Below are 144179 nucleotides of genomic sequence, written 5' to 3' on the forward strand. Positions count from 1 at the left end.
ACTTTTACTGTAATACTGCATACTACATCACTGATAATACTGCAGTACTTTTACTGTAATACTGCATACTACATCGCTCATAATACTGCAGTACTTTTACTGTAATACTGCATACTACATCACTCATAATACTGCAGTACTTTTACTGTAATACTGCATACTACATCACTCATAATACTGCAGTACTTTAACTACATCAAGCTCATAATGTACTTTTAACTGTAGTAGGATTTATCATGCAGGACTTTAACTTGTAATTAAGTATTTGTAAGTTGCTGTATTGGTACTTTAACTTAAGTAAAGGATCTGAATACTTCTTCCACCACTGTTATATTAAAAAAATAACCTTTTTAATCACTGACTGCAAAGTTAATTTAGCTCAAGGCGGAGAAGAAGAACTTTTACCAACAAATATTAAGACAAGGCAGCTTAATTTATACAGAGCATTTCATACACAGCAGCGAGTCAATGTGCTTTAAATAACAACAACATATTAAAGAGTCAACATTGGAAACATTACAAAAACAGTAAAGAAAAATAAAAGGAGAGCAAGAAAACTAGACTAAGCTAAACTCAAATTAAGAACAAATATCAAATTTATCTTTTTGAACAAAGTCTCTTTCAAACCCTTTTTTTAACCCTTTTATTATTTCTTAAAAAGCAAAGCGTCGCCTGCTTCTACTGTACTGTCTCACTGTCCGGGCTGACTCACCCTTCACCTCCATAATAAACTATAATTATTCACATTCCCAGATGTCTCATGTGTCACGTCGGCCATTCCTCCGCACCGCGGCCGAGCCAAGTAGGCCTGAATCTGCTCGCCACCAAAGTATGACGCGCTGTTTTTTTTTAAAAGAGTGGCTGGACTCGACTCGACTCGGCTCGGGCTTGTGTCTTAAATTGTTTCAGTTGGGCGTCGTTCATCATCACGTTTCATTAGGGAGTTTAGTGACAAGACATATTAGGGAAAGGATGGAGTCTCTTTATGTAATATATCATTCAAATTCACTTTATTGGCTTTAATGACACAGATAACAATATTGGCAAAGAGTCAATTAAACATTATAACTTTAATATAACATGAGGACTGATACATTTATATTAGTTTATTATATAATATTATCTGTGTATTTATATAAACATGCAGTCAGGGAGCACATGCATTATTTTTTGCATGTTATTACTGTTAAATAAATAAATAAAGGCAATGTATGTATAATAAAATGTATCAGCTGGTATTTGACAATCTGATCTTTAAACTACGTCAAACATTCAGTAATAAAAGAGAAACATATAAGCAAATATTTTCTCGATTTAATCATTTTGTCTATAAAATGTCAGGAATAAAGGTTAAAAATGCCTGTTTATAATCCCTAAAAGTCTTGTTTTGTTTGACCAAAAATCCAAAATTGAAATATATTCACTTTATTTTCCTGCATGACACAAAAAAAGCGTAAAATCCTCACATTTGAGAAGCTGATTCCTGCAAATATTTTGAATTTTCCCTTTAAAAAATGACTTAAATGATTAATTTATCATTGAAATAGTTGCAGATTAGTTTATTTTTATGTTTTATTAAACAGCAAATCATTGCAGCTCAAGTTATGTGCATTTAATGACTTTTCAGATTGAGGAAAAATAGTTAATTTAACTTAAATGGAAGATTTTAAGTCTAGTAAACTTCATTTTACAATAAAAACAGAACATAATACAGACATATGGAGATTAAAATGAACTACAATGCCATAAAATATAAATTAATTCATTGAAAAGGAAAGTTATTTAACACAAAACATTATTTTTGAGGTGTTATTTATCTGATAATTCCTCTAAAATAAGAATATAATATAAGAAATGAGTCAGTTTCAGCCTTCTGGATTTACAGCTGATTCAGATTCAGGCAGAAATCTCTCACAGTAAATATGTTTCACGATTTATTATTTACATTTTGAAATAATCCCAGTTTAGTTTTTCTAATCACAGGTAGTAAAATAGACTTTCTCCGCTGTGCTGCAACACTCGACGTTTTATCTGTAAAACGCTCTTTTAGTTGTGCAAGCGCAGAGCACATCTAATCTGTGAGGTGATAAGACGTCTCTGCTTCGTTGGCTCTTAAACAACCTTCTCTTTTTTCACTCTCTCTCTCTTTCTCTGTCTCTCCCTCTTTCTCTCTCTGTCTCTCTCTCTGTCTCTCTCTCTCTTTCTCTCTCTCTCTCTGTCTCTCTCTCTCTCTCTCTCTCTGTCTCTCTCTCTTTCTCTGTCTGTCTCTCTCTCTCTCTTTCCCTCTCTCTCTCTTTCTTTCCCTCTCTCTCTCTTTCTTTCTCTCTCTCTCTCTTTCCCTCTCTCTCTCTTTCTTTCTCTCTCTCTCTCTTTCCCTCCCTCTCTCTCTCTTTCTCTCTCTCTGTCTTTCTCTGTCTCTCTCTCTTTCTCTGTCTCTCTCTCTTTCTCTCTCTCTCTCTCTCTATCTGTCTCTCTCTCTGGTCTCTCTCTCTCTGTCTCTCTCCCTGTCTCTCTCTCTCTGTCTCTCTCTCTCTCTTTTTCTCTCTCTCTCTCTTTCTTTCTCTCTCTCTCTTTCTTCTCTCTCTCTCTTCTTTCTTTCTCTCTTTCTTTCTCTCTCTCTCTCTGTCTCTCTTTCTCTCTCTCTCTCTGTCTCTCTCACTCTCTTTTTCTCTCTCTCTCTCTTTCTTTCTCTCTCTCTCTTTCTTTCTCTCTTTCTTTCTCTCTCTCTCTCTGTCTCTCTCTCTCTCTCTCTCTCTTTCTTTCTCGCTCTCTTTCTTTCTCGCTCTCTCTCTCTCCCTCTCTCTCTCTCTCTCTTTCTTTCTCACACACTCTCCCTCTTTCTGTTGCACAATTTAAAAAACCAGAAAAGAAAACCTGATGGTCTGCTGAGTTTTTTCACATGCTGGTCAGATGATTTAAAACACGGAGACAAACTTCAGGCGACGCCTCGAGAAACGTTTCCATTACAAGTTTTGACCATCTGAACGTCTCGTGTTTCTTTTTAAAAAGACATTAAACGAGTCATTTTAATCAGATTACTGGAAATCTGTGTTTACAGCACACAGCAGTATTATAACAAACACTTTCATCTGTGATATCCTCCACTGAAACTTTATATTCATAGAAACAAGCATCTATATTGATTATTACGACTGAGTATTGATCCGACATCGGCACTCTCTCTTTTTATATTTATTATCCTCCAAATTTAACATCCTGTAAATCTTAATATGAGCAATTTATTTGAATCCTTTTTTAACGTAAAGGTAACTTGAGGACACAGATAAAAGTGAGTCAGACCTGATAAATGTTCCTGATAACAATAACAATAACAAACTGTGTAATAACTCACTTTGACTAAAGTTTAATGCTTTTCAGAAGACGTTTCATACATAAAAACTATAAAACTGCATTAGCGTGTTATAGATGAATCTATACTGGTTTAATTGGGTGTTAAACATGAAGATTGAGGTCATTTAGAAACTGTGTCGAGGTTTTTAGGGGCCTGACTGATGCTGGATTTTTGGGGCCGATATTAAGGAGGAAAAAAAAAGATATCGATATATCACCAGATAATTATATATAAAGAATATATATATATATACATACTTTTTTTTTTTTTTGCAATGGTCCTATAAAACAAAAGAAAAACATTAAAGGCAGATTTGAAAAGGTGATGACAAACTTTATTGTATAAAATAACGTCAGTGTCATAACTCTTACAATAACAACGTTTTTTAAGCGATCTTTAGGGGAAAAACGTTGAGAAAAATGTATCTGGTGGCTTATTGTGATCAGATTTTTTTTTTAAACAACCCAAAAACCTCAAATACTGATTTTAGTATTAGTGTTATAAACCCAACATCAGTAGGGCTGCGTTAATAAACGATCTTTAGTTATCTGAAGGCTGCTACTATATGAATTATCTTCATTATTGATTCATTGTTTTGTCTATAAAATGTCAGAAAATAGGGAAACACGCACATTTCTAATTATTTCTTTTACCACACGTCACTTTTGAGAAGCTGCAACCAGCAAATAGCAAATTTTACTGCATTAAAATTGGGGGGAGAAAAAAAAAAGACTAATCGACTATAAGAAAAGTTGCTGTTCAGTCGACTAATCGTTGCAGCTCTTAAGTTTTGTGGATCTTGTTGCTTTTCAGAAGAAGAAATTTATCATTTATTTAACTTAACTGGAAGATTTTAAGTCCAGAAAAAATTATATTTAACTCTGAAGCTGCTTTCACACAGACTGTACTGAGTTTTATATCATTATATCTCATGTAAAAAAAAAACAACAACCACTATGAAGCAAAGACTCTGTTCAGTCTCTGATAAAAAATCCTTTGTGGAAAAATAAGATTACGTCCTACTTTTGATTTGTAGTTTTGAAGCAGCTGGAAGGCTTTTTAATGGCGAGCAGCAGCAGTCACATGACGACACTGGAGCTTTCTGTTAACTTGAAGCTTGTTTTTGTACTTTTTTTCACCACTTTTTGTATCTTCAGATTAGTTTAAAACATCAGAAATCACACAGAGCCTGCTGAAGTAGATATTAAAGTACATTATTGTGCCTGATTATTATTATTTTCCTCCTTCAGATGGTCCTTATGGCATTTTCGCGGGCCGGGATGCTTCAAGAGGCCTGGCCACCTTCTGCCTGGAGAAAGACGCTCTGAGGGACGAATACGACGACCTGTCGGACCTCAACGCTGTGCAGATGGAGAGCGTCAGGGAGTGGGAGATGCAGTTCATGGGTGGGCTTGTTTTCTGACGCCTGTAAAGAAACGTTTACACCAGATTTAATGAAACAAGCTCCTCAGATATCGATTATAAGCTCAAATTTCAGATACAATCCAGCGTGTTATTATTATTATTATATTCAGTCACGATCTGAAACTTACAGCCTGTAAACATCTGCAGGAGCATCAGTGTTGAGGAGTAACTAGTTAAATGTAACGGCATTACATTATGTATTTAATTAATTAAAGTTACTTATGAAAATGTTGATGATTACAAAGGAGGTTATATCTGAAGTCAAACCTTTAAGATTTTACTCAGGAGGGTTTTTTCCTCATTTTTTAATATCTAACATGTTACTGAATACATATATTGCTGTTTTTAATTCTTTAAAATCAATATTTTATTTAATATTTAGTAAATAAATCATGACATGGGCTTATTTGGAGCACACATGAGCTTTAAATGGAGTCACAGTACCAATTAAACCCACTTTATTCATCAAATATCTTTATTTTATATTCTAAAATCTACATGAACTAATGAATACATTTTCATATGAGAGATAAATGTTGCTTTATAAGAAATGATCTCCCTTATAAATCATGTCAGTATCCATGAAAAACAGCTGGACTTAGATTTTGGTGCTTAATGGGAACATTTACCCTAACAGCTGAAAACATTGGTTAGAAAATTAGAAAAGTTGGTTAAGTCCTAGAACGAGTTACATTACTTATTACATTTTAAATAGAGTAACTAGTAATCTGTAACCTATTACATTTCTAAAGTAACCTTCCCAACACTGTTTCTGTTTCTGTGTGTTTTACAGTTTCACAAACGTCTGATTTATGTCACATTTTAACGCTTCGAGGCAGCAAACAAACAAGCATCTGTGACCCGGCTGCTGAGCATAATCACACACTCTGTTCTCCAGCTTTTAATTACATTCAAACATTTAAAAAAAAAAAAAAAAAAAAGTTTTACTGTATATTTAGAAAGAAATCTGCCTCTGAATGTCGGGAAAAATGAAAAAAAACCTGTGGATCCACCGTCATTCACACAGGAAAGAAAATTAGTAGCTTCAGCCGGTATGAAATGTACAGTTGGACTTAACTTAGGAGAGAGAGAGAGAGACGCGCTGCATACCCCAAACTAAAAATATCTGCCTGCCACACCACATGTGCTCTTATAACAGGAAGCTCTGAAACTGGAAGGAAACAAAGAACCTTCTTATATTTCATTTTGCAACGTCCTATTATGTGAAATCCACGGATTAGTCTGGACTCTAAAGGTTAAATGTTGAAGCAGGATGAAAGTCTTTAAAAATAGACGTGTAATTTATTTTTTAAATTTTTTTATTTTAAATGTAATTTCCAGGTCAGGTGTCGTTTTATTTAATCTCAAGTGTCTAATTTTGGACTTGAAGCACACTCAGAGTAATGTAATGTCAATAACGTGTGTCTGATGCTTTTGATGCATTCACACAAGTTGAGCCCCCCTCCTCCTCCTCCTCCTCCTCACTTCTCCTCACTTCTCCTCCTAAATGGCGACTGATTAAATCATGTAAGACGATGTCGTAAATTACAGGCAGGGTGTTGTTTACCAGCATCGCCCCTGATGTCCAGGAGAAAGTTTAGAGCCAAAGAAATAAAGGGAAAAGAAAGGATGTAGAGCTGAAATTATCAGTTGATTAACAGGAAATATGAAAGTATTTAAATAGCTTATTATTTGTGGAGTCATTGTCTGACTAAAAATGCTGAAATGTGACAAATTTCAGCTATTTTTCTGTTTTTTTAATGATTTATAGACGGTTGAATATCCAGACATTTAAAGTGACACACTGATATCTCTTTTTTTGTCTGATCAACAGTCCAAAACCCAAAAAATACAAAGACACTTTAAATTTTCAGGAGAAAGTTTAGGAATAAAGGATGTAGAACTGAAAATTATTAGTTGATTTAACAGGAAAATCTGAAGCTATTAAATAAGGCAATTATCTGAGTAAAAACGCCAAACATTTGCTGATTGCAGCTTCTGAAATGTGACAAGTTTCAGCTATGTTTCTGTTTCTGTTTTTTATGATTTTTTTAGGACTTTATATTTTTGGGTTTTGGGACATCAGTGTGCAAGCGCTTTTGCATCCTGTAAATTGTAGATTAATTTTATGTGTATCCACTGATTAGTTTCAGCTCTAAAATAAAGTCGTTCCTCCTTCCTTCTTCCAGAAAAATACGATTACGTTGGGGCGGTTGCTGAAACCGGAGACGAGCCGTCGGAGTACACGGACGAGGAGGACATCAAGGACCATCTGAAACACGACTGAGCGGTTTCCATCACACACCGACCAAAGCCAGGAGCCCCAAACAGCTGCGGCAGACCGACCGCCCCAGACTTCCTCTTCCTTTCCTAATCCTCCTCTTCCTCTCCTCCTCCTCCTTTCCCTCCCCACCCCATCGATCTACCTGCCACTCCTACTTCACCCCAAAACTCTTCACTCCTGAATCCCGTCTGGTGCCGTGGCTGTTTTTCTTGGAAGGGCGACGACTCAAAGTCTCCAATGCCCGGCTCTCCCTCCCTTCCTCCCTCCCTGCCCCCCCCCCCACTCCCTCTCCCTCTCTCTCTCTCTCACTCTTTTCATCCTGCAAAGATTTACCAACAGAGAGCGATAGGATAGAAAAACCTTCGCTGTTTTTTTAAAAACGACAGGAACGTCTGGGGGTGAAGGAGGAAGAGGAGGAGAAGAAGAAGAAAGGGGGAAGTGGAGTGTGAGGTTGTACCAGTTTAGATGTATCTGAAACAAAAAGAAACCCACCAAATATTTTAGTCATTTCTCCACGAAGGTGAGGAGAGGGGAGGGGAGGGGAACAAAAACTAAAAAAAAAAAAAAAAAAGAGGTGTGTGGCCCGGCTCCGTATGTTGAACGGTCATTGCGGTCGCCACTGATGCTGCTTCCGCCGACGCCGGCACGCGCCAGGTGAAGGTGAAGGTGAAGGTTGGTCGGGGTCGGAGTAACGTCATTGGTCAGAGGTTGATCAGTGGAATGAAAAAAATTCGGGATGGGGAAACAGATTTCTCTCTCTTTTTATCTTTGGTTTTGTCACATCGCAAAAATGAAACTGCTTCCGCTTCGGACAGCTTTATCAATCAATCACTTCTGTTGTTGTTTTTGGTTTTTTTTTCTTCATTCAAATCATTTATTACTACCCCCTTCCTCCCCCCCTTCTTTTTTCTTCTTTTTTTGTCGAAAGGTGCAGTGCAGTGCTGTGGCCTAACCAAAGGGCAATTGGCAGGGCGTCGCATTTTCCTGTTGTGTTTTGTAGTGTATGCACTACTTTAGTTTTCTTTGTTTGTCACCATGTGATTGTATTTGTTGCGTAGCATAGAGGGAGGGAAGGGTGGGGGGAAAAGGGGAATTTGCTCTCTTTTTTTTTTTTTTCTTTTGGGGATTTTTTTGTGGGGTGGGGGGGGCGTTGGGGTTAAAGGTTTTTTGCCATATGAAATTTTCTTTCATTCTTTTTCTTTTTTGTTTTAATCACATCAGACGGACTGAATCACTGATCGGGAATACAAAGGGAAAAGTGATGAATGGCAGTCCTAATCAAATCGACTCAATTGTTTACATGCCTCACAAGCCAGCTGCAAAGTCTGTAGATTTACCCCCTTTCCCCCCCCCCCCCCCCCTTTTCTTTTTTTTTGTTTTGGAAAAATGGTCCAAGTATTAATTGTGCCTTATTTTGTTCGTCAGTTGTGTCAGTCGTTGACCGGTCTAACAGAAGAGGCAAAAAGAGGAGGGATGGGAGGATGTGGAGGTGTTTGGTTTTCCCTATAGACTCGGTCCCCCAGACTTTAAAAAAAGAAAAAGAAGAAGAAGGCATACGTTCGTTCTTGTCAGTCGTTCCACGCACAGACTGTAATTATTTCCCCCCCACCACACACAAACTCTGTAAATATACCGTATAAATTACTCAGTGTTACTGCCATATTTATGTAGTTGATAACTCCATATACGTATACTGCTATGTCGTATTGGCCAAAACCCCCATTTGGTTTATTTTGTTTGTTTGTTTGTTTCTTTTTTTTCTTTTTCTTTTTCTTTTGTTTTGTTTTTTCTTTCAATTTCTTTTTAAAAACGTGGGTGAATTTCCAAAAAAAGAGTTTAAAAAAAAAAAAAAGGAGGAAGCGTTGCAAAAAGTGCTGCAGGGTGGGACCGGGAGCTGTTCGTTCTTTCGAATTTTTCTTCGGAGACGTTGCTTATCCTGTAAATATATCTATCATTTTATTAAAAAAAAGCATGTGCAACAACACCTTGTGAGCTATGCCGAATTCCCACCACGTCATTGTATTTAAATGTTGGGTGTGTGTGTGTGCGTGTCTGCGTGACAGAGGCAGGAAGGGATTTGTTCATGCATAATAAAAATCGATTTGGTTAATAATTGCAAGATGTCTGTTAATTATTTTATTCGCTTTTATTTGAAAGGAAAGTGCTTTTATTGATTCCTGTGAAAGCAGCAGAGAAAGTTTGACTGGATCTCTACAAGGAATCTCAAATGTCTTTATGGTTCATTAAAGTGTCTGACATTAAAACGCCTTTCATTCAGGACTGTTTGCCCTCAGGGATCAAACTAATCAGACTGGTTGTTATAGAGTCTGTTTATTTTATTCAGTTTTTCAGTTTTGTTTTTCATTCCAGTGTAGTTGTGCTTAGTTTAACAAGCGATTTAAGTAGTTTTATTTTGAGGAATTGACTAGTTTTAGTTTAGTTTTTATTTGATAGCCTGAAATAATCTGCAGATAATTAGATTTTGGTGGTGGGCTGCAATTTACATTTTCACAATATTAATAATCTGATAAGTTTTTACATTTTTGGGAGCCTAAACGTGTCGAAATGGCTCTACGGCGTCCTCTAGGCAAATTAAGAAAATTGAGCCCCTCGCTCCAAATTGACGTAGATGAACGAAATTCGATATGCATGTATATCATGTAAAGACGCACGAAAAAGTCTCTTGGACCCATACCCTAACTCCAGGTGGAAGTCGGCCGTTTTTATTTGAATTTTTGATTTTGGCACTATTTTCGCCATTTCCACGCCTAGAACTCCTCCTAGAGATTAACCCGACTGACTTCAAACTTGCTCAATTTAATTTTAAGACCTCAGAGATTAAAATAATTTTGATATTTCACCATAAAACATTTCTGTAGCACCTTTTTAAACTGAAGTTAAAAGGTGCTTCACACAATACAATATTAACAGAATAACATACACAAAAACAATCAAGAAATTATACAATATTACAGAAATGGCTGAAATGTACTTGTGGGTCTTTAAAAGCTTTTTAAAATGAGGCACCGAGTCAGCTGATCTGATACTGAGGGGGAGTTTGTTCCACAGAGTTTGGGCTACAACAGTAAAAGCAGCAGTATCTTGTTCAGTGAATGTCTGTCCTGGAGTCTCTAACTGAGTTATGAAGTTACACCGCTTCCTGTATCAGCTTTGAGTTAAAGCCCTCTAGTGTTACATACACAGTCCAGACATATATCGATACTGTACGAGGCTTTGAGCTCGTCTTAGAAACTAGAAAGGTGAGTTTGTCGGGCAAAAAAGGAACAGAATGTACAATGTGCAGACTGCTTCTCTGGGAATGCAGTTATTGACACCAGATGTTGAAGCAGCACAAAGGCAAACAGACAGAAATGGGAAGTTAAACCAAATATAGACACAAAAAACAGACATTTGTACTCTTTCTTTTTAACTATAATGTTAAAGATATTCGGTTTTTATGTTTTTTGGATTGAGACAGTGGTTGGCAAATCTTCCTTTATTAGAAATTATTGAAACCTTAGGGGCTTTGTTAAGGCGGTGGCACATTAATGTGATCTCTAAATATGGGGACTATCTAAATATGTGAACTAAGTAATAGTACAATAACTGCCTGTGAATGCATGTCAAGGCCACACCCCTTGTTAAGTTAAAAGAAAAGTGGATCGAAAAAAATAAATGAAAAATATTGGTTAAAAATATTAAACAGCTATTTGGAATTTAGTAAATATCTTCCAGGGCCCCTCTGTGGGTGGGGCCCTGGAAGAGGCCCAGCGAGTCCATAGTTCTTGGAGTCTTCGACGCCTATGTGGACAATGATGAAGAAACCTGGAGCAGGGTTATTGGAAGGAACAGCCTGCCCGATCTGAAACCGAGTGATGTGTTGTTGTTGGACTAGCCATGGATTGGCCATAACAAACACCATGTTCGAACATAAGGATGCTCATAAGTGTACGTAGTACCAGAACACCTTAGGCCAAAGGTCGATGATCTACTTTGTAGTTGTGTCATCAGACCTACGGCCGTATGTTTTGGACACTCGGGTGAAGAAAGGTGCAGAGCTGTCAACTGATCACCACCTGGTGGTGAGTTGGATCAAGTGAGGTGGGGGGGGCGAGCTGCTGGAGAGACCTGGGAAACCCAAACGAGTAGTAAGACGGAACTAGGAACGTCTGGTGGATAAGGACTCCTTGTTTTGTATTTGTGCTTTTTTGCAGTTTTACAAAAAAACACAACAACCTGCATGTTCCTTGGAGGATGAAAATTGAGAGAAATATATGTGTTAATCCATCTGTAATAATAATAATAATGATTACCAGTAATATAGAAGAATAGCTAGAACAGTCTTATAAATTAAGAAAATGACATCATTGTAATGCAGCATTTAAAACCAGGAAAACACTTAAACGATATCACAATATCCAAAATCTAATAAGATATAGTCTCATATCATGATATTGATATAATATCGATTTATTGCTCAGCCCTATTAAGGATTTATTGCAGTTATTTTAAGAAATGTGGTGGGTAGACCTGCTTTAAAGTAACTACTGAGTCACTAACAGACATTATTGAGCTACATTTATGTTTAAAATGTAAAAGACTTCATTTTTGTGTTTTAAGGGGCCAAAAAATAAACCACCCAGTCATCCACAGCGGCTCCACAGCGCCCCCATGCTTTTCAGGCGGATCCCGGTACTGCACCATCACGCTGGACGATGTGTGTTGGGAGTCAAACTCGTCGCTGTCGTCGCTTATCGGCCATCACCGCTGCGCCGAGCGGAAGCTGCTGCTGCACCCCTCTTATCTCTTAAAGATCCGCAGTTTGTGTCCTTTTATCGGCTGATGACCCATCGACCATTTCATACCGACTCCCTCCGGACTGCAGCTCAACAAGCAACCCGGCGACATCTTGGCTACTTCTGCAAAAAAAAAACCGGAAAAACTCCCCCTGAATCTACATCCATAAAATTTCCTTACAGTCTCATCCATCCAGGCGACAGCAGCGGGTGAGTGGTAGGTCAGAGACAGCTCAATGTCTGCAGAAATCTCGCAGTTGCATGGATTCCTGCAGTTTGATGCAGCTCTGTTGTGATTTTTTTGTGCAGAGTGATGGCAGAGCATCTGTCCCAGAGTGAGCTCGACTATCCCTTCAAACTTCTGGAGTATTTCAACGGGTTCAGGGTGTCAAAGGTGACAATTTAAGTTTAATTAGTGCATATTTTAGATAGAGACCGAGGCATCAGTCTGCAGCTGTGATTCATTTCATTATTGATTAATCTGGTGTTTGGCTGCAACTACTTGTTAATCATCACTGTTTAGATCCAGAAAATGTCAACAAAAAAAATATATAAATTGCTTATTTTGTCTGTCCAACAGTCCAAAACCTAATGATATTTAAACTTATATAATAGAAGATGAGGAAAAGCATAAAATATTCACATTTGAAAAGCTGGAACTAGTAAATTTCTTGCATTTTAGCCTCATAAATGACTATAAATGATTAATAAAATATCACAATAGGGGCAAATTAATTGAGCTGGACTCCACATTCAAATTTCTGGAGTATTTTGATGGCTTCAAGGTGTCAGAGGTGACAATTTAAGTTTAATTAGTGCATATTTTAAATAGAGAGGCATCAGTCTGCAGCTGTGATTCATTTAGTTATTGATTCGTCTGATGTTTGGCTGCTACTACTTGTTAATCGTCACTGCCTCATATTGCCTGTTTTGTCTGACCAACAGTCCAAAACCTAATAATATTCAATTTAAGATAACAGAGGATGAAGAAATTGACTAGACTGATTATTTCAGCTCTTATCTGGCTAATAAATGATTTGTGAAACATTTTCCTGAGGTTGCATCTTCAACAAAACATGCAAAATATTAAATTTACAATCAATATGAAACAGAAAAAAGCAGCAGATGCATCAGAATAACGTCGCTATTTTTTGCTTTAAACTTGGCTTAAACGATAATGTCAACGATTATTTCAGTCAGAGGTGTTGATGTGGAAGCGTTTCCGTCCCTCCAGGTGATATTTTCGGCCTGTGAACTCGGAGTGTTCGACCTCCTGCTGAAGTCTCAGGAGCCGCTGAGTGCTCAACATGTGGCTCGGGAGCTGAGCACCAGCGTGGACGGCATGGAGAGTCTGCTGGACGCCCTGGTGGGTATCGAGATCCTGGAGGTGGAGACTACAGATGGGACAGGTGAGGAGGAGGAGGAGGAGGAGGAGGAGGAGGAGGAGGAGGAGGAGGAGGAGATATCCAGCAGATATACACTATTTACAGTATTTACTACAGAAGCTGTGCAGCAGTGGTGGAAGAAGTATTGAGACATTTTACTTGAGTAAGAGTAGCAGCATCACAGTATAGAAATACTCTTATACAAGTCTTACCATAAACATAATACAGGACTCATCTCATCCTGCCAATCACCTCTTCACTTTGCTGCCTTCTGGGAGGCATTACAGGTCGATGAAGACTTCCAGACTAATGAAAAGTTTTTATCCGAGTGCCATTGAGGAACTTAACTCTTATCAAAATAACACTTTGAAATAGTCATGATCTGCACAATAATCAATAATCTCCTGCTGGAATGTGCAATACAATATAACGTGCAATGTATTTATTTATTATTATTGATTAATCTATTTATTCTACATTGAGTCATGGTGTTCTTTTTATCTTTTAAATGCCAATGGAAGGAGAAGCACTGAAATTTCGTTGTACAGCCGCTGTTCAGTGACAATAAGCATCAAAGATTAAGGTCACACTCCCCGAAGGTCCATCTAGTAGCTGTTCTGCATCTTTTATTTGATTTATATTAAGTCGTTAAGTCTGAATATATTTCGTTATAACAGCTTTTTACAGCAGCACTGATGTGGCGAATCTTTACCTGGCCAAAGGCAGCGGCAAGTCTCTTCACGACATGATCGTCTACTATTCACAGACCATCTACCCGCTGTGGAACAACATGGCCGACGCCGTCAGGTCAGCGGGCTCAAAGGGGGAAACGTTAGAAAACTGAACTGAATAAAGTGGAGACATTTTCTAGTGTTGCAGGAAAAGCTTTGTGAGCAGAAATGTTTGCAGAGCTAAAATAAACTCAGCAGAAGTTAAAAACAAACATTACATTTGAATTAACATCATTTATTTTTGCACTTTCCTCCACGCAGGGACGGGAAGAATCAGAATGAGAAGACTTTCGGCCTCCCGTCAGAGGAAATCTTCCAAGCTATTTACAGGTTGGTGCTGATTGTTTCTACAGATGCTTCATTTTATAATCTCAATAAATTTTTTTGAGACTCTATGTTTGATCCTGAACTAGATCGGAGGGGGAGATGCTGAAATTTATGGGTCTGATGAACTCCTCTTGGGTTCTGGACGGACATGACATCGTGACGGCGTTCAACCTCTCCTGCTTTCAGACCATCGTAGATCTCGGAGGTACGAGGCTGGAAAAGTGCTGACAGCGACACTCTAGAGCAGGATTAGGTTAGGGGGGTCAAACATGCGGCCCGTGGGCCAGAACCGGCCCGCTGAGGGGTCCAATCCGACCCACTTTCCTTCTTCCTCTTTTCCTTCCTTCCATCTGTCCTTTCTACCTTTCTTCTATCTTTCCTTCCTTCCTTCCTTTCTACCTTCTACCTTTATTCAATCCTTCATATCTGATACACTCTACAAAAGAAAGGAGATAAACCAAAAAAACAAAAATCGAGATGTCGCAATAAGACAAGACAACCACATTAGCGATGATCACACCAGAAACTAACAATAAAACAACAAAACAGCAGTAGAAACATTCAACAGGAAAAAAATCAACAAAAACAATCAAATGAAATAAATATCCAAAAGCATGTATGTGTAAAACAATAGAATAAATACCAAGATAGAAGATAGAAAACAAACCAATAAGTACAAATATTTAAATACAAAAGCACAAACACAGACACAGTCCCTTGCAAATGCTGGTGACCCCGTTTTATTATGACTCAAACACCCTGAGAATTGAACTTGTCCTCATGTGATTTGTCACTGTTACTCAAACAGGCACATTTCATATGAATCAATAGTTAGAAGACAGAAAATTTAATTAATTGTACTATTTTTTAAAAGAAAGAATTGATCCCAGCTTCCTAAATGTAAATATTTTATAGTTTTTACACTGTTTTGTGGTAATAAACTGATCATACTTTAGATTATTAGTCAGATTAAACATTTCGTTGACATTTTACGGACCACACAAATAATCGATAATCAATATTAGCCTCAAACTTTTCTCTCATTTGCTCAGTTTTCCTCTCGGTGTCCCCTAGTGATACTTTCCTGTCTGAATATTTCCCAGGGTGCACCGGTGCTCTGGCCCGTGAGGTGGCAAAGGCGTACCCGTCCTCCTCCGTCACGGTGTTCGACCTCCCGAAGATCGTAGAAACAGCTCAGAAACATTTCTGTCAGGAGAACGATGCCGTTTCATTTCAATCCGGTGAGTTGACAGAAAAAACTAACTGTGTATATTTTTGTTTTACCCTTTAACTACTGTTCATATTTAGACTCATAATTAATCTCAACACCAATTCACACTCATAAATCCCTCCATCAGTCATTAATAAATGTTTGATTAATCCTTAATGAAGCAGTTAGAGAGCAAGCAGAGTTTATTCTATTTATTTAAAGAAAAAAACAACACTTTTATGGGTTTTCTTATATTATTTTGTACATTTGCAGATACAAAAATGTGTATCAGCTGCACAAAAATGTTTGAAAATTAAGCTTTTTTCCCCATTTTTTATATGCAGTGGGTCACATTAGGAAAAGTGCAGTTAAAGGAAATGTGTATATGGTGTTTTTAATTTTCTCAAATGTAAAAATGGGTCAAAGAACAGGATGTAAGGGTTAAAAAGAAGAAAACACTCTGTTGTACATTACTGGAAAATCTTGAACATGTATGGTGATATATGAACAGTGATATAACCTCTTACATGTTATCTCTTTCTATAGTGTACATGGTCCCTGATATAAATACATTTAAAATAAAATAAAAAATACATTAAAAAAATTACTGTTTGACTTATAATTGTCTCAATCTGAATGAATTTTAAGTTTTGAAGATGAAAACAAAACAAGATATAACTAAAACAAAGCACAAAGCCAGATTAAATACTCTCTGTTGTGTTGCCTGTATGCAGGAGATTTCTTCGAAGGTGAAATTCCTCCTGCTGATCTTTACGTTCTGGCCAGAATCATCCACGACTGGCCTGAAGAGAAGAGCCTGAAGCTGCTGAAGAGGATCTACGACGTCTGCAAACCAGGTGTGTGTGTGTGTGTGTGTGTGTGTATGTGTGTGTGTGTGTGTGTGTGTCTAACTTTACACCTCACCTGCATCATTTTCATCCAGTCATCCAGTTTATGTTGCATGCACAGAAAATGCAAATCTGCAACTTTGCAAATAATTTAATTAGTAGTTAATTGAAATCAGCATCTAAGGGAGTCGTTGCTCAGCAGAAGTCACAAAGGGAATCAGCTAAAGTTTGAATCTCAGCCAAAGAGACATTCAAAACTGATTTTACATTTTTAAGTAGATAATTACTGTTTGGTTTTAATCTGAAAGCTTCGGAAACAAGCTGCGATCATATTCAAAGAGTCTTTATCCTGCAGACACAACAACTATTTCCTCCGTACACTGAAGTTAAACGATGAACTTTTGATCCAGACAAAGATGGCATGTGTAACAGGAAGCGGCTGTCATTACCGGTTGCAATTATTGCTTAGGTCGAAGAGTTTGTTCATCTTTGAAATCGCCGGACACTCGAGGAGATGAGTAACTGTAACCTGAAGCAGCAGCAGCAGAATTAAATAATAATTTAGCTTCATTTAAGTGATTTCTAAAACGATGAGCTTTGCGTTTACCGCTTAAATATTTGAGGTTTATGATATAAACACTGAGATAGATACATAACAAGGAATAAGTGTTACGTATTTCATATAAAGTTACATTGAAAAAGGCTCTAGTATAATCTATAAATGTGGTGGAGGAGATACAAATTGTGAGTCTCAATTTCTCAAGTTTGAGATCAATTTTATTTGTGATTATTTTGCCCGTTATTGCATTTTTACATCATATTTTCATTTTTATTGACAAACATATTAAAATGATTATGTTGTGATTTTAGTTATGGGGATCTGTATCAAAATAAATGTGTTTCCTTAACTCTGTAGAACCACAATATTTACTTTAAAATGTTATATTTACTTTAACAACAATTTTGCCTCCTGAGGTTCAATCATTTCAGCAGATTTCAGTAAAATTTAGACTATTTGTTCAACCTTTCCTTCTTAACCTTTGTGCCGTCCTCCCAGGTCTGTCCTTCCTCCTTCCTTCCTTCCTTCCTTCCTTCCTTCCTTCCCCCCTCCTTCCTTCCTTCCTTCCTTCCTTCCTTCCTTCCTTCCTTCCTTCCTTCCTTCCTTCCTTCCTTCCTTCCTCCTTCCTTCCTTCCCTCCCTCCTTCCTTCCTCCCTTCCTTCCTTCTTTCCTTCCCTCCTTCCTTCCCTCCCTCCTTCCTTCCCTCCCTCCCTCCCTTCCTTCCTCCCTCCTTTTCTTCCTTCCTTCCTTCCTTCCTTCCTTCCTTCCTTCCTTCCTTCCTTCCTTCCTTCCTTCCTTCCTTCCTTCCTTCCTCCCTTCCTCCTTCCTTCCTTCCCTCCCTCCTTCCTTCCTCCCTTCCTTCCTTCTTTCCTTCCCTCCTTCCTTCCCTCCCTCCTTCCTTCCCTCCCTCCCTCCCTTCCTTCCTCCCTCCTTTTCTTCCTTCCTTCCTTCCCTCCTTCCTTCCTTTCCTTCCTTCCTTCCTTCCTTCCTTCCTTCCTTCCTTCCTTCCTTCCTTCCTTCCTGCCTTCCATCCTTCCTCCCTTTCTTCCCTCCTTTTCTTCCTTCCTTCCCTCCCTCCTTTTCTTCCTTCCTTCCCTCCCTCCCTCCCTCCTTCCTTCCTTCCTTCCCTCCTTCCTTCCCTTCCTTCCTTCCTTCCTTCCTGCCTTCCATCCTTCCTCCCTTTCTTCTTTCCTTTCCACCCTTCCTTCCTTCCTTCTTCCCTCCTTTTCTTCCTTCCTTCCCTCCCTCCCTCCCTCCTTCCTTCCTTCCTTCCTTCCTTCCTTCCTTCCTTCCTTCCTTCCTTCCTTCCATCCTTCCATCTTTCCTTCCTTCCTTCCTTCCTTCTTTCCTTCTTTCCAATACTCGTCTGTCTCTCATCAGATAAATACATAACTTCCTTTCACACTCTCACTTGTTCTTCTCTCTCTCTCTCTCTCTCTCTCTCTCTCTCTCTCTCTCTCTCTCTCTCAGGCGGCGGCGTCCTGCTGGTGGAGGCCTTGCTGTTTGAGAACCGGCGTGGACCCGTCATGGCTCAGCTCTTCTCCCTCAACATGCTGGTGCAGACGGAGGGCAAGGAGCGCCCGCCGTCCGACTACACACACATGCTGGAAAAGACCGGCTTCAGCAACGTGCAGGTCTGCCGGACCGGCAAGTCGTACGACGCGATCCTGGCCATCAGATGAGCTCCGACCGAGACCGGAGACGATCGGCTTTTCCCTTTAAAAAAAAAAGTCTGGAATTTAACTCGGAGCATTTCGAGGCCTGGAAAAGATTAGTGGTGGGCTTAAAAATTTTAAAAAAAGCTGTGGAAAAACAAACTGATGTTCATGTTGTGGTTAATCCCAGTGATTCAGATAATGTGATAACAGTTCAAACGTGTTTTTAAGGATCGTTATAGGGACGTTTTTACTGGCTCATATGTGACCGATTTCTTTCCTCTGTGAGTTAATACTGTAAACGTGATTCTGGTTGAAAATGTAGCGTTAAACTCAAATTATCAGGTTTAAAAGAAATAGTTTTAGGGGGGAGATCGTCACTTTCCTGCTGAGAGTTTGATGAGAAGATTGATACCACTCTTATGTTCAGGGGTGTTTTTCTTTTTTTTTTAACAAAGTATGAAAATTGCAGAAGAGTATTTCCAGTTTTTCGATAACATGCACCTCGATATTCTCACTTATCTTCCCTTTAACCAATCACAGTCGAGGCTTCATAAGTCAAATATTTCCTCAGTGGGCTTGGAAGCATTTTTCTAGTATCTCTTACCAGGAATACCACTAGAGTTATTTATATATTTTGTAGGTTATTATGCAATGGTTTGGTTTTACTGGTCCGATCGACTTGAGGTCAACTTGGGTTTCATGTGGCCCCTGAACTAAAATGAGTGTAACACCTCTGTAGGTTAAATATGAGGCTACAAGCTAGCTTAGCATTAAAAACTGGAAACATTGGGGAAACAGCCACATTGGCTCGGTCCAAATGTGATAAAAATCTGCCTTCTATCACCTCTAAAGTTGAATTATTAACACTTTATATCTTGTTTTATTTACTTTAAACATAAAACCAAAGTGAAAACATTACAAGTTGTGGTTCAAAAAGGGAATTATGTTTCTCCTGTTTCTGGTTTTTATTAAGCTAATCTAACCAGTTGTAGCCTCGTATTGAACATTAAAGACATAAGAGAGGTTTTAATCTTTTCATCCAACTTTCTGCATGATGAAAATGTTGAATTTAAGACGACTTGACAATCAGTTATTTCATTATTTTTCTAGATGCACAGATGTAGTTTTATGAAGCCGATTCAGGTGCTAAAAGATACAGTTTTACCTCTTTTTTTTTTTTTTAAACTTTTTATACTTTTAATAAGTAACATGCTTTTAGAAAAGGGTTTAAAAAAATATGCAAAATCTGATCAATATTTGCATTCATATCTTTTTCAGATGTTATCATCTCAGATTATAGTTCTGCCACTGGTCACAATATTACTGCAGCATCATAATAATAATAATAATAATATAGTTATACAGCACAAAGCACAATCATGCAATTAAGAGGAGGCGTATTCCCAAAATCAACCAATCATCAACATCGACTTTAAATCACTTTTTATTCATATTCAGTCAGAAAAGTAGATCTGCAAATTTTTTGAGTAGTTTTTTTACCACAATTTTTATTTTTCTAATTTGAATTTTCACCTGAATCAGAATTATAATTTATTTTTTTACACGTTTTTTTTTTTTAAATATTCAAAATAAATACCAAGAAATTTCTGTTTAAAAAAGCGCAAAAGCGAATCTCTTGAACAAATAATTAACCTGCAACACTTTCATCTAATCCACAGAATTATTTGACTGATGTCCAGTTAAAAAATCGTCTGATCATTAAATCATTTGTTCATAACAGATGTTTTGGGCGACTTCCTGTTAAAAGGAAGTCTACCCAAAATGTCTGTTTAATCTAAATTATTTAATCCCAAACGTTGTTGTACTTTTTGTTTACATCTTTCTAAGGAATCAGCCACAACTGGAGCGTCTATATTTATTCTTGTTGTCATGTTTCAGTAAGTTTTTTGAGAAATATTGAATTTTTTTTGGCGTGAAAAAGTGAAGATCTGCGTTGTGTGTTGTGATGTGAAATGTCGGGTGTGACTGTGTGTTTTTCCTCGGGTACGACAAACCTCCGTTTACCTCGCCGTTAATCCTCTGCTGGAATTAAAAAAGTGAACATTTTATTAACATTTCAACCTCTTTGTGTAAAGTCTTATTGAAGGGAAAAAGATAAACTACTGTAGTACTGTTTAAAAAATCCTGTTCTTGACGTCTTCTGTTATTTTTTAAGCTACATTTTGCTTTTCTTATTTTTATTCTTTTGGATAATGAGGATGTTTGACTTTACAAACCACTTCAGTGATATAAAATGTCACAGTAATCATCTTCAGCACCAAATAAATGCTGGATTACATTTTACATTTTACATTATTTGTTACAAGTTGCTGAGTGTGTTATTTCTCTGATTAGCATGCGTGTCATTGATTAACCCTTTACATACTGTTCATATTCTGACTCATAATTAGCCTCTAAACCAATTTACATTCATAAATACCCCCATCAGTCATTAATAAAGGTTTGATTAATCCTTATGTTTCATTAAAAGACATTCACAATCACTATTTTATGATCCAGAAGAACATTTTTTTATAGAATATGATGAATACAACATGTTTGAATGCTGATTTTTTACATTTTCTTAAAAGCCACATGTCAAATTTGCACATTTGCATATATAACAATGTGTATTTAATGCACAACATTTTTAAAAAAAGATGCATTTTATTTCCATTTTTGTATACTGAGCGTCACATTAGGAAAGGTCCTGCTAAGAGAAATGTGCATATGGTGTTTTTAAAGCTTTTAAATGTAAACAAATGAACAGTATGTGAAGGGTTAAGTGTGAATGTGTGATAGAAACATATAAAAAATGTCCTTTTTCAATCAACACATGGTACTTTAACCCTGTTTTTCTATCTTCTGATCATTCCAGTAAACATATTGGCAGCATGCATCTTTTTTTATTATCTGTCAACTGTTCACTTTTTTTGTTTTTGTTCCTATTAAAAGCGACGCACGTGTAAATGAACCTGGTTTGACACTATTTGACAGTTGTTGTTTTATTTCTCTTTTTAAATGTGTAACAGACAGTGAGAGTGTGTAGTTGGCGGTCTGTCCCTTTAAATAGATAAAGATGTGTTTACTAACCAAAAAAGGAGTGACAGTCTGTCAGTGGGACAGTGGCGTCATGTTACACAGCTAGGAAAGAATTTATATTCCCAGTGTGTTTACTGGTCAACTGCTCGGGATTTATGGGAGAGATATTTTAATTCACTTTGAAAATAACTCAGTGGATAAGAATGTTTTTAGTCTATAAATAATATATAAAAAGCCTGACCAATGCTGGATTTTTGGGGTTGATGCCAGTAACAATATTAGAAAGTAAAACATTTCCAGTATTGATATAGTGGCCGATAATCTTATATATACAGAATATATTCATATAAAAACACACATTTTTTCCTCAAAAACACCTGTGATAAATATGTTATGGATATTTTGATGATATTTTACAGTTTAACAATAAACGCTGCACTGACACATTAAGCTTCACTGGGAATTTAATCATTATAAATAACTAAAAATTTAAAAAAACACATAGAAAAAAAGAAATATTTACATTTATATTAAACTTGAATTAAGGAAAAGGATCAGATATACATAAAGTGCTGCTTATGTAACTTAAAAAACCCCAACAATGATATATCTGTAATATATAATATATATAATGTAACATATCTGGCCAGTATTAACCAATATATCAGTCTGGCTCTAATATAAAATGAAATTGAGCAACAGAAACCCAAAATTTACCTTTATCTAATAGATATTGAGCTATTTTATAATTCTATAGTAAAGCTGCAAAATAAAAAGCAGCAAAACCCCCAAAATAATGATTGACTAATGTTTCTTAATTACTAATCTGTAACCCAATTATCTCTGATTTCCTCCTCCTGTTTATTATTTAGTTTTTATTGAATGCCAAAAAAGCTTCTTACACAAAGTTTTAATTTAAATATTATTTTATTATGTCATTATTTAATTCCCTGGCACTTTCTTTCCTCTATTTGTTCTTCACACTTGTTTTAATGTGACTGTTGTTTGACTTTTGACTTTGTGGTCGATAAAGCAGAGAAAGAGAAAACACATATTCAAAGTGTGTGTTGACATTTAAACAAGGTGGGTTTATACTGCGGCACTGAAAACACAAGAGCGATAAAGTCGTCACATTACAGTGTTAGCATAACCTGAATAACTGGGTAGGTATGTAAATGGTAAATGTCAAACCGTTTAACACACACTTCATTCTCATATACAAACATAACCTGATCTGATGTGGGCAATATCATCATAATTATGGTTAAATACTTAATTAATCCTGAGGTCAATTTAAGTGTCACAAAAGCACCACTCAGTACACAATAGAATAAACAGTTAAATTGTAATCTATTACAGTTACTGAGTAAATATGTGTAATTAAATTAAAGTTACTTATGAAAATGTTGATGATTATAAATGAGGTTACATTTGAATTCAGACCTCAGGAGGGTTTTTTCCTCTATTTTTTAATATTTAACATGTTACTGAATACATATATTGCTGTTTTTAATTATTTTATATCAATATATGTTTTTATATTTAGTAAATAAATCATAACGTGGGCTTATTTGGAGCACACTTGGTCTTAAATGGTGTCACAGTACCAATTAAACCCACTTTATTCATTAGATATCTTTATTTTATATTCCAAAATCTACATGAACTAATGAATACATTTTCAAATGAGAGATAAATGTTGCTTTATAAAAAATGATCTCCCTTATAAATCATGTCAGTATCCATGAAAAACAGCAGAACTTAGATTTTGGTGTTTAATGGGAACATTTACCCTAACAGCTGAAGACATTGGTTAGAAAATTAGAAAAGTCATCAGAAATGTCATCAAATGTAATAAAATAAAATAAGATAGATTTTATTTGTCATTCAGATTCAGACATTCAGACACTATACAGTGCACATCCAAAACAAACTTTGTAGCAATGGCTCAAAATAGTACAGAATATTTAAAAAGTGCTGATATCAAAAATAATAAAACTGGGGAAATTAAAAAAACAACAACAAAACAAAACAAAAACAAAAACAATGAATATATATCTAAAAAAAAATTATACCAGTCAAAAGTGTGTCCAAACTTTTGACTGGTACTGTGTATATATTGCACATTTTCAAGATTATAATTGCACATTACTTTGATTTAAGTAATTGAAATAGTTACATTACTTATAACATTTTAAATAAAGTAACTAGTAATCTGTAACCCTAATCACATTTCTAAAATAACCTTCCCAACCCTGGTTATAAATAAATGATTAAATGAATGAATAAGAGTGATTAAGCACTTTATTCCTCCTCGTGCATTACTCCTCTGGTTAATTAGTAGCGAGGCTTCTGCTGCCCCCTGGCGGCCGAGCGGCGCAGCTGCAGCCGGCTGGGGAACCTCCTCCCCGGCCTGCCGCTCCGTGTTTGTGTATGTGGAATGCGGGTCAAGCGGAACTCACAGCAACAAAAAAAAGCTGCTCTCTTCATATCAAACTCAAAACACCGGCTTGCATCCTCCTGACGTGCTCTGTATGTACCGTCCACTTTATTCTCACCTCTACGCTGGTTTTTTACTCATGTGCATATTGCGCCAGAAGGTTGTTCTGGGGATATTTGAGCGACTTTATGGTCATCATCATCGGCATTTAAAATGGCGCCAAACATTAACCTCCGCCAGTGGCTCGTTGATGAAGCTGTCGCCCTGCAGCTCACACAGCACAACAACACATTAACTAACAGCTCGCATTTATGTGTTCACGTTGATTTCAGGTAGCTTGGCTCCCCCACCCTCATCCCTCCCTTAAATCCTTTGACAGATAACTAATGGTGACTGTGTGATTTGATAACGAGCACCGAAGACATTAAGTTAGCGGCGTCGGCTAAATGCTAAATAACAACTGTGGTATCTAACGTAGCTGTTAGCAAACAAGCTAGCATGTGTTGCTAACCGCCAACGTCACTAAAATCCAACGTAAGCGTAACGTTCAACGTAACTGTTGAGTTAGCAACATCGGCAAGTGCTAAAATCACTTAGTAACTTTACGGTGCCGTTTTCTCTTACTCAGACACATGCCCGTGGTTTTAATACTACCCACTTTGTTATTTGTAAGTGTGCTGTTTAATAAAGGATGTAATGTCAACTTATTTTAGTTTATTTGTGAACGTTAAGATACCAGGGTGCTATGCTGGAAACAAACTTACGTAGCCGGTGTTGCCACTAACGTCAGCTACATTCGACGTAAGCGTAACGTTCAACGTAACGTAACCGTGTTGGCAGCATCGGTTAGTGCTAAATGTAATTATAGCAACTATCGTTACATTTTTATAATACTAAGACACATGCCCGTGGTTTTAGTACCACTTGCTCTGTTTTTTGTAAGTGTATTGTTTAATAAAGCATAAAACGTCAACTCAAATTCAACGTGGACGTTAAGTTAGCAGCGGCCGATAGTTTCTATGCTAGAAACAAACTTACGTAGCCGTTAGCAAACAAACTAGCCGGTGTTGCTATCCATTAATGACAGCTAAATTCGACGTAAACGGAACGTTCAACGTAACCGTTAAGTTAGCAGCATTGGCTAGTGCTTATATAACTTCACGTTGCCGTTTTCTCTTACTCAGACACATGCCCGTGGTTTTAATACCACTTACTATGTTGTTTGTAAGCGTACTGTTTAATAACGCATAAAATATCAACTAATTTCAGCGTAGACGTGAACGTAAAGATACCAGCATATGTCCGTGCTATGCTAGAAACAAACTTACGTAGCCGTTAGCAAACAAACTAGCAGACGTTGCTAGCCACATTCGACGTAAGCGTAACTTTCAATTTAACCGTTAAGTTAGCAGCATCGGCTAGTGCTAAGATAACTAAGTAACTTCACGTTACCGTTTTATCATACTCAGACACATTCACGTGGTTTTAATACCATTTGCTTTGTTGTTTGTACGTTTATTATTTAATAAAGCATAAAACGTCAACTCAGATTCCACGTAGATGTTACGTTAGCAGCGACCGTTAGTTGCTATGCTAGAAACAAACTTACGTAGCCGTTAGCAAACAAACTAGCAGACGTTGCTAACCACTAACGTCAGCTAAAACCAACGTGCAACTCACTCAACGCAAAGCTACTATAAGCCCTTTCTAGTATTGACCATTTTTACTTGTGCCACTTCTGCACATGAAAGCAGCTTACATTAAAAGCGGTCGCCGAGCTTAATTATTTTGAATAATAACATTTCTTATCAGCCACTCTGTGTAGGCCTGCGTGTTGCATAACGACAGTGCAGATTAGCAATCAGGTTCATTTTTACCCAGGTAGAATATGCAGGGTGATTAAAAAGTTGTCTGCTTTGGTGCAAAAAAAACAACACACTTTTCATTGAATGCATGTATTTGCACGTTGCCTTGGTAACCGTAAATTACAGCTCTTTTTTATTTTAAGTTTGCATGCTAAGGATAGCCGCTAGTTAGCTGCTGGAAAAAAGAGGCGTCACACGAACATATCCAGCAGCAGACAGACAGCTTGGTTGGAGGTAACTTAGCAGAGATATATTTCCACATGTCTGGAGTTAAGGGTCCTTGTTTTTGCACGCCGCATGCAGAGCTCACAGCACCGCAACTTTAGGCGTTGTTTCCTGTTTTGTTTTGTATTGCATGTGGCTTGAAACTTGTCATCGGTGGAGCAGTGACTGTGGTTTGTAAAGCGAAAGGAAAGGCAAGTTTTATTTATGTAGCATTATCTCAAAAAGTGATTGATAACAACATATTATGCAGAAATAGTTATGTAAAAGTTAAGGGAATAGATAAAAGAAGCTAAAGTAGAATAAGACTGCTAAAAGTTGGAGTGCAAGAAATGAAAACACTCAAATTTCATGTTAGTAAAATGCTGCAGCAAACGCAAAAAGCATTAAAAGTGTTGCACTTTGGTTATAAAAACTAAGAGTTGATTAAAGCAGACCGGGCTCAGATGATATGAGATGTTTTGGGTGTGTTGTCACATCAGGGAGGGTTTAGGTGGAGTAGCTTAATGACAAGTTTCTATACTCCTGTCAGACTGTTGTGCTTTGATATATCTGTCTGTGTCCAAGAACTGATGTTTTAGTGTAGGGGAGTTATTCCAAATATTGAGAGTGGTGTCAATTTTGTTGCTTATGATTGAATTCAAAACTGCTGTGAGATTGTCTTTATCCAGATGCACATTTGGTATCTTGTGTCAGCATTTTAACTGTGATGTGAGCCAACTTTTTCTCTTCCAATACAGATTTTACTACTTCAACTCGCAGTTTTTAAACTTAATTTAAATTATTTACAGTTGTGTCTATACCCCTGTGTCTGATTTACCTGTGTGTGTATCCAAGAAAGTGAGTTTTTATCACCTCATTTGAGAGCATCTGCAGATACAGTGTACCTTTCCAATACCACTGCTCTGTTGACCCCAAATTTAAATGATTTATACTTCTGTTTACCTATGAATAGTGTGCAGGGTTCAATGCAAAGAGACACTGAAAATCACCTCTAAAAGTTGAGTTGAAAGCAGAAACACAGTAGTTTAATGATATTGAGAGAGAAACTGTAGTTAATATGGATTGGTTAAATCATGCACAATGCTCTAGCAGCTTTATACAGTTATTGATTTTGCCCATATTGATCTGATGGTTTAGACTGGTGCATCTGTAAATGTGAGTGCATTTGTGAATTGACTTCAACATGTCAGTGATGTCTACAAGAGATTAAGCTGTGTTTATTTACTCTGGAAAATGTTTAACAGTGTATTTATGAGTGTCCTCTGTTGTGTTGTTATCTTATTTATCCGAACTTTGAACTCTAACATCGTATTTGTGTTTGAGTCGGACTCTTTTTATCATCACATTTATTGCCGTTATATATATATATATATGTATCTTCCAGCTTCTTCTAACTTCCCTCTGTAACTTAACCCTCCCGTCTGGTTTGTGCAGTGTCCCGACGCCGGAGCCCCGCAGACAGACGACGATGAAGAGGAGCAGGCACCTGAGCAGCAGTGACGACTCTGACAATGGAAGTAAGCAAATAATTGTCTGCTTGCTGACTCATTATTACCAGGCCCCAAATATAGACCCGAACGAGGTCAGCGCAACCCTGCTTCCTTCAAGTGAAAGTCCACAGCAGTGTTATAATGTCTCCAGACTGGAGGAAGTGCCCTTTTTTCCCCTTTAAATGATTGAAAATGTCAGAATATGTCAGTAAAGGTTGTGATTTAACATTTTAGCTTTCAGTTTCTTTGTCAGTATATTTGTATTTTTCTGTAAAATCTTATCTTTCTATCATCTTGTGACTGTCAGTGTCAGTAAATCTACACTTAATGTTCAGGGAGGAAACGAAGATACAGAAAGAGAAGGAATGGCGGCAGATGGAAAGGCATTAAAGAAAAGCAAAAGGAGACCTACAGTTTGAGAAAGTGGAGACAGTGTAGGGACAGGAGTCACGTTTGGACCTTTAAAGACATCACGGCAGCTCAGGCGGACAGGGCTCAAGGTCTGACTTCAGTGAATGATTTCTGATGCACATGTAGTGTTTGTTTCATCATGCACAACATCTCACACGAGTGGGGTTATATTACATCATGCAAAACACTGGGTTAAATTCAGAAAAAGATGTACACATGATTTCATATTATTGTCTAGATTTTCTGATCATCTAATCCACCAGATGTGGAATCAGCTGTTGGAGTACTTACTGGAAATTGTTTTTAGGGTTTTGGGTTTTTTAGGTGAGACATTTTAAGGGTTGTAGGCTTTTAAGGTTCCTATTATAGTCCAAATTAATAGCTCTTAAATCCTAATTGACTGATTCTACTGTAAGTGAAGCCCAAAGTCAAATTGGTCAATAGTTACAAAATGAAAATGAAAACAGAAAATGTCAGTTGAGCCATTTTCACTATTCAAATACAGTTATATTTGCAGTCTGTAGTGTCAGCTGAGGGGAAATCCATAAGTTTTGAAGATGGGAGGTTTGTTCAGTTAGAGCAGCAGCGACAGTCGCAGTCCTGGCAGAAATAAAGAAGACAGAGAAGAAGAAGAAGGAGACATGTTGCGTCCTTTAACACGTTGTGGTGTTCCTCCTCCTCCAGGTAACTCTACCTGCTGGTCCCAACATTCGTCACAGCCCAGGAGAGGCACCGGGCAGAAACCCTCCGAGGTACGTCTGGCTAATTATCATCACAATGTGAATAACAGATACATTATATAGGTCGTAGTTAATAAACAACCTTCTGCTCTCCTCTCAGCGTTATGTTTCGTTTATTGTTTTTTATTATAAAGTCCCCTTAAAGGCCAGAAACCCCCTTTACATGTTGTTCATATTCTGACTCATAATTAGTGTCTACACCAATTCACATTGATAAATTCCCCGTCAGTCATTAATTTATGTTTTATTAGTCCTTCTGTTTGATTAAAAGACATTCACAATCACTATTTTATACTTCAGGAGAATATTTTATAGATTATGAGGAAGAGAATGACATGTTTGAATGGTGATTTTTATTTTTATTTTTATAAACACAAGTCAAATTTGTACATTTGCATATATAAAAATGTGTATCATCTGCACAAAAATGAAAAAAAAGATGCATTTTATGTCCATTATTGTATACTGTGGTTCACATTAGGAAAAGTCTGGCTAAAAGAAATGTGTATACAGTGTTTTTACAGCTTTCATATGTAAAAAATGAGTCAGATTTGACCCCAAATAGTATGTAAGGGACAAACATAAATGAAACAACAGTTTACTCTTACATACCTACCTTGTATGCACCCATATCATGTGTTATATTCAGTTATTTATGCCGTATATATTTTATTCTATTTTTAGAAGGATGTATTGTATGTCTGAGTTTGAACGTTGAGCCACGTCTAAGATTATTTTCTATCTTGTCAGACGATTAAGTTTCTGAATCTGAATCTAAATTGATCTGAAACGATCAGCTGCCAGAATATTTAGTAAATCATCATCAATACCTTCTGACACGCTGGACCGTTTCTGCCGTTATCTACTGTACACTTTGTGAACTTGGCCCCTGCAGGCCACTGTACACGCCCTCTGACCGTTAGCCAATCAAATTAAAGCAAAACAATGACAGTGGCCTAAGTAGGATCCCTATTGGCCGGTTCAATATGATATTTTTTTCCCAACATGTGCAAACACTGATATGCAGTATTATCTTTTCTGGCAAAGAAAACACATTACTTTGTCTTAGTAGTTTTGGTAGTAAAGATAACAATTGACAGATACAGTATTCATATTACAAGTCATCTTTGGATCAGTCAATACTAAAATATGCACAGTTTTTCTGCACCTTTTCAGCTTACATAGGCTCTAGGAAAATAATAATTATTCCACATGAAATCATCAAGTATTTCATGGTCTTATTATTGAGAAATGTCACTGTGGTGTTTTCCCTCGCTTCATGATTCACTCGTGAATATTTGCATAAAAGATTTAGTCATGACAGGGAGCGCTCTGGTAGCCGAGTGGTTAACGTGCATGTCATGTATCGGCAACATCCCTGGTTCGTATCCGGAAAGTGACCTTTGTTGCATGTCATAGCTACTTCTCTCTCTCCCCTTGTTTCCTGTCGGCCTTTCTGCCACTAACTTACCAATACGGCAAAAATACTCACTTTCTCCGACAGATTTCCTCTCTTCAGGCAGAGCGACAGCAGTAATAATTCAATAAAAAAACCTTTCCTCGTGCACTGACTCGTGTCCTCATGTGACTGTGTTTGTGGTTTCAGGTTTTCAGGACAGACCTGATCACAGCCATGAAGGTGCACGACTCATACCAGCTGAACCCAGAGGACTACTACGTCCTCGCCGACCCGTGGAGGCAGGACTGGGAAAAGGGCGTCCAGGTGCCCGTCAGCCCCCAGTCCATCCCCCAGCCCGTTGCCAGGTAACACAGCAGGAAGAGACAGGTTCAACCCTGCTATTTTTCCCCTCAGTGGGAAACACAAAACTCACCACTGCAGAAATGAATTAAGATATTAAGTTTCACCCAAATAACAACACTTGTATATACCCAAGTCATCCAAATTAGTTGTCTAGCTGTTGTTGTGTTGCTGTTGGCCCTCATTTCTTTTCCTTAAAATCTGTAGAATGTTAAAAGTTACGAGATGCTTTAAGACACAGATACTAAATTACTGGATGTTTGTAGTTTGATTACAACCAGTAGTTTGTTGTAGGGCTTCAACTGACAATTTTTTTAAAATTATTGATTAATCTGTTGATTTTTAAAAAGAAAAAGAAATATTGAAAAATGTAATATCTTGTTTTGTCAGAGAAGATCTTAAGGCAGGTTTTTGTGTGACTAAGATAATCACTTTATTATGATTTTATGGTAAAGAAAAGCATTTAATTATCACATTTGAGGAGCTGCTTTAAAAAAGAATTAAAATTAATTAAATAATCCAAATAGTTGCAGATTTTCTGAAGATGGACTTATCGATTAACAGGCTAATCACTGCAGCTCTACTTTGCTGCATGTCATACATCTCTCTCCACCCCCCGTTTTCTTGCTCTCTGCTTTTTAAAACTATCAAATAAAGGCAAAGAAAAAGCCCATAAAACCCGTTCAAAGTAATATTGTTGTTGTAAAGGACTTTCCATTCATAGATAAATCCATTCCAACATGTTAAAGAGACTAAAACGTTCTCCATATCTTCCGTTCAGGTCGTTGGCAGAGAAAGGGAAGGAAGTCATGTTCGTGAAGCCAAAGAAGTTGATCCGGACGTCGGGCACCGAGGCGCTCGGCTACGTGGACATCCGGACGCTGGCGGAGGGGATGTGCCGCTACGACCTGAACGAGGAGGACGTGGCCTGGCTGAACACCGTCAACGAGGAGTTTGCAGAGATGGGTGAGTGTCACCAAAACTGATGAAGATGTGGGAGACATGTATGAACGTATATGAATCTTCAGCAACGTGCTTAGTGATAATGACTGTAAACTTTATTCTATTATTGATTATAGGACTATTATGCTGTTTACCAAGCCACTGTTCCACATCAGTGTTCTGTGTAGCTCTTTTCAGTATAGATTAATGTGTCGATCATTTTCTTGATTAATGAATTACTTGTTTACTTTATAAAATGTTCAAGAAAATTGTTTATCACCGGTTCCCAAAGCCCATGATTCAACTTAAAATGTCATGTTTGGTCTCAGCCAACAGCTCACAACCCAAAGAGATTTAGTTCACTGTCACAGAAGTGTAACCAAACCAGAAAGTATTCACATTTAAGAAGCTGGAATCAATTTGTTCCTACTCAAAATGATTAATTGATAATCAAAATAGTTCAGCTCCAGTTTCTAATTGTTTTACTGTACCTGAGGAGGATTTGCTGATGTTTACTATGTATCAGGGCCTGAAATTCATACTTCAAAATTGGGGGGAATTTCCCCCTTAAATGCTTCACATAGGAGGATTTTACTTTGTTTTTGGTGGGACTACAGGTCTACCGTGTCCTATTCTTACCGCGGATTGTATTTTGTGGTTGTAAAGAAATATAAGATCCATCAGGACTGAGATCTGAGTGTCGTCTTTATGTTCATCTCTCCCGTCTTCACTCCTCCTTCTCCTCCAGCTGGAATCCGTCTATATCAGGACTTTAGGAGGTTTTTCAGTTCCCGAAAATTTCAGTTTAGATTAGAGACTCGTATTGTTTGTTTGTTTTTTTTAATGCCGGCTTCCTGCTTTTGTTGCTTCGACCGCATCTTTGTTTAGATGAGCGCTGTTGGGAATAAATCTTTCTGCAGCTTTTGTTTTTAGTCTCATTTTGGTTTAGATGACTCACAGAAGCACATTCAAAAAACCCGTAATTAAGCGTAGTGCCAGAGTGGAGTTAAAGAGGTCGTCTTCAGAATGTCAGCTGCTTAGAAACACTGAAGTGAGTGTTTTGACGGGTCATGTTTTAAAATCTGAACATAATCCCAGCGATTTTCCAGTGATGACAGTTCAATGAAAGAAAATGTAAAATAAACATTGTCGGAAGCAGTTTGATTAACCTTTCCTCCTCCTCCTCCTCCTCCTCTTCGTGTTTTTCCAGCCATGCCGCGGCTCGACGAGATCACCATGGAGCGCGTGATGGAGGAGTTCGAGCACCGCTGCCACGAGAACATGACGCACGCCACGGAGACGGAGGAGGGGCTGGGCATCGAGTACGACGAGGACGTGGTGTGTGACGTGTGCCAGTCGCCCGACGGGGAGGACAACAACGAGATGGTGTTCTGCGACAAGTGCAACATCTGCGTTCACCAGGTCAGAGGTCAAAACACACACACACACACACACACACACACAGACACACACACACACACACACACACACGTATAATTGATGGAACTTAACCTTTACATACTACTAATTTGTCTTTACACAAAGTCATTAACATGCAGGAGTTTCTGTAGGGCTCAAGTAAATAAACAAGTTAATGACGAGTGAAAAATAGTCCAAATCATACTGTAGTACTTTGTATTGTCTAATAATTAGTAAGTTAATAATATTTTAGGAACGCTTTCCAAACAGGATGAGTGTTAAAACAGCTGTTGTCAAAGCTGGTGGTGTCTTATGTCTAGGTCAGTAGAATAGAGTATTGACTGGACATAAACAGACATTTTAGCATTTTAATTTTCCTCAATGTTAGTACAATAAAATTAGGGCTGGGCAATTAATTGAAAGGTAATCGAAACCGAAACTGTGAAAATACATAATGGTTCATCAAGGGTGGAGATAATCGTTCATTAATCGTAATCGAGGTTAAAAGTTCAATTAATCGTGATTTTGATTTTTGCCATAATCGCCTAGACCTAAATAAAATGGCACTTTATTATCTCTAATAAGCTCACTAAAACATTAAAAATAGTAGAAATTAAAACACTACACGAGACTTATACTGGAAACTCTGCTTAAAATAATATCTGACATAGTCAAGACTTTAAATAAGACCGAAACATAAGTTAATTAATAAAATCCAACCGTATAAACGAGTAGATGTGCTGTCCAGGCTTATGATTCATTTGTGAATCAAGAAAAGACAAAAAAAAGGCAGAAATGACATTTGTACATTTACAGGTAATATCAGCTTAGTATCTCCTTACCTGTTAAGTTATATGTTATATGATAAAGGGTAGTGTTGCTTATGGTCTAAGGCTTTTTTCTACTTGTGCAGTTCATCATGTATCTTCCATCATTGTGATCCTGTAAGATGGTAAAAGTTACAGTAAAAGTGAAATGCACACTTCATTCAGGTATATTTTACCCAAAGATAACTCGATAGCACTCCGAGTCTGAAAAAAAGACAATCTTACATTTTATATGAGACACACAAACACTTCCTCTTCCTCTTGCTCTCTCTGCATGTTTTAATTTGTTGCTGCCTGTATAGATTTTTCTGCTGATCTTCCACCTGTTTGCGTTTCTCTCCAGGCGTGTTACGGCATCCAGAAAGTCCCGAAGGGCAGCTGGCTGTGCCGGATCTGCGCCCTCGGCATCCTGCCAAAGTGCCAGCTGTGCCCGAAGAAGGGCGGAGCCATGAAGCCCACGCGGAGCGGGACCAAGTGGGTTCACGTCAGCTGTGCCTTGTGGATTCCAGAGGTGAAGATAAATTAATAATAATAATAATAATAATACATTTATTTGATAGAGGGCTTTTAACAATACTCAAAGATGCTTTACAGAATCAAAGACAAACAATCAATCAAAGCAATGAAAATCAAAACAATCAAACATTAATAGAGGGTTTTAAAAGGTGGGTCTTTTAGAAGAGATTTGAATCTGATTAGGTCAGTACAATCACAGAGGGATTTGGGGAGTGAGCTCATAGTCACACCATCAGACTGCACATCACCAGAGCTCCCAGTTCCTCCCACTCCCACTAAAAAGGCTGAGGCTGTCCTTACTGTTTAATCCCAGGAACATTGCACACACGTATATAGTATCAGGAATGTATATATATGTTGCTGATTATTTTACACAGAGATTGTTTATTGTATATTTCATTTTATTTTTTATCACTTTCACCGTTACGCAGCTATTGTTTTGTCATTTTTTGAATTTCTCCCTATGGGGATTAATAAAGACACTTAACCTTAACAGCTCTGCATTATATTGAATAGTGTTCCTCCCCTCATGTTAATGAAGTGGACAAAATATTAGATGAGATAAGATATTCCTTTATTAGAGATTTACAACATAGTGGGACTAAAAAAGGAATATCTTATCTTATCTTATATTCTAGTAGGAACACCATTCAATATAATGCACTTTAATACACCACCATCCCCCACTATGACCTCAATAATAAACATAAAGCAGAATTATCACCTTTCTGATAATCTCACTAAAAACTGAAAATGTATAAACTTCATAAATTTAAATTTTAAAGCAGAGCTCTTGTTTTGGATTTAATCAGACAGCACATGTGAATCTAATAAAGAGTCCAATGAGTGTAAATACAGTGTTGTGCAAATCATACTTTTTAAAACATAATGCCATGAATAGTTTTTATTTAAGAGAGTGATCAAACGCCTCCCTGGTTGTTGCATGATGGACGATAATCTAAACTTCTTAAGTGCCTAAAACCTTTGCACAGCGCTGTGTATCGGTTTCTTTCAGACTTGTCTTTACTTGTTAAGAGTTTTCAAAACCTTAATGTAATTTCTGGCTGCTCTTAAATCCAGTAAGCGTGACGGATGACATTTAGAAGTTGCCAAACAACTTGGCAGAGTTACAGTTCAGCCGGCGGAGGCGATTCATCACCGAGAGGAAAAACAAGCAACAGTCATATTTTACAAATTGGCTCCAGGAGTTTATATTAACTTTATTCCCATCATTGTCTCATAGAGATGCTTTGGAAATACAGAGTTTGTGCTTTCTTCTGCCTGTAAACAAGTCATTTTTTACTCTCCAAAATTCACTGTATGTTTACACTCATTTATTTATATTTATCATTCATATTTATTTAGTCAGCCCATAAACCAAAACAGGAGTCTTTTGCCTTTTTTGACCCTTAAATAATACTTGGTTTTCTGTTTAGGAATAAAGACTGCTTCCTTATTCTCCACAGAAATGTTGAGTGATTATTTTGATCTGTTTTGGATTATGGGGATGTCATTTATAGAAGAGCAGCTATTAGTATAGGGAAGTATGTAGGTAGGGTAACGTTATTGATTCCTCTAGGGGGGAAATTATTCAAAATTGTCACAGCAGTATTCTTCCGCCTGATATTTAATCACTTTTAACCCTGATACTCGATCACAGAATAGATTATTTCTCTCCATTTCATACTCCATTAGTCAGACCCGAAATAGGAAAAATGTAATTCTTTTATAATAATGCATCGTACATTTGGAAAAGGCTTTAAAATGAGATTATTTACCACCACTACAGCTGTTTAAAGGCCTTATCTCAGACCTTGTTTTGAGTGATTGCAAGTGTTTTTAACTTCATCGTAATCTTATCTGTTTATCTGTATTTATTCATCCTTTTCTTTTCTTTTATTTCGTTATTTTTCTTTTCTCTTACCTAATATTGTTTAGCGTGTTGTTGTGTTGCTGCTGTTGTTGTTTTTCGACACCATTATAAATGAGGATTCCACCTCAATGGTCTTTCGAGGTAAAATAAAGGTTAATAAATAAATAAATACCATTAAATTGAAAGCTATTTATTTTAATAATTGCATTCTGCTTAAAAACAATTGTTTAAGTTTTAGAGAAGAAGAAGCAAAATATGTAGAAAATGTAAATATATTGCATTTATTTACTAGTTAATGGGAGTAAACGCTGTGAAATGAGACATGACCCAGCACTAACTCTGCTCAGAGGTTAGAAGTATGTGAATATATCTCGACATGGAGGTGATGGTGATGTAAGACTGTGAATACAAAACGTCTCCTGTGGATTATATCAGCAGCACGTGTCTCACTCTCTGTCGACTCTTTTCGTTGCAGGTGAGCATCGGGAATCCAGAGAAGATGGAGCCGATCACCAACGTGTCCCACATTCCCAGCAACAGATGGGCTCTGATCTGCTGCATGTGCAAAGAGAAGACCGGAGCGTGCATACAGGTGAGAGTCTCCGAGCCTCACACACGAGACGTTTAATGAGGCGTGAAAAGCAAAGCCGTCACCTCGCCGCCTGTTAATTATAAGTCAGGCACCGTCAGCGCGGTGGTGGAGAGTGATGTGATCGTCACCGCAGGCGCGTGTGAAGCTGCGTCTGTTTGAGGACGCGACTCATCAGTCAGCACTTTATTCAAAGGCTTTAACGCCTGAATTGTTTATTATTTCTTTTAAATATTATGCCTTATTAATTTTAACTCCTGAGATTAACATCATCAAAGTAAAACCACAATATAAATAGTATAAATAATGATAGCATGGATGTATTATTGATAATCATGGGGTTGTAATTAGGGCCCGACAGATACTGGATTATTGGGGCTGATGCCGATATGGAGAATAAAAAAATTCCCATATTGACGCACTGGCTGATAATCTTATATATGGGTCAATGACTTGACTATGACATTTTCAGTCTAACTGCATTTTTTTCAGTTAGAAAAAGGTTTAAATTGATTTTAAAAAATACCATATATATGTAGTACCTTTCCTTTATAAGTAATCACTCAGTTATTAGTAATTTTTCTGTTATTTAAAGTGACAAAATATCATGTGGTGCGACCAATAAAACCAATAACTGTATTAAATTCAGAGTGAAATATCACTTTTAATATTAATCACTGATACAGTACGCTTAACTGAATTGTATTTTTAAAATTTTTCAATCATTTTTAAGCAATTTACAGGAAAAATAAGTCTAACATACATTTAAGAACTGTGACATTATAGAAACATAAATATGAGATTATTATTTACAAAAACTTAAAAGACATGCAAATAATTTGTTTCGACACACTTAAATTCATTTATTTTAAGATAGATCACGGTCGCACCACATGACTTTTTTAAGGTCAGTTCTAATTCATCGAGATGGGAAAACACATAAAACACCTAATTTACTATTTTAATATGAATTTATGTGTACTCAACCTTTCTTAATGTTTGAATTACTGCAATAGATATTCCCATATTTATTATTTTTAAATAAGTCCTTATAAGTCATTGACCCATATACAGAATATAAACATAACATGCACTTTTTTTTTTACACTGTAGTTATCAAACACGACATCAGTGCACTGAAACAGTATTTTAATTATTATAAATTCTTATAAATATTAAAGCACAACAACAACAAAAGTATGTATATATTAAAACTTGAGGAGAGAGTGGAGAAATAACAAAATGGATTAAGGTGAGGAATAAGATGACAGATATATGTGGCCGTCAATAGCAGCGACAAACATCATTTATGCTTTACAGTAGAGCGTTAAAACAATATAGTTTCACTTCCCGACACTGCTGAGTATTAAAAATAAGCTCCAGGTCTGGACAGGTTTTCATGCTCTCTGCTCTGATACGGTATTTTGTTACTTTGATACTTTGACAAAGTGTTCCTCAATCAATCAATCTTTATTTATTTATATAACGCCAGATCCTAACAGAAGTCATCTCAAGGCACTTTTCACACAGAGCAGGTCTAGACTGTACTCTTAAATTTAATTAAAAGAGACCCAACATGCCCCCCATGAGAAAGCACTTGGCGACAGTGGTGAGGAAAAACTCTCTTTTAACAGGAAGAAACCTCAAGCAGAACCGGGCTCTAAGTGGGCGGCCATCTGACTCTACCGGTTGGGGTTTAGGGAGAAAGAGAAGGAAAGGGAAAGTGAGAGAAGGAAACAAAGGAGAAAGGATAAGTAAAGAGGAAAGAGAGGCACAGTGACAATCAATCAACAAGGGTCCAGGATAATGTCCACGGCACCTGCGAAAAAAAGCCTCATTCCTTTGTGCTCAGTAAAAAGTCTTAAAATGTCTTTAATTAAGTTTTTGATATTCAAGGAATAAAAATGTGTCTGGAATTGTAGGAGTTAAGCCATTACATTTGGTTTGAGCCCAATTGTATTTGTTCAGTTTATGTCATTTATTATTATTTCCTTATTACTTTACATAAACCAACCAATCAACTTGTTAATTCAAGTAAAACATAATCAGCAGTGTGAACTATGATGAAACTAATCATTAGTTGCAGTCCTTTATAAATGACTTCAGCTCCATTTCAACCCACTACAACAGTAAAATCCTGCTTTTGCATTATTATTATTATTATTATTATATGTCTCAGCAATGGTAACTTGCAACTTGAAGGTTTAATGGGATCCTGTCATGTGATGGTGTGTTTTATAAGGAATGAAAGAACAACAGAAATTATTTCATGTCTTAAATGTGAACTTTCTTGTTGTGTTTGCGTCCGCAGTGCTCAGCAAAAAACTGCCGGACTGCCTTCCACGTGACGTGCGGCCTCCACGCCAGCCTTGAAATGAACACCATCCTCACCGAGGACGACGAGGTCAAGTTCAAGTCCTACTGCCCCAAACACTCGGGGATCGAGGCCGCCGAGTCCAGAGGCTCCGGAGACGACGACGACGAGGGGCGCGTGAAGGAGAGCGTTCGAGACAAGAAGGGCAAACGGAGAGGGAGGGTGAGAGGGGAGGAAGACCCCGCCCCCTCCTCCTCCTCCTCGTCTCTCTGCGTCGTCCCTCAGCGCGCCGAAAGATCCTTCGCCAACACGCAGACGCTCAGCAGCCGCCAGCAGGAGAAGAGAGTCAGCCTCCGCAAGCTGAAGCTGCAGGAGATGGAGGAGGAGTTCTACCAGTTCGTGGAGGTGGAGGAGGTGGCCGAGCACCTGAAGCTGCCCCCCGAGGTGGTGGACTTCCTGTTCCAGTACTGGAAGCTGAAACGCAAAGCCAACTTCAACAAGCCGCTCCTCACGCCCAAGAAGGACGAGGAGGAGAGTCTGGCGCGCCGCGAGCACGAGGTGCTGCTGCGACGCCTGCAGCTCTTCACACACCTCCGCCAGGACCTGGAGAGGGTAGGTTTCCACTTCCTCCAGAGCAAGACCTCCAGCAGCACAGAGGAGGAGAGGAGGAGGAGAAAGAGGAGGAGGAAAATATCATCAAGAGAAAGATGAAAGAAAAAGAAAAACAAGCTTTAAATAAATAATGTAAATACTGAGTTCAGAGGAAAAGTTTGATTGTTTGTAGATAAGATGAGAAAAGGTGATTTTATTGATCGTTAAATCCAACACAGCACCACAAAAACCAGCTGAAGAGGAAGAAAACATAGAAAAAGACAAATAAAGGAATTAAAAACAAAAGCTGTAAACAGATAATAGTTTAGAAGACTTGCAAATGTAAAAACAGCATTAACGGTGAAGGTGAGAGCAGGAAGGATGAAGTATAGTGACTTGTTAAAGAGTTTTGCTGAAGTAGAAGCTGATTATCAATTAGTCCGCCCACTACTTAGTAAATATTTAATTTTTCAAGCCAAAATATAAGACTTTTACTATTTCTCACTATTATCTGGCATTTTGTTGTCAAAATTTAATGTGCAACTGAAAACTGATGCAACAACTTATTTGATTACAGACTCTTCAAAGAGAGTTTGTAAAATAAATTAAATCCTGACGGTTTCAAGAGAATCTCTTCAACTCTTCTTCTTATTTGTGTGTAAATAATGTAGAAGTTAAAAAACATATAAAAAGTATAGTGGTCATTTTGAAAAATGCCCATTTAATTTTAAGGCTTTTTTTTTTAAGGCAAATGACTTGTTTAGTCCTCCCAACAGTTTAAATATATATATTCACTTTACATCGATATAAACCTGAGAAAAGTTTTTACAAGCTGGAATCTGAAGGATGTTAATCTAATAACATACATATACACAACATACATATAAGATACATATTCCATCATTAAAAAGGAGCTTCAACTGTCCGAGGAACCACTTATAGTCAGGTTGAATGGCCTGGACGTGTGTTTAAAATTCGTCTCAATCTTGTGAACGAGCTCTTTTCATTTATTTCTTTATCTGTGTGGTTTCTCAGTTTTGGCTCCTTCAGTATAAATGATGAACAGAATCTCCTCCTCCTTTATTGTTACGACTCCTTCCGTGTTTGTCTGATGTTTTTGAAACTCCTGCTTATTTTAATCATCTCGATCATCTGCTGCTCCTCAGGTGCGTAATCTGACCTACATGGTGACTCGGAGGGAGAAGATGAAACGCTCGCTGTGGAGAGTTCAGGAGCAGATCTTCCATCATCAGGTCCGGCTGCTCGACCAAGAGCTGTTCAGCGGTGAGTCAACGGGACTGTGATCAATACTTTATAGATTAACAGTGATTGGTTTAATGTGACAGGAACAAACCCACCGACTCTGTGGAGCCTCAGAGCCTTTTTTTAACTCCTAGTTTTGGTGTATATGTGCATAAAACTCACAAATATAATAATACAGGTGCACAGCAGGAAAAAATGCAACGATTAGTCGATCAACAGAAACTTAATCAGCAACTATTTTGATGATCAAATCATCGTTTTAGTAATATTTTAAACAAAAATGAGAATGAGTTGCTTGTTCCAGCTTCTCAGATTTGAGGCTGTGATGCTTTTCTTTGTCATATATGATAGTAAAGTGAATATCTTAATAATACAAATATTTTCAGGTATTTATAGATATTATTATACAACTAATGTGTTCAAACTGACACATAAAAAATGAATCTGATGCAGCTCAGTTTGTGAAATCTGCAGGTCGATAACATTAACACATTTATATCTTTACAATACGACTGAATGAAGGATTATTTTAAACTATTGATTAAAACATTGATGCCTTTTTTCTGTGTTGCAGGCGATCCATCGGCCAAGGATTTGGAGAAGCTCCTCTCTCTGGGCTGGTTATCCTCTCAGGGCTCCCAGTCTCGCTCCTCCTGGAGCCATTCTGGACTCAAGACCAAACAGGGGTTTCTAAAGCAGGAAAAAAGGAAAGGCAGCGACAGGAAAGGGCTCGCCGACTCACTGCACACCTACAAGAAGGACAATCTCAGCAAACCACTGGAGACGAAGGACAGTAAAAGCTCCCACATCAAGGAGTCTCAGCCCGCTGAGGCCGCGAGCGACGCCAAAACCCAGAACTCGGAGAACGAGGAGGAGGAGGATCTGTACCCGAATCCTCTGAAGCTGGAGGGCATTCAGGACTCTGTCTCCGTCAAGCTGCACAAACTGGAGAGCAGGAAAAGCGTGAGGAGGGAGGCCCCGGGGCCCGAGCAGGAGGCGCTGGCCCGACGGAAACGAGACAGCGACCAGGAGCAGGAGGAGCGGAGGAGGAAGAGGAGGGGCGAGGGGACGGAGAGCTTCCCCAAAAACCGCTTCGGGTTGAAAAACCTGGAGAAAACGGTGTCCATCAGGCTGGTGGACATCAGAAACTCAGATACCGAAGACTACTTCCTGGATGAAGGGATGACCAAAAGACGCCACGCCGCCTCTCCGGACGCCTCGACCAACACTAAACTGAACAGAGCCAACCGGGTCGCGGACGCCAAAGCCACAAACGGTTGGCTGAGGAAAGCGAACGCCGCCCAGTCCAACGGGTCTGTGGCGGGAAACCTTAAAGACTGGGGGAAGTTCAGGATCCCGAAGAGGAGCGAGAAGCCGCCTCATCATCATCACCCGACGACGACGAAGGCGCCGGAGCAACGCAAGCCGCTTCTCCGACCGCTCACCAACACGCCCGAGCCGTCGTCGTACCCGAGGACGCGGCTCCGCACGGGGACAGAGAACGACGGCTTAGACTCCAAAACGGGCGACGGGGGCGGGGGCGAGGTGGTGGAGCCCTGCTTGAAGCGATGCCACTCCCACCAGCTGAGGGGCGACTCGTCCCTCGGTCGGCGATACGGGTCCGACATCATCCGCCGAGGGGTGCTCGCCTCTTGATGACGCTCCGGGTGTCGAAACACTTTGAAAAATAAGCTGCACTGCGTTTAGTCGGAGGGGAAAGAGAACGGCGGTCGCTCTTTATACCTTTATTTTTCTTGATAAATCATAAAATGCCTAGATTTAAAAAAACAAACAAAACAGAGCTGATATTTATTTTTTATTTGTAACATATGTAAAACTGGGAAATATTTTACTTTTTACTTTATTTTGAGCTAGTTTTCTTTTTGTTGTTGTTGTTGTTGTTTTTTTTCCTACAAAGTAGAAACGATGTCAAGTTGCCACTTAAAAAAAAAAAGAAGCTCGCTCAGATATTTACAAGCATCAAGTTTTAGGGAGACGTGATTGTTGCTCGGGACCAGAAGCTTGCGATGTAATTTGTTTGTTTGTTTTTTTTGACTTAGTATTAAAAACTCGGCCAGGAGTCAGTTGCACTTAGTCGTTAAAAAAGACTTTTCTTTCTTTTTTTTTTAAACATATATATATCTATCAAGCTTTTCATCTGATGTCTATAAGACAAAAAACAGGAATAAACTGCCCCCCCCCCCTTATCGCTATTTAAAACGCCAGCTGTTCATCACTTCATCGGTCTGTATGTCGTCAGGCTGCGATTGTTTAAAACATTATGAACTCATTCACAAAAACACACACACACACACACACACACACGAAATATAATAAAAAGAGGAATACTGAATGATGTTTTACTGTCATCAGCACTTAAGTGTAATTGAACTTGCGATATTGTATCCATCATGTGCCTAACTTTTATTTGAAGCGTTTGCACTACGAGAGGAACGGCACAGGTGTGAGGTATGACTAGAGTTATTTTTACACTGAAATTTAAAATGAAAATAAAAAAAGAAGAAGAAGAAGAAGCGTTTTTTGTACCCTCGGCCGCTGCTGTACTACTGTTATGCAAAATTATTTTTGTTTTTGTCTTTTTGTCTGAAAGAGGAATAAAAAAAACACTCTGGAGGACTGAAAGTGAAGTGTGTGTCTGATGTTTACTGCTTTACAGGGAAGAGTTGAAGATATTAAACCCAGTAGACTGTACTATAGCGGTTTTCTAGTCTTTTTGACCACTCAAAGCACTTTTACACTACATGTCACATTCACACACATTCAGACACATTCAGACACCGTTGACGCAGCAAATTTTAAATTCGAGTTGATTTAAAATGTTTCCAAAGACATCCTGAACCTAAATGATTTGTGTCTGATGTTTGCTTGTTTTCAGGGAAGAGTCTGAATCTGCAGAAGAGTTTTAAAGGTTACAAATTAACATTATATTCAGAAAAGGGAACTTTTTATACGTATAAAAATGTTCTCTACTAGTGCAAAACAACACTTTTTGAATTGTCTTACTTTAAGATAAAATCATTTAAGAGAAGAAGCCAAAGTGTAAACAAGCAGAACTTCACAAGAACATTAATATCTGACAAATGAAGTCTAAAATTACCAACATTTGGATGTAAATCAAGAACGACAGAAACAAAAGGTAAGTGGACAAAATTATGAATCTGAGCACATTGAGGGCACTTCAACAAATCATGAGCCGTTAATGTTTAAATGATGAGACGTCAGTTTTAGGTTCATCTCTACAAATATTTCAAGTAACTTCTAAAGTTTGAATGTTTATATTTGAGTCGTTTCTAAAGACATCCAGGGGGAAACTTTAAAGTAAATGATTTGTGTCTGATGTTTTCTTCTTTACAGGGAAGAGTCTGAATCTGCAGAAGAGTTTTAAAGGTTATAAATGAATGTTATCTTGAGTAAAATGAACTTTTTGTGCATATAAAAATGATCTATACTAGTGTAAAACAACACTTCTTGACTTCTTTCTTACTTAAAGATGAAATCATTTTAAATAAAGAAGTCAAAGTCTAAACAAGCAGAACTACACAAGAACATTAATATCTGGTATATAGTAATGATATTCCCATATGACCCATTCCCATATCTCTGCCATTTCTAGAAAATCGTAAATTGCACGTTAAGCATCAGCAGCTGGTGTCCGCTCTGCTGCCACCTGCTGGAAGCAACCTGTTACTACAAGAAGTCAAACTGAACTGAACAGGACACAGTGGAGAGGGAGAAAATGAAAAAAAACTATTGTACTATTCTGCAACTAAAATTATTGCAGAATAGTTGAAAATCCTGAAACGTAGAAAACAAACTTCTTTTTTTAAGTCCTTCTGAATGTATTTAAAGTCCAATAATTAAAGAACAAAAAAAGGACAATAATGAATAATAATGTGGCAGGCGGTGGATGCATGTTCGATCACTTTTTATTGCACGATTCAACAGACATGAGGATCCTGCACAAAAGTGTTTCAGCACTGCATCGGGAAAAAAAAAAAAAAAGGAACCAAAAACATACAATGTCAGGAATTGTAAGATATTTACAATAGATGCATCACTATTACCACTTATACATTATGTACATATTAGTCTCTGGTTTACTATGACAGTAGTTACAGAATGAACCCCTACGCACACGTTACACTTCAGCTCTAACAGGGAAATACAGTGCTTACAAAAAAATAACTGGCTGGACTACATTCGCTCAACAACAACAAAAAGACAAAAACAAAACAAAAATCAATAAAAAAAGGTTCAAAAAAAGGTTAGGATGAAAATTGTTAAACGTAGAAAAATTCGAAAGTATTTTGTACGAGACTTTTGCTGCACCGCAGGATCGGACCGGACGTGCCCCCTCCTCCGGGAGAGAAAACAAAAAACATGCACACAGGCACACGGAAGAGAAGAAAATGGAAGGTGCAGTTGTTGTTATTATTATTAAAAACAAAACAAAAAGAAGTCTCTGCTTTTTTTGTCTGTACAATTTAAATCTGTTTGTTTTTTTAAATGAATTATTTTACAGAGAAGAAGAAGAAGAAAGATTGCAGATAGTGGCTTTAATATATATATTTTTAAATGGACAAATTAAAGATGAAAAACCAGTCGTACTTTTAAAAACCAAAAAATGCCAAATGTTTAATTTTAAATTGAACTAATAATATCTGCAGCTTCTTCAATGTTGCTGTAAGAAAAATCTTCCAAATAAACCAACAAAGATTCATGATGTTATATTAAAAAGAATAGTTTCACATTTAGGGGGGAAAATACATTTTTCTTGTTTTCTTGCCGAGTGGAAACAAAAGAAACTAAACCTGAATTTGATTAATATAAAACACGCTGGATCTCGTTAAGTTTCCACTGTACAGTAACAAAAATTATAAATGAGTTGTAGTCGTTTTTAATTAAATGTTTTAATTTTCTCCACTTATGTTTTTAGCAAGAAAACAGATGGATGTATTATCCCTCCTACATCCTCCCTAAAATTATAACTTTCACTCTTCAAGATTTGGACAGAAAGCACCAAAGTTTGAATAAGACGGACACGTTCAAACGCCAAAATGTGAGATTTAAGATGCGAGCAGATATCACCAGAGAGAGAAACAAAAAAAACTAAATCAGGATTAGGCGTATCTGAATTTTTTTTACAACCTTTCTTCTTCTGCTTGACCAAAAATACCGGTGTCATTTTCACTGAAACACAGAGGGGTTTAAAAAAACTCAAGTACGGCAGCTCTTATTTTTAACATTTAAACAGCTCAAAGTTCAGGCTCGTTGCTTTTTACACTCTGATTGATTTCAAGTATATTAAAAAGTTACAGCAGGATGATTAGGAGTCAGATTTTAGGTTCTGCTGCACAAAATTGCTCATTTTCTGCCACTAAATCAATTAAATCAGGTCATAATTTTGACATGATGATGAAAAATGTCCTAAAACAGCTGCCGTACTCAAGTTTTCTCAACTCCCCCTCTTTATATTTATATATATTTATAATGCCTCTCGTCAAAGGGAAAACACGAATAATCCGACAAGCTATGAGGTGTTAAAGCCAGTGTGTAATTAACAAAAGCAAGGATTCAGTTTTGAGACTAAAAACCTCCTGAGGATGAAAAATAAACCAACAAAAAAAAAAAAAAAACAGAAAAGAAAAGTTGAGGTGCGTTTTCTTTCTTTAAACCTCAGCTACAGATGAACCACTCGGTGAATTCATCTTTTAAAAACCCCGGCTAGTGACCCTAAAAAGAGTCGAGTCTACAACAGCATGATGTGTGTATATATATATATATATAGTCTGTACCTCAGATGTTTCGGATACTTCAGTGGAAAAAACCAAATATATATATAAAAAAAACAGCACCTTTAAAGGTTAGGACTCAAAAGAAAAGAAAATCGCTCGTATTCCTTCATTTATACGTTTCAGCGTCGAGCGTTAAACACCTCTTAAAACGTCCCAGTAGTGTTTTTTTTTTTCTTTTTAAAAACATCAGACGGCAGTTTTGTTTCATTTTTCTTAAAAAAAAAAAGAAAAAAAAAAGAAGCGCTCTCGTTTTAATACTTTTTTTTCATCTCTCTGTACTCCCTCGTTTCATTTCGTTCTCTCTGGACAGGCAGGTAGATAAACGGTTTTGTGGCGCCATCATTCAGCATGCTGGTATATTATTATTATTAATTATTATTATTATAATAAGTTGTTCAAATCTAGAAAAAAGCTAAACTGAGCTATAAAAACAGAAATAATAGCAAACACATGTACATGTCTACAGTTAAATGTAACCTATGGCTACGAAAAACAAGTAAAAGAGGTCATCTGAGGCCTATCCATAGTGTCTTGGTGTTTCAATATTACATCTCGCATATATATACTATATATAAAAATAAAAACAATCCATTTGGCAACCTGTTTGATGTCTTACACTATTCCAGTAATCATAATTTTGGTCTTTGATATACACATATATAGAAATAGCTATAAAACTCTGCTGTTCAAGATCATCTGTGTTGTGAAAGAGTGAGTGAGTGAAAGAGTGAAAGAGTGAGGGGGGGGTGGTGTCTGAGCCGAGATTCAAGTTAGCAGCAGACGTTGGGTGTCGGCCGCACGCTGCTCAGTTTTACTGCCGTCTGGTTCACTTTTTCTTATCTGCAGAAACCAAAAACAGGTTCCTTTTGTTATTCTAAAAACTTAAAAATAAAACAATTAAAACAAAGACAACGAAAAAACAAAGGCAGTTTGGTTGGTGGAAGAATGAGAGTTTTAGAATCCGCTAAAGAGTTCTAGAATCCGCTAGAGTTCTAGAATCCACTAGAGAGTTCTAGAATCCGCTAGAGAGTTCTAGAATCCGCTAGAGTTCTAGAATCCGCTACAGAGTTCTAGAATCCGCTAGAGTTCTAGAATCCACTAGAGAGTTCTAGAATCCACTAGAGAGTTCTAGAATCCACTAGAGAGTTCTAGAATCTGGTAGTTTTTTCCTGACCTGCGCTCGCTCAGCTGCTGTTTTTTTGTGCTTTACCACAGATGGTTCGCCTCAGTGCAGAAATAAAAAAAACCCTCAGAGAAAAAAAAAAAAAAACACCTGAAAATGTTACAAAAGTTAAAAAATAAAAAAGTGAAACGTCTGAGCGGCGAGCTGAGAGGATGTGAGCACCGAGCACGTGAGAGATCAGCAGCTTTCCCTGATGACTAAGATGTACAGTGCCTTGGTTTGTGTGATCTTGAAGACATTATGTAGGGTTTGTGTGTGTTTGTGTGTGTATGAATGGGGAAGAGTCTTGTTTGGTCTTTTTTTGGCTCTCTTTGAGGAGGGGGGGTCAAAGGTCACTTTAAGCCTCTGCTGCTTTCCTCTTTGAGCCCTTGGTTTTGGCCTCGGCTCCGTCTCCCTTCCTGGAGCCTTTCGGAGGACGGCTACTGCTGCTGACGGAGGCGGAGGCGGTGGAGGACGCCGTGGCTTTTGTCGTCTCAGAGGTGTCGCCCTGGTCCTGGCCGTCGTCTCCGTCCAGCTCGTCGTGCTCCTGGCAGCACAGCTGTCCCGTCGGGGGCCATGGACGCAGCGCCCCCTCCTGGTGAGCCTTGCAGAAGGAGTTCGGGCAGAGCTGGCAGAAAGCTTCCGAGTTTTTGCCGCAGACGTCACAGTGGTGCCATGGGCAATCCCAACGTCCTGAGGGAGGCAGAGATGAATGATACACACATTTATTATTTAAACAAAAACACACAAAAAAACCCCAAATTGCCATCATTAATATCACATTCTAATGACCTGTTTTTATCACTTTGATAGATGTATGTATTTTTATATCTATATTCTGTTATGTGTGTATTTCTATGAAGTGTGTGTGTGTGTATTGGCCTATTTGTATTGGTGATGTCAGGTTTTACTGATGGAAATTAGGTAGTAGTTAAATCTAATAAAAAATGCATATGTCCTATTCTTTTGATATTAATGTATTTTGTACAAGGTCCCTGATATAAATACATTTAAATTAGCAGCAGCGAATCTGAGGTCAACTCACAATATAACAAGGCTGGAAACATTTAAACATTTTAAGTTAGTGAAAGTTAGTTAGTTTAATCTATTTATGGATGTTTTTATTTTTATATATAGTATATATATGCGAGGACTAGACATTTTATAAGTTTAAAGTAGGGCTCAGTTTCTGCAGTGAGTTACAGCTGATAACTTTGTTTGACGGCTTCAGCATCATGTTTCCTGCCGTTTCTTACCAAAGGGTCTCTTGGTGAGGTTCAGGCAGGACAGGTGATACGCTTTGGTGCAGGTCTTCTTGTCGCAGAGCACCAGCTGGCCTCCGTCCCCGCAGCGGAAACACTCATCCTCGGACTTCTTCTTTCCCTCCGATCGCCTCTTTTTGTACTTTCTCTTCAACCTCTTCCCTTTTGGCTCGGCTGTCGGGCCGTTTGAGTTCTGTGGATGAGACACCGGCAAGGATGAATACTTTTGAATTGGGGCAGTTGCTCCACAGGGGGGTAATTAAATTGTATATATTTAACGAGAGTGCAAGAAAACAATGGAATAACAAAAAAAAAACAACCTTAAAGTAAACAGTCTGTGTCATATTAACATAAAACACATTAAAGATTGTGTTGTTATGCCACAACTCCGACCCATAAAACCACAGATATAACCTTTTTTTAAATTTCATTTTCGAACGTGAGCCGACAGCAGCAGCAGCGGTATGACGCTCACCTTCGGTCGATCACCCAGAAAGCCGCTGCAGTTCGGGGCGTCGCAGCGACAGACGGTCTTCTCATTGCCGAGGCAGTCCAGGTTGTAGTTAAACGTCAGCTCAGTCCCTGAAATACACAGGAAACAAAACACAATATTGAGGAAAAACGTTGATATATTAGGTTAATTTTCCTTGAATTGCTTTTATCTCCTTTACATATGGTTTATCTACCCTTGCATTTTTCCTTGAACATAATTATTTCATGTATTTTGTGGGTTTTGCTGCTTTGTGAAACACTTTGTAACTTGGATTTTGAAAAGTGCTCCATAAATAAAGCTGATTATTATTATTCTGTCTCTTTTCTTGTTGAATGACGAGTTATTAAAATACAAAAATCTGCACCCAGATCTCCATTGACGCCCTGTATTCTTTGTTTCCTTTATTTATTTATTTAATATTCTACACCTCGCGGTATCGAGGGCGTTTCCTCGCCTCACCTGCCGGGATGTCGCAGACGGCAAACAGACCGACCCGTGTGTCGCCGTTCACCGTCCACTTCTGCGTTTCACAGTTGGGCTGACAGCTGTGGTTCATGAAGCGAGAGTAGTTTCCCTTCGGACCCGCGTCGATGATCCGATCCTAAAAAAAAAAGAAAAAGATGAAAGATGTTTGTTAATCAACTTGGTGCTCAAACAAAAAGGCATTTTCATCCTGGCTGATATAACAAATAATATTATCAGGGTTGGATTTACATGGAAAGACAAAATATTAAAAATACTAACATTAAAGTAGTAAAATATTATAATTAAACACGTGTATTTCAACACGATGTAATGCTGCTACTTTTTTTTTTCCTGTAAAAGAAAGAAGTGGAGAAAAATATGTTTGAATAAATATGTTTGTCTAAATAAGTAAGGATGAAAGAAAAGGAGAAGAAGAAACATTGATACCAACATTTTGGTGCAAAAACAAACATCCTGGCTAATATTACAGATTATTTTTTATAATTATGAATAAATTAAGTTTATTCTCAGGGTTGGATTTACATGGAGAATATTCAAACTGCTCTCACTTTTTAAACTCTTCTTCATTATATTTACTTATCAATATAAATATTTTATATGACTTCCAACCATTTTCTTTACATTAGCAGCATTAAGAGTCGATAGCTGACGTTGCGTTTGTAGTATTGACTACTGTAATGTTACAGCCGCCTGTGATGCAACATTCCCAATGCAATACAATTTCATTGATCTAGCTCCCAGTAGAAATGGTGCTGCCGCTCAGAGAAACAGCACCCTGATACACTGCGGAGCACAACATGAAACCAGATAAACTTCCAGAGCTTTCAGAGCGTCGATCGAACACATTATAGCACGAACCTTGTCGATGGTGAGCATGTAGAAGTCGATGATGTTGTTTTCCTGGGCGTATCTGATCCTCGCCCTGCACTCCTCCTCGTCGATTAGCTCCCCGATGTACTCGTTCACAAACTCGCCCTGTTTGAGAGACGACACGTCAGACCACAGACAAGCAATCGTGACAGAAAAATCATCTTAGACGAGATTCAGCATTCAAAACTCCGACGTACAAATAAAGCATCCTAAAAACAGTCAAATATAGAGCATGAATAACTTAGGCAGAGTTTAATAAATGCACTCATACCATTTATTTTCTGCCCAAGTTATTTATTTGACAATCCCTCGAGCAGCTGATCCAAACTTTTTTTTTGGGGGGGGTTAAATGATAAATATCAGCTGTTTGTTTGCAGTCTTTATAGTCTGGTTACAACGACTAGAGCTTAAAGCACCAGCAGCGATTTTAAAGTGACAAAACCACACTTACAAAAAAATGATTAAATAAATCATCCAGAAATGTCTACTGAGACTGTAAAATAACAACCAAGATGATTTGATCTTTCTCTACGCTGATGAGTCAAAACACAAAATATTTGTTCTTGTGTAAAGGGCCGTCCACACTGAGAACAATAACTATTGCTATAACAACACAGAGTGATAACTTCTTGTAAACAGCGCTGTCCAGTACGCGCTGCGAGCTCCAGCTGTGTCTGCAGCTAATTACTGATGAGCTGTTACTGCTGTAGTACGATGTACGGAGCAATGAAAAGAAAATCAGAGTTCAGATGTGGGTAGCTATTGATTCAGTGTGTTGATCAGAAGTATTTCAGATACAGTTTGAGCACAGAGTCGCTAACTTTGTTTTACATTATAATAGAGAACAATGCTCCAGCATCTTTGTAATAATAAAGACTTATCTAAATAAATCAGAGAGTGAGAGAGGAGCAAAGCTGCATTCAAATAAATAAATAATAAATAATAATGATTGACAGTCAGTGTTTTTATCGTTCATCAAATCGCTCTGAAAGTGATTCAACGATATTGTTCCCCTCTATCGTTATAGTTATGGTGTGAACTCCTCCATCCGCTCAAATTAGAACGACATTTAAAACTATACATTTATACTTATCGTTCTCAGTGTGGACGGCCTTTTAACCTGTAGAAGCCCTTTAACCTGTCATTTAATAGTCTTTCCGCTTCCCTCCTCACCTTCTTGATGTCTCTCAGGGAGATGAGGCCCCAGCCTTTGCCGGCCGTCTTGATGATTTTGGTCTCCGGGTAGAGACGTTTGGTGAAGTCCTGGTTACAGCAGCGCTCCCCGTTGGGACACACCTGAGGGTGACACTCGTACTGCAGCATGCGGTTCAAACACTCGGACTCAAACCCACACGGCCTCTCGTCCGTCGGCTTGCAGTTACACTTGGGGATCTCGGAGATGTCGGCGGTGTAGACCTGAACCCTCCCGTAAGGTTTGTTCACCTGAAGGAGAGAAATTAAAATTAAATCGGTGGAAAAAGATAAAAAATTATAGAATCTAACATTCAGCATTCAAGCACGTTGACATTTCACACCTTGATAAATTTGTACGGAGGTGGTTTTCGGTTGTTCTCTTGCGCCTCCTTGGCTTCTCGTTTCAGTTTTATCTCTTTGAATCGAACTTCAGCCTCTGACAGAGCTGAGGAAACAAATATTAAGTCTTATTAGATCTGCGAAAACATTTAAACATTAGAGCTCAATGTAACCAACAGGGTTAGGGTCCTAACAACACAACATTTGAACGTAGCTTGATTTCTGGGAGTTAATGATTATATATATTATTTTTGTCTCTGGAGAATATCGATCCATATCATCAACATCCTGAACAAGCGTCTATTTCAGTGAATATAACACTAAAAAGATCCTTGTGTTGCCTTTGAGCTCAGAATACATTAACTATTCCTTACATCTTCTTTAACTCTTACATACTGTTCATATTCTGACCCGGCTTAAGTACACCAAATTCTGAACCTTTTCTTTACATTTGACACTATTATAGTAAAGCTACATTCACAGTCACACTATATTATGTTATCTTAAATGACAACAAAACAATTTAATCAAAAATATCAGGTTTCATGATAACTTTTAACACCTCTATAGAAAAGTCATAACATTTCAGCTTAAATAATATAATTAATGTGTTTTTTTAATTGCTTTCAAATATCAAACTGGGTCAAATTTGACCTGAACAGTATGTAAGGGTTAAAAGAGCACAGACTGTAAAACATGAGGAGGAAGAAGACTTTTCTGTTATCTTAAGCAACAGTTGCTTTTGGATGCAGCTTACTTAGTTTTATAGTTACTAGTCATTAATTGATCATTCATTTCTACTGATAATGGGAAAGATGTGTGATATAATCTAGATCTTTACCGTTCTTGAAGACTTTGCCGATGCCGGTCCTCTGGTGCTTGCTGCCTCGGTCTCCCTCCATGTAGGGAAACACTCGGCCCTGGTGGGTCCAGAAGTAGTCCTTGGAGCCAAAGAAGAAGACGGGGAACTCTCCGATCTCGTGGCGAAGGTGCTGGATGTTGGTGGGGATGTTTCTGGGGTGGTGAATCTCTGCGGGCCACCATCTGACACAGAGAGAGAGAGGGAGAGAGAGAGAAATAAGAGCAGGTCCAAATAAAAGCTAGAGGAAGTGAGCAAGCCAATTTGATATAAGACCTTTCTCAGTTACACCAAGTATGCGTCCTCAGACACAGTACAATCATCCTGCAGCTTCAACTCAACTCAAAGCTCCAATAACACTTTTTTTTAACCACTTGCAAAAAATTAACCTCGTAGCTATAGTAAAAACCCAAACTGTAAACTAACTTAATAAAATAATACAACATTATAGATAGATCTGTTCATTTGAATACATTATATGTGTAAATCAGGGTTCCCACTCTTTCCTGCTGCTACAGCATGACAGATTATTATGTCTTTTTATCACAAATTTCTTTATCTTTTATTCTTTATCTTGCATTATTTTTATCTACTCATATTTTATTGCTCAGTGTGCGTTAGTTACCAAGTACATTTTTACTTTATTTCCTCTGTTGTTTTTGTTTTCCAATCAAACTGTAAAGCACTTTGAATTGCTTTTGATTTGTTTGAAAGGTGATTTATGAAGAATAGTTGATTAATAGCTGTGGTGCAAATTTTCGTCCATGTTTCCCCCGCATTCATTTATGCTAATGTGTGCCATTTGAAATTAATTCTACCAAAACAAAAAGACAAAACTCTACAATCAGCCTTGAAAAGGTGCATCTTTTTCTCCCACCTGTATGTTCCCAGTTTGACCCAGATGATGTCTCTGTACTTGGGTTTTTTCCCAGCTCGGCAGTCGTTGCAGAACCAGCTCCCATCAGGCATAGCGATGTTGAGGCAGTCGGGGTGAAAAGCTGCCGGACACGACTCGCAGCACAGCAGCTGCCCTCCTGCAAATGAGAAGGAGAAGAAAAAAAATAGGGGGAAAACAAAACACTATTAGACGAGTGTGGAGTTATAAAGCGAGCAGAATTCAAAGCTGACAAGTGAGCCGTAATTTACAAGAGCAGTAAAAACAGCTTGAGACGGAAATGTTCAGTGCGATGAGCGGCCGATAAAGCTGCCACATAACTAACTCGTTAATCAATCTACAACACTGCTGCTCTGTGTGACGCTGAGTGGAGGAGAACGCAGCATTTTTCTGTATTTCTCTTTACTAAGTTTTTATGTTGTATGTTTCACTATAGGAGGGTCACCTGACAAGCCCGTATATGTGTTTATTGGCTCCTCCTGCACAGTTCCCTTTTGTTATTGTTTTATTTTCTTAATCTCAAAAAACCTGCATGTATTACTTTTCTTGTATTATGTATTTCTCCTGTATTATTTTTCTCTTTATGTGAAAATAAACTAAACTAAGACTGCTCTCAAGACTCACACAATCTCAGAAACTTTACTCCCACCTTACAGAACAGCTGTTTTCCAAAAACTGAGGCTGAGATAAAGCTCGGGGACTTTTATAGTTTAGCTTTTTATTCTGATTTTGAAGCAACAGGAGTAGTGTGTGATTAAAAGCTCAACATTCACTCACAGTGCAGCTTTAGTGCAGGTACGTCGTGCCAAAAATGATTTTACATTTGGAAAATCTAAAACCTTTTTAACCCTTACATACTGTTCTGGGTCAAATTTGATGCATTTCTTTAGCTGTAAAAACACCATATACACCTTTGTTTGAGCCAGACTTTTCTTAATGTGACCCTCAGTACAGAATGGAAAAAAAGTGCATCATTAGTGACATTTTGTGCAACTGGTACACATTCTTATCTATGCAAATATCCAAAATTTGAGAGCTGTAAAAACACCATATACACATTTCCTGAATATACAAAAATTGAAGCAAAATACACCTTTTTTAAATGTTTGTGCAGCTGATACAAATTTTTATATATGCAAATGTTCAAGTTTAACCTGTATTAATTAAAAAACATTCAAAAATCAGCATTCAAACTTGTTGTATTCATCATATTCTCTAAAAACGTTCTCCTGGGCCATAAAATAGTGATTGTAAATGTCTTTTTTTTCTCTATAAATGAATAGAATACACTCTGTTTGCTCTCTTACAGCTTCATTAAGGATCAATCAAACATTTAATAATGACTGATGGTGAATTTATGAATGTGAACTGACGTAGAGACTAATTATGAACAGTATTGTGAGGGTTAACTTCACTTCCTGCTCATATTAAAGCTGATTTCTCTGCAGTGCTGTGCCTGAAATTAAGACTACTTTCACTCACGTAAAAAAAAAAAATACACTAAAGATTCAAATGAAGAGATAGTACGTGGTTGAAAACTGTGAGAGATATATACGATATGGAGCTGTTAACTCACAGGATATGAAACCTATGAGACCGCAGACGTCGAACACAGAAATGGACGACAAGATGAGAGAATGAATGACTGACTGTGTTAAATGTGCGGAGACAGAGCAACCCAACACCCCCTCTATTTTATTTTAACTGTTTACCGTTTGCTGTACTTATATTTAATTGTTCAGTAAAGCAATAAAAAATAAAGTGTTCAATTAAATTTTGGTCAATTGTGCAGCCCTGATGTGGCGGCGCCCCCTGCTGGTGAGAGAGGAGCAGTAACAAACCTTTGGAGCAGACGAAGCACCAGCTGACGTTGACGTGGCTGTGGTGGCTGTAGCCCTTCTTGGCGTGGAAGTGGTTGGTGCAGATGATGGCGGTGTTGGTGATCATCTCGCTGCCGGCGGCAACGCACTGGTCGCCGACGTGGTACGCGACGGGGCAGCGGAGACAACGCATCAACCTCCCTAAACGCAGAGAGAAGAAGAGAGAGACACCAGATTAGAGAGATTCACATCAATCAGAGACCTGAGTGAGCTTTGTAAAGATAAAACACATTTGATGCATCTTCTCTACATTAGTGGTGGTTAATGTTATTGATCGGTTTGCTCAAAAGTCAAGTCATAGATTATGGAGGTTTTTAAGTGATACCATTCATTTTTTTAATCTAATTTAAAGCCTTTTAAGACCTTGACAGAAAAAAATTTAAAACCCTTTCCACAACAACATGAATGCACATTCAGGCTAAGATTTATGCTTGAAGTCATTTTGATATTAATATAAATATTAACAGGGATGTTTTTGTATCTCCATATAACATAAATGTAAAATCACAAAGTAAATCAAATGCAACAAACTGTCCCACTGTTACGTGTTACAAAAAAAACAGCAGACCTTTTAACCCTTTAAAAGAAGAAGAAAGTCAGCAGTATTTCTCATGTAATCCAGGCATCAACTCAAACATTTAAGACCTGCCATCATTTAAAAAACAAAACTTATAAACCTTAAATTCTGACTTTTTTTAAGGCTCTGCAGGAACACTGTTTGTCAGAAAATAGTAATAAACGATGGCTGCACATTTCAGTAGTCGTTCGTTTTGATAATCTGGGTCCCAGGTCGTCGTTAGTCATAACTCTAACCATCCAGATGACGAGTCTTAACCAATATCAGGGGAAACACCGACAAGGTAGAAACAGAACTAGTGGTGCTACTGATAGTGAGAAACTCTTTCGTTGACACTATGATAGATAATAAATTATAAAACTCATCCCTGAAATATCGTGTGCATTTGTCAGCCCCCTTAACACAGTAAGCGGTAATTTATTTAATCTCCAAAACGTAAAAACAACTTATTTTACCTGTAAAACTGAGCTGTTACAATACAAATTAACCACATTAACCCTCACTTACATGTTCATATCCTTACCTATCACAGTATTTCCTTATTATAAGCCTCTATAAAGAAAAATATATACATTTCTGAACAACAAATCATTCATAAACTCCTCATAAAGAGTCACAGATAAATGGGAGATTAATCTTTAATTAAGCTTTCAGAGAGCAGAGAGTTTATTCTTTAGATTGTAGTTTTGTTTAGTTGAATTTTGTTTATAGAAACACAAAAAACCCAATTACAATCAATTATATAATGGTCCTATGGTGGTTGGACTTCATTCTGACCCTCTACGGGGGTCCGGGGGTATATTTTTAAGTCAAATGCATCATTCTGGTGCACCCAGAGCAAAATTAAGGGGTTATATCTCTAAACAATTTTATGGTTTAGTAATTAAACTACTGGTTGCATTGGTATGAATGTTGATGACAGAGCCACAGAGCATGGGAAAGAACATTTTACCAATTAATAAATGTTCCAAACAAACCATCAACAAAAGACTAATGCTGATATTTCAGCTCTGAAACAAAGAAAGCAGAAGTGATTATCCAAGTTCAGCTAGTTCATTAGGGCAGAGTTGCTCTGGTGAAGGAAGAGACGCTTTGGTGAACGTTTTGGCTCATTGTGAAACTGTGGTGGCACAAATTAGACGATGGTGGGCCGCCACACTCTGTATAATGAATGGGCAATACTGGTCTTATGTTACATAACAACAGGAGAACCAAATGATTTCAATGAAATATTTTAAATGTGAACGATGCAACGATATGTTTGAATCTTTTTTAAATACAAATGTGTAGCAGCTGCAGAAAAATGTTTTAAAAAGTTCAAATATTTCTATTTTTGTATATGTATATATATTGGTTAGAGGTGTGACAAGATATTAAAATGTGATGATATTCCTCGTTGAGGTGAAAAGCTGCCTCGTGGAGTTAATATCCAGCTGCAGCCAGCATCAGTGGCCGATCATGTTTCACTTATTCCCAGAAAGTAAAACTGAAGTGACATTCATTACAAGATGATTAGTTAAAACATTTCAAAACGCACCTGCATTGTTTTGCATTTTGTGGCTTTCGGTCAAATAAAATTTTTACAGTCATATTTCTTCATTTAGGTTTTCTTAAAAAATAGGGGTCTTGTGAACCCAATATCGTGTATCGTCACACCCGTAATTCTGAGACACTTTAGGAGAATTTCAGGCTTAAACCCAGTATGTAAGGGTTAAATCTGTTGATCTCACTATGTAACGAGCATCTCCTGTTAAAGAAAACAACAATGAAGGCCTCAAAGTTTTAGAATAAAGCCTTGATTGTGCTGAAGATCACTTTCTACAAAATCAATGAATTACCATTCATTTGGCTAGTGTGAGTTTACAAAAAAGAAAAAACAACTGCACTCTCTCTCTCAGTTTCAAACTTTTCTGGAAAACGACACCACAAAACAACATCCTTTTCCTTTACCTTTCCATTTCCACTTAACTGAACTGTTCTGAAAGTGTTTCTGGTTGATACGTTTAGTTGTCAATTGACTCAAAAATCTCAAATCTCAAAGACTTATCTTTTTACGACGTAACTGAAATCTCCACTGACTAATATATATATATATATTTGATCTGTGGCTGAGTTCGGGTCTGAACTCCGCTTATTGGGGGACTCACCCTTGCTGGACTTCTGCTTGGTGCGGCAGCCGTAGTGGCAGCTCAGGCAGGTGTGGAGCGGGCAGCGGAAACCCTTGTTGTCGAACACGGTGAGGGGGCTGAGGCGGATGCACTCCTCGTGGTAAAATTTGCCGCAGTGTGGGACGTGGCAGCGGCGCACCTCGCCCTCCGACTGCTTACAGGTGAAACACGAGTGAACGCCTAAGAGAGAGAGATGTAAAAGAGTGATTTAATAAAGATAACATCAGTAACAGTTAATGATGCAGCTACTATCATCACATCTTCTTTCACTCCAAACACTGAAGCTACTCATTGTGATTTATGCACAACGTGGCAGTAAGAGCAGAACAGTTAACTCATAATATAATGCTCAATTTTTCACAACAACATCAAGAGTTACAGGTAATTTAAAAAAACAAGTAAAAAACTAAGTTATCTAGTTATAGCTGCTAAAATTTAAAAGAAAACAATTGTTATAAAGGCTGCAACTTACAATTATTTTCATCATCAACTAATATGCCACTTGTTTTCCTAATGAATTGATGAGTTGTTTGGTCCATAAAATGTCATAAAATGGTGATAAACAGTTTAAAACACTTTTAGTTTACTGTTATAAAAGACTAAAAACAAAAGAAAATATTCACATTTAAGAAGCTAGAATAAAAGAAATTGGGAACTTTCTTTAAAAAACAAACCAAAAAAGTTTTTTTTAAAAAGGCTTTAAAATATGAATAGATTAAGATAAGATAAAGATAAGATTCTTTTTTTAGTCCTATGATGGGGTTATTACAGCAGCAAAGTGGATAATAAAACGTACAAAGGAGCATCAATAAAAAAAGAATAAAGAACAATTAATAATAAATACAAAAGCAATAAAATCAATAGTAGTAAAAAATATAGTTCTACAGATTAATCAATAAAAATAAGTATTATTAGTCAAAAAAAGGCTGATTTACATCCATCTATCACTACAAAAACAGACCATTCAGTGTTTATTGTGGACTCCTCACCTGTGCTGCACTCCTGACACAGCGGCTTCTCGTCAGGTTTGAGGGACGGACCCAAACAGCTGAGATGAAACATCCCACAACACTGGCCTTCACAGGGGACCAGGTCCTCACCGGCCTGCTCGCACATCTGCAAACACACACACACGCAGATATTTAGACATTTCAGAGCATGTGATGAGAATACAAGACGAAATGTAAATCAGGAGAGACGTTATTATGTAGGAGAGAAAAAGAAAATGACTTTATTCCCCAGCTGATTGCATAAAGATCGTCCATCTGCTCGACAGTATTTTCATTTAGAAAACATGTGAAGCAGGAAGTATCCCACTATTTTTAAATCCAGGAGAATTTCTTGCTTTTATTTCTCATTAAGAACGGACCGAGACTCACCTGGCAGACGAACTCTTTCTTTCGTTCACCCTTCTTTATCCCGTCCAAGCTGTCACTCGGAGAATCGGGTCGTCCTTCGCTCCCAGAGCCCTGCAGAAAACAACAACAACGGCTATTCATAATCCAATTCTGTACACAGAAGCTAGTTAGTTAGTTAAGTTAAGCTGCTAATTAGCCAACAATATAACGGCCGACATGACTTTATCCCTTGAGTTCTGCTTTTCTCACAATTCTTGGAGAAAAGAAAGTTGCAGGGATCCTTTATTTTTTTTAACGTTATGTTTGTTAAAAAAGAATAAACAATATTTGATGTATCAATATGTTATATTATCAGCTTTTAAAGCCTCAAAAAATCCAGTATCATTTGGGCTCTAATTGATAATAAGCTTGTTGATAATGATAATTATAGTTAACACTATCTAACTTACAATTGCTGGCTATCTTAAATAATTTACTATTAAAAAATAATGATTTAACCTGTAAAAAAAAACATACATTTCTGGAGCATTTAATAGATAAACAGTCTCTTCCAACCTTTTACAACTTTCCTAGGTTAGTTAGTTTATTTTGCACATGTTTGTTGTTTATTAATAATTCACAAAAGTCACACAATGACATTCATAATCATCATCATCAAGGTTTACTACGGCACTTCTTTTAAAATGTTGTATTTGAAATATTCTATTATATATCTATTTATTCCATATTTTAGCTACTACTATGTACCATTTTACTATTATTGCTATTTTTATTTTACATCTTGCATTGTTTTTTCTTGTATGCAGGTTTCTTTTAATCACATTATGGAGTTTTTTTATTAATCATAAAAGTTATTTTAAAGCGAATTATCCCCAAATTCACACATTTAAACTAACTACGGCATGAAATATAATAATTAATGTAAATAAGTAATATAAAAGTAGTACGATTATGGTGTCTTTTTTTTCTCCCCTACTTTTCTAACATGCTTTTTTAATTTAATTTTCTATTGTGTAGTAAAAAGCTGGACACGAAGCAAGTGAAGCGTAATAAAGGAATAAAAAGAATGAAAAGAAAAAACGAATAAATAAAATGCAGAACGTATTAAATAAAGTTTTTGTTATTATCTGCATACCAAAACATATTAAAAATTGTTTATGGGGGGAAAAATAAGGCCATAATTATTTTTCTCTCTCACCTCAGGCTCAGGACACGGGGAAGACCGCCTTTTCTTTGCCTTCGAGGGCGTGACCTGATTCTCTCCCTCCTGTTTCCTTTTCCTCCTACGCTTTGGTTTCTCTGCGTCTTGGTCATCTGTAAAAAAAAAAAAAAAAAAGAAAAGAAGAAGAAAGTGTTTGTTCTCATATTATAAAAAGGAAGGAAGATCCATTATAAAACTGCTCGTACTGTATAAAATGGAGTCAGAGTCAAGAGTGAAGCTGCAGATTAAGTCAGAGGTTTCAAGGTGTCGACAGAGTGTGATAATGTTTGGTTTACCAGTGAGAGGAGCTTTTGACTTTCTCACTCGCTTCTTCGTTACTTTTACGTCTTTGTCGGTTTTCTTCCTTCTTCTCTGCTTTTTCTCCGTTACCTCTGAAGTTGACTCCTGAGAAAATTTAACGACGAAAACAAGAAAAAAAAGAAAAATCACGATCTTGTAACAAAGTGCTTAATGTACATTTTAGAAAGGAAAAAAAAGTATTTAAAAATTAATCTTATTGACTCAACCTTTGCTTTTTTAAATTCTATGTCAATACTTTTACTTTGCAGGAATAAGATGTAGTTTAGCCTCATAAATGGCAGAAGAACAGAAGGAAAACTCACCTGTTTTTCAGCACTTTTACTCGTTCTACGTCTCTTTTTGGGCTGCTGCTCCTTTTCTGCGTCCGCTAGCGGCCTTTTGACGGACTTTTTCCGCTGCCTCTTCACTACAAACAAGAAGTATTAAAAAATTGGTCCATCATCTCAATTTTTACTTTTTTTTTTTTTTCATCTGCTGGTTTAGAACAGATAAAGTTTTAGGGCTGCTTTTAGAGTAGATTGAGGACTAATTCAAAAGCTTCTGCACCTAAAAGGGCTGAAGAAAATATATATTTTTAAAAAGCAATGTTTTTGCAGATTAACGACTAATAAGGAACAAATTATGAGTACTAGCTGCTGGAGAAAGCACTAGTTTGGCCGTTAAATTGTGTTTTCTAAGTGATTATCTGTCTAAATGGGATTTAAGTGCCACGTTACAACATTAAAAAGCAATGTGCGTTTTCTGCTTTCTACACATCACTTCTATTAATGATAAAACACCCTATTTGTATTTTAGTCTCAACACAAAGTTTTTCTGCACAGAAGACTGTAATCACACAGGAAACACTTAAATACACTGGCGACATTAACCGAAATTCCACCAAAACCCAACCCACCTCACTATTTCACTAGCCGCACATGGTAATTTAAAGCAGGAGATGCCACAGCTCTTGGTTAATAAAAAAAACAAAAACAGTCACAGCTAGATTTAAGTAGTATTAGGCGGACCTTCTGCCTGAGTTTCAACTTTCAACCAACCTGGAACTGAAACTGGAAGTGAGACTGGCTCCAAAATATTGTCTGTTGAAGAAACTATCTTGGATTTCCTTTTGTTGGCGGGGTCAGACGTGTTATCCGTTGCAGGTTTGTTCCTTCTCCTCACGGTCTTTGTGGGCGACTGAGCCGCCTGTTTGGGTCTTGTCTTTTTCTTCAGAGGTGCAACTGATTCAGCTTGTATGTCTGGTGCAGAAGTGGTGGGATCCTACAAAGAAGAGGAAACAATGTATGTATTTAATGAAGCTTTCCAAAGTCAAAGGCATTTTTTAATTTATATGTTTTGGGACATTGATAAGCTATTATTCCTGTAGATAATGTTACTTTTTCTTTACTTTGTTTATAATTGGGTTCTTCTTTTTTTAAATTGTATGTTTTTATGTTTCCAATTCTTACTGTTAAATGTTTTTTTTATGTAAAGCACACTGAGTTGCCCCTGGGTATGAAATGCACTACATAAATAAAGCTGCCTTGCCTATCTTTACTACTAATGTTTTTATTGCTTGTGTACTTAATTATTTATTGTCCTTTATTCTTTTTAATTGATGCTCTTCTTATTGTTGCTGCTGTAACACTGTAACTTTCCCCATTATGGGACCAATAAAAGGTCCCATAATCTAATCTAATCTTTCCCATTCCAAAATCGTCTTATTTTCACATTTCAATTACTTAGATACTGTAGATGACACTCAAAAAAAAAATAAAAATAATAGTAATAAAATACAGATTCAATCGAGGTCAATATAAGCTGGTTTTCTATACGTGTAAATTATTTAGTGGTGGTTTCTTCTGAGGTTTTTTTTCCTCCAAGACTTGTAAAGAAATATAATTATCATGCATAAGTTTCCTGAACAGTTTTTACACTGGTTTGCACAAAAAAGAACAAAAAAGAAATCCCTTCAAATTATTCATGTCACGAGCCTGTGATGATGATACATTTTTGTGTGTTCTCCAAACCTGTGAGGCTGACTGCGGTTGAAACGTTTCTTCGGAAGAATCTGTGGCGTTTGCGTTCTTTTTTGACAAGGCGTTATTTAGATGGCCCTTGCTCCTTTTCTGCCATTCTCCCATTTTGAGTTTCGTTCTGGGTGCTTGTGTCTTTTTTCCTGCTGAAGTGCTGCCTGGGGGTCGAGGGCCTGTCGTGGGCTCGCTGTCGGGGCCCGCCAGCATCGAGGGGACGTCTGGGCTGAGCCGTGACTCCGTTTCCTGGTTCATCTCGCTGCCCGCTTCTGGCTCCAGCTTTTCCAGGATGTGGGGGTTCAGACGAGGCCCGTCGTCATCATACAGATATGTGAAGTTTGTCATGCGCTCGTCCAGCGACAGGCTGAGGGCCTCTTTGGCCTGAATGATGCCCATGTTCCACTGAGCCTGGAGTTTACGGGGCACAGAGGGAGCGGTCTGCGTGACACAATGAGAAAACAGCTGTTTATATGACAAGTTAGGAAAGATAGAAGATAGTAATGATGGTTAATCATTCTTTTTAACCAAGGAATGACTGTTGCTGCAAATACAAAGGCATGACACTTATTTTTAAAACAAGATTGTGCACTTCACTAGCTGCATGTGTCTGTTGTGCAGGAAAAGTATCAACAACAAAAAACAAAGCTACCGATGACTCTTAAAGTTGAAGCACTTCACTAAACTTAACATATTATTTAAGCCTAAAGATGAAACTTAACTGGCTGATATTGAAGTTGGGTAATGTAACAGATTTGCAGAAGAACTGCACAATTTGTTGCCACTATTTTGTAATCAATTAATTATTTTGAATCATTTTTAAAAAGGAAAAAATATTCAAAATTCTCTGATTGCAGCTTCTCAAATGTGAATATTTCCTGGTTTCTTTTGTCTTCTGTGACAGTAAACTGAATATCTTCGAATTGTGGACAAAACAAGACATTTAAAAGACGTCACTTTGGGATCTGAGAAGCAGTAATTTATAGACAAAACAAAACGAATCGATTAGCCAAGAAAATAATCTACAGATCAATTGATAGATAATGAAAAAATAATCATTAGCTTCAGCCCTAATTTGCAATCTATATTTGTGCATTTACTTGCAAAATGTTGACAGTCACTTCTACAACGTATCACCATCTATAAATAACTTGAGGGAACCTCGTATTAAACTTTTTAAGGAAGTTTATGTTTAAAAGTTGCAACGTTTTTGAGCAAAGTCTTTCTGAGAAACGGCACACCACATCCTCTATTAGTCCAATACACAGAGGGCATCACATCAGAGAAGAAGCCAAATTTACCTTTTTGTGGATGACACGGGAGGCTGGCTGTTTGTTGCCCTGGCTCAGCTCCTGGTATTGATCCTCACCAGTAAAGGACACAATGTTCTTCTCAAAGATGTAGCCTCTCTCAGGGGCATCTCCAAAATACTGCACGTGGTAAAAGAGGCCCGACCTGCTGTTGGCTGCTAAAAAAACGTTATAAAAGTTATAAAAAAGAAAAAAATATCAATACTAATTATTCAAAACAAGAACGTAGATGATAGACAGTGTGAGTGATAGAAAAAACTACTTCTACAACATATCGTACGTTCATATTGGAAGGAATAAAAGTTCATGGCTGCCAAATTCAAAACAGTTTGACCATTCGACGAGCAAATCTTAACTCACCTTTCTGTTTGATGTGATTGTTGAGTTCTGGGTCTGTGGTCACAATGCAAGGCCACCAGGGGTATCCTGACACCTTGGTCCAGACCACATCACCAACAGAGAAACGGATCAACAGCGGAGACACCTCTGTGGTCTCCTCTGTCAACTCCGGGATGAGATCGAGCTAGAAAAAGAGAGAAAGGAGAAAATCAATAAAGACAGAAATAGACAGTAATCAGGGCTTTGGACAGTTGTACTTTCCTAACAAGTACTTCTACACACACACACACACACACATATATATGAATCTCTACAAGTATTTTACGCCTTTAACTATTAGTTAACAGCCATATACATAATACCGTATATTGGAAAATTCTTTACATTAGGGTTTGCACACTTTCAAAGCCTAATTAAGCATTAAATTCCTCATATTTGACCAAACATTTAAATGACAGGACAAAAAAACAAGTATATCTCTGTCATTACATCAAAGACATCCATTCACTGTGTATTAAACTGTCCACAGGAAGCCTGCAAGTGTTTGTTCACAGATGTATGTATGGTCCTTTTGTGTTAACACCATCTGTCAGCATAACTGTCTTTATGTTTGTCTTTTACGCAATATTAGCATGAAATATTGTGTTATAATGTGTTACATAAAAGTAAAAATAAAAGAAAAACCTCATCTGCTGCTCCAGTTTCCTCTACAGTAAATGTGTGGTCAGCTGACTCCACAGGGGTGGCCGAGGAACTGAGGCTTGACTGAGGTTTTGGTTTGTGAGGTCTGCCCCTCCTTTTCTTCGCATCCTCTCTCTTCTCGGGTCCAGATATTGTACCTTCAGTGGCGGTGGACAAACTGGTCCCGTTGGCACAGCATGGCTCAAACAGTGGCTGCTGGACCACCTGGGGTATCATCACCTTCAGCTCGGGTTCAGGCTCCGTATGCGGCGTGCAATTGTGCTGATGGGTGCCGTTGGTAGCAGGGGCTTCAGCACCTTTAAGCATAGGTGGCTCCGGAGCACAAAGCTTGGGTAGCGTATCTTGATCCCCGTTCAGCACACGGGAGGTGAGGTCTTTGAGCCTCTCATGGCTGTGGTTGTTGTGACTGTGGCCAGCCATCTTCTGCAGGACGCCGTCTTGTAGTGTGGCGGCCAGCTGGGCAGCAGCTTTGTCCATTAGCATAGCGGGATCACTGCCCATGTCCCCACGACCTTTCCGTACACTGAGGGACTCTGGGGGCTGCTTCATGCTTATGGGGTTGGCTAGTTCAGGCATCGAAGGCAGGGAGCTACCTTTGCTGTCCATCCCATCTAACCCCCTCCAGGCTCACTGAGCTGCAGGACAGGAGTACAACACAGAAACTCATTTCACAGGTTCAATCAAGAAAAACACATCATGCATTAACTATTTGGTGCTGTTCTCTTTGGAGAACTGTAAAATGGCATTCTGGGATATGAATCCTATGAGCATATCCTTACACATTGCACAAAATGGCACTCATTTGCTCCAGCGGAGCATGAACAAGCTTGGAGGCGACAGAGAAAACTGCACCTGTCACGGAATGTCCTCACCGCGTAGTTTTAAGTGTTTTTTGGGGGTAATAAAGTCGACAAAGACTGACCACAAGTCTGAAGCAACGACAGCTCAAGTGTATAGCAACTGAATACGAAAGCCTCAATGAAATCCAACCCTGTACGATGATCTACAACTCATGTGAACGAGGTCAAGCCAAACCCCATTCTTTATTACATCCATGCATGCGAACAAAAAAACCAATGGGCGGGCAGAAAAAACCTTCTTACCGCGACAATTTCCAAGTTGGCTTTTCTCCTGGAAGGAAGGAGAGAGAGAGAAAAAAAGCCTAGCTAGCTGCTAGCTGCAGCAGTGCTCCATGGTAAAGCAGTCTGGGAGAAGATAGGAGGCAGGAGGCCGGCTGCAGGCTGCACCACATGCAGTGAATGCCCAATGAGTGGGTGGCATCACCGGCGAGAAAAGCCGCGGAAATGGAAGCAGCTGACAAGTCGGTGAAACGCTTAATGGAGAGCGAATAAATGCTGGGATTCACTGTATACCTGCACAGTTTAAATGCTGCATTAAAGGGTGTTAAATTAAAATGTTATGTTGGTTATCTTTGCTCGCAATATAACCACAAATGAGCAAGATTATTAAACCCAACATTAAAGTGTCCTGCTGTCCACCGAGGCGTTTGCCACATCACATCATGCACTAAAAAACAAGGGGGCTCCGACTATTATCTGAAGCAGAAGCCACGATGTTTAGGAGGAGGGGGGGTCTAATGGATCCTAGCCTTGGAGACAAGCAGGACCAAACATTATCCTGTACCGAACAACCACATCTCTGTCAGCGCTACACACACACAGACAGACACAGCCATTAAAATTAACCCGCATTCCAGCAAATAGACAAAGCCGCCACCCGATAGCTTCAACGTCTTTAACTGACACACAACCGACGCAAATAATCACGTTAAATACACAAATAAGTACACGAAGACACAGTTGGATGATTGGGGTTGTTGGTTTGACGTGTTGTGCCATTGTTTCATTGATATACTGAATTTGTAGGCGCCATGACAGCTCGGTTTCAAAAAAGTGCTAGCCGAAGCTAACTAGCGCACCATTGAAACCAATGCAAACTGCGCTTAAAATGTTAGCATCGGCTAGCAGCTCCCTGTGACTAAAATGGATGGTCGGCCCGAGCTAATGCCGGGTTAATATCCACCGTGTTGGCAATAACATGAAAGACGGGTACTATGTGGTTACCTGTTGGGATCTCCTCTCCGTCGTTAAAGGTGAAAAATACCGGTAATCATCCCGCAAAAGCGAAAGGGTTTCATTCAAGTCGAGTCGAGAGCTTGCGGGTAAACTCAAACTCTGAGGCCAACCAGCGCGAAAAATACTGACTTCCGATTGGTCGGGAGCAGAGAGAGGATCCAACCGGTCCTTTCAAAAAACCAACCGTAGGAAGTAGCTGACCCCGTGTGTGTGTGTGTGTGTGTGTGTGTGTGTGTGTGTGTGTGTGTGTGTGTGTGTGTGTGTGTGTGTGTGTGTGTGTGTGTGTGTGTGTGTGTGTGTGTGTGTGTTTTCATATCATTCATTCAAGCACAGTTTATATTCACACAGTGGTGAAAGAAGTGTGCAGGCACTAGAAATGTACCAAATACAGCAATGTAAAAAATAAAATAATAAGTAATAGTCCTGCATGAAAAGTATAAATATGATCAGCCTGATGTAGTTCGAGGATTACAGTAAAAGTACATTATGAGCTTGATCTATTTAAAGTATAAGTATTATGAGCTTGATGTAGTTAAAGTACTACAGTAAACGTACTGCAGTATTATGAGTGATGTAGTATGCAGTATTACAGTAAAAGTACTGCAGTATTATGAGTGATGTAGTATGCAGTATTACAGTAAAAGTACATAAGTATTATGAGTGATGTAGTATGCAGTATTACAGTAAAAGTACTGCAGTATTATGAGTGCTGTAGTATGCAGTATTACAGTAAAAGTACATAAGTATTATGAGTGATGTAGTATGCAGTATTACAGTAAAAGTACATAAGTATTATGAGTGATGTAGTATGCAGTATTACAGTAAAAGTACATAAGTATTATGAGTGATGTAGTATGCAGTATTACAGTAAAAGTACATAAGTATTATGAGTGATGTAGTATGCAGTATTACAGTAAAAGTACTGCAGTATTATGAGCGATGTAGTATGCAGTATTACAGTAAAAGTACTGCAGTATTATGAGCGATGTAGTATGCAGTATTACAGTTAAAGTACTGCAGTATTATGAGGGATGTAGTATGCAGTATTACAGTAAAAGTACTGCAGTATCATGAGGGATGTAGTATGCAGTATTACAGTAAAAGTACTGCAGTATCATGAGTGATGTAGTATGCAGTATTACAGTAAAAGTAGTGGTTTGGTCCTCTGACTGATATATTATTATTATGACATCATTAGATTATTAATAGTGAAGCATCAGTGTTAGAGCAGCATGTTACTGTTGGAGCTGCTGGAGGTGGAGCTAGTTTACACTACTTTATATACGGTTAGCTAGTTTAGTCCAGTGGTTCCCAACCTAGGGGTGGGGCCCCTCAGAAGGGTCAGTAAACCACTGGTTTCATCTTTAACTATGTGTTGTATTTTAAAAGCTTGTTACATGATCTATTGTCTCAATTATTTATCTGAAAAGTAACTAAAGCTGTCAAATAAATCTAGTGGAGTACAAAGAACAATATTTCCCTCTGAAATGTAGTGGTGTTGTAGTATTGTTGCATCAAAATGAAAATACTTGAGGAAAGTGCAAGTACTTGAATGAATGTACTCACCACAAAGTTGCAAGTTTTGCAACTTTTGCATGTCCTCATTTTTTGAAAATAAGTCTACTAAGCTTTATCCTGATAATGAAAAGGCCGGCTGCATTCAATCCAATGTGTATTTCCACTATGACTTTGACATTATAAGGGGAAAGGGATTCATATGGGAAAACAAAATGTTCATTTAAATGAAATGAGAGTAGGTTAGATGATATATGACGTACAGCCCATTTATATTGTTGTAAGAAACAAATACATTTAGTCAATGTAACAATAAAAAGGGATCTTTAAATCCAGTGGTAGAAAGTAACCAAGTACATTTACTCAAGTACTGTACTTAAGTATTTGTTTTGAGGTGCTTTTACTTTGTTTGAGTATTTTCATATTCTGCAACTTTATACTTCCACTCCACTACATTTCCGAGGGAAATATTGTACTTTCTGCTCCACCACATATATATTTATACAGCAGTGTAGTTAGGATCACAATTCAGATGTTGAGTTGTTAACAGCTCCACTAAATTTTTCAGCCAGAGCAACCAAACCACTACTTTTAACTACAAGCTGATTAAACGTATATACGTGCATTGCTATACAGTAATACATCTTCCACCTCTGCAGCCCAGTCAGTAACAACAGCCTCTGCTAAACTAGAATTCAGTCCAGACAGTTTCATATTAGACAACTGCAAATATGTGTATTTACCTGGCCTAAGGTAAAGGAACTTTCAGTAGAAATCTGGATTTTGGTTCGTGTGGTGTACATTTGTGCTGTTTATCCTTCAGGAATTGCTTGCAGTGTTCTGGAGGATATGGCGGCCTCTGATTCTTGTCCAAAATTACCAGAGGCCTTACGTTATTGTGCACCAGGTTTATTGAACAATTTTACGTTTTACGATAGGCTGATAATCTCAGTATCAGCTTTGATCTATAAAGTCATCAAATATTGCAAAAACCAGACTACATACGTTAAGTGAAAATGCAGATTGACCAAATAGACTGATAGCTCTTTCTGCAGACCTTGATACTTCCTTGTTCCTTATACATACTGTAATTCAAATATAAGCCTGTAGTACCTACAGAGGAAGGTAGGGGGTGTAAAATAAGCTTCCCAGCAAAGGTTTGCTGTTGCTTTTCAAAATAGAGGTCTTCCTTGAGAGAATGATATAGTCATGAGATTAGGTCTGCAGAGTTTCTCATTGCACTGGCTTTGATTAGGTTAATTGTAGAGATAATGGTTGTGTTCAATTTAATGTAACAATTATACAAATCAACACAACAAAGGAATGCTGCAAATCAGACATTCAAATAATTGTTTTAAAACTATAAACACACAATCATAAAGAAAAGCAAAATCCATAATGTGCAGTAATTGATAGCTGCCCTGCCCATTTAATAATAAAAGTTGATTTTATTTGTATAGCACTTATCAAAACCAGAGAGAATAAAGTAAATAGTGCATTAAAAAAAAGAAGGGTAGGGTTTTTAGACGTCATCAAATATTTTCCGCTATTCAGAAGCGCTTAAACAAGACATTGCATGTTTTATTGCCTCATTGTCCACAAGGTCCCCTTTAAAAATAGAAAACAGGTTTTTTAGTTTTCCTTCCATTCATATTCAGGTACATTTTTGTTTTTGGGTTTTTTTGCCAGCAGTATCAAGTTGTTTAATACCAAGTTACTTTTCAGATTGACAGTCCTGTGAATGTTTTAAAGAGGGCATGGAACATCAAGCTCAAACAAATCAAACATATAACATAATCATACATATGCCACCCATTTGTGAAAAATATATATTACGGTCTAATAGGCTAAAGTTGTGGGATCTCTCTTGCTCTGTCTTTCTTCCTCTGCTATACAGTACACTTACTCACCACCTCACCAAACACACTCACTCTCTTCCCTACTAGACAAGTATTTATCACCCATCACTCATGTGCAATACCACATCAGTACACCAATGTCCAATGTAATGTATATATGTGATTTCTCTTAGTTTATTTGTTTGTTTGTTTTTTCTGAAATTGTAAAGCACGTTGTGTTGCATCGCAATGTATGAAAAGTGCTATACAAATAAAGTTTGATTGATTGGTCAATCTGTCCACCATCATGGACAACACCTCCCAACCTCTGCATCAGACTGTGAGGGCTTTAAGCAGCTCCTTCAGCGACACACTCATACACCCCAAGTGTAAGAAGGAGCGCTTCTGCAGGTCCTTCATTCCCACTGCAGTCTGTACAATGCTGCACTACAATCGCTATTTTTTTGCTTTGTGATGTGCATTCCTGCACTTTAAGGTCCTTTTTCAGTTTTCAATTTTATTGTTGTTGTATACATATGTTTTTTTTAATTGTTTTTCTCATATCCCTATCTTTTTTTAGCTCCTTTAGCTGTGAATTTTCCCCACTGTGGGATAAATAAAAGTTTATCTTATCTTAATACAGTACAAAGACAATTACTACACAGAATCTTATACAAAGTTACATTTCTAGAGAAGGCAAATGCTCCTGTGTGCAGTATGTGAAATAAATACATTACCATCTGTTGTGTTGCTCTTCACGTGACAATAAAAGCCCTTGGAACTCTTGGAATTTTTTTCGTGCTTTTATTTTTAAAAACAGCACGCCGGAAGCTGTGAGCTTGACGTCACCGTCTGCTTAACTAACTAACACATACAGTAGATTGACGTCACTCGGGAGCCCGGCCCGGCTAGCTGTCATCCACGCAGAGAGGAAGGGCATGACATGGAGCTAAACCTGCCTATGGACACTTATATTTTCGTGTTAGCGTGTACAAAAGGGTAGAGCGATTTATTTCTTTGGTATTCATGTACGTATGCTGTTAGTTTTACCCCTTTTCGTTTATACAGTTTGAAAAAAACAAACAGTGGCTAGCTTAAGCTGCTAGCCTAGCCTAGCTCGTAGTTAAGTTAACAGTGTTGTGTTAAAAGCAGAAAAAGCCTCCACATGGCGTTAATCCTGTTTACCAGGACTCGGGCACCTTTGATGAAAACATCCCGGACTCTAAAGAAAGATTTCCAGAAAGGTAAAGGTAAGAAATACATTGTTTTAATTCTATTTCTTTTTTAAAACTTGTTTTGTTTATTATTATTATTCATGGAGACTAAACAAAGCATATAGAGGAGTGGTTTTTTTTTTCATATACGCAGTTGGTGCTGGTGTAGTTTGCACGTTTGCATTGAGCTCAAGGTGACAGGGTATCAGTAAATAACTTCAAACAGTCTGTCAGTCATTATTTTAATCTACTAATGAGTAACTAACCCTATTGTTAAAGCTGTGTTGTGTGGAAAAATGTGCATAGGTGTTATTAAGTGTGGAGGCGCCGCACCTTGCCGCCAAGCAGAAATAAACAAGCAGCTATACACACACATTATGTTTTTTTGGATTCGGGTTATTTGAGGACAGCCTGGTTGCTGCTGGTGACTGGCTAGCGCCCCCCTCTTTCCACTGCAGCTTGAGAGGATGCTCGTTGCTATGGCAGACAGGCTCCTCTGATGTGTTTTTCCTTTTTTCACCAGCATCCACATGATATCCCTTTCATTTTATTGGTTTAGCTCAGCTCCAGAGAGAAAGAGAGATTCATGATCAAATCACAAGTCAAAAGGAGCAGGGAGAAGACAATCTTATATTTCCTGCCACTTTACTCAAAATATACACTAAATCTTGCAATTTAATTCAATCCAATACAACAGCTCTGCTTTAAATTCTACATTTATGTTTATTACTGAGGTCGTAGTGGGTGATGGTGGTGTATTAAGGTGCATTGTATTGAGTGGTGTTCCTAATATTTTGTCGATCTCCTTTTACATACATGATAAGGGCAGAATATGAGGAACACCAGTCAATATACAGTAATGCCCCTAATGCACCACCATCACTCAGTACAACCTCAATAATAAACATAAAGTAGAATGATCACCTTTTTTAACAATGTCAACAACAACTGAAAATGTATAAACTTGAAAAATGTCGAATTTAAAGCAGGGCTGTTAAGGCCAGTGACTTTATGTAAACAATATAAATAGATGGTTTGTCAGTTCAGGTCAGTTATTTAAAAGCCATTACTTACAGTACACAATAATTCACCATAAACTAAGAAAAAACATTACCTGTCAACTTCATACAGTCTCATTATTCTTTCATTGTTTTTCTTTTTTAAATCATTCGTTCTCTAGAGAATTTCACAGTTTGACGGCTCGCACTGATGCTTAAAGTTTCATTTCCTTCTTTGGTTGTCATCCTCAGAGCTAGAAGCAAACAACTATTGTACAGTTTCTGGCATTACTCTGTTTTATGTTGTTTTTTCTGCCCTGTACATAACTAGTAATATCTCTAACTTAACCAGATCTTTCAGTTTCATTTCATATCTATGATGTATGGTGGGAAAATGTGCGATATGAGCTATGTTTTGGTCCTGTGTTGTGCTGATTTCAGCCTTGTTTTATCTCCTGTGTCTATTTGTTGTTGCTGTTGGTTGGATAAGGAGGTGAAATGTTGAGCCACTGAAACAGAACATGCAATGGTGATGTTGCAGATGCAGAGCTGTGGAAACCTGTGCTTTTCCAATCTAGGGCTGCCAGTAACATTTGATGTAATATACAGTATATATATATCTCCTATAACATCAACATTAGATCATTATTGTCAGTTTTATTACATTTATTTGTCAATGACTTGGTACAGAAAACATGAATGTTATACAAAGAGAAGAGATGTTTTGTACCAGATTTAGGTTACTGGTTAATTTCCATCAGTGATCCCTGATCAGGTAGAGACAATCCACACAGTAGGGCTGCCAGTAACTATTATTTTCATTATCAGTTAATCTGTTGTTTATTTTGTGGAGTTGTTCGGTCTGTAAAATGTCAGAAATGATAAAAAAAAACAATGCGATAACTGTTTCCCAGAACCCACATTGACGTCTTTAAATGTCTTGTTTTGTCAACACAACTCAAATATATTTAGTTTATCGTCATTGAGGATTAAAGAAACAAGATAATATTAACATTTAAGAAGTTGCAACCAGAGAATATGGAAATTTCCCTCCTAAAAATGACTCAAAGCGATCAATTAAGTATCAAAATAGTTAGGGATTCATTTAAAAGTTGGCAACTAATCAATGAATTGTTGCAGCTTTAACACAAAGGTAACTTTATTTGCACTATTGCTTCAACTAAAGACTACTAATCTGCTGATTATTTTCTCAGTTAAGCAATTAAACATTTTGTCTATAAAACAAAATATGCATGTTATATTATAGCAGAGTCAAAGGTGATGTCTTCAGATGTCTTATTTTGCCTGATCAGCAATCCAAAGCAGTTGCTGATTATTTTTGTACTGAACAACCGATCGATTAATTGACTAATCGCTGCAGCTCTAATCTGCACAAGTCAGTGTCAGAGCCTCAAGTATCAAACATTTGGTATATTTAGTCTGACCAGCAGCAAAAAAAAAACAGTTATTCTTTTTTATATGATAAAGAAGAAAAACAACCTTCACTTGTTACCAGAAGAATATTTGGTGTTAAAAATCAGCATTGACAACATTTCTTTAGCCCCCGATGAACAAATATAATAATATAAATGTGTCATATATCAAAGATTTTGCCTCTTTTCTCTTCATACTATGTTAACTGTATATTTATTATCTCTGTAAGTGTAAAACCATTGTGTTTATGAATCATTGAGCACGACTGTTTTATGGCAGTATTGTTTTTTAAAGATCATACTGTTCATATTCTGAACTCATAATAAGTCTCTGCACCAATTCACATTCATAAACTCCCCATCAGTCATTAATTAATGGTTGATTAATCCTCAATAAAGAGTATTCTGTTAATTTATGGAAAAAAGACATTCACAATCACTATTTTATAGTCCAGGAGAACATTTTATAGAATATAAAGTATTTAGTAACATGTCTGAATGGGGATTTCTGAACTTTTTGTAATAAATACAGGTCAAATTTGGACAATTGCTTATAGAAAAATGTGTATCAGCTGCACTTTATTTCCTTTTTTGTATGTTCTGGGTCACATTAGACAAAGTACACCCTAGCAGAAATGTGTATAGGCTGTTTTTACAGCTCTTAAATGTTAACAATATGGAAGGGTTAAGTATTTAATACATTAAAATAGCCAAATAGAGTTGGTCTAGACTTTATCACTGTAAAGCCACACTGTGATAAAGAAGGCAACGCAGCTTTATTTATGTAGTGAATTTCTTACACAGGGGCAACTCAATGTGCTTTACATAAAAACAAAATATCAGAAAACATTAAAACATACAGTAAAGAAAAATAGAAAGAGAGAAAGAAAACAAAGATGCTAAACTTAAAAAGAACTAACATCTAACAAAAAGAAGAAGATTCATGCTTCCTGATCTTTTTAGAGGATTTCCCTCATGTTTTATTTATTCAGATGTTTCTCCCTACTGGACTGACTGGTCTTGAACTGGCCGTCAGTCATACCAGAGTGTGGTGAAATCTCACAGCCGCACATTTCTGATAAGCATGAATTGCAGGATAGCTGTTATATAACTATGAGACATTAAGATGAGACGTCTCTGCACTTTCTCCTGTTTTAATTCATAGACTTTATCACAAGTGTCAACAAGTAGAAGTGAAGACACTGAAGAGAATACAGAAGTAATAAATAATGTGTGTATGTGTAGTTGGTACATTGAGGCTTTATAAATAGATGAGTGGGGGGTCATACAGGGGATTTGTCTGTCTGCGGTGCATGACTGAGATTGGATTCTTGGCTTTAGGCCCAGATTATCAGACAAATTGCAGGACTTCCAACGAGGAAAGGTCAGTGCCTCTTATAACTCCACCTGAGACCGGCTTAGGCTCATTTTCCCCTTGTGTGTGGTTCAACCTGGACATTAGCTGAGAGCTTAAACATAATAATAAAAAGCTTCTTATAAGAGCAATAATATGTTGATTTGTGAACATCCCTTTAGACAGCAATAACAAGCAGTCATTTCTTACTTTAACTCTAAATGTGACTGTTTTCATGCTTTGTTTTACTCTTAATTGTGTGCATAGTAGGAGCACTTTTAATGTCTTTAATTGTCTTCTGTTAATGTTTCATATTCTTGCTGCAAAGATAAACTTCTTTTGTGGGAGGTGACAAAGATCTGAACTGAACTGACTTTTAGGATAAATGATTAGCTTGCAGAAATGCATTTAGTCAGCATTTTAAAAGGAGTTATTGATGATTATGATGTGTGTGGTTCAAGCTGGACATTAGCTGATAGTCTGGATGAGAGTTTAAATAATAATAATAATAAGCTCCTTTATAAGAAAAATCATATCTTGATTTGTGAATATCACTTTGGACAGTAATAACAAGCAGTCGTTTATTACTTTAACTCTAAATGTGACTGTTTTCATGCTTTGTTTTACTCTTAATTGTGTGCATAGTAGGAGCACTTTTTATGTCTTTAATTGTATTGTGTTTGTGTTATCTTCATGTGTCATATTTTAATCTTTTTATGCTGCCTTGGTGCAAAAAATTTACTTCTTTTGTAGGTCGACAAACATCTGAACTGAATTGACTTTTAGGATAAATGATTAGCTTGCAGAAATGCATTAAGTCAGTATTTTTTAAAAAAAAGGGTAATTTCCCCTCTGATTTCATTGAGTTATTGATGATTATAACTGAAAATAATGAGCCAAGTGTAACAATCAACCTCTTATGAATAAATCTTCATCTTCAGTTACACAGTAATAGTGAATGAGAGTTACGTAATGAGTCGTCAGTTCCGCTGTGGCTGCTGAACATTGACCAGAGTTCAGTTTTCCCTTTTTTTTATGCAGGTAGCTTTCGTCAGGCAGGGGTCGTAAGGTCAGAAGTAGTAAAGATAAGAGCGTTATCACACACACGGCATGAATAAGCTACATGGGAGAAAGTTTCAGTGGTGAGAACATGAGCATGCACGTGTATGATGTCAGTGAGTGCAGCATTAGTGGGGGGGAGGGGGGAGGGGGATCTCCAAAAAGCACGGTGGGAGCTATTTATTTATTTAGGGTGCTCACGAGTGTCATTCAAACTCACACACACACACTGAGGCACCTCAAAATGTGAGACTCAGTTGTAGCTCTCAAGTGGACGGAGACAGCAGAGCGTAATCTGACAGGAAGTCGACCCAAAAACATCATATTTTTAAAGGCGCTGTTAAACGGAGATGCTCGACATTTGACAGCTGCATACTCTGAAAGCCGAGCGTAACGACGTACAGTCTGGACTTAATACAGTCTGTCCTATAAACAAGGTTATATTTAAGGCTAGTGTCACTTCTGTTTGCAAGCTCTGGTTTGTTTACGAGACGTCAGCGTGGGTATAAACACGGCAGGGAGGTAAACACTCACATAGTGACGCTACATTTCTAATGTAAATGTCGTGGGAGGTATACAGCCCTATATACCAACTGTCCTCTTCTTTTGGTGTTTTTTTAAACCAAAAGTAAGACTGAATGCTCCTGAAAATGTCAAATGGTGTAACCACAAAAGAATGATAAATATTAAATATTTTATCCACCTACAGTGTATTTAAGTGGACTTATACTAATAATGACTTCATTTAAAACAATGTAAATGTTCCCTGATCTCCATGGTTACCAGATGGAATGTAATATTTAGAACAATTGTATTCCATTACCTTTATTTAATATAAAAGTTATAATGTAAGATCATGCCAAACTAGTTGATATGGTGTTTTTATTGACAATTTAGTGTTTTTAAGCAAGTTGAATTATTTGGTACAAAGTTTTTATGGTTACACCACTTAGACATTTTTACCATAATCCTCTAATATATTCTCTCAAAATGGATTAAAAGCAGAAATTTGATGCTGGGTCCACAAAAAAAGAATGTGAGCAAGTTATTCATACGTTTATTTTCACATTTTAACTCCTTTTAAATTTGACTAAACCACATGGACACAAAAAAACCCTCATCATTGACCGATATATGTTCTTAATCAACCTCTTTATGCGAGCATGTCAAAGAAACTGCAACTACAACATCTGCACACACGAGTTAGCTGCTGCAGGTAAAAGTAGAGCAAAGACTTGTAACGGTAGATTTTTAGATTGATAAGAGAAGATGGAGACTAAATCAAGGCTCAGCTGTAAAATGTTAGAATCAGTGTGTCTGAACCACAATGACACACAATTACATCCATAATCACAGGGATCCATATCAAGATTGTTTATTGACCTCACACAGAGAGGTTTATTATTACTAGTGTGTACAGACTTTGCTTTGGTTTGGTCTCTTAGTATCCGAAAAGCTTCTTGCTTACCGGAATAATTTTGAGGTTTTACTTCTGGTTTTATGCAAGGGCCCCAAGCTCATCTCGGTTGTACTCGGCTCTGCTATTGCTGTTACACCACAGAGAAAGTGAAAATAAAAGTGTTAGGAAAGGAAAGTTCAGTTAATCTATTAAAAGAAATGTCCAGAATTGTAAAGGTTTAAGTATTAATGCCAACAAAGTAGATTATGGTATTCAAGACTGTAAAGAATAGAATACAATGGAATAGTTATTGTCATGATTATATTTTGCATATAATGAGATTACTGGTGCCACTCCATTTTTAAGTGCTTTAAATACAAATTAAAAACCATGACAACCAGATAAAAATAAGACACATGCGGCTAAAAAAGAAAAAGCAAGTCTAGTGTAGTGAGTGCCTACTACAGTATAGCTTTTATATATTAACTTAGTGTCATAAATTACAAATTAGGGGAAACTATTTATTCTTATATGTGCCACATATCTTCATTATAGTGTGTGATATAGTATTATTTCATACAGTTGTGTTATTTGAAGGGAAAGCATGCTCACAGACATCTTAATGGAGGAACAGATGCATTAAATACATTATCAGTGTACTCTGATTTATAGATAATAGCTGTTCAATCAGAATTCAGAAATTATTTACTTGAACTTATCATGCACTGAAAGAAGCTTACATGTGAAACTAAAACTGTGAAAACCTCAGGAGGGAGGAGGGGAGGTAAAAAACCACAGAGGTGCTGCCCAGCTAAAGGTTGTCAGGTTAGGTAATCGACTGTATTTCCAGGCTTTTCTTTCTGCGTCGTTTGTAACCAGCCACGTTAGCCGGGCCGCTCAGCCACAAAGGTGACACTGTTCCAGTAAACTCCTGGCCTCAGTCCTCCTGGCCCGCAGCCACAGCATGTCATGTTCTAACCAGGCCTTGCTGGATTCGCTCCAGCCGGCCATGTGAGAGCTCAGAGGAGAGGCGTGGCCGGGACATCTGTGCTCGGAGGCGATTGGTTGAAAGTGTCTCACCACTCCGCCTTCCCTGAGCGAGCGCGTCACACTGACAAGCCGCCTCTTCTGGGAGTTTGGGAGCCCCTCTGCAGGCCTCACAGACACAGACAGGGTGTGAATATCCTGCCCTTCAAGATAGAGCTGTGTGAAGTTATTAACGGAAGAATAATACACTTCATTTGTTTGGTGGTTGTCAGTTTAAAGAAGGAAAGACGTAGAAATAAGTTAAAGAATACTGGAAAAAAGCAAAGAGAAACTACAGACTGATCTTTAAAATGAGTATCTTAACCCTTACATGCTGCTCAGTGTCAAATCCAACCTGTTTTTTTTTACATTTGCAAGCTGTAAATAGACTATATACACATTTCTTTTATCCAGACTTTTCCTAATGTGACCCACAGTATACAAAAATGTAAATAAAATGCATCACTTTTTTTAAATTTTTGTGCAGCTGATACATATTTTTATTTAAACATATCCAAAAATCAGCATTTAAACATGTTGTTATATTCATCATATTCTACTAAATGTTCAACTGGACCATAAAATAGTGATTATGAATTATTTTTATTATTATTTTTGATTAATCAAGTATCTATTAATGACTGATGGGGAATATAGGAATGTGAATTGGTGTAGAGACTAATTATGAGTCAGAATATTAACAGTAAGTCTTTTGCCTTATAAGATTTAAATGCAGTTCATCAGTACTAGTACATGTACAGCCATACATCCATGCAGCTGTTTCTTGGTAGCAGTAATTACAAAAAAAAGAGCGGAAAGTACGCTATCGTATTACTAGTCTTTATTTAATTATTCCACATGGAGATAAAGACATTTCCTCCTCTAATGCTCATCCTCTGGTGGCCTCATCCAAGCAGTAAGCCACACTATGATAAATGAATAGAAAAGTATGTCTAAGATTGTCAGCAGACTTTCGTTGGGTTTTCCCAGATGAACCATAGAGGAAGCCAACCGGAGTGACTTCTCAGTCTGTTCTATGATTGCATAACCAGTTTAAAGCACGGCCTCTTTTTTTTTTTTTCTTTTCTTCTTGTGCTCGGGTCACAGCTAGGTCAGTAAATCCAGGGATAAAGTTGCATTAACACAGCTGATGTGTGAAAATCTGTTCATTTGCTCATCAGCAGTAGTTTATAAAATCCTTGATTGTGTTATTGTGTGTGTGTGTGTGTGTGTGTGTGTGTGTGTGTGTGTGTGTGTGTGTGTGTGTGTGTGTGTGTGTGTGTGTGTGTGTGTGTGTGTGTGTGTGTGTCCCATGTCTGTCAAATAGCTTATTATCTGTTCACAGCGGCTCACGTTTTTTGTTTTGTTTGTTTTTCTCACTCTCTCTCTCTCTCTCTCACTCTCTCTCTTTCTCTCTCTCTCTCTCTCTCTCTCTCTCTCTCTCTTTCTTTCAGGGAAACTACAAGATGGTGCCTGTTTCAACTGCACAGCGCTCAGACTCTCCAGTCAAAAGTAAGACAATTAAATGTGTTTGTGAAGCAGCAAAAAAATAAACTTATATAAACCATAATATAAAAACTGAATGCCTCAAATTCTACTATGAAGTCATTTTCAAACAACAATACTAAACATTTTCTATCTTCTGTTTCACTTAATGAATCTTGAAGAAACATCTAGTTTTAAGGTGGTTTTCTATATTTTTCTTGGCACATATTTCAGTATTTGAGGAGCTGTTGTACATTTTAAGAACCATACACCATTTTGCAACAAGTAGCTATGATAATTTTGTTGTGTCCTGCCTTTAGTGTAGTTATTAGGTGTCATTATGTCTCATTTTAAACATTTTATATTTGATATTTTAACCCTCACATACTGTTAATAATCTGGTCCGTCACAGTATTTCCTCTCATAATTCTCTTTAGTCTTTATACAAAACTTCTGAACCCTAAACCATTCATAAAGACCTCATCAGTTACAAATAAACAAAACAATTTCATATTATATTAAATGTGAAGAATGAACATTTTTGAGTGTTTGGATCAAACATGCTACAAAAAAGGATTTAAAAACTTCTTTGTATGTTCTGGGTCACATTAGGGGAAGTCATCAAATTTCAGGCTAAAAGAAAAAAGTATTTTTTACAGCTCTCAGATGTAAAAATGGGTCAAACCTGAACTTTTAAAAAATGCTTTCTGTTCATCTTGTTGTCTCTTTAGACTTGATGGGCTCCGACTGGGCAGCTTGGGTCAGATCTCTTCATTCGGCCCTTCACTCCACTTGACAGATGGAAATGTGGGCCCCGGCCAGAACCTGGAGTCACAGCGGCTTTACTGCGCTTTTGTGTTGGGGGCCTCCCCTTCCCCGTACCCCGCCATCACAATGGGGTCCCAGTGGACGAGAGCGCGGCGTCAGGACATCCCCGGCGTCAGGTGGATACACACCTCGAGGAGGCGATGGGACGACTCTAAGGTGGAGAAGTCGCTGCGTTCGTTAAAGGACAAGTCGAAGAAGCTGGAGGAAGGGGGGCCGGTGTACAGCCCAACGCTGGACGCCGCGCCTGTACGACGGACGGTCCGACAGTGGTTCATAGAAGAAGTTAGGCACTACTACCACGGCTTCAAGCTGCTGTGGATTGACACCACCATTGCTGGGCGAATGCTGTGGAGGGTGCTGAACGGACACCCGCTGTCCCGCCGTGAGAGGAGACAGGTGAGGCCTTCAGGGAGGCTACGTTTTTTTAAACTTTACTCATTAAATGTCATTATACTCATGTTTTTGGTGTTTTTTTAGATAATTTTGTCATTAAATGTACATCAATACAGCACTACATTATAATCACAATGTTCTAGTGTTGCCCTGTGAGCAGCTCTGCTTCAGTTGTGTGTTTTTTAGTAGTTGTTTTAGAGGTAGATACTCTTGAGATCATGTCACATGCTCAATAAATTTATAACATGCAGGGAGAAAACACATCGCCACACTGTCATGTTAACTTATGTATAAACATTTTCAGTATTTGGAAAAAAGCAACATGGTGGAAACCAATAAAACACATTTTTAGGGGAAAATGTGTATGTGGCCTCATTCTCATGTTACCAAAAATGTATTTATTACACTCGACATGTTAATAAACATCCTGCAGCTCTGGTTTACGAACATGACTCACAAAATTCCAGGGAGAAATGGAAATAACTCTAAGCCAGACTACACTAAGTTAGCTCTTACAGTTTTGGAGAAAATACTTGTATCTGTTTTCCAGACCATCAACGAGCAGCACGGGTTGAAGAGTAAAGAGATCTCCCTTACACCAGTAAAGTTAGCATGTATAAAACTAGATACTGTACATCTAATCTGTATAATGGCTTACTTTAGTGCAGAAAATCATATTAGTAAATACCCGCGGCGCATAAAAGGGAACGCTTCGCTTATAAGAAACTGTCAGTACCATTTTATAAGTGTTGTAATCATTTTTATATCCCTCTGGAAAAACATTATAATTGATTTTCCATCTGAAGTCATCAATCTGCCGCCTTAATCAGCTGTTACTATGTCAGAAACATGCACTGAAACTCTAAATGTGTGTCTCAGTTATTGATCACAGAGCCTGATACACTTTTGCACTATTCATTTATCAGCCGTAAATGCAGATTTGCAAGGCGGTCTGTCTAGAATAGGCATTTTGTCCCTCACCCTTTATTGTACAAACCTACGTCTTATTAGAATCTCTTACCAGATTGCAGAACATACTGGTAAACAGCTAATGGGGGGATGAAGTGGTTTTCATTTAACTTTTTCCATGCACTGATAGGTTTGTGCAGTCAATAGCACAAAAACAACAACTCCTTGTGTCGATTTTGTCTTCTACCTCTGTTTGTGTGCACACCTCATGATGATGTTGTCAATTAAATGAGAGGTTATATAACTAATAGTTAAGGTTTTTCTTAAAGGTCAGAATCAGAACATCGCACACATGCATGATTACACTGAGAATCAATTAGCAGAAAACAGATAAATGGTCTTTTAAACGTCTTTTTTTCCCCATCAACATGGTCTTTCTGCAATAAATTACTACAAGATTTGAAATTAAATTCAAATACTGGCAAATTTTGATCAGTAAAATATGGTACAAGTAATATTAGGTAATAGTGGGTAAACTATCAAATCAAATCAGACATGTAAGCCTGTGTTTCCAGTTAGAGAAAGCCAACATTTTTCTAGTCTGGCTGAGAGTGTACAGCGGGGATAAACCAGCATGAGTAAAAAAAGATCAGGGATGACTGAGCAAGAATTCGAGGCCGACTGCCCAGACATCTTGTTCTCCGCTGTGTAATCCACAGCTTCTCAAACCTAATGGGATCGATTATAGAAACTTGCTTCTGGCTGAGTGTTTACTCACTTGGGCGCTCAGCAGATTGGGCTGCTTGATTTAAGCTCTTTAGGAAGTCAAAGTCATTTTGATTTATGTGGCGCCAAATCACAACAGAAGTTATCTCAGGGCGCTTTCAGGTCCAGATTGTACTCTTTAATTTTATTTTAAAGAGTTCCAAACATTCGCCCCATGAGCAGCATTTGGCAGCAAAGGAAAAACTCCTCCTTTAACGAGAAGAAACCTCAAGCAGAACTGGGCTCTAGGTGGGCGGCCATCTGCTTTGACCGGTTGAGTTGAGAGAGAGAGGAAGAAAAAGGAGGAGAGAGAGACAGACAAGCACAGCAGAAACATTTATATCAATAACAACAATAATAATAATAGAAACATGACTAATATTAGTGACTAATGGCTAAAAATAAACAGTGGACAAATATAACCAGTAATAGTAGTAGTATCAGTGGGCCAATTGGACCCCAATTGAAGATCTCCTGCAAGACTATAAAAGCACACAACTCGGGGGGGGGGGGGGGAGAAGCCAAGTTAGTAACATGCATTAATGGGGCATGAATGTGTACAGATGGAGGACAGAGTGCATCATCATGGGAAGTCCTAACTAGTAGCTGGTCCAAAGCAAGCCTGTTTGTGCTGGCCTTCACTATAAGCTGTATCAGAAAAACTGGAAGACAGTTCCTGATAGTTGGCTCTGCCCCCCCATTCCACTTTTGGAGACTCAAACAACCACAAGCAGGCGTGCAGTATGGGAGAGCAGTGTTTCTGTGGGGTAAAAGGGCACCATGAGCTCTGGAAGACATGTGAGGACATGTGCGGAGGTGCAGTGATGCGAGGAGAAGGATTTTATATTTGATTCTGGGTTTTACAGGGAGCCAGTGCAGGGAAGCTTAAATGGGATAAATATGATGTCTTTGTCTAGTTTTTGTCAGTATGTGTGCAGCTGCAGTCTGGACTAAGCCAAGAATCTTTAGAGACTTGTTGGAAAAGGAAATAGAAGTAACGATTGCGTGTTATGCATCGTTTTTCTGCATATTTTTTGAGACAGGATGTGCCTTATTTTTGCGATAACTCCCATATTCCCTACATTGGTGATGCTGGCGGCCAGATTAATAACAAGATAATGTGTTTCTAAGATGTTAAGGGCCAAGCACAATAACTTAAGTTTGGTCCAAGTTACATAGCAGAAAATTGCAGGTCATTCAGGTCATCTTTATGTCCTTAAGGCATGCGCTTGGAGTGTTTTCATAATAATAAAATGCATTTATAAAGTGAATAGTATCAGCTCAAGCACTGAACCTTGTGGAAATCCGTGCCTAATTTTTGCGTGCATGCAAGATTGATCTTTAGCGTCAACAAACTGAAATCGAACTGATAGATAGGACTTCAACCAGCTCAATGCCGTTCCTTTAATGCCACTTAAATGTTCCGGTCTCTGTAATAGGATGCGATGGTCATTGGTGTTAAATACAGAGTACAGAGAGAAATCCTGTGTCCAAGTAGGTCATTTGTAATTTCTACCAGTGCTTTCTCTGTGCTATGACGCAGACTAAATCCTGACTGAAAAATTCTCAAATAGATTATTGTTACGATGAAAACTGATTGCCGTTAGAGAAAAAGAGAAGGTCAGATACGGGTCTATAGTTGGTTTAAACACCTGGATCAAGAATAGGCTTTTAAAGAAGACATTTAATTACAGCTACTTTAAAGGACTGTGGTATATACTATAGTCTGTTACTAAAGACAAATTGATTATATCTAGTAGGGGTCTAAGTAGGGGTATAAGAGATAGGCGGATGGTTTATATGAAGAAATTGTTTAAGTTAGATCAGAATAGTCAGAAGCATTAAGCCTCTTCCTTTAGCTCTAGCACTTAGCAAAAGTTTCTCATCAATTATTCAATCATTAAGTAGTGTTCAAGTATAATTCACTTAACTGAGAGACTTAATCATTGCATTTACTGATAGATGGACAACCTAAATTAATAACAAGGTTGTATAATCAATAATTCACCCCACATGCAAAATAAACACTGTTTAGTTTTGAATTTTTAAGAATTTATAGTGAAAAACGGTGGAAGCAGAAGTTCAAATTCATTATTTTGCCTCAAGAAGTCGTAAAATATGTTTGAGACACGGCTGTTTGATACCCTTTGAAACAATCTACTCCTTGTTCTGAATCTGATCTGACATTAAAAGAGACGGTCTGGATTGAGGCCCAGTGTACACCGCAGTAATCTGATGCCAGTTCTTGGTACACAGGTGTCATGTAAGGAAAGGTGATTGGGTCAGATCGGGTCACACGGACAACACGTCCCCTTGAAAAGAACAGGATGGTACAGACTTAGTGGATTGGCAGGTTGTGAATGCTCCTCTCTGAGGTGTGAAGTGTTCAGCTGCTGTTGTGGTTGTCACGGCTTCTGCTGACCTATAGTTGTGGAAACTGTACACCTGCTTCGGCTGAGGTCGATTCACCTACCGTTTTAGCTATTTAAGTAAAATAACAATAATAATCTTTTTAAAAACTTCAAATTATCATCAATCAACCTACATTCAAAATTAGTAACATTTAAATGGAAACTCATATTTCCTAATCTCTCACCACATTAAAATAAAGAGGTTGATTTCTTCGATTCTGCATCTGATGTTGACAAGAAAAGTGAACCTGAGCTAGCCCCAATTTGTTTTTTTATTTGACCAAACTAAAATAGAGCCTCAATAAAAATATTAAAGTATGTGACTCCAGAACTTGACAAATCTGGACAAAGAATAAGTATCAATTCGAGGTGAAATGAACAATTAGTTTCATTGTCGATTAATCTGTCAATTATAACTCTAAAAAAAAGTCAATCTTGCTAAAAACCCACGGTCTCATTCTCTAACATCTTTCATCCCAATGAACAGTCCATAACCCAAAGATATTTGATTTACTATCATTAAAGACTAAATAGTCACATTTGAAGAGGTGGGATTCACACCTCAGATAATTTGCATATCATTGTGTAGTGCAGGTGTTACTCGTTCACACATCGGTGCACAGTCATGTTACAATGCAGTTGCACAATCCATACTAGCACACTGAAAAAGACACAATGGGGACCTTTCATAGTTTGCAAAGGTATGATGCAATGTGTGTTACAAAACTAGTAAAACGGTGAGCTGAAATATACATGTTTCCTTTTTCAGTTGCTGTAGCCATAGAGGTTATTTTTTTAATTCATTACGTTATTGCGTACGTTATTGTCATGTGAACAGCAATTTCAACGAAGCAGTCATTACCAATAAAACATGATTAACGAGCTTCCCAATGCATTTGCTATCACGCAGACATGTTGAAATATTTTTTTATCTTAACCACCCAACTGTAAGATAAGTTAAGATTTAAAATGTTATCGCTAATAATCAATTTTCCAGTGGCAATGTTGTTTTTACAGTACAGGGTGTATCTGTCATTTGAGAACAGTATAAATCCTGTTATCTGACAAATGCTCTAAAGAACATTTTTATTTACAGCACTCAGTATGTTTGTGCTGGGGAAAAAAACAACAACACAGAGAAATAAGCCTCACTGTGGTGCTAATAGCTGCTGCTCAGCACTGATGATGACCACTGTACCCCCCCCTTCCTCCGTTAAACCCACACCAGCACCCCATCTGCACCTTTTCAAATGCAGCTGACTCCCTCGGAGTGCATGTCCTGAACCCATCTACACCCCATTCATCTAACCTGGACTGGCCTTGCCTCCTTAATCTCCTCCTTTCATATTCACGTACAATACTCAGGCCTCTGTTTAAGGCTCCTTCTATTTTAATCTGTCACCCCCTCCTCCCTTCTTTGATGTGGAACTCTGGGAGATGATATACATGTCAATGGGCCGACGGACAAAAGGCCTTTTCACTCGCGCTGGCCTAAATCCTTCACCCTACTGGTCCACTGACATGCAGGTGGAAAGGGCAGAGAAAGGACTCATGTTTGGGCCTTCTCCTCCCAGAGCCATCTCTGTAGATGGCCGGTTGGGGATTGTTTCCCAGGACAGTCAGAAAGCCACAGTTGGACAGCTGTACAATGAAGTAGACCAGTGTTGGCCTGGTACTTCTATACTCTGAGGATTGTTCAGGTCTGCGCTGAACAAATGTGCTTCCTGTTGGCCAGAGTGGACAGTTTCTGAGCCTTGTGAGGCAGGCAGAATGTTCACTTTGGTCTATAGAACCATGAAAATAATACACCAATGAGTTCGGAGGTTTCTGTTGCTCTGGGGATGTATGGGCACTGGGGTTAAAAGTGCTGACTGTTGGAACTGTTATTAGTGGGATTGAGCAGGGCGATTGTACCAAGAGACAAAGGAAGATGAGGTTAACATATTCACACGTTGCCCTGTTGGCTTTTCCACCCGCTGCTGCTCTCTCCTGGAGACTTTCACAAACTACAGCCTGGTGGAAATAGATGGTAGTAGTTGGTACCACTTACAGTACTACTACTCTTTTAGGTTCTAGGCTTGTTTTGGATGAAGACAGTGGTCGAAACATCAGGCCTTTATTCATAATGATAGTGAAGTAAAACAGGACAAAGTATAAGTCTCTTTCTACTAAAAAAACATTTAATTGTCTAAAATCCAAACAGAAGTAAACATTGGCTTAGGTAATAAGAATCAATCTCCACAGTTGCAATGATTTCTTCACAAGAGTTTTTGTTCTTAAAGGACAAGGCTGTCGATTTTCTCTATTTTTTCATATTGTCAGCAATTCTCGTGTGTGTATCCAATTCAATTAAATGCCTTTATTGTCATTACACAGCAGCACAACAAAAATGTGTGATTCTGTGGTTAATAAACATAAAAACAGCACATACAATAAACATAAACATAAATCCAAAGCCTGATATATCTTATTCCTCTACTTTGTTATCTAAAAAATGTTTTAAAAACACATCAATGAGTCACATCATTGGACTGTGTGACATGTTTTTTCACCATGAAGGTTATGGGCATGTTAGTTTGTTTAGAAACGGCTCTAAAGAATAATAACATGGATCACATTTTCTGTCTGAGTGGTTCTGTGTAAGGAAGACGCCAATGAGCATGTGCGGGAATGCTTGTGGCTTGTTGTGCTTCATATAACTTTGTACTAAAGTTCTTTGATAAATTTAAAATGTAATACAAAGTCAAGAGATTGTGATATGTAGCACATCAAGTTAGTGAAGCCGTAAAACAACAACACATTCTTACTGGTGTCTGCCTCACACAGAACTACTCTCCGGAGACTGAAAATGTGATCAGTTATTAGTCTTTGGAGCCGTTTCTGAGCAAACTAACGTGCCCAAACTCTTTATGATGAAGGAACATGTCACCCAGTGCAGCGATGCAGCTCACTGAGGTGTTTTTAATAGTTTCTTGGACAACAACAGAGGTTTAAGGCACAGAGGAATAAGATATATCAAGCTTTGAATTCACACACAATACTTGTAGGTAGATCAGTTCATTGCACAACAAAAATACAGCAAATTGCAGCCTTAATTGTTTTAAAGTGCATTATTCTAACAGTTTCTAAAATTTCCTCCTCAGTTCCTCAGAACGTGCGCAGACGTCTTCAGACTCCTTCCCTTCCTGGTGTTCATCATTGTCCCCTTCATGGAGTTCCTGCTTCCCGTAGCCTTGAAGCTCTTCCCCAACATGCTGCCGTCCACCTTCGAGACTCAGTCGAAGAAGGTAATCAGAGTTGAAGCTTTGTATTTGAACTAAAGCTGCATGATTATAGACGCATAAAGATGCATCAGATCAATTTTTCAGGTAATATTATGTTAGATGGTGCAGTGGTGATTCAAATTTGTAGTGTAGTTTAAAGTCTTCACTGAGGGTCAATGTGGTTTGAGACAGTGACTCAACAACGGTAAACTTTGGTGAAATTATCCTTTTTGATTGATGTTTTAAATAATAATAATATATGAAAATCAGTCTTGCAATCTCTCATTGTGTTTTTAGTGAGAACATATTCAGTAAAACATGATCGTCATCCATAACACAAACTGTCATGTGACCTACTGTCTCTTGAAAAGGGTTAATCCTATTTGAGTCTAATCCTTCTAGCGGGATCTTTGACCTGTTTTTCCGCAGCGTTTACGTCTGTATAATAATAAACATTGCTAATGAAATTCTTCAATTATGTTTAACTTTTTACCAGTAAATTGATTTTACTTAGACTGTATTGATTTTTTTTAACAACTCATACTGACACATACAGACATCATGTATGGTGTAAAACACTGTAAAAGATACTTTTGACTCTAGATTATAAATATTTTTTTTATTTCATCACATATTTTATAACATCAGTTTTACAATATGCTAAACAACATCTTTTTTTAATTTGTTTGTTTGTGTTTAATGAAAAAGAGAAATATTTTTTACACCACATTGAATTTTTTGTAACAGGAGGAGAGGTTGAAAAAGGAACTGAGGGTCAAGCTGGAGATGGCTAAGTTCTTGCAGGATACCATCGAGGAGATCGCTCTGCGTAACAAAGTGGACCAAGGCAATGTGACGGAGGAGTTCTCCACCTTTTTCCAGAAGGTTGGTGCCAGTGTTCATTGAGACAGTGCAGCATGAAAGGGAGGAAGGGAAAACACGCTCAGTGCTGCCCTCTGGTGGCTGAATCAATACATTTCTCTAGTCAGTTGATTTTAGTAGAACGTACTGTGTATTAGTAATTTACTCAGAAGAACAGCAAAATAAGCTGCATTACACACTTTAGACAGTATATGATAGTCAGTTAAATGGCAACACATATTTAAAGTTCATTTAAAATTAGGTGAAATAACATTAGAAGTGAACTAGGACAGTCTCTTTTACTTACATGATAGAAGCAGGACAAGGAACGACGATGGATCGTTTGCATTGTTACGTTTTAGTTAATTACTTTTTATGGATGATAGTGTCTACTATGACACCAAAATGATGTCAAATAAGAGAGATTTGGGTTTTAATTAAGGGAATGTATTGCAGCGTCATATCCTAGTTTAGGTTTTTACAAAAAGAAAACATAAAGCTGACAAATCTTTCTCATCTAGAATAATTTTTACAAGTCATAATAATATAACTTGTTCATCTGTGTAGATCCGTGACTCCGGGGAGCGTCCCAGTAACGAGCAGATCATCCGGTTCTCCAAACTGTTTGAGGATGAGCTGACTCTGGACAACCTGACCCGACCTCAGCTGGTGGCGCTCTGCCGTCTGCTGGAGCTCCAGTCCATCGGGACCAACAACTTCCTCCGTTTCCAGCTCATCATGAAGCTGAGGGCCATTCGCGCCGATGATAAGGTATGAATCTCTGTGGTAATATGTCTTTTTTACAGTTCCAGCTGTCGTAATTAATGATTGAGTCTATATATTATGGGTTTTTTTAAGGGGCAAATCCTACATAGTATGCCTTTTAATGTGAATTTCGTGCTCTGTGTATGCAGCTGATAGCAGAAGAGGGAGTGGAGAGCCTCAATGTGAACGAGGTGCAGGCTGCCTGTCGTGTCAGAGGGATGAGATCTCTCGGAGTCACAGAGGAGCGACTGAGAGAGCAGCTCGTCCAGGTAACGCCTACAGAAAAAACAGATGGAGGATATTTTCATGAAATTACTGGCCGACATATACCTTTTTCCTCATCTACAGAAGTCATACTAGTTAATATTTCATTTTTGTGCATTGTTTGTATTGGATTTTCCTTGACAGTTTATTATGGCTTAAGGTTGCCCAATCAATATATTTTTAAATAATAACAGTGTTTCAAATGGCACTCTATTATGTAAGAGACAATGAGATGTTGCTCTACAGAGATTTATCGACTTTATGAAGCTTTACAGCGAGTTTCAGCTCATTGTTTAGAATCCCCAACGTCTGAAAACTGCAATTCATCTTCACATTTACAGATGTTATAGAAACCCAAATGGTTGTGATGTTGTCTTGTTATATCACACATGTATCTGTCATAATCTGTGGTCATGTTTCCGTCCCGTTTGCAGTGGCTGGAGCTGCATCTGAACCAGCAGATCCCCACCTCTCTGCTGCTGCTGAGTCGAGCCATGTTCCTGCCCGACACACTGTCACCTGCCGACCAGCTGAAGTCCACACTGCAGACGCTTCCTGAGATGGTGGTATGTTGACAGGCTGGATATGACTCTAGTAGAGTTTATAAAGTGTTTTATTTAAGAGTAAAATTAAACCAGGATTAGTTGAAGCGTATTTGGTGCTTGAAGGTGTTATTGTCTTACTTCGCTGCCTTACTCTGCTCCTCTCTCTCTCTCTCTCTCTCTCTCTCTCTCATACAGACGAAGGAGGCCCAGTTAATGGTGGCAGAGATGGAGCTCTCTAAAGTGGACAATAAGACCAAACTGGAGACCACGCTGATGGAGGAGGCCGTCATACGCCAGGACAACAAAGACAGAGAGATGGAGAGGCTGGCTGACGCTGCAGAGAAGGCTGCAAGGGTAAGATCCTTCCACATACATTTTGAATGAGAAATACAAGCTCATTTTGCCAAAGGGAAGTATGAGTCCATTGTGCTTGATTTGGAATGAAACAGTGGCTATAATGAAGAATGAGAATACAAAATGGCACAACACTAAACATGCCAAAACTATCCCAAAAAGACAAAGGTAAAACCACAAAACTCAACCAGTCTAAGTCATGATATCAAGACTCTAACAGAAAAAATGTAAAATCTACTCAGATCAACTAAGTACATTCACTCAAATACTATACTTAAGTACAATTCTGAGATACTTTATTCGAGTATTTCCATGTGATGCTACTTCATACTTCCACTCCACTACATCTCAGAGGTAAATGTTGTACTTTCTAATCCACTTCATTTATTTGACAGCTTTAGTTACTTTTCAGGTGAAGATTTGACACAATGGATAATATAACAAGCTTTTAAAATACAACACATTGTTAAAGATGAAACCAGTAAAGCAGTGTGTAGTCGGGCTCACATCTCAGATGTCTATGAGTTGTTAACAGCTCCACCAAATAGTGATTTTTCCCTCTAAACTTCTCACATGCTTTCATTTCAATAAATGTTCAAATGATCCAATATTTCAGCAAAAATCAAAGATAAGAGAAAAAGTCCAAAAACTGAAAACACATTTGTGTATCAGAACTTAGTTTTTTCTTCTTTCCTCTCCCATTAATCATCTCACCACCCCTCACATTTACATGCTGCTCTAACACTGATGCTTCACTATTAATAATCTAATGATGTCATAATAATAATATATCAGTCAGAGGGACCAAACCACTACTTTTACTCAGACCAGTCGTCCCATCTCTGTCTTCTAACAGGACAGTGAGTTGGAGCTGGAAGCAGAGAAAGTCAAGCTCGGCAAAGCGGATGCAGAGCCGGTGATGGTCGACATCGCTGAGAAACTGAGAGACCCGGCTCCTGTCATCGAGGGAATCAAGGTGATACGATCTATACGGACATTTTGTGTAATGCTGCAAACTGTTTTTTACACTCAGACTTTGCTACATGCATTTTTTTAAGTGTTAGTATCTTAAAAATGATTAACACAACAAAGTGGTATCAGATATGTTGGCCTTTTTTGCACTTAAGGTTATTTATTTGAAATGTTAATGGTATAAAACTATACTTGTGTATGTTGTTTGCAAGTTTTTAAAGTAATTTGAGTATTTCTTCTTACTTGGATCTCTGAAATGTAATCAAGCTCAGGTATTAGTCAAGTCTTTTTTTGATTTATTGGTATATGAAGTTTGATCACAAGCTTTAAAACTAAGAAATATTGCAATAGAAACAAAAAATACCTCAAAGATTTATTTTTTATACTGTCTTTAATGCTTTAATCTACATTTTAGCAGCACAGAACATGTATGTTTGTTTGTCTGCTTGTTTATTTACTGAGTTTTTAATCGGCCTCTTTCTTTACTAACAATCATTTCGTTACCTCTGCATCCTCTCGGCTGCACAGTTTGAACAGTGGCCGATATTCCTGCGTTTCCAGGTTAGGTTTTAAATGACGTCTTCACCCAAATGATCCTCACACCTTCCTCGCCAGTTTATCCCAGCACACACACACACACACACAGCATCCAGATGTGGGTTAAACAGGACTTGTGTAATTCCCATAATTCTGGCGTTTAGTTTGAACCCTTTTTAAGGTTTCCATTTTGATGTGAGGTTCAGTAGGAGTGAGAACATAATCCAATTGACAGGAAATTACCTTGAAATGCAACGTTTTATGTGTGCATGACGAGATGGGAGCCGACATCAGCCAGCAGATACTCACGCTTGGAAAGCAGAGTAGAGGAAAATGGAGTGAGAGCAAAACCACAAATGCTCATAGTCAGCTTCGTGTGTTCCCTTTTTAGCCGGATGAAAAGCAGACAAGGTAAATTACAAGCGAATAAATCAAAGACAAGCTATAAGTAGTGGAATAATATTTGATTTTATTCATATTTTAACAACTTAAGCCAAAATATGGACCTTTACACTTTAAAATTTAACAGCATTTCCTCCCTCATAAGAGAGAAATCCCACTCATATGATGCTTTGAAAAGGTTGAACTAAATGCTTAATTTGCAAGTTCTGTTTGGCTCACATCTGTATCAACTTCTGCCCTTTTTTCTTTCCTTGTCGATCCTTCCAAGCAGCGTCAGTGACTGAACCTTTCCTCTCCTAACTAACAGCCCTTCTGTAGATCCACAGAGTTGCCTCAGTCGTGTGGTAATGTGTCGTTGGGGTAAATGGTGGAGTATCCCAGTGTCTTCCCCCCCAGCTTCCCCTCTTTTTACCCATTTTGTGTGTTTGGGTTGGTCTCTCATGTGGGTTTATTCAGTATTAAATGCACATGTGGCGCTTGCTAAGACACATTTTATGACCCTACTTTTTAAAAAGTAAGTAGAGTGTATAATATTATACGTTCATTTCAGAGGGGGGAAAATATGACCTAACGGTTATGTATTCATCGTTCTGTATCTAAAACATAGTGAGTCAAGTCTTTTTTTATATTTAGTCTGGCATCTTAAATCATGTGGAGTAAATCTCCTTAATCGTGTGTGTTTTTTCTTATATTCCAGGGAGAGGAGATCACCAAAGAAGAGATCGACATGTTGAGTGATGCCTGCTCAAAGCTGAAGGAGCAGAGGAGGCTGTTTACTCTGGAGAAAGAAGAGCTGGAGGAGCTGAAGGATGACGTGCAGGAGTACAACGAGGTGATTCTCTCAAACTAGTCATTTCAAAAGGTTTCTGAGTAGAAGGTGTCAAAACACAACGCTCATGTAAATTTATTGCATGTCGCACTGTTGGAGACGCCTGTAATAAAATATTGGTCACACAGGGATCCTTAAAAAGTCCTAAATTTAGTTTTTGATATTTAAGGAATAAAAATGTCTTAAAGTGTCTGGAATTGCAGGAGTTAAGGCGTTAAATTATATTTGAGTGTAATTATATTTGTTCAGTTTATGTTATTTATCATTATTTCCTGATTATTTTACATAAAACCAACCAATTAACTAATCATTAGTTTCAGTCCTTTCAAAATGAGCTCCATTTCAACCCATTACAACAGTAAAATCCTGCTTTTGCATCATTATTATTATTATATGTCTCAGCAATGATGTTATTTTTTCCTTAAAGAGGTTTTAAAAAGGTCTTAAAAAAAAAATAAAAAATGTATTCTTTAAAAATGTGCAGATACCCCGTCGTCACAATCTGTGTCAGACTGCTAAGAATCAATTTGAATTAGGTTTAAATTTAGTTTTTTTGGTTTTTAGTGGATTTCGTTAACATAATTTAGATATAGACTCCATATTTTTTAAGATTAAGACAATACAATTGAAATCTATAGAAAGGTTTTTCCCCCTTTTACAAATAGGCTGAATTCAGGGCATCACTTCTACAACAGGCCAAGGTCCAGTTGTTCATTTTGCTCGTAGTGTAACTTTTAGCATGAGTAAAGCTTATGCACGAATGCAGATGATAACTTAATGTGTGAGTGTGTGTTGTGCTTCCTTTTTAGTCTAGCAGCAGTAGTTTAGTCTAACTTTTTGTTTTCTTTCTTTCTTTTTATTTTTCTGTACTGTTTTCTTTTTTATTATAATCAGGTTTTCTTGTTTTTTAATTGTCTGTTTTAATGTTTCCAATATTTACTGTTTTAATATCTTGTTTTTGTTTCTCGCCTTTCAGGATCTGGAGGAGATAAAGAAGGAGCTCTCTAAGACCGGACAGGAGAAGGCACTGGAGGAGTCGAAGGCGAGCAAGCGTTTGTCTAAGAGAGTGAACCACATGATCGGACGCATCGACAAGATCATCGGGGAGCTGGAGAAGGACAAAGTCACCCTGGATGGACAAATCGACAGTGGAACCACCCCACCTGTTGGGTAAGTGTCAAATGTGTGATTTTGTTTTTAGCAACACACGACTCGACGGCGAGGAAAAGTGATCCAAAAATCTTAACTAAATTCCCGTAGTCTTTCCTAGCGCGCCTAGCCAGTAGCCACAGAGACAGAGGGAGAGCTCATTGTTGCTGCTGCTCATCGTAACTCATACAGGACAATTTTTCGTGAATTAACATCCAGCGAGCAAGAATATTAGGAAGACACTGTCAGTAGGCTGCTTGTGTGTGTGTGGTGGCGCTCTAACTCACGTCATTGCTTTTTTTTGCTAAGAGCTGATTGGTCGTTTTCTATTTGAACAACGCGTAAAAAAAAGGAAGCAGATGGAGTCGTCTTTTTAAAGTGACGTCTTTTGTCTTTCTCATAATTTAGGATTAACTGAGAGGACTACGACAATGTATTGATGCCAGTAAGAGAGTTATATCAGTTATACCATACTTTTTAAAAGAATAGTTTAAAATTTAGAAAATGTCTTTCTCAGAGATAGATGAGAAGGTTGATATCAACATCATGTCTTTGTGTTTAGTACAAAGTCAGGATATCTTTAGCTTAGCTTAAAGACGGGAAACAGCTAGTCTACTTCTGTCCTAAGTGAATAAAAATATGCCATCTTATTTACACAAATTTCAAAGGATGCAAGTAAGGATATTTCCCAAAATCTTGAACTATCTCTTTAAGACGAAAGCTTCGACGTCTCTCGTGGCTTTGCACCATTTCATAGGCTTCGGTTTGTGTCTGTCAAATACATAAAAAGTTTTATCAGATCTGTTTTAAAACAATAGTCAGGCGCTCAGAAGTACAAAGAAACATTAGATTTTCCTGTTCATACTGGCCATTAAAAGATCATTTCCAAATCTACAGTTCTTGTTTTGTACAAAATTTAAGGTATTTTTAATATATAAATAGCTCTGTGTGCTTTTCTTTTGAGCTGCAGTGGAAGTAAAGTAACAAAAAGAGGGAATTTGGTGCTAAAAAGCCTGTAATGTGGAAATATATCTACTGGATTTGACTCATTTGGACGACTGAAGCTCCATATTTGGACTGTGGATTTCGTCCTCCATCACTTACATTATAAATACATCATGAAGGGATTTTTTAATGGTCAGTATGAACAGGAGGAATGATTACAGCAAGAAAAAACCTTGCTCAATGCTCATATGGGCACCTGACTGTTTTTTTAAGGCGGACTTGAAAGATTGATTTTGAACATAAATGATCCAAAGGCGACTTTTTGACGGAGAAGATGATAATTAGTCTTGTCAGTGTTGTTCTTTATCTGGTGAGAGACTCTCATGATTCAGTTGTTTGTTACATTGCTTCAGGATGTCTCTGAAAATGTTGCCTTTGTATCATCTATCTTAACTCCCCATGTGTTGTGTTACATCATCCTCATCCTCATCCTCATCATACCCATCTTCATCATCATTAATGTCATCGTAAAATGGTGGTGGAGATTTTTTTTTTTTTTTAAACTAACAAAAGGTTTCCCAGATAAAAAAAACACATTGCATAAAAAAAATACACATTGCAATATTATTAGTTTACAATCATATCGGATCATTTGCAGTTCCTAATTCATCTAAAATTTTACAGATTATTCTTTACTAAACATAGTGATGCTACAAGGTAAGCTGCACTGTGGTAAACCGCCATCTGCTTGCTTTGCCAAAACGCTAACATTGCACCGTGGCTGTCGTATGTCAGCTGCTGTAAAAGATCAACTGTTAACTTTATTTATAGCTTCCGTCTCTGCTCCCTGCACCATAGTGTCGTCCGCTGCTCCAATTTTTACTTAACAGTTAATGTCCTTTAATAATAATAATAATAATGAATGAAATCACACTGACGATAACGATTTTACTGAAACTGCACAGATGATTGGTCAGTTTTAAAGTATTTATCAGACATCTGTGACCTTTTACTGAGGTTAAACACATATTATTAATGTACTAGATAATGTCTTTTACATTAAAATGCACCCATAATATATAAGACTAATTTATCCGTCTCATCCAGCGCAGCTTTGAATTAAACATTTATCAGCTTTAAGATCAAATCAGTTAAAACAGTCTATTAATTTTTAAGTGTGCCGCACTAGATTTTTTGCATGAATAACCTTTTTTTAAGGCAACCAAATTTTTTTTTACATTGCTGTGAATAGACAATGAGACAAATCACTATGATTGGTGTGATCTGGGAACCTTCGAATGCAGCATGTTGCACCACACAGACTTCTCCACCTTCATTTTACTCAACGTCAAACCTGGTAACCGTTTCCTGTATGCAGTCTCTTCTACACCTTCAGGGAGAACCTCATCAGCATCGACGAGCTGATCAACATCATGCGGCAGATCCAGAACATTCCAGAGCACAAGCTGCAGAGCATCGCCGAGGCGCTCGACGACAACAAGGACGGCAAGATCGACATCGACAGCGTCATCAAAGTATGTTTAACAGGCCGATCCTGATCTGTGGAGAAGATGCAGGGATGGGATGCTCATTGTGTTTGTTTTTTTTAAATGCTTTTTTATGGGTTTTATTTTCATGTGAAGGTAAGTGTTTTGATTTCTGCAAATAGTTCCACATACAGTAAGGAAATGCAGCGGAAATCTCTAAATTTAAAGACTGTGTAAAGTGAATTCAGACATTTTCTTCTAAACACATTAAATAGGTCATAAATGTATTTCTAAAAAAATGTGTAAAAAGCATTTCAACCATTGAGATTTGAATTGTGGAGCTAGGCTTCACAAACTGTGTTTCAAGATTTCTGTGTCTGGATTTAATGGGCGGGTCTGAAATGATTGGCATAAACCCGCCCCTGCTGCTGTAGAGGTATAAATACATTCAGCGCACACTATTACTACTACAGTCTACAGTTAGCCAGTTAGCTGAGTTAGCCGCCAAGTTAGCCGCTGAGCTAGCGGCAGAAAGCTCTCAGACCTAGCGTCCATGTTTCTGGTAGACGTGGTTACTTTGATTGACAGGTGACACTTGGTAGGGGGCGGGGCTTCAGCGAACTCGGCGGGCACTCCCACAGCGTTTGGGAGCAGAGAAATAGGCTGATTTTTACAGAACTTTGAAGCCTAATTTCATATATTTGGCGATTTTTTTAATCATTCAAATTTGGCAGGGTGGTTAACAACACAATTTTCTGTGGTATGTCAAACTCAGAACACAAATTCATTCTTACTTTACACAGACTTTAAATATACAGAGAAACAGTGATGTGTTACCAGGTGTAAATGGGGCCATATCCGAATGATAGCTTTCTGTATCGAGTCTGTCTAACTCCTTTTTTTCTAATCCCAGGTGGTGGAACTGATCGACAAAGAGGACATCGACATCTCGACCACACAGGTGGCCGACATCATGGTGATGCTGCAGAAGGAGGAGAAGCTGATTGAGAAGGAAAAGGCTAAAGAGAAGGCGGAAAAGGAACAGGCAGCCACACTCAACAGCTAACTCAAACTCAAGCTTAACTCATTCAGCACTTTGTGCAAAGTGAGGAGTTTTGTGGCTGGTACCCGGTCACAGAAAAACAGAAAAGACAACAGATCGTTCCGGATAAAACTGGTGAAGTCGAGCGAGTCGGGAGGTAACAGCTGCCTTCTCTAAAAAAAAATATTTCACCAGGAATTCAGCGCTGATAGAATTAAGGAGAAAAAAAAAAAAGAGAAAAAAAAAGGCTTTATTGCCTTTAAATGCACAAAAACAAACTTAAATTTCTATCATGTTAATCTCTACAGGACTGATCATGTAATATATGTTATTTGGGTTTGTGTAATTTTACTAAATTATTTATTCACACAGGGAACATAATGACATGAAACTGTGGTTGTTCTCGCACCTTGAAGAGTTGGCAAAAAGGAGAGAAATTGATCAGAAAAATTATGTTTTTTGGGAAAATATTATATTAAGGAGGCACTTTGTGTCAGATTGAGGTGAACCGTCTTGCCTTTAATTTCATTCATTCATGTCATCATCACAGAGAAATGAGGCATCATTTCTGGAGTTTGCACAGTTTAAAAAAAAACAAAAAAAATCATTGTCATCACTGTCATTCCACTCAGTTTGTTTTCCTCTTTGATTTTGTTTTATCCACCAAATTCCCATTTTGTAAACTACCTTTTTTTTTTTTTTTTTCTTCCCCTAAATTGTACTTGGACAGGTAGCTTATTGCTGGCTGTAGGATGTTTTAAAATAGTGGCATCAACCAAAGACATTAATAGACACAAGATAAATAATAATCACTGAAATGTTAAATTAACACAACAAAATCATGCAGACAGTTTTAAAAGACTTGAATTAAAATTAAAAAAATGCCACTTATGCAATCTAATAATAACACAATCATAGCTTTAGATTCCTTATTCCCTCTATAATTGAAATATATTGAGGATTCATACTTTAGAAGTGTTGGAGTTTTGTCCAAAGCAAGGACTGAAGTGAACAAGTTTTACATCGATATAAAAAGTTACTGTACTGTAATTTTCATTTCACTTTGTACTAATTAGTCTTTTTTTGTTATGTACTTTGATTTAGTAGATTGTCTCGTTGTAGCAAAGCTCTTCATATATATTCCTGTTATGTTCCATAGCGCTCTTAAAAAATGCCAAAGTTGCACTGTGGCACATTTATTAACCTGATTCTGATTATTCCCAAAACACCAAACTAACCAGTTAAAAAACTGACTGACGTTTATGAGAAGTGAGGCTCGTAATCGGTATAGGGACACTGAAACAGTCCGCTAATTAAAAATTGGTCAGTTGTTGCTGCGACTTTTTAAAGTTTAGTAGTTTCCGTGGCTGGAAATAGTCGTCGGTTGTTTGGATTTGTCTGGTCAGAGGGTGAAAAATAACTGATCAACACGCTCCCTGCTGCTGCTGCTGCTGCTGCTGCTGCTGCTGCTGCTGCTGCTGCTGCGTTAGTGAATGTTTAGTCGTATTTCGTGCACATAAGAAGTATAACTGTGTTAAATCTTGACCTCCATAGCTGAAAAGCAAAGTGGCCTTCTCTTGACGCAGATATTATGGATCATAAACTGTTTCTGTATTTATTTTTTGAGTATTTTAAAAAGGAGGCGATAGTGCTCTGATTCTTTTCCATCGAGGATTCGCGTGATGTCACACTTTAGTTTTTTTTTAGACTGAAGAAGACGGGATGAATTCAGTTGTAGATTATAGATAAATTTGAGTTTGTAGGCACATACTGAGTCCTCTCTTCTTCTTTTTTTTTTCCTTCTTTGCATCATAGCCTTGAATGTGTTTGGAGTGGAGACGAGAATTACTCAGGACGAATTGACGATTTCAGATAATATTAACGGTCAATTTACTCAACATTAAATGAATCCTGGTCTGTACCGGTTAGCTCTTCACACTGCAAGCAGCTCGGCTGTCGTATCTTGCGTATCACATTTAGATTTTTATAGTTTTATTCATGATTGATTAATCTATTACATCTGTTAAAAAAGAAAAAAACCTGCTTTTGTCCCAACAACAGTTCAAAGCTCTGAAATATTCACTTAATGTGTGAATTTGTTTGATCAGATTTTTGGTCTTTTATTTGAACTTACTGGACGTTTTCCAGTGCTTTTGGACACATCTCATAACCTTCATCAAAGGTTAGAATAAGCTGATTTGATCTCATCATCAGCTCCATGACAACTGAGCAAACACTATTAACGACAGATATTTGGCTCAAATGTTCAAAATGTCCGGATCTAGTGCTAAAACTAATATTTCCAATATTTTTCAATAATAAACCTTCAAGATGTACCAAAATATCATCAATTAGTTTTCTCTTATTTGACTAATCAATGAATGGAGCACCAGAGCCTGCAAACGCTTCATTCATCCGCCTGTTTTTCTAAGCTGTGTATTGATATTTCCAATCTTAATCCTACATTTAAACATAATAATTTGTAAAATGAGAAATAATTTGGTGATTTTGCAGCTTAACTGAATCCAGCAATGGATTTATACTCCATGCTTTAAGATATTTCAAATAACAGGTTTAGTGGGTTAAACTGGAAAGCTTTGAATGGCACCAAGACGGCAGATGATTCGGTTTATGAAACAAAATCAAAAAGTTTAGGTTATCAATAAACATTACTGCTGATTCATCTCTCAGCTGACGTGTTTCTTCACCGCAGCGTCTCAGATCGTTCAGCTTCAGCAGGAAACGACTCGAGCTGTTTGTCGTGTTGCTTGCAGTGTGAACCCGCAGTAAAGGAGGGTTGATCCACCTCTCGTATTGTTGAGTCGAGTTAAATACCGGGTAGTGTTTGTTCTTCCTCCGCAGTAACCACAGAGAAGAACTCAGGTGTAAAAACACGCATGAGAAAGTACTTGCTGTACGCGTCGTACGCTGAGTAGACGACGCTCCGTTTTAAGCCCGTTCCCCTGGAATCCGCTGTCGTACGTGTGGATGATTAAGAGCACGTTGGTCTTCCGTCAGGCGCTCTCCCAAGTTCAGACGCGGCCGCTTGCCTTGACAGGGCGAGGGCTCTGCTTCGCCTGGGACCAGTCAAGACCGATGGGTGCAGGGTATAAACACTCGCCCCATACATGGGCCAAAGCCAGCCACACTGGGAGGGTTGTGTTTAGGTTGGAGACGGTCTGGCGGGACATGGCATGCGCTCGGCCGCATAAATCAGCGGCCAGTGTAAACACGTCACGGGAACGTTGTGACAACTTCTCGGCTACACTCGGCAGGAGAGAGCGGTGTTTGTGTCGCCGTGCCTGACAGGTCGGGCTCGATGTGTACGTTAGCAGCACTGCCACTGTTTTCTAGGCACATAGGGGGTCAAAGGTCAGAGAGAGAGAGGTGGGAAATATGTATGCCAGTGACACATATAAGGGGTTTGTAAAGGCTGATGTGGATTTCTACTCAGGGTTCCAGTTCAGAAAGCTTGAAGGTTGAAAACAACACTGTGTGGAAAAAAGGCTGCCTAATTCATTACAGTGAAGCCTCCCTGCTGATAAAAGGGGTTTTAAAAAAGGTTGTAGGGCAAATAAGTTGAACCTGGCTCAACTTTTACAGCCAAACAATGCAGCGTCATGCTTACCCAGTGATCGTAGGAGCTGAGATAAAGCTGTACAATTCTTCCTCGTACCTTCAAACTCTTTAATCTACAACTCAATCTGGTCTTTCTAGATCACATTTAATCATCTTACTAGTAACTGAAACTACATGCCCCCAACAACACAACCCACACAGTGCTGTTTTCAGTCCGAATGCTCAGTTAGACGAGTGCAAATGTGAAAAATATGAATAACTGTTATTGTTTAAGTCCTGATTAGAGCTGCTATTATCAGCTATTTTCATTATCAATGAGTCTCACTCTTCTGGGTAATACATTACCCAATTAAACCCAATTAAATTGATTAATTGTTCAGTATTAAAAAATGTCAAACAATCCAGGAAATCACACATTCTCTGAGCTCCCATTGCTGACATTTATTTATTTATATAGATGTTAAACAGACACAATAAACAAATTATCACATTTCTGTGGCTTGAATCAGAGGACGTTTGGCATTTTTGGCGCTTTTGCTTGATAAATGGCTTCAAATATTGATACATTCAGCTCTAATGCCAAAACCAAAAGATATGCAATTTAAAATGATACAAGACAGAGAAAAGCATCAAATCCTGACATTGATGAATTGCTGGAAAAAGCAAATATTTGGCTTTTTTTCTTTTTTCTCTCTCAATAAATAGTTGATTATTTTCTGTCTATGCACGATCGATCACACATGTTTTAGTGCTCCAGACCTAAAATGTCACATGTATACTGTGTGGTGTGACAGTCATATTTCACACAAGCCACAACATGATGTGATTATTGTGTATGAAAACCTGTCAAACCTTCAAAAAGCACTCGAGAAATACTGGAGACAAAAATAATTACATTTTGAAATGGAAAACATGTAGGAACCCTGATATGAATATCAGCAGAACGCCACATCCCAACCACTGAGCAGAGACCTTCTAAACATAATAAAACCCCCCCCAAAGAATATGCATGTTTATATCTCCAAAACACAGACATCTTTTATTTACAGGAACAATATGAAACCCAAGAACAGACGTACGTGTTAGTGACTGATTGTTTCCTCGTTCTTGGCTGCAGTGTGAGGAGTCGAGCAGAGGTCGCTGCTCACCGCTGGCAGCAGTGTTGCACTGTGTTCTTTAAGCTGCTCTCTTAAAAAAAAAAAGAGAAAAAAAGAAAAAGTCTACCTAGAAGAGGAGGAGGAGGAAAGGAGGGAGAGATACAGTTGGCAGCAGAAGTATTTTGTTAGCGAGCTTGAATTAGCTTTTTTTCATTGTTAAAAAGCTCCGTAGTTTGTTTCTTTTCTTTTTTTTGCCTTTGCTTTTTTAGGGATAATAAAAAAAACCCATCTGATTTTAGCTCGCTGTTGTAATCCAGAGTATTGCCGCTGTATAAATGCACTATTTCATTTTGGATACAGTGGTCGTGTGTCTGTGTGTGTGTGTGTGTGTGTGTCTGTGATAACTGTGTGAACTCAGGGTGTGAATGTTCGAATCCGATGTGTTTGGAGAGCGTTGGGTTTCAGCAGGGAGCTGAAGTAGCGTGTCGGGGATCTACGATACAAACCGTCCTAAAATTTAAAAAAAGAAAAAAAAAAGATTTAAAAAAAGGTGCAGACTTGTGGATGTTGTAAAGTAGAAGAACAAATATTTAAAGCAATAAGTCTTTTATGCATCATGAACCTTCTTCTTTTTTTTTTTTTTTTTTGGAATTATGTTTTCCCAGTTTGAGGAAAGTGTTTAATTTGTTAAATATATTATAATATTTATCATTTAGAGAAAAAAAAAGTGAACTCCACATGTTATCAGTAAGAAAGAGGATGTTATAACTTCCTCTTTTCCTGATACCACTCTGATATTCTGCTTATTTGGGAGTTGATGCACATGTAATGGATCATCATTAGAACTTTTATTTTGAGTATTTTGCACCAGCCCTTTTTAATCACTAGAGGAATGCTATTTTTTTGTAGAGTATATAAAGAATTAGAGTCTTTCGGTGGAAGTAAGGGAGTCCTGGTTTAGATGCAGAAAAAAAAGGGCAGCTGGAGCCTGACAGGAAGTGAAATCAGGATCTTTTTAACGTCAGGGAAAGGCGACATGGAGTCAGAGTCTGTCTGCTTCTACAGAGGAGCAGCTCAGAGCTCTCTGAGGTTCATACAAAGTTCTGGAAACTGAAAATAAAATAGATATTAAAAAAAACAAAAAAACTACATTTAACTGCATAATTTTACACTTGAAGATGTGTTGTTCTAAAGAGCAACTTTCATCTTAGAAAAAGGCTTAAAAGCCTCCGTTGCGGCCGTCACAATAAAGTTTACATCATATTAAAACCCCCCCTAAAAAAAAAAGATATTCACTTGCACTCTAAAAAATAGAAATTCAGTGTTAATCTTTAGTAAATCAAACAATAGAGACAGAAATCTGTTGGAAAGGTGAAGCGATATGTTGCGCTATAATATCTTAATCTGATTATGTTGTTTTTTGAAATCATTATTAAAAATTGAAGACAAAAAAACTAAGTAGCTATTGACTTAACACAAGATATAGACTAATGCAGTTTATTTTTGCAATAATAATAATTATGTTATTTATTTATTTATTTAATCAGATTTCCAATGTTTTTTTTTTTGTTGTTTTTTTTTTCATCCAAAATGTATGAGACGCGACCGGGTACTGGATTTGATTTGTAGTTTTAACTTGAATCTCAAATGTATGAAAAGTTTCAGTTTTCTTTTCTTTCAGTTTTTTTTGTTTTTTTCTATAAAAAAAAAAAAACACGAATCAAAGTGTTTATGTAAAGAAACATCATTTACAAAAAAGTGAATCAGAAGTGTTGAATAAATTGTGGATGATCCTTGATTCCTTTCCTTATTTTGTTTTCTTTGATTTTGTTTGATTTCCTTCATGTCATGTCTGTTTTACATCATCGTACACTCACTCAACACTTCCACACAGCCATTTCAGATTGTGTGTGTGTGTGTGTCATCACTAAAAAAGAAAACCCTCACCACAGCCATTTTCTGTCATTTCTCATCCCAAACCCTTCATTCCTCAGTCGTTACCAGTATCGCCACACTCGCTGCCACTCCCCTCAGAGCCTCCCCGTCGTCGCCCGCTGGAATGTGACCAGACTTAGTTTTCCTGTAACAGTTTTAAGGCCTGTAAGTGGTTATTTGAGCCAGCTAAAGCAGGATACACAAACGTATAAAATACAAAAACACATAATAGATCCGGGGGGTTTAACCCTTCGTGTGCACTGATGTTTCTGTGCAAATCAGGAACACAGAATAACTTGATACTTCATAATCAGGAGGTTAAATGTCTTTTCCATTTAGAGTAGGTTTATCAATCATCTGGCTTTCGTCGTAGTTTAAGGATTTGAGAGTCAACCACACCTTTTCTTGAAGATCTTGATTTATGTACAAGGTCTTTAAACTAACCTTTAAGGCTGCACTAAGATTTTATGTTGAACTACAATTCGCCCAAACTCATTAACCAATTAAAAAGCAGACTCCACTTTCCTCTTATAGCTGTGAGGTTTTTCACACTGAGGAAAAATACTGTTTGTCATTTGAGTAAAAAGATCGTCACCCATCCTGTTTGAGACCTCAACACTCGAGGGATTGTGTTTACTTCCCTTAGCGCCCTAATGAGAGGAGTCACTAATGCGATATTTGTTATTTTGTACTTTTTTGAAAGCTATGAGTTCACAAACTGTGACATATGTGATGTTTTTGAAATGTCAGAGCTTGTGAAATCTACTCTGAAATGCAAAAAACAGAGTCATTAAGACATTTGTTTGTCACAGAGGAACAAAATCCTCATTATTTAAACCCCTCGACTTCAGATGTCAGGGCTGAAGGCAGAATTATTACATGTTTTAGACTCTCAGTGTTGCCTATTCCCACCGTAGGAGGAAAAAACTAAATGAAGTATCTTCAAAGTGATGCTGGAGGATGTGTGTAGTCTGCCAGCAACGATAAAATATTTGCCACGGGGCGAAATCTGGGTGTAAAACCACAGACTGTGTTTTCCAGTCACATAAACGAGCTAAACCTTCGTGTAGACTACAATACATTTGTGTCATGACTTGTCTGTCACATGCACACATGTTTGAGATCTGGATAAAAAAAAGTTAAAACAAACCCTCGAATCAGTAGAGAATCTGTGCTTCCATCTAATTCGAGTGATTCTCAGATGAGTCTTTTCCTCATCACCTGCTGACTCAGACAGCAGCAATAGTTTTAAACATGTTTGATTATATCACAGCTAAAAATATGATGTGCTTGCTGCTGGAGGAGATCTTAAGAGGCTACCTTCAGATGAGATGAGAAGTATCCAATGAGAGGGCAGCAGGAAACTGGAGGTGGGGAAGAAGGAAGGCAATAGACAAACTCTCACAGTGATTCATACAGTTGTGTATCTCTCTAATTGAGATTCATTTGCAATCTGGTCATGTTGTTTTATATGAGTTGTATCATTTGTGCAACCAACATGATTTTAAAAACATAATTTTAGTGAGAGCAGTACTTCAGAGGTTTTAACAGTATTGTAGTCTGCATGAGGATTTAGTTGACTCCATTTATCTCTCGGTGGATGTTATATAATGTTTGCTGTATTTGCTTATTGCATTTGACAGAATACCAGATGTTCTGCTCCACCCTCCATGTTTAACTTCCTGCAGAAAAAAACATTGCAATGACCACTGGAACTGAAATTGAAATGTTATATCTCTGTTTGTGAACTCAAGATATGGTCATAAAACTGTTTCTTGGGCCCTTTGTTGAGAGAAAACAGGACTCAAAACAAAAAATATTTCACTCTCACCACCAATGTTCGTTCATTTCTTAGTGCAGCCTTAAAATATAAAAAGCAATCTTAAAAATGGGATGTTTTTTCCCAGTCTAATGCATTCCTACTGACAATTAAACCCACTCATGAAGAATTGTGTGGCATCATTTAAACAACCACCAACAGTGATCTGAAATGGTGTAGACATGCCAAAAGCTGCAGACTCCCCCTTTAACAAGCAGCTAAATGATCTCCCACTTTGTTCCCACTCGCTGTTCCCATCCCACATCACATCCCCGCGGAGAATTAAAAGATATTTGAACCTCTGTCAGTCGAGTAGATAGGTGTCAGGAGTTAGTTTGGGCTGCTCGTCAGGATGGTGAACTGTGTCTGAAACGCGCTCAAAGCGACGGCGTTTCAGGCCTGCAGCCCCTCCGACTGAAGAAGCACATTGATCTCAGGAAGTGAGAGCTTTCTCCTTCAGGGAGATTTTGAGGTACGATATTCTGATGAGGAGGTGTTGATTACAGAGGAAAGGGGAGACAAAAAGATAATAAACCTTGGAGGGTTTGACGTAGCTTCAAAAACACAAAAGAAGAGACGATGTTGACAGTTTTGTGTGTTGGGTTGATGTAGACAAAGTCCTGGATCCCTTTTATTGCTGACACTTACAAACATCAGTGCATGATGGAAGAGGTCGGCTGCCTTTAAGGATGTTTGTGTGTCTGTGTGAGAACCTGTGTGGCACAGTTGTGTCAATATGAATGTTTTAATATGTGAAAGATTTCAGATTTGATGGCTGGAAAGCATTTTTTGCACTGGAAAACTGAATCAGAAGTCTTCACCCTGAAACTGAATTGCACTGATGCTCTTGTAAAAGGTCTTTTGAGAGTAGATTTATAGATTATCAATATATATTTTAGATAACCAGGGTCAAACCCTTTCCCATAATAAAGAGCAAAAGGCTCAAATTATAGTTATATAGAAACTACCTATTGTAGCTAAGTTGCACGTCACTGTAGAAAGCTGAAGGTTTAGTGTCTAAGGGGCGAGTTCAGAGATGTACAGTGTTAATGATCTGTAAACAGGAAGTATAAAAGTGGTATAGTATGTAAGACAAAATATGGCATGTTTGTAAAGTTACTTAAAAAGTTGTTCCTCATTTTCAAAGACAAAACTTCTGCAAATCTGAAGGTAACGGATGAGATTAATGTACATGTGATTTGGAAAATGAACATAAATGTTAACGAGCACTGAGGTCATGAGTCCCACATGTTTGGGCTGGAGCTGCAGTAACTTACTGCTGCATGATGGGATATATTGGATTATTTTTATGTACTAATTTCCCCCCCCCCCAAACCAATAATGAATTGATCCTACTAAACAAGTATTGCCTCTGTATCCACAACCTTGATATATCTTATTAGAAACAAACCATCCTGCTGCTGGAAATACTCACTAAAGCATCAAATGTGTATTAATCCGCTGCTGAAAATAGTCCCTAACAAATGCACGGCTTACTTTTCTTTGAGGTTCGTTTTCTAGAAACTGCAGCACCTCACTCTTATAGGAAATGATGCCTTGAGTAGGAGCCAGCGGACTCAGAGCTGAGTAGTGACTAACACATTGTTGGTTTTGGTGTTTTTATTTGATTTTGTTGACAAAAACACAAACATAAAAATATTGCCACACTTAACCTTTAGTTTTTATGCCCCCTTTTTCCTGTCAACAACCTAAATGAAGCTTAAAAATACTATAAAAACTATCTGGTTTAAAAAAAAAAAAAAAGCATTTTAAATTGTAGGCTGTAAACTGCACCTCTGATCATGACTAAGAGCAATAAAAACGCCACAAAAGATGGAGAACACATGACCTCAGTGACTGTTTACATGCACCATATTCCAGTTTTTATTATGTGTACGTGGAACATGAGAAACCTGGTTATTCTTATACATTTCTAATATTATCCGGGTTTCTGATCGCTTCTCTGTCTGATCACCAGTAATGGCGGAAACACAAGAGTGACAATAGAGTTTTATCTTTATCATTACATTGTCGAATTGTTTGTTTTTATTGACTAAAATACTCCAGAAATGAAGCCAATAGGATGCACCTCCTGCACACTTGATAGAGGATTATCAGAAGGCTGAATAAGAACAAGATGCTATGATTGTGATATTAATTTTTTAAAAACTTAAATCCCTGATTCTAATTAAGTCAAAAATATGATTTAAGTGATTGTCAAGTAAGATGTTCATTTGTTTTAAATAACAGAAGGATAAAGAGGTTGAGTTTTGCCTCTGACTCTGTTAAGTAGGCACTTGAAACAGCAGATTTTGAGGTCCTTAATGTAAATATGTTAAGGAGGCGTCTCCTTGTACAGCAGTAAATTGAAGATCCTTCACTGAGAGGTAAAGCCGGGCGGTCTGAGTGCCATCGCTGACGGCACCGAAGACGATGTTATAAAAGCTTTTTGTGTTATATTCAACATTTATTTGGATTGCATGCCAGGAAACTTGACTGTGTGTTAGCCGAGTCTGCAGCGTTTTGTACGTTTCACACTGTTCTGTGTTGGATCTTTGCTGCCAACATCAGACTGTCATCCTGTATATTTCAGCGTTGAGACTCTCTCCTTCACAGCGCCTGTGATGCTCTTGTGGATGTGAGGATTTTCTCAAATATGTAAACTGACTGCTTCACTCAGAGACTCTGAAGAGAAGGAAGAAGAAGGAAGAAGAAGAAAAAAAAGAAAACACAGCCGGGCACGCCGACTATTCATTTAATGTTAAAACACAAGAAGAAGAGGATGACTTGTTTTCACACACACAGCTGATGTCTCTTCATCTTCATCTTCGTCTCATCACAGGTGCTTCATGCTGATGTACTGTAGTGTTTTTCTCTCTTTATCATCGCTGGAAGCCCAGTTTTTCTTTCATGATTTTAGTGCAACATCAGTGACTTGGGATCATTTACATTCTGACTCCAACGTTTTGTTCCTAGTTATGGTTACTGTGCAGGTTGTGGTGCTAAAAAAAGTGTCGTTTTTGGGGTCTTACATTCGTTGAAAACATCTTAATTTGTTGAGAGGAAATTTTCTAGTTTCCTTTTAATTCAGTGTCCTACAAGTGTGTAAAGTAGGAACAAAGTTTCTGTGTGTTTAAAAGGGTGAAATGTCATTTTGGGAGTTTCACACCATGAAAATAATGATTTCCAAAAAATCAGCTGTATCAATATTATGTTTGTCAGGACTGCAGATTGATTTTTAAGTCATTTTATGGCTCTTTAAACCGAAGCCAGTTGGAAAATGATGGTTCAAATTCAAAATTATCTTATGAAAACAAAACTTTTTGAAAAAATAATTTACATTTAAAGGTTTTAAAGAATGAGCGAAGCAGAAAATCAACAGAAGAGTTGAATCTGCAGACAGTTTTATGCATAAAGCTCTTAATCACAGCTATAGTCGCATGTTTTCACACCATCCTGCTGATGCTTAACCTTCAGTGAGATCAGCTGACTCACGTGGACGGTTGCTCTTGTGCTTGGAAACTTTTGCGGTTTAAATCTTGCAGTGTGCCGAGCCAAACTTAGCCTTACAACTGTAAAGAGTATCACTCACTCTGCAGTCTTCAGTGCCTCTTGCTTCTGTACATTCAACTTATTTACCTGCAAATTTAGTATCTTTACGTTGCCGTCAGACTTGATATTTAGTTGAATTTCAGTCCACTTTCTTATTTAAAGCTGCATTCATTTATATTTTTTTGCTATTTTGGGGTGGCAGAACTAACTCCAAAATAGCATAGCATCCAAGATTGATTATATGAAGGAATAATGATTGATGCAACTTTCATTTTTTTTAATCATCTTTCTATGGACACATGTATGAATAAACTCCATTTTAAGAGGCTGCACACTGCAAGAATTTGACCACGTTTAGTTGTGTTACACTATCCACACAAAAACAATACCTGGCTAATCCAAATTTGGTGCTATTTGCCAGATAATGTCATTAAAATGTCCCTGTGATGCTTTGAAATGGGAAAAAAACGCTGTTAATTTAAGAAATTCACCCTTAAAGGTGCAGTAAATAGACTTTAGTGGCGTCTAGCGTCAGACTTGGCAGAAGTCAGTTGGTTGCAATGCACAACCTCACCACTAGATGTCACTAAATCCTACACATTGATCCTTTAATTTATCATAAGGGCTTCTGCACATATTTAATAAATCTTGCAATAATATTGACTTAAAATGCAGTAAATTAATAACATGAATGTACATCTTGTCATTATTATTGTCACTTTTTTTTTTTTTTAATGACACTATCTGAATTGTTTAATTTTAAGGTTTTTGAAGTTGATGCATTAGCCTCCACATTGCTTTATCAGTTTACGGTTCTTGTGTCTGTATCTCAAAGCCTTTGAGGTCGAAACTATGTTAACGTTTTCTGTTTTTTCCATGAGTCACGACAGTTGAATGTTCAGTCACATTATAGACTTCTTGCACCGGTTGCACCAGCTGTTCGTAAGCCTAATTTCAACATAAGCGTTTACAGATAACTAAATTAAAACCAGCTGCACCAGTCAAGATTAAAGTTACATCTCATTACATAAGTACAAGAGAGTTAAAAAAAAAAAGGGTTCAGCTCCTCATAATGCAGTAAACAACAACAATATGGAAAAATAAGCCATTAAGTTACTGATGGCTACGCAATTCTGAATTTTAGCCATTCTCATCTCGTCTCCAAACTTATGTTCATGATGGATTTACCGAGAGCTGATGCATAAACAGTGCTGGGAACAAACAATGTAAGTCTTCACGTTCGGAAAGTACCAGAAAAGGACGATGTACAAACACTCATTTTACACAGTGACATATTTATTTGTTGTAAAGGGAGAAGGAGAAAAAAAGTAGTCTTGAATATCGACGTTTAATCTTCACAAAGTTAAAGTTTATTAAATAAGAAACTAAAACCCTGTTTGGGGTGAAATCACACTGTTGTCTGCTGCAGTATAAACCACACAGTGCTGTCTGTCTGCTCTGCTTATTATTCTGATGTACTGAAGAAAAAAAACAAAAAAAACAAAAATCGCTCCTAAACGAAGGAGAACTTGAACATAACTGGATTGTTCAGAAACTGCTGTGATCACGCTGTTATTCATAACGCTTGAAACAAACCGCAATAAATCTCTACACAGCTTCTCTCTGTGGTTCTGTCGTCTCTTTTTATCTGTTATCTGTTATTACTGCATGTGTCACCAACTTCAAATAGACCTGTCGCGATGCTTTGGGCTGACGTTCATCTTTTATGAAATATTAGACTTTTGTTCTCACTGTAATGTCTGCCACACTATATATTATGATTATTTAATTCTATAGTAATGCTTTCATGTAAAATCATGTCTCATTTGGGTCGTATTCTACTACCACCACTACTACTACTACTACTGCTAACTTCATTTGTATGCACTTTTCAAAAACAATAGTTAGAAAGTGCTTCATGGAGCAAAGAAACACTTAAAGGTTAAATAAAATATATGATAAAATGTTAAAATATGACAAAGCAAGACAAAATCAACATAAAAGGCAGAATAAATGTAAAGAAAGCTCAACATAATACAGTTAATTCTGCATTTCAATGCAGTGTTGGACTCTTTTTTAATTGAATTTCCACCACAAAAGTATTAAAACATGTTGGAGACGCAGCTTATTTGTTGAATACTTTTAATTTGTTAGTATGAAATGCTTAACCCTGTCCATTAGAGTTGCTTAAGACTTAACGTTCAGTTTATGCATCAATAAAAATCATGGAAATTACAACATGGTCATTCCAAAACAAAAGATATAAATACCTACAAGATAACATAAAATAATGCTGTATATATAACCTCAAACAACATGAAAATATATTCCACAATGTTATAAAAAGATAAGAAACGTTAAAATGTTCAGATAAGAACTGAAATTTAAACAACTTCTAGCCAAAATATCAACTCTCAGCCTTCAGAACTGGTTCCACTCTGCTCTTTAATCACTTCTGGGAGTTTTCTGTTAAGCCCTTTGCTCAGATGTTAACTTGAGAGTTTTTATATATTGAAAGAGCATCTCATTGAGTTTAGTGGTGTTTGCAGTCCGGCCACTAGATGGCAGTGTGTGACAGTGTTTTCATGGTTCAGATGAATAAATAATCTCACTGTGACTTCTTGTTCTTGTGAGTGATGAATGAGGAGACTGAGGTCAGACACATAGCAACTCACCAGAAAAAAAGGAAGCAGTTTGTCCCAACATACTCGGAGCGTCAGACTACGTCAATACTGTCAGGTAAGTGCAGAAAAAGAAACACTAATTGACTTTTAGGCACTTTTCTGTGGTTGTGTAATCTTTCTGGTGTCATTACATTTCCCCTCTTGTAGGGCAAACTCCACCTACATGGCATCGCAGTAAGGAAAACACACCATAAAAGTGTTTTCAAAGGCTTTCTGAAACTGAGCTGAACTCAAACTGAGTCTCCACTACGAGTTTAAACTGGCAAAATGCACTTTGTTCTGCTGATTTAAAAATGGCAAGTTATTCAAAATAAACGGCGCAAGTTTAAGAAAAATACCACAATGGAAAAACATCTTGCAATCAAAATGTGACTTAGATACATAGAGTAAACAATCAGAAGAAGGTAAGTTCCAGATTTAAGATGGTTCATGTTAAAATATTAAAGTTCGATAAAGACAATCCAAACATTTTACATGATAAATGAGATCAAAATCTGGAAATCTATGTTGTAATCTGGATGTCTTGCTCTTCTCGATGTCAGGAGCAGTCTCCTTGGAGTTCCTAAAAAGTTCATATTTCGGGATTACTTTCACACGACAGCCGCATTTCATAAGCTATCACAATAAATATGAATCTTTAAAGGTAGAGCTTTCAAATTTAGCACTGTCACTATTTTCTACAGCGCCATAATTACCTGGATGAAAAAATTGCACATACAACTTCACAACACTATATGGCCAAAAGTATGTGGACACCCATTTCCACGTGTTTGTTTGGTCCTTGACTGTCGTTATCTGACACGCCAGATGGTTTGTTATACAGTCCAATCTAAGAAGTCGTAATGGAAACTGTTTGGAAAGGCATTCTTAAAAAATATTTGGCAGGAGATCGGATGAACCATCGATCACCGTCTTACGTTGCGGGGGAGCTGGATTTGCAATGCTGCTTAGTCAGAACCGCCGGTGGTTTGGACACAAGCGTATAACTTGAAGCCTGACAAGATGGATTCTCATGTGATCCCGCAAATCCAGCTGTGTCGTAAGGGTCGGCTGTTGCTTTCTTAGTTCAAATGTATATTTTCGACAATGGTGCACTTCTAACTTTGTGTCAACAGATTTAGAAAAAGGCCCTTTCCTGTTTAAACATGATAATGACCTCGTAAACAAAGCCAGGCCGATGAAGAAATGGTTTTCCTAGTTTGTTGTGGAAGAACTTGACTGTCCTCCACAGAGCCCTGAATTCAACCCCATCTAACACCTTTGGGATGATCTGGAACGCAGACTGCGAGCCAGACCTTATTGCCTATAATTGCTGGACGTTGCTAAAGCTTTGTGACAGGTCTTCCAACCCGCATCAATCAACTGGTTACAACTGATTCAGGACTGTACTGTTGGGTTTTAAACCTAAAAAGGAGGAGAGGCCACATCATACCGATGCTGGCTTCATAACATTGGCACTCTGTACCTTTATGAATTTGATCTTAAGGTCCTTTTATTGGTTTACAAAGTTTTAAATGGCTATAGGCCCAGTCTATTCAACCACATTTTTAAATACACACAGTATATTCCTGCATAAGTCCCCAAATACCAAGCTGCTCTCTCAACACTATACTTTAATATAAATAGATGCAGCAAGTTTTTAATTTTATTGTTATTCATGAATTCTGTGTTGTCTTTCTATTCTGTTTTTTCCTTTTGATTCTTAACTTATTTCTGTATTTTATTAATGTGTTAATTTTAATATTTTTATGTGAAGCACTTTCAGTTTCTTCAGCTGTATGAGTTGTGCTACATAAATATAATAAAGCTCTTGTGGCTCAATGGGAGCAAATCTCTGCAGCCAGGTTCAAAAATGTGGTGGAAAGCCTGAAACCAGAGGAGTTGCGGCTGTTACAGCGGCAGATTTATGATTTTGGAATGATCACATATCGATGTTATGAATAATAACACATCGATGGGTGGCCTTGATGGAGGTATGCGCTCTTTAAGTGCTGTCTAGGTCAAGATTTTAAAGTGAAAATACTCAAGTAAAGTGCCACTACTGCAAAATTGTCCCTTGTATATGGTAACTTTACAGCTTGGCTCTTTGTATACTGCTCAGAGAAGGTTTATGTGTGAGTTAGTGGACGAGCTGCACTGAGGACTCTCTGTAGGAGAGAGAGAGAGAGAGAGTCTCCAGGCCTGTCTCCCTTCCAGACCAAACACACATCCATCTCCGTCTCCAGAGCTGCCGTTGACCCCTGATCTGGCGTCGAGTTAACCTTCACTCTGGCGTCTGTAAACAGCCTGGCTCGTCACTGGAGGCCACCCAGCCTCTGCGGTCACTCACAGGAATCAGTATTAGTGGGAGATGATGAACGTTTTGGAGCGCTTCACCAACGCGCCTCACAGTCACCAAGAGTATATACATAAGATTTTAAAGAGGTAATAAAACTCCTTAAACCCTTGACAGTGGTGGTGTTTGTTTGCTCTGCCCGAGCTACACGGACAGGGGCACAGTTTTCACTTCAGCTTTGCAGGAGACATGAACTCGGACCTGTTCGAACCACTGCAAATATAGGTGTCACCAATGAAATTGCTGGGTTTTTAATGGCATACTTGTCATGTTTTTTTAATAAAATACTTAACCGCATATATGTAATCCACTGGAAAACAACATGATTTTGTTTATTACCAACTGTAATACTGATTAATGCAAAGTAAACAAACTTTAAAAAAAAAAAAAATCACTGATAGCCAATTGATTAAAAAAATAGTCCCTCTCCATTTTTGCTGCCTATATCTTAACTATAACCATCTTACAATCTTATGTTGTGCTCCAGGTTTGCAGAACATGAATATTTTTTCTTGGTGGGACTCCAAAAAGAAAAGGTTGGAGCTAGGGTGCGACAACAGAGCAGCACCACAGAGTCAGAGTGTAGTAGGTTGAGACAGGTGTGAATCAAGGCAAAAAAAGTCCTTAAAAAGCCTTAAAGGATATGGCTGGTGATTTTCTATATCCATTTCTTACTCTTAACAAATCCTGTGTACAGAGCCAAACCAACAATGAATTGATCAAATTACAAGTATCGTATGTGTATCCAAAGCCTGATATGTCTCATTCCTCTGTGCTTTAAATCTCTGCCAAAAAACTATTAAAAACATGTCAGTGAGTCACATTGCTGCCCTGGATGTCATGTTCCTCCACCACAAAGAGTCTGGGCATGTTAGTTTGTTTAGAAATGGCTCCAAAGGCTAATAACTGATCACATTTTCAGTCTCTGGAGAGTAGTTCTGTGTAAAGCAGATCCATACTGAGCATATACAGGAATTCCCTTTATTGTACAGTAACTGGCAAAGAGACTGACAGGAAACAAGAGGAGAGAGAAATGGCAACAAACGTATGGTAATATGCAACAAAAATGTCCCCTTGCTAAATTTGAACCATGAGACATTGTGGAAACGTAGCGTGTGCAGTAACCACTTGGCTGCCAGGGTGCTCCACTGACATGTTTTTAATAGTTTTTGGACAACAGTGGAGGTCTAAAACACAGAGAAATAAGATATATCAGGCTTTGAATACATGCACAAAACTAGTTTAAGTAGCTGGTTTGGGTCTGCATATGAGAACAATTCCACTGAGATACTTTAATATCCTCTTAATGGAAGTATAATTTTCGCAAATAAAAACCGAAATTACCTATTTTGAGGCTAATAACTTCCTAAGTTTTGAACCTGGACAGTGTCTTGATTGTCCTCTATAAAGTTCAGCCTCTATGGAGTTACTCTCATTATACTGTATTTCTGTAATATATGTCTGAACCCGAGTCACATTTAAGGAGAGTATACGTGGCTCAGCTCTTTTGTATTCTCTGCAGGTTCTTATCTCACGGCCGCCTATTTCTGCCTTTTAATACTGTTCATCAATACCCAGAAAAAAAGTCAAGGACAGCTACATGGAAGAAAAAAAAAGAAAAGAGAGACTGTGTCTGATTATCATGAGTTAGGGGGACTGTGACATGTTGCTAGTGAATTTTTACTCACTCTCCTGCATGCAAATCCTCTTAATGAAACACCCTGAACCTCTGGAGTAATAATGAGTCACCAAAGTGAGTTTTTAATTTAAATGCAGATGATGTTTTCAGGTGACTGAAGGCCAAGCTTTTGGCCAGCTATTTAGGTTCACAGTTTAGTGCAGAAACAGAGAGAGAGAGAGAGGGAGTGGGAGAGAGTGGGAGAGAGAGAGGGAGTGGGAGAGAGGGAAAGAGAGAGAGAGATGTGGGGAGACTGCAGCATTGTGTGGCAGGTGGTGCGGCCCAATGCAGGTTGCAGTGTTGGCATGTCTGGAAGGGAAGCGAGCAAGCAGGAGGGATGAAATGATAGTTTTAAAAACGTGTTTTTTTCTGGCCGCTGTGCAGCTGGCCGCTCCTCAGGGACTCATTAAGTGTTCCAGCGGGTCCTGGTGTCTGGTGGCATCGCCGAGTTCAACTGACAAACACCAGAGAGACAAAACGTAAACCACCCGACTCCTACTGCTGCTTCACTGGCAGAAATACTGCAGTGTGTGTGTGTGTTGTATCGTGTTGGACACTGAGAATAATATTTGTACATGAGTGTGTTGTCTCCCCAAGGTCTGTGTGTTTCTTGTGTGTGCGCCACGCTTGTACTTCTCTTTGTGAGTTTTAAACCTTGAGAGTGAGAATAATTCTTGAAAGTGGGAGGCGGAATTATAAATAATGAGATTTTGACAAATTCACATGTCTCTTGTGTTCATTTTTAACAATATTTTGACCAATCCTAGTGCCAGACAAGAATGCTGATATTAAACAAGTCAGCAAAACTTTGGATAACATTCAATGATCTTTTTTTTTATGTTGAATGCCAATTATTCTCTCACTTTTATAACAACTTTGCATGGAAACTACTAAATTAGGCAACTAAATCACTTGGCTAAAGCTTCTGTAATGTGGTTTTTGGCCACCTGGGGGCAGCAGAGCTATGAAGTTAACACACTGGCATATCATCACCTTTTAAGTTGATAGAGGGGAACTTCTTAAACAGTTGCTCAATTTACACATTCAGCAGATATGGAGCAACAAAATGCTGCTAAACGAGCTGAAACTAAACCAAAACAGCAAAGTTGTGGGCCAGAAAACCAAAATAAAAAGCTTAAAAACACTGTAAAATGTCATATAACTGAGGTGAACGGCACTGTCTCTGTTGGTTCAGTATCATGAGGGCCCCCTTTACATTATATAGTCATTAGATCCACCCATAGTTATTATAAAAGTACTAATTATAGTTATTTTATAGTTAGTGAAATATTGTCATTATGGTAAGTATAAAGGTGAATCTTAATTGCAGGTCCATGATCTTTAGTCAGGACCTCCACACCCTTATTTTCCATCTTTGCTTGACATAATATATCCTGCATCAGTACTGAACATTAACATTGGATGTAAATTATGAGCTACAAACGTATCAGATGTGAAAATAACTGAGTAATGCTGAGCTGATTTGCCAGGTCCTGACCTCTTCAAAGGCCTGTTTGAAGTTTAACGTCTAGAAATGCATCATGTAACTGAGAGTTCTCCCTAGTACAGAGGCACAAATGCGTTGGGGTGTGTGTGTGTGTGTGTGCGTGCGTGTGTGTGTGAGGTCCTGTATGAGTGAGTAAAAATGTGCATATTTGTGTGCGTGGGTGGATATACTGTACGTGTGTTTAAAAGGTGAATAAACGTTGGTGTATGTGTGCAGGTGCTTGCCTTCAGACATGCGTGTGTGTGTGTGTATGTGCATGTGTGTACGTGCACGCAAACACACAGCAGAGCAGATAAAGCCGTATTGTTCCCATTTAATCACCATCCTCCCTCGACTTGGCAGCTCTCACACTGAGGGCTTTTTAAGGGCCATCATCAGCATTTTATCACCATTAAGGCTAATTCACACACCGCTGCATAGAATGAGACATTTTCTCCCTCCGTGCTGTTATACATCCTGAGTGAATACAAAAAGGAAAAGTCTAGGTTTATAAATATCCTGTCAGTCAGCAGGTTGTAGCCCATGCAGGTAACGTGAGAGAATTAGCATCCTGCTCTGAAACCAGCTCAGTGTTTGTGTAATATGAACACATTCTTTCACTCTGGACTGTGAAGCAGGATCTGAAAACTCCCATGTGCATGTAAAACAACAATTAACTACAGTTTATACCAATAAAAATCACTCAGTACTTAAATATACATAATACAGGAACAGAGTCTTTTAAAATCACACTTCCTTTCTCGTATTTTACAGATAATGTGCCCCAAATGTGTTATTTGTCATCATCTCTAAATTTTTAATGCTGCCACAAAATGCCAAAATTTGGAATATTGCCCCTAAAAAGTATTTTTCATAATCATAAATCTGGTAGAGCATTCTTAAAATTGGTTGTTTGTCATTACTCAAACGTTATTAAAACCCTGCCAAAACCCCACATTTGGAAAAATGCCTCTTAAATTTGTTCAAAGTCCCCAAATGTGCTCCTAAAGTGTTTTTTTCTCTCCATTTATCTTAAATTGGGGGTAAGACTACCTAAATATGTTCATTATCACACATCAGCAAAAGCAAAATTGTTATAGTACCCTTCACACCTATCGTGCCACGTCTTGTGGTATTATAGAAAGTCTCAAAATTCGAATAAAAAACAATCTTAACCTGTAAATACTTCATTTATAACAAAAAAAAGAGAAACCTAAATATATTATTAGGATATATTATATATAGAGATATATATATATATATATATTTCTTCTATTCTTCAAGGGTCATGATGGCTGGTTGATGCCTCAGGCCTTCTCTGCTGTACTGAGTCTCTGACGTCGTCCTGCAGCACTGAGGTGTCTGATGAAAAGGATGAGTCATCACCATAATGCTGAATTATGCTCATAAAGAAAGGAGAGAGATGTAGCCGTGACACTGACAGAAAATAAGGCTGGACGCACTAGTACAAGCTTTCAAATGTTTTAATTTTATATGCCAATTACATTATAAGTACACAGGATTAAAGTCTTTACAGAAGTATTATACATTAGTTGATACTCAAAGACATAGAAAACATCACCTGCAGCACACAGCGGCAGCCAAGCCGACTGTTACAGCTGAGACCGAATAAACAAATATTATGCCAGCTGTCTTATCTCTACTAATCGTGTCCAAAGCTGATAAATCAGTATCATAAATATCCTCGCTCATCTTCTTTAAGATTAAGACAAGCAGTAACTATCACGGCTTGAGGCCCGATGGCTGCTACTGGCTCCGAACTGACTCTCAAAAAGCATCAACTTCTCTCTAGATGAGTCAGTAAAGGTCTCAATTGCAGTTCAGGCCCTCTAATAAGTGTGCTGGTGGTCATTTTTGGAAGTGATTGCTCTGTTGATAAGATTTAAAGACTTATAGTAGCTTTGATGTCTGGCGTGTGGGTGTTGATTGACAGCTGTGATTGACAGTTGGCTCGTCTGCTGATCTCTACGGCTTGTAGTGCAATCTCGCAAGACGAGACTCTGATCTTCAACCTGGCTCCTTGGCAAAATTCACACTTATTTATCTTCCCTTTTATAACTTGGAATATGGAAAGATCAATCTCTGTTCTAAGGATATTTTGCCATTTGTTGTTCCAGCGTTAAGTGAAATGGGAAAGAAAACTTTTAGGTTTTCTAAACTTCTAAACCTTTTCTTAAACAACACATAGTGACACTGAATAGTTTTAAAACTATGTTGAAATCTATTGAATCCAGGTTTTATCTGATGATTTTAATGTTACTCAAATCTATATGCTTTTATTTTCATTTATGGTTGAAACTCTGTGTTGCTGCTATTATATTGGCCAGGTCTCCATTGTAAAAGAGATTCTTGATCTCAATGGGACAAACCTGGTTCAATAAAAGCTAAATTAAAAAAAAAAAAAAAAAAAAAATTCCAATGCAAACCAACAGGTGATGTAACGCTTCACTGATGATGATTGTCCCAGGATTTGAGGGAAGCGATGCCTTGAACAGGTACCAGCAGTTTGAGGCTGTGGTGTTTTTCACTCCAAAATGCAACTTGCTGAAACTTTGAATAATTCATTGCACCAAATAAAGTGGTTTACAAACAGACAAAATAGTTCCATAATTACTATTAAACTTAAAATATAAAGAAAAAACAACCAGAATTTACACTGAGCAGCTATAAAAGTGGTAAAAATTGGCTTTGAACCCTAACCTCAACCTGTCCGACACTGACTAGGTGAGTATATGATGGTTATTCAGTCGCCTGCCAAAGCCAGTACACCTCTCAGCTTCAGGCAATCCAAGATAATTATCTCAGCTATATTCTAAACATAAACAACATAACTCTCACTCATTTATATACAATAGTTCATAGGCTATACAGTTACATCTATTTTGAACAAAAAAATGATCCTTTACAACGATTAAAACGTGTCTTTGATGTTCATTTACTAAAACATCAGGAGTGTCAGATGATACATGAGAGTTATTAAACCATCAAGGCATCAAACAGCTTTGTACCAGATGTCTGACAGCAGAGGCCATAAAGTCACCAGTATGACTATGATGATGATGATGATGATGATGATTGTCTGGGATCTGAGGGTAGCAATGTCTTGAACAGGTATCAGTCTGAGTCTGTGTTGTTTTTTGTTACTCAAAATTGCAACTTTGAATAATTTATTGAAGGCAAAACAGTTCCATAATTACTATTAAACTGAAAATATAGAGAAAATACTACTAAAAGTTACACTGAATAGCTATAAAAGTGGTAAAAATTGGCTTTGAACCACAGCTTTAACCTGTCCGACACTGACTAGGTGAGTATATGATGGCTATTCAGTCGCCTGTAGGAAATCCAAGATAATTATCTCAACTATATTCTACACGTGGAGCAATTGTCCCTCACATACACATAATAGTTCACAGGCCACCTTAAAAAAATGGCCATAACAATGATTAAAAATGTGTCTTTGATGTTCATTTACTAAAACATCAGGAGTGTCAGATGTCACATGAGCGATATTAATCCATCAAGGCATCAAAAATCTTTGTAACAGATCTCTGTGACAGCGGAGGCCATAAAGTCACCCATGTGGTTAGAGCCTGCAGAGTAGAGCCTTTTATAAACATTACAGTCATTCACAATATGTGCAAAGTGACTCTGACTCACACACACACACACACACACACTACAGTCACTGTGGCGGGAAGCTTTATGATTCAAACTCTGAGTGCAGCTGTCAGAGCCGGTGAGGTTTTTTTTTTGCCTTTGAATGTGAATATTTAAATACGTTGGTGGTAGAGAGGTCTGTTCCCTATTGAGATAATGACCCACATTCCCCCTGTTTGGGAGTTTGGGGGGAAAATGACCCAGCGATGAGCCACGGAGAAATCAAACATGTCTGTCAACCGACGTCACCGCACAGTTCATTTATTTTCACTGATCATCGTTCAAGGCATCCAGAGAAATACCACAGTGCATTCAGAGTTACAGGCAAATTACTTCTGTTTGCAATTCCCACAATCATTACAGAGTGTATGTTGTATGCAATTAGATTTAGTTTTCAATATTGTTTTTGTGTGTGTGTGTGTGTGTGTGTGTGTGTGTGTGTGTGTGTGTGTGTGTGTGTGTGTGTGTGTGTGTGATTTCAACCTTTATTACATTTAACTTTACCTACTTAGCTCCCTAGATAAGTTTGTTTTTGTTGACAATTTTGTCTTCTCCCATCAGCGAGGAAGTGGAGTATTTAAGTGAAAGGAAACAAGTGTTATTTCCATTAATGCAGCTCTAATAAGGACAATAGAAGCAGACTCTATCAAAAGTAAATGAAGCTTATTTTCATGTCTGACAAAGTTGATTTGTATACAATTACAGACTTTTTTATGTTAACTATCTGCAGACAAACTGGGAATAATGTGAAGAAAAAGGAGAAACTCTAACCTTTTTTTCCCGCTGACACAAGGAACCAGACTAGTGGCATTTTTAGCCCGTAACCTACAATTTCGACATGCATTGTTGGAAACTGACTATCCTGCAACCCATCAGCTAATTGCACACAATTGTGCATGATAAGCTTCTAGCAGGAAAGGTTTTATATCCTGGGATATGACCAGATGTTCTGGAGCAGCTTGCTTCCCCTGCAAGCTGTGATGTCTGCGTCTGTGGCTTCAGTTCAATATTTGTCTGCATAAAATTAAAGTAAAGCCAGGTTTCGGAAACATTTATGATTCATCCCGGTCGATCGGTTGCTAATCTTCGCAACTATATACTTTTTTTCATAGTAACCATCATGCTTTACAACCATTTCTACAGACAAGAACATGGATATTGGAGTTGTTACAAATATCCACCAACCTGACCTTTACTTTACGCCTTGCTGCATAAAGCACACACAGTTTTCTGCATTGGCACTGAACATTTGTACTAAAAGTCAAGTTAAGTGAGCTGTTGAATGGTCTAGTATAACCTTATACTTAGATTTGCTGCCCTTTGCTCTCTGCCAATTTAATTAAGTGTAAAATGTGTTAAATATATTCAAAATATACAGAAGTACCCTCAAAGATGCCAGCAATGGAATAAAACATGACGTGTCCATGGCATGTTTTTTGCAAATAAAATCAAACAATGCATTGCTTTTCCATCTATAGATGTAAAAATAACTGTTACGCATCAACACTCAGTGTAGGCGTGAAATGATGATGGTTCGTAAAGTGTCCAAAATTTCAATTTATTGAACATTATATGGTAAAACTAAGTGCTTATGTGGTGAATGAGTGAAGAAAAGGTGATTTTAAAACACACGTACAAAGGGATATTCTCCTAAATGGGCATGGGCAACCATTTGTCGACACTTACAGTCCGTCATGTGCACTCTTGGTGGGCAGGTGATAAATAAAGAGTCTGATTTGTGCCATAGACGTAGAGTAACGCTATGTGAATTCACTCTTATAACTCATTTTGGAAGCTCCTTGAAAAAGTAAAATAAAAATCAAGGTGCCTGCACATATTTGATCAGTCTGCAATGATAAAAAAAAAAAAAAGGAAAATAGGTGTTTACTGTAATGAGGTAAGTTTGAAGTCAGAAGGAGCTAGTTGATTTTCAGAGTTCAGTGAAATGAAATGAAAAAAGAGGAGGGAGCTCGGCATCAAACAAGTTTGTGAAGTGGCCACCTTTTTTGAAGCTGCAACTGAAAGAGTATTTGCTTTTAATCAAGTTGAGTTTTAAAGGCAGCCAAATGTCAAGAAAAAAAAAGATCTTGCAGCCGATAGGTCAAAGTTAAGTTGCCAATCTTTATTTTTCTGATCTGACACAAGTTCATCTCTAAAAGTCCTGCTCTAAAAACTTATTGCAGAGCACCTGATATTTATAGATAATGAGGTATAAAAATGTGCAAAACCACCAGCATGGTGCTTTAAAGCGGCATCCAACAGGCCAGGAAACATGCCATAACTCTCTGGCCCCCTCTTCTTTACTCTACTCAGCATCTCACCACATTGCCCCTTATTTTCGTCTATGTTAATGCAGTTTCATCATCTCTGAAAGAGCTTGCTTAGCGCCGTCCAGGGCATGCCGGCTTGCATCCTGAAGAAGCTCAGACTGCTCTCCAGGTAATCACGGGGAGATGCGATAGAGTTTCAAACAGAGCTGAAGAACTCAGATTGCTTCTGGACAACACAGAAAGTCTAAGTCTTGCACACCTCCCTTCCCTCCCTCCTGCCACCTCACCCTGCTCTCCAAACCAAACCACATGACAGATGTGGTTGGAGCTCTGCTGTGTGGGGGGGGGGGGGGGGGGGGGGGATAAAACCAGCTAAATAAGACGGCTTGAAAGAGGAAGAGTGCACAGACCCACTGCCAAGAGGATATTTCCATCTTTCTTAAAAGCGTCTCTGTTAAATGAAAAACAAATGTGTGATTGATGTGTTCGACTTCGCCGATGACGACAGACGAAGGAGAGAAGAGACGCCGTCCCCATCTCTAAACGATCGCTTTGAAATCAGAGACCGGGCGAGAGGAAAGCAAGAGTGAAAAGTTATATGGAGTAGCAGTGGGATGCAGAAGAATGTGAGGTCACTTTGATGGTGAAATAGACAAATTTGCTCCAACCCTTGTGATAAAAAAAAGAAAAAGCATTAGACATAAATAAAAAGGAAAACTGAGACAAACAAGAAAACTTCCCTTTTGGATTCATATCAAGGTTCTTTTTTCATTAGTTGGAGACTTAAAGCTGAAAAACGATAAGCGTCTCTTGGTGGAAATTCCTGAAACTGTTCTTTGGTCCAAGGCTGTCCATCAAATGTTACAGTAATCTGTTGCCAAGGTATCGAGGCTGCTGGCAGGCAGACAAACACACTAATAAGGGTGAAAAATGAAACCTGTTTGGCAGAGGTGACAACAAGTCAAAGCCCTTTTGGAAACGTGTGAAAGGATTACCTTTGAACAATGGTTTCTTTCGGTATTATCAAAGACTAATCAACAAGTCTGACAACTGAATTTGTCCTTCAGTCGTTGCTGCTTTCAAATAAATCACATCTAATCTTAAAACTTGCAAACTTGTAAAAAAAACATATCGGAAGAAAACTTGGTGCCAAATTTACAGAATATAAAAAAAACAGCACATTGACTCTTCTTTTGCTTCTGATTTTCTTTAATAAAATGTTATTTCCTAATCATTCAGATGTCTGTAATCAGAGTATCAAAGTCAAAATAATTGCTGCTGTGGAACAAGGACGGGCCTTGTCTTTGAATTCTTTGTCTTAGCGTCTTGAAATGCGTCACCTTCCATGTTTGGATCGTACAACCAGTCCTCCGACCTTAAAAAACAAAAACAGGTTTGTTTGTTTGTTCCTAAAAGATACTTCAAAACAACATTAAATAACTCTTAACCCCTTTTTTTGTAGTATAATCAGACCATTGATATGTTGAGAAAAAAGCTCCAGTAACACTTTTAGTATAGAACAACTTTATTGGTAGACTGATGCATTTTGACTTCATCTGGATCATCATAAAAACACATTACAAACAGTAATAAATAGAGTAGTTACAAAAAACAACCAATTATGTGCTTCGAGACATGCATCAGCCAATGGAGTATCTACCAAAATGTGTTGGTTATATGATCACATGACTTCAGGCCAATTATTATTATCCCAGACAGGCAGGGAGGCAAAGGGAAGTATCCAATAAATGACATGGGTGACACCATATTTGGTCCACGAACCAGAAAAGTGCAATTTAAGGGGTGATGCTTGAGTTAGTGCAGAAGTGGATTAAACTGTGCCTATTAGATATGCCAAAAAGTGATTTAAGGGGTCAGGACGTTATTGGATATTGTTTGAATCACTTTTTGGTGTTTTGGGTCCCTGCATACAGAAAACAGTGTTATTAGTGTGGTTTCGGAGGACGTTATTTATCGTAGCAAGACAGGAAGAGAGGCCTCGTTTGTGTTTTAACACTTCGCTCATGAGTTATTTATGTGTTCGCACTTAAGTGTCCTCTGGAAACACTTCCGTTGCCGCTTCTTTAATGTGTTCTGGCACTTGCAGAACGTTTTCTAAATGCTGTGTATGTGTTGTCAGATTGATGAAGAGGCTTTCTTTTAATTTGCCCTTGTCAGCCACCGTGTTTAACAGTTGCCACGACAATAACTTTCCAGACTCGTATAATCCTGTCTGAGTACTACAAAAACCGCTGCGCTGTGATTTTGGTGTCTGATGAACTTTTAAATGTGTTAGTCTGCAGCTCCAGCTGGACTTCCTGGATCATATTTCATCGTCTCACCTTAAAACATTGCGAGAAGCTGCGTTTGGTGTTCGTTTAGAAGGATAACGGTTACAACAAAGATCCTTTTCTGAGCTGTCACTGTGGTTTAATTACACTTTTAATTTTAGCTAAATAAAACGACTTGTTTCATGTTAAGGAAACATCACAGTCATGTTTAAAAAGAAAGTAACAAGCCTTGGTTTAAAAAGGGGACGTGAACAGCAAGATGTAATTAATAAATATCTGCTAACAGCCTCAGACGGCTTAAAATCAAGTGCATTTCCCACTGAAACCCCGTCTCTGATGTCAAGATCACACAGTCTCGGCCACTTCTCACAGCAGTAGGCAGACATAAAAGAAATAAAGCTTGAAAGAGAGAGAAAGAAAGCTTGAGAGAGAGGGAGAGACATTGAAACTGTCACTTTGTGTGTACAATTAAGTGCAACAGCGCATCTATCTTAATGGAGAGACTATTTGAAAGAGTGCACCGTTATCTCCTTTTGTACGACACACTGGGCCTCATGCAGCAACAGTCTCTTCAATTTCTCTATTTTCTTCTTCAGTTTCTGTTAAGAGAAAAAATAAAGAGACGCTAATTCCAGATGCACCAAATGTTCTTAACCACCCAAAATCTGCTCTGACCCAGGTGTGCTGAAATGATGAATCGCATTTATTCTTAAATTGGAGGCGTGTGATTGTTATTAACGTAGGTAGCGTCCCCTAACCCAGGAATCAAAGATACCACCAAAAAAAAAAGGGAAGCAACAAGAAGATGAACTTTAACAGTAATGAAATTGACATACAGTAAAAGAAACTTATAGTAGTCCTAATTGGGATTAATTGACCAGCAGTATTCCTTTATCCCATTAATTTAATCAGTCAATTATAATAATTACTTTAAAAAAACATATAAACATACTTAAAATTTGTGCACTGTGAAAATTAGTTGTTTTTGTACCAGTGCTCTCAGCCTCTCTCACTCTTCTCTTGCCTAAGATGCTTAAAATGTTGGTGAATCACCCGAAATCAATGGGTACAAACAATATCAGAACAATTTGTAGATACGAATGAAAATAAGAAGGAATTTGTCCATATATGGCTTTTTGCATGAAGCCCATTTTGTTGCGACTGAAGAGACATGTGAAAGAAAGAGTCATCGGAGAGCGATCTAGGACCAAATAGGTCGATACACACTTTTGATTTCAGATGTGACCTAATTCACTTCAAGCAAACACTAACCCAAACCATTTAGTGTGAGGTTTGGTGGGTGAGTGAGGTAAGATAGATGGTATTTCCTTTCCTTGGCTTGTTGTTTTAATTGCACATGTAGATAAAAAAACAAATGTCCACCATGCAGATGTATCACCACAAAGATCTTGATGAATGCTATTGCACAGTCACCCTCATAAATATGTGTTTGGGTGCATGAATCTCCACCTTCTCCAACTGTTGCAACACCTTTTTTAAGAAGCTGCTCAACACCGCCCTCTGCAGGCAGGTCAATAAAAGACACACCAACAACTTCTCAAAATATTTCACGGTGTTTTGGAAGGCTGAGGGCCTGGCAGTGCTTCGGTTTAACTACCTGCCACCACCTTGGCACCCACACAGACGGGACCTTCTGAGAGCTGAATTTTGGGAGGGGGAGGGCGGCGGAGACAGAGGTGGGTGTCCCCTTTCCTCCCCCTTCCTCTCAATCTCTTCCCACACACAGTCTGGCAAGGTGAGCAAGAAAGATGGTGGGAGGAGGAGGAGGAGGAGAGAGAGGTGGAGCTTTTCTTGTCGCTCCACCGTGCTCACCTCTCCTGTATGGACCACCTTAACAGAAAACCAGAGTAGGAGTTCAAGCTGGGGGTGGGGGGCTTATTCCCTATCACCACTCAACCCTCCACTGCCCCCCCCCCCCTAGCAGCCACCAATTCAACCTCCGATTTCAGACTCAAGACAGAGGAGAGGAAGGAGAGGAAGGAAGGGGAGGAGAAAAAGGAGATGGAAAGGAGATTGGAGGAATTGGAGGGGTGGGGCTCACCTTGTTTAGAAGGAGACCCCCCCCCACCACCACCACCACTTCCACCCCCATCCTCCCCAACTCCCCGACACACCCACAGACACATTCTGGCAGCGGGGAAGACAGGTGGAGCTCCCTCCTTCTCCTTCTCCCCACTTCCCTCTGTGCAACTGCATTTTCATTTATACGGCCAAGTCCAGTCTGTTTGAAGGGCATCTACACACACACGTGCACACATATACACACACACAAGTACACACACAGGCACAAGTACACACACAGGCACACGCAGCTGTGAAAAGCTGCCAGGTTGCTGCTGCTGCTGCTGTTGATGAGAGGGAGAGAGAAGCCTTTTACAGTGACAGATGCAGTCCTGAGCCAGCTCTCATCCCCACCCACCAACACCAGCCCCACTCTTTGTTTACCGCCTTTATCTCAGAGGAGAACAAAAGAATCCAGTTTTCGGCTTAATATTAGGACTTGATTAGATAAAAGAGAGGAAAAAGTGATGAAACTGGGTGTGGGTGACGACAGAAGACATACACCCCCCCCCCAAAAAAAACAACAAGGCATATGGATACATCTTTGTTTTTAATATTTCTGTTTCTTGTGTCTTTTTCATGCATGTTTGTATCTGTTGTGACGCACATTGACTTTCTTTTTTGAACACCGTATGCTATGTATAAATAAAGTTTTATTATATTATCTTAACATTTTAGGGCACTGCAGTGTGGCTTTTTGACGTAAAGTGTTGCTTAAGTTAAAGCATTACATGATAATCATTACAATTAAAAGTAGTAGATACCAAAAGTACAAGGATGTTGCATATTTGCTTATTTATATAGAGAGAAAGAAATCAATGTAAAAGGTTTAGTCTAAACACAACTTAAAAGATCAGACTGAGTAATGATGCTGATGCTGATTAATTACCCAAACGATCATCAATCTAGCACTCGGATCATCTGTTAGATTTCAGATATGTCAGAAGTTTTTGGTCCGATGTTGCAGTTGGAGCATTTCGGTGGTCTGATTTCCCGCAATTCATTACGAGAACAGAAATAAACAACAATAAACAAGCCGCACACCGTGAGGAGAAGATCTACAGAGACCAGGTTAATCGAGCTGAAAGTAAAGCAGCCTCTCTTCTCTTTGTTGGAAACTATTTCGAGGATGCCGCCATCGTGTTCGAGGAGAAACAGAAGAAACCATTTAGGCAGGTAAGCATTCGGTGGTGTGAGCTCAGAGGTGGCAGGATTAACAACTGATTAAAACCACTAAAGGGGATTAACACAGCAGACACGATTATTAAAAAACATGCGGTGTCTCCCTGGCGTAATTGTCTTGAATATGTGTAGAAAATTCCAGGACAATCCATCCAATATTTGTTGATATTTTAGCACCAACAACACTAATATTGAAGTTTTATAACTCATTTTGGGAGCAAAGACAACACCTTAAATGTCCGTTACTTCCGCACAAGCACAATTTATCTCACACCTTATCTGCTCCTCTTCCCTTTGTCTCAGTTCTCACATCCCTCCCTCCCAAACCCTTTCTAACATTCTCTCTTTTATGGAAGAAGAGACAGCTAAACTAATCATGCATAATGTGATTTTAATGTAAATTTAGTACCATATACATTATAAAACATTCCTTGTGATAGTTATTTTATGCACGAGTGCTTTAACATTTCATATATGAAATGTTAAAGCACTCGTGCATCAGTGTCCTGCAAGCAAGTGTTATATTGTGTCCAGAATATCTCATTACTTCCCTCTTCTCTCTCTTTTTTTTTTTTTGGTGTTTTGTTTGGTTTTGCATGGACGACCCCTGTCACTCAGTTGATTGGTAATTTTAAGTCCCCAGCAGGTAAAAGTCTTGAGTATAAGCAGCAAATGAACCAATTTAAATCTCTCCTCAGGCTGTAATGGAGTCGGATGAACACTATGTGCGCAGAAAACCACAGTCTTTTATAATATATTCTATAAAATCCAGGTTGGAGTCATTGAACTTCATTAGTAAACTTTTTCCAGAGATGGCGGCACTTTATACGAGATGCAAACTGCATGTAAAATACACCCATTATGTCACCAGTTGAGCAGATAAAAGTGTGCTGTGTGCTCTTTACTGACATCAGGATTTCTTGGCACTGAGGTTCACATTTGTCCCCAAGTTAACCTTTTTTTCCCCCACTGCAAGTTCCCACATGCAGCTTTAATTCTAGTCTGAAGATTTCATGTTTATTTAGCATCTCTGAATAAATCAAATCCGCGTTAGGTGTAAAAAACACACCTAACGAAAAAGACTATTTGATAAAAAACCAGCGAGTTGTAAACAAAACTGGTGTAACATCAATAAATTGGCAAGCCACTCTAATGGGTGATATCATAGACTATATATATATATAAAGATGGTTGTAGCGAGGTGTGACGTCACCTGTTGGTTTATATTTGAATTGGTTTGAAGCTCAGAGTTACAGCTTGTGGTCTGCAGCCATCTTTTCCATTTGGAGCCAGGATGTTCCAAATAAGGAGTGCAGGGTCTTGCCTTTCACACTCTGAAAACATGACCCACTACATGGGACCCAACAGGGACGGTATTATAATCAAGTAACATTAAACTTAATGAAATATTGCAACAATAGTTTGACTCAGTGTGAGTCCCGGAGCCGGAGAGAGCAGCAGGTGAGCCAGCTGTGACTTAACACCCACACAGCAGACATCAAAGCAACTATAAGTCTTCAAATCTTATTAACAGAGCAACAATTTCGAAAATGACCTACCAGCACACTTATTAGAAGACCTGTATTTATTAATTGAAACTGTTATTTCACTAAAATCCTATTAAACTTGACTTGTTTTGTTACCAATCAATTTAATATGACAAAATGCTGAATGCTGAGATATTTCTGATGAAGATAGAAGACAGTATCTTCAATGTAAGACACTAACTTCACTCAGATGTGCAGTATCTTTAGAGCAACATCACACCTTTCTCTTCTTCTCCATCATCCATCTCCATCTGGATGATGCTGTATTAGCAAATAATTCCTGTAGGGCTGGTTTCAATTCTCCAGAGACGCTCTCAGATGAATTGAATTAAATGCATTTATGAACCTGAGCCCGGTTGTGAAGGTGTAACTGCAGGGTGACAGGGTGTCTGGGAACTCTGCGTCCTCTCGCTGTGATGGTGAATAGATCTCACTCAGATGGGGATGGATGAGGGTGCATGCAGAGCTGCTGCAGCACGGCTACATCACCATTTGTTTTCATTACGCAGCCAAAACTACCTCACCGGTTGGCGAGACAGTGGAGAGCTGAAGTATAGATTTTGTGGAGTGCGTCATTGTTCACATGTGAGGAGTGCAGCAAAAAAGCTTAAGATTATTTAAAAAAAAACAAAGCTATTGTAGAGTCTCTGTCCCCATAATCTGATTCATGTGAACACGATGTATGAAAGATGTTTAACTCAGACATCAGCAGGACTCGACTCCCTGCACACCTCACACATAGTCAGCCGAGAGTCCATTTTAACGACCTCTCTGTGATTTCCCCGCCATCAAACCCATCTCAGTAGCTTCCCCGTGGGTCGAAACTAGCGACAGCCCATTCTCCTCACAGTAATGTGTTTTATTGTCTGTGGACAGGCTTTGTGATAGAGTTATACTCTCCAGGGGTGGATCTTCTTTTCTTATCCAGAGGCAGACAGACAACTGAAATACAAGTGAAAAAACATGTGTACCACGAGTGACGATTGTTTTCTTTGGGAGTTGGACATCAGGTCTTCAACAATAAAGGTGATACTGATCTTTTGGGAGATTCTTAGTGTGAAAAATGCTGTTTTCTTAACTATCTCTGAAAAGCCACCATCTAAACCTCGACCCTGTGGCCAGTGAACATAGATATTTAATGCATCCAGGTCAAAATCTATAAAAGGTATACTGTTTTAAGATATCCAGGCTATATATAAACAATATTTCATTGACTACAACAGTCATCCTGACACATAAAAACACTCTTTTTAACATCAGTCGGTTTTATTCAGGCTGTTCTAGTAGTTGTGTGACCTGCAAATCAACAAATCAATATTCCCCGAGCAGTAGAAGTTGGTTTGCGGGACTACATATTGCTCGAGGTGGGACTGTGTGACATGAATGTCAAGCAGCACTTTACTCTGTCAATTTCCTCCTGATGAATGAAGGTTAAAAACAACTGGGCCCTGACTGGCAGACAGCATCACACAACCTGACTGGAATCAGGCTAACCTGCTGAGTGGAGCATTTTCAAAGCTCAACGGTGTGTGAATCCAAATGAAGCACATGTGAGAGAGAGAAAGAGAGCTGCCAGTCCAGTTGGGCTGGTTTGTGTAAAATTGGACTGAGTTAAAAAAAATAAATGTGGAGAAATATTTACCATTTATCCAACTGATAAAATAAAAGAGTAAAAAGGTGGATAGCTTCACAAATAGCCAATGATTTCCTGTTTTCTATTCATGTCACAAACTGAAATTCTCTTTTAACCCTTTACATACATGTTCATATTTGGGCATTTTTACAGTATCTCCCCATAATTAGTCTTTATACATAATTTTGGAACCACAAATCATTCATGAATACCTCAGTCATTAATAAATTAGTGATTAGACCTTAGAAAGTGTTGGTTTTTATGCTTTTTGTTGGAGAAAATAACACGTACAATCACACTATTTAATGGTCCAACATTACATAACACAGGAGAATATTCAGTGAATTATACTGAATGTGAATAAACAGTATTTTTGAATGGTAGTTTTTGAATTTATGAATAAAGATGGAGTCAAACACTCAACAAAAATGTATATCAGCTCCCAAAAAAACATTTTTAGAAAGTTGAAATATTCCCATTTCTATATATCCTGGGTCACATGAGGATGAGTCATTAAATGTCCGGCTGAAAGAAAAGTTTAAGGTGTTTTTTCGTCTCTTAAATGTAAAGATGTTCTTGCACATGCTCAGTGGCATCTGCATTACACAGAACTGCTCTCTGGAGACTGAAAATTTGTTTGCTTTTATTAGTCTTTGGAGCTATTTTAAAAAACTAACTAACTAACTAACTAACTAACTAACGTACGTGACTGTTCAGGGACAAAAGAAGATGTCATGCAGTGCAGCGGTTTGACTCATTGACATGTTTTTAACAGTTTTTAGACAACATCAGATCTGCAGCACAGAGGAATAAGAGATGCCAGGCTTTTGATACACACGCAATACTTATGAGAATATGTTTATTGCACATAAAGGAAAAAAAACATAATACAAGAAAAATACATGCAGAATATTTTGAGATTAAGAAAAGAAAACAATAACTAAAGAGAAATGTGCAGAAGGAGCCAATAAAATCCATATAAGGGCTTGTTGGGTTGCCGTCCTATAGTGAGACATACAACATAAAAACTTAAGTAAAGAAATACAGACAAATACATACAAAAGCTAAACAAGAACTAAAAAATGGAGGTGTTACAAGTGTACCAAAAAATCTGACAATTTACCAACATGTGGGATATGATAGAGAGAGCGGTAATGATGCAGCGTTACTTAATTGATCCAGCAAGAAGAGTATGATTCATTTCTGGTGAAATGTCTAATATGAACTGGTAATTGGTTCCAACAGAAAAAGGACATCTGAATCTAATTGAAAATTTAGAAAAAGTAAATCAATTAATTATTGGTTTAGCTCTACACAAGATTTGTTGACAATGTCATGTAGAAAATTAACAACATCCTTTAAAATGATGCTGTTGTTTTTTTTAAAGCATTGTGAGCATATAAACCAATCCCACAGTGAGCCGCCCAGTACAGTAGATTTATTCTCTTGGTACACTTGACTGAAAATACTCACAAGTCTCAGAAGATTTCAGCTGAAATAAGAATTAAAGCCTGAGGCTTAACTCATTTGCCATGACATTATGCAGAACTACTGGAATAGATGTGATTGATTGACCCAGGCTTATCCTTTCAAGTGTGTGGGCACTTATGAATCTCAAATATTGGTTGATTTCACGGATAACCCCCGACACTCCGACTCCACGTCACGCTCGGCTTTATCTCTCTCTGTGGAATTGTGCTACTACAGGTCAAAAAACCTCAAGGAGCAGTTGATGAAATTTCATGAAAGAACAACGAGGAGTTAGTCACAGTGCTATACTGGGACACGTGGGAAAGTTGATGTGTTCCCCCCTCGGCGCTCCTCGGCACTCCTCCTAAGGTTAGCTCATACTGTCTCAGTGTGAGAGAGAGACCCCCCAGATGTCTCATTAGCTATATCATTAGGGAGACAGCTGGAAGGGGGTGCAGACAGCTGACGCGGGGCTGCAGGGGCAGGATTAGCTGTGACTTTTGGAGAGGTGGGGGGTTTGGCGTGTGGGATATATTCAGATCTCATGTCCAGTGTTTCAGGGTCTCATATGATCTCAACACAGAGCACCTCAGAACTTGTGTTTTATCTCCTCGACTTGAAAATCACACATGCGTCCAAGATTGTATATTTTGGTGGAGAATTTTTGGTGGACTACTCCTTTAAGTATCAAATATTAATCCCAAAACGCCCTTTGAATCTTCTCACATCACTCCTTGCTGCATATTTTGGGTTCTCAGTCATGGATCAGATTTTCAGCATGTTTCCGATGCTCGATTTTCTCCACAACATAGTTACACTACGTCCTGCTGTGCCTCTAAACTCTGATGCTCGCCTGGAAGTAGCGTTTGCCATGTTTTCAACAGAGCCGAGTGCCAACTTTTCATGTCGTATAGAAATTTATGGACGCCAAAAGGATCCCAGGAATGTTTGACAAAATAGAAAAAATGTCTAAAAGTGTGAAATGGTTAGGCGTGATAAGTTAAATGGGAACATACAAACACCAGTATAGTCACTCAAGTAGATTACCACAATGTGAAAGTCTTATATGTAAAAGAACTCTATTAAAAAAGACAAATATCAGGAAAATGATGAAACGTAGAAGTTGTCATTATGCAGAACGACCCCCTTTAACTTTTTTCTCTGCAGTATTTTTTGTTTATAAAGCATTTTTCAAAATCCATGTTAGAAAGTACTTCATAAAAGGAAGCAAAATAAAATCATAAGCATAAAATCATATTATATATCAGGTTATATGATTTGAAACAAGGGAAGATTAAAAAAATAAACAGAAAAGAGAATAAGTAAAGGCTCTTTGATTAAAGTATATTTGAAAAAGAGAAACCACGACTCAGCCAACTTGATTGCTTGGGGTAGAGGAGGCAGTGGATGGGGGGGGGGGGGGGGGGGGGGGGGTCCTGATTGCAAATGCTGTTTCCCCTGACTCTGTTTAGACTTGTAAAGTATATATCTTAATGACATTTACCTGCATATGTAAGTAGGTGTAGGTGAGATAATCACATGTATCTTTGCAGGAAGCACAATTTCCAACTTTAATACATTAATATAACAGCTGATTGAGGAGGTGGAACTAATTGTATCTGCTTCATATACTGTTAGGGAAGTTAAAAAAGGTACTTTATGTGGGGGGTATTTGGCCAGTAGTAGCGTTACAGAGGAATATATTTATTTTATTTATGAGTGCCAACCCAGGTGGTTTTTATAAAGGTCCTTTTTAAAAAATAATAACTTTTGAAAGTCACTGATAAAATGATTTAGAATATATTACCTCAAGTTGACATTATATGTGTATATTTTTTAAAACACATGAGTTATGCAATACAACATCCCGAGAGTCTACCTTTAAAATTTATAATGGATCATATTTTATAGACTGGTCATATATTTTGTGTGTATTATCTGTCAGAAATGTGCAGTAACCAGTGATATTGCTGTCAGATAAGTGTAGAAACAGCACAGTATTTTCCCAGTGTAGCATATCTCAGTACAGTAGTTGAGTTTTTGTGCCACTGAACAGATCAAACATGCTCCATGGGGATAAAAAGTGTCCTTCTGTCATTGAAGATCCTAAAAAAAAAAATCATCCTTACAGTATATTCACTAAGACCTGAAGAGGGAATAAGCCTTCTATTCATTTGAGACATGTTTAAACAAAAATGGTGAATGGACAAATTAAAGCATTTAGAAGTGCGGTGTGATAAATGAACAAGCACAGTAAACATTCGCTGGGTCTCGCTCTCACTGAAGCTTCAATACTTCACTCATTAAAAGCGCTCTGCATTGACTCATGGATCACTCACGGCTAAATTATAGGCTTTGCCTTTGCTCATACAGTCGATGGGGGGAAATTAATGACGTAGCAAGCCACAGCTAAGGCGTTTTTTTTAACAGTTGATTCCTTTACAGCGCTATATGGTTTTCACATTAGGACATGAAAAGTTGTTCCATTGCAGGTTTGGCTGCAAACCACAGGGGATAAAAAAAAAGCCTGGCTGTGTTTATTATATCGAGTGATATGTGCAATCTTGTGTCCCAACTTTGACATCATGTTTTCTATGTGCTAAGTTTGCAAGTTTAAATATGTCACTACTGTACGTTTGATGTGTTAAAAATGGCGCTCTGCTGATCTCACTCGTGTAATTCAGTGTATTCATCATGAGGAGCGCTGCACAGCTTGTATAATATCTTCTGATGTTGTGGAGGGAGCCTTCCAAAGGTTAAGAAAATAAACCAGATGTGTCATTAATGAAAGATGTTAGTGAGGTAGTGCATTATGGGAAATGTAGGAACAAAGGGTTTTTGAGCTTGAACAAATAAAAAAAAATTTGGTGTGATATCTGATCGGCTGTGATGGTGTTGCAGGTCAGATGTTGGGTTAGCGTGCGATCTACTTAATAACTGTGCAAATGACAATAGGTACAGCAGAGAGGAGTATTTAAATGAGGGTTTTGTTTGTCTTAATGGAGAGTTTGGATGAGCAGAAAGCCCACAACGTGAAATTAAATTTAATCCCATGGAAGAGAGGTTCTAGTGGAAGGGGTTAACAAAAATCTGATTACCAGAAAAAAACGCTATAGAGGATCGGTTTCCGACAAAGTCAATGCTGTTGGTAAAACCAAAAATATTCCATTCCAAAATGCATATTTGCACAATTGCAGGACGCAAGTCTCAGTGCACCGCGTTAGTTGATGAGCTTGCACATTTTTTGCAGGTGATAAAGTTTACACGTTTATACACATGCAAACCTTTAAATCAGTAAATCAGGCTCTTATTATCACACTGCCCTACTGCAAACTGTAAGGTCACTCTCATACAATGCTTAATTCTGAAACTGCATTAATTAATATTTATTTATGACCAGTGTCATGATATGACATCACAACCTGTTTCAGAGCTGAGCGTTGAGAGCATTAGGCGATTGGGAAAGTCATGTGACTGCAGCTTAATAAAGGATTAAAAAGTCACATGTAGAAATAAAATAAAAATGGAGGATAGAATGAGGAGCAGCAGGAAATGGAAAATATATGAAACACAGAACAAGTGGAGAGACATAAGATCACACCAGGGAGTGACAGTGTGTGCCAACATTTTAAACCCTTTCTTGGGAGTTGCTCAACTTTATGGAAAAGAGATACTAAAAATCACTGGAGTGGATCAGTTTTTGAGGACTATGTCAAAAACAACAACACCAAAGGAAGGGTATAAATAGTGATGGAAGACAGTGGTGATAAAATACCCTAAAATCAAGCAAAATAATTTGTCACCACTTGACAGATTGAGCATGTCGTGTGGCTCTTCTGAGAAGCAAAAAGTGGCCACTTGAATCAAATACCATTGACTTTATGATCATAGAGAGTCTTTAACTCACTCTGCAGTTATGTCCTGAAGAAACCCCCCCCCCCCCCCCTCTCATACAAATGTGTATGATGAACATGGGAGTGTGATAATTGTAGGAACAGCACTGTGGGGGTGGGGGGTTGGAGGTTACATTCTTGGGGTATTGCATTTTGCTGCACTTATGCTCCCTCAACAATGTCGTGCCTCATCGGGGCCACAATCCTCAGCGACCGCAGGGCCGAGCGGGGCGACAGCTGCCAAGCCAGAAAAACAACGGACGCCATTTTCATCCATGTGAACCCCATGTGAAATTCCTGGAATGGCCGTGATTGTAATGCTGTCCTATAAGGTTACATAATGAGGGCGCTTCATAAACATAATCTCCGCTTCCTTTTCCTTCCTCTTCCCCCCTCGATTTTTACCTTCTCATCTCCCCCCTGTCCATGTTCTTGCAGTGTTGGATCCGTTCCCCCCCCCCCTCCTCCTGCCCCCCTACTGTCTTTTACATATTTCACATTATGAATTTGGACTCACACAGCTGCGCTTACACAGCTGTTATTTGATTTGCAGTTGTGATTTTGCTTATGCACATTGTTGTGTGTTTTTTCCTTTTTTTATTCCAAAGCCCCCCCTGACAGCACAGCTCACTCACAACCCCTGAAACTGTAAATATCTCTAATCTCTGGCATGTTCAGGGCTGATTGATGCTTTCTGAATATTTTAAAGTCCTGACTGCTCGTCTTGTGAGACAATGGAGGTTAAAAAGGCACAGAAAACCTATTTTTAAATGCACATGAACACAATTACCTGCCCAAGTTAGAATGAATAGTTTTTTTGTGATTTTTTTGGCCACTTGGGGGCGATAGAAACAAGTAGTGAACACTGACATATGAACTTTTAACCCTTACATACTGTTTAGGGTCAAATTTGAGCCGTTTTTTACATTTTAGAGCTGTAAAGACACCCTCTACACAGCTTATAGCCAAACTTTTCCTAATGTGACCCACAATATACAAAAATAGAAATAAAATGCATCTTTTTTTGTGTGTATGTGCAGCTGATACACATTTTTATATATGAAAATGTACAAATTTGACCTGCGTTTTTTTGAAAAATCACCATTCAAACATGTTGCATTCATCATATTCTATATAATAACATATGGGCATGATTATTCAAATATTTACTAGTGACTGATGAATGAGTGTGAATTGGTGTAGAGGCTAATTATGAGTCAGAATATGAAGAGTATGTAAAGGTTAAGTTGATATGTTGAACTTATTTCCACATCCAGCAGTTACTGATCAACATTATTATTCATTAGGAGTCTTGTTTCTGTCCACCTGCTGAATCTAAGTCCAATATTCACTTTCTTTTAGCTCTGCTTTTACTCTCTACCAACTTCTGACGGAAACATCTGGCTCTTTAGCTGCTAAATGCTCCTCTATGTTCACCTGCTAGTCTACAGCTAATTGTGCCTGTTTGCTGTTTGGTGCTGAGCAGCTAGTGAACAGTGACTTTTTTAACAGCTTTTTCTTTAAAAATGACACTACGAGTGCACAGAGTGAACCAAAAACAGTAAAGTTGCAGCCGGACAGCTAAACAATGAGCTGAAACTCACTATAAAGCTCCGTAAAGTCGAGGGAAGTTGACATCGCTTACATTACACTCATTTCATAACAGTGTTATTCTAAAAAAATATTGATTACAGCTGCTTTAAAGCAAAGTATATAAATGAATACAAACATGTCAGCGAGCAACAGACTCAAGCTAAGAAGTCTCTGCCCTCTAAAAGCTTTTGTGGTTACATTTTTTTCCTAAGAGATGTAGTCATAGCAGCTGTAACGCAAAACTTTTGGTTTATCTCAGAACTTGAGATGAAACTTTTACAAGACGTCCTCGCTCGGAGCAACAACCCCCTTCTTCTTATCCGCTTTTGTATATTGTACAGAAAGCTCGCTTGACCAACAGTGTTGACAGCCTGGAATAACATTCGTGATACAAAAGAAAAAACAACAACGCACTTCTTCCAAACAACAGAGGGGGGAACTACAGTTTATGCGTACGGGTCTTATAAACAAGCAGATCGGCTTCGATACGCTGCGTTTTTTTTGTTTACGGTGCAATCGTCGTCCTCTTGGGCCGGCTCTCCTCCCTCCTTCTTTGTTTCTTGGAGTACTTGGAGTGGGTGTTGTATGAAAAGGCCTATTTAAAAAGGACCTGAGGGACCCTTGGCTCTCTCCAACAGCTGCCCAGCTGTGCCCCTTGTCGACCGACCCCCCCGTCCAACCCCACACACCCCTGACTACCCCAATCACCCAGCGAAGCCTTGACATCACAGCAGAAATGTGTACAACAGCGCCAGAAGCTACTGTACAGCTGTAATGAAAGGAGCCTTTTTAAAGGGTTCTCAGGGTGATGTGAGGGTCAGTTTTCAATCTGTGTGAGGTTACTGGCTCGGTCTCAAAAAACTATACTTGACACTTTCCGTCTGCTGCAAAACGAAATTAAACATTTTTTTTTTTTTTAAGTTTCTCTGAATGTGAAACGAATGGTAATCAGCAGATAAAGAAAAAAAACAACAACTGCATGTCATATTTGAAAAGATTAACATTGATTTATTGCCACTGTGCCGCCTTTCACTTCTTGCATGCATTGTGTCACTCCTCCCGTCTCACCCTTGAGATCCACTCCCTCCTCCCTCCCTCCTTACCCCACCATCATCCTCCTTTTCCTCAGGCGGCAGCGCTAGATGAAAGGGAGACCGAGCAAGCATGAAAGGCAGTGTCTTGGCAGTCAAGTTGACCTCAAGGCTTTCCTTTCCTCTTCTCTCCTCTCCTGCGTTTTTTAATCCGTAAACCCCCCCCCTCCTCCACTCCACTCCTCTCCCTCTCCTCCTCCTCCAACTTATTCACCTGTAAAGCCCTTCACCTCTCGCTCCTCCAACAACCTCTCCTGCGTATGGGTGGGATTTAGAAGTTGGAAGGAAAGCGATTAAGATCTCCATCATCCCATTATTCTACATTTTTGCACCAGAGGAAACCTTAAAAATCAGCCCTCAGTGGCCAATAGGGGGGCGATATTTTAATAGCACAGATGTGTTCATCGCAGGGGGGATATTAAAAATAGTCAGGGCTATTACGATGGTTTTATTTTGACAGTTCTCCTTTTAGCTGATAAGAAAAAAAAGGGAACAGGATATAGTAAGAGGGGGTTAGGGACTGAAGAGAAAGGGTTGAATGAAAGTTGCTGATCTGAAGCAGTCGCCTTCGGACACGCCTCAGAAGGCAACGTGCAGTGTAAGCGTTTGCTCATTGTATGCAGGTGTGAATGCTATCGAAGCAGAATGATGGAAAAGTGAGTTATGGATATGAGACGAGGCCGGCGAGCGTCGAACAATGAGATCCAGCTTCACAATATTAACCAATTCAATAGAGAAAGTGCTTTTAGTAGCTGCTCTCAGGTAAATACGGCTCAGAGATTATCATAAGAATTCATCTGCTGAATGTTTATTCTGCTTATTTATTCTACTAGGATAGTCTCAAGATCACAGTACTTCCTTGTTGAGAGTCTTTGTCAAAATGGCAGCACAGTTAACACACACACACACAGTAGTCTTTGGTCACTTTTGGGGACATTACATAGACTTACTTTCATTTTCTGGAGACTCAAACCCTAATTTTAGTCACTGACCCCCAAAATCAGCCTTTTCCTCAATTAGG

At 38.1% G+C, this 144179-nt stretch overlaps 5 protein-coding genes across 7 annotated transcripts in view; 4 read left to right on the top strand and 1 right to left on the bottom strand.

Moving 5' to 3' along the window:
• Window positions 1-9241, top strand: part of pgrmc2 (progesterone receptor membrane component 2) — an 11716-nt gene extending 2475 nt beyond the window's left edge. Inside the window, exons 2-3 of the mRNA XM_062440438.1 lie at window positions 4603-4758; window positions 6967-9241. Of these exons, the coding sequence (XP_062296422.1) occupies window positions 4603-4758; window positions 6967-7064 (254 nt within the window). The 3' untranslated portion in view covers window positions 7065-9241. The remainder of the gene's footprint in view (window positions 1-4602; window positions 4759-6966) is intronic.
• A 2728-nt stretch (window positions 9242-11969) lies between these two features.
• asmt2 (acetylserotonin O-methyltransferase 2) lies at window positions 11970-18599 on the top strand. Its single transcript, XM_062440580.1, has 9 exons — window positions 11970-12074; window positions 12169-12251; window positions 13092-13266; window positions 13920-14049; window positions 14235-14303; window positions 14387-14505; window positions 15404-15541; window positions 16245-16367; window positions 18388-18599. The coding sequence occupies exons 2-9, from the start codon at window positions 12171-12173 to the stop codon at window positions 18597-18599; spliced, it is 1047 nt and encodes a 348-aa protein (XP_062296564.1). The 5' UTR covers window positions 11970-12074; window positions 12169-12170.
• A 5453-nt stretch (window positions 18600-24052) lies between these two features.
• Window positions 24053-43524, top strand: jade1 (jade family PHD finger 1). The gene is made up of 11 exons (XM_062440684.1): window positions 24053-24149; window positions 27582-27664; window positions 28733-28800; window positions 30395-30552; window positions 31329-31513; window positions 32700-32911; window positions 34079-34246; window positions 36600-36716; window positions 39025-39639; window positions 40785-40902; window positions 41456-43524. Exons 2-11 carry the CDS (start codon window positions 27616-27618, stop codon window positions 42535-42537), a joined length of 2772 nt encoding a protein of 923 aa, XP_062296668.1. The 5' UTR covers window positions 24053-24149; window positions 27582-27615; the 3' UTR covers window positions 42538-43524.
• Window positions 43525-48217: 4693 nt separating this feature from the next.
• On the bottom strand, window positions 48218-66728 carry nsd2 (nuclear receptor binding SET domain protein 2). Its single transcript, XM_062440424.1, has 21 exons — window positions 66105-66728; window positions 65442-65604; window positions 65073-65239; window positions 63979-64212; window positions 62800-63022; window positions 62065-62168; window positions 61738-61846; window positions 61439-61554; window positions 60262-60351; window positions 59872-59998; window positions 58862-59062; window positions 56099-56278; window positions 54240-54396; window positions 53345-53547; window positions 52506-52609; window positions 52144-52413; window positions 50959-51075; window positions 50074-50215; window positions 49597-49703; window positions 49116-49314; window positions 48218-48552 (listed from the first exon to the last, which is right to left on the bottom strand). The coding sequence occupies exons 1-21, from the start codon at window positions 66726-66728 to the stop codon at window positions 48218-48220; spliced, it is 3972 nt and encodes a 1323-aa protein (XP_062296408.1).
• A 5761-nt stretch (window positions 66729-72489) lies between these two features.
• On the top strand, window positions 72490-101183 carry letm1 (leucine zipper-EF-hand containing transmembrane protein 1). 3 transcript variants are annotated; one of them, XM_062440431.1, is made up of 15 exons: window positions 72490-72599; window positions 72724-72821; window positions 81509-81566; window positions 82271-82763; window positions 89989-90132; window positions 90856-90993; window positions 91537-91740; window positions 91884-92003; window positions 92433-92564; window positions 92739-92897; window positions 93754-93873; window positions 95506-95640; window positions 96614-96807; window positions 99110-99266; window positions 100132-101183. In XM_062440431.1, the coding sequence occupies exons 2-15, from the start codon at window positions 72737-72739 to the stop codon at window positions 100282-100284; spliced, it is 2292 nt and encodes a 763-aa protein (XP_062296415.1). In that variant the 5' UTR covers window positions 72490-72599; window positions 72724-72736; the 3' UTR covers window positions 100285-101183. The 3 variants fall into 3 exon arrangements, with proteins under 3 accessions (XP_062296415.1, XP_062296416.1, XP_062296417.1); XM_062440432.1 differs by having other exon boundaries at window positions 72724-72815; XM_062440433.1 differs by lacking the exons at window positions 99110-99266; window positions 100132-101183 and adding an exon at window positions 98416-98465.
• The last annotated feature ends 42996 nt before the right edge of the window (window positions 101184-144179 follow it).

Source organism: Scomber scombrus, chromosome 19 (genome assembly GCF_963691925.1).
Source record: "Scomber scombrus chromosome 19, fScoSco1.1, whole genome shotgun sequence".
Lineage (NCBI taxonomy): Eukaryota > Metazoa > Chordata > Actinopteri > Scombriformes > Scombridae > Scomber > Scomber scombrus.

Coding starts and splice junctions, on each gene's coding strand:
- asmt2 (XM_062440580.1), top strand. CDS start 12,171: ATGGCAGAGCATCTGTCCCAGAGTGAGCTCGACTATCCCTTCAAACTT. Junction 13,267..13,919: donor GGAGACTACAGATGGGACAG/GTGAGGAGGAGG, acceptor TCGTTATAACAG/CTTTTTACAGCAGCACTGAT. Junction 14,506..15,403: donor GACCATCGTAGATCTCGGAG/GTACGAGGCTGG, acceptor AATATTTCCCAG/GGTGCACCGGTGCTCTGGCC.
- jade1 (XM_062440684.1), top strand. CDS start 27,616: ATGAAGAGGAGCAGGCACCTGAGCAGCAGTGACGACTCTGACAATGGA. Junction 27,665..28,732: donor TGACGACTCTGACAATGGAA/GTAAGCAAATAA, acceptor CTCCTCCTCCAG/GTAACTCTACCTGCTGGTCC. Junction 30,553..31,328: donor ATCCCCCAGCCCGTTGCCAG/GTAACACAGCAG, acceptor TCTTCCGTTCAG/GTCGTTGGCAGAGAAAGGGA.
- letm1 (XM_062440431.1), top strand. CDS start 72,737: ATGGCGTTAATCCTGTTTACCAGGACTCGGGCACCTTTGATGAAAACA. Junction 81,567..82,270: donor CTCAGACTCTCCAGTCAAAA/GTAAGACAATTA, acceptor TTGTCTCTTTAG/ACTTGATGGGCTCCGACTGG. Junction 95,641..96,613: donor ACGTGCAGGAGTACAACGAG/GTGATTCTCTCA, acceptor CTCGCCTTTCAG/GATCTGGAGGAGATAAAGAA.
- nsd2 (XM_062440424.1), bottom strand. CDS start 66,728: ATGGACAGCAAAGGTAGCTCCCTGCCTTCGATGCCTGAACTAGCCAAC. Junction 61,847..62,064: donor GTAAAAGTGCTGAAAAACAG/GTGAGTTTTCCT, acceptor AAATTTTCTCAG/GAGTCAACTTCAGAGGTAAC. Junction 54,397..56,098: donor GTGCTTCGTCTGCTCCAAAG/GTTTGTTACTGC, acceptor TCTCATTTGCAG/GAGGGCAGCTGCTGTGCTGC.